Here is a 144,179-nt window from a genome sequence, read left to right on the forward strand (position 1 = left end):
AATAGCATGCCCCCCCCCCACTTTAAGGGATCCTTCCTTTTTGCACACAAGAGGCCTGAGGCACTGAAAGTGGTGCACATGCACAAATCGTAGTTTTCTGAACAGCATGTGGCAGGCTAGAAACGTCACACTTGCAGAAGCATCCTCCATCCATTGACTACCGCTCTCGTGCTGCATCTGCTGCGGAAACTAGAAACCTTCAGTGAAAATCACCACGAACCAACTCTTGCCATTCAGACTTTCAGCATTAAACTTGCCGTGCTATGGGTAAGGGCATGAGCACCAAGTTTGTTCCTTGCCTCTCCTGCTAGCAAGGCAGAGGGATGTCTACAGAACAGAGATTCTCACTGACATGTTATTGCTCTCAGCTTCGGTTTTAAATGTTGAATTTTCAGTTAATCTTCTTATGGAAAATTAGAAGAAATGGCCAAATCACACTCCTCCTACTGCAGAATTTCAGTTCATTTCTGCAGATGCCAGTAGCTAGTCCAGCTTCCACTGAGGGAGTCCATCACTGGGATTTCTCCGCCATGAATAAACTGAAGACACGAGGTTATTCAGAAATGGCTATTCAGGAATAATGTTATCTTGAAGACACACCTTGGTTATCTTCAGAGACGTGAGAACTGGAAGGCTATCCTACCTCCCCCTCCTGTGTGGGCAAAGAAAAAAAAAAACCAGAGGCATGCCTTTTCTTGTCCTGCCATGCAGCATAGTAAGGCAGAAGTAATTAAAAGAACGTACAAATGAACAAAGTTGCCAAGCCTGGCTGTTGAAACCGCATGCACGATCCAAATCCTGAGAGGTCTGCACAAGGAGGCAATTGCGCAAAAGCTGTCCACTAAAGATTTTCAAAGTAGAAGAGCTGGGCAGAAAATTGGGTGGTTGTTTATTAGTTTGGCTTCCAAGTCCCTCCCTTGGCCCTCCCCCCTAAATCCTACTTGGCTTGGAAAACCCCTTTCAGGGGAGAGGCTGTCAGGAAGAGTCTATAAGCAGATCTTTAGGCAATCTTGAGGGGCTACCTCTGGCTAAAAATAAATAAATGACCTGACAACATAGATGTTTGAAAGCTGTTGCTTGCCGTATCGAATCCAAAAGCACTGCTGCTCATGTTTCTGCCTTCCTACAGACAGATGGCAAAGTAGAATCAAGTCAAGAAAATCCTGGTGAAACAGGAGAAGTCCTGGGTGCCAGGAACAGGTGTCTCCAAATTCTGCCTTGAGCGTCCTTTACTCTTACGTATCCACCGGCCAGCTGCCCTTCTTCCACCCTTAGACCTTCATGGTTAAATTGCTGAGGAGGGTGCAGCACCTATCTAAAGTCAGTATCTTTTTTTTTGCTAGCTATCAAAATGTAAATTAACTCTGATGCAGAGGAATTCAAATATCTCGTTCTGTGAAGAATATGAAGACTCTCAGCTTTTAAAAATACTTCTGACCTTTTTCACATAAATCAACTCTGATGCAAATGTATTCTCATGGGAGCAAAGACAACTAAGATACCTTTACATTAGTTGTGGAGAGTACCACAAGGAGCAATATGTATAAAGTTCATTTATTTCCACTTAAAAACATTCAGGTTTTGGTTTATGTAGTGTAAGCCTCTTAAAAGACTTTAAAGATTTTTCTGGTTTTGATTTTGGCACAAAACTTTGGTATATATTTTTATAAAAACCATGAGTTTGAAAAAACAGCTAGTTGTGACGAGGTTACCTTGCCCAGCTAGTGAATTTTGCTTCATGTACTGGAAATAAAAGGCACAAAATACAGAGCCTCTTCATAAAACAGCATTTCCACTGTGGAGAAAAGACGTTAACCCTGAAACCAGACTAACAGAGATTTCATTAGGTTTTATACAGCAGGAATGGTTTGGCTCCAGGTCTATTTAATCGAAACCCTGAAGGTTTAATTCCCACTATATTACAAGAGCATTACTCACTCAACATTAAATACAGATTCCAGTTGGAGCATGACCCTTTCTGCAGTGAAAGGAGCAACTCTGCTAATAGGACAGCTCTGCAACATCACTTTTTTGGCACCTGAATCCTGGGCTTGGCATACCTGATTAAAATCAATTAAACTGTCAACATTAAGACCCTATTACAGAAACACAATGCCTTCCCGATAGAGATACCAGAATTCTACACGGGATACTCTTGAACACATCTTACTTTGTGAGTGGTGTCCTCAGCAAGCCAGCTCCACCTTCAATACTATTGATTGCCACTCAAAGAGAAATGTCTGTTTCCAAACTGCCTGCATTATGGGTCATCTGCCCCGATACTGAGCCATTTAGGGAACTCAGCTTCAGCAGAAAGCTTCAGGAGGAAAAGGAATGATTTTTAACCCGTCCCAGAAGTTCTGTGTTTGAGCAGCTGGAGAACAAGGAAAAGCATTTTTACGAACAAAGAACTGAAGAGATGACTGAGGTGGCTGTGCCCAAGCCTTTGCAATTCAATGCACCGACTCAGTTCAGCTCTGTTTCATGAACGCCTGAGGACCGTGTTTTCCACACACCCTGTCCTGGAAAGCTCTCCTCTCAGAGGTGAAGCCCTGCCCTCCTGATGATACTGCAACATTCAATAACAGGCCAGACACCGCAATTGTGAGGTGATACAAGTGGAGATGGCACTGCTTTATGTGCTGCGTTTCTGCCATGCAGGGAAGCTGTTGAAAATTCCCAGTGATCACAGAAAGCAGTTCACATACCTCTGGGAAAAGAGGGGTGCTGAACCCAAACCCTGTTTTCACAGCCTGGAGGGAAAAAAACCAAACCCTCCCTTAACTTCATATTCTGATTGTTTAATTCAATACTGTGATCAGAATGCATCAGTCCATACAGTATCTGGTAAAACTGTAATGCCCTTGGATAACAAATAAACCCCAGATCACATACAGGTTTTAGGTGTGGTATTTCATAGGAAAACAGAAATACCTTTATTTTTCCCCTCCTAAAATCAAATTATGCTTAATAAGGGCCTGGGAGGGATGATCCTTCCTGGATTGCAGAGAGAATCAGCAGAAGCCCCAGAGCATGAGTGAAACACAGAATAAATCTGGTGCAAATTTATTTTTAATTTCGCTGCTGTTTACAGCAGCCTACTCCTCTTTTAAATACCATTCCCTCCTCTTCCTGGGCTGAGACACTGTTTGCTTAGAGATGAAACTCCTGAGCCCAGAGTTAAAATACAGGGCTTAGGGTCTAAGTATGAATATAACGATAAGCATGATTCTGGAAGAATATATCAGTTTATCCCAAACTGAGAAGCAGCAGTGTTTTCTGGAGGGATAACAAGACTAATAATAATTGGTAGAATACTTTTTTGCTCTCCAAAATCAAACCCCAATTGCTGCAGTGCACCAGAATTTAGACAGCTAGTAGGCAAAAACTCACATCTACTTCATAGCTCTACAGCCTAGATGGGAAAGACATGAAGTGGCAGCTCAAATACTGCGCCTGTGTCAAATCGTGAGGGACTGTGACTACGAGCTCTTGTTCTGCAGCCAGAACTAGGTTATATACGGATGTTAGGTTGTTAGAGAACATTCTGTCAAAGGCATCAGGAAAAACTGAACTTGAACAACCTGGACAAAGCTGTGGTTTTGGGTTGGTTCTTGGTTTTGGTTTTGTTTTGGTTTTTTTTAAACCTGTGTCTGGTGTACTCTTCAGAAATAGTTAAAGAGCTAACAGCAGATGGGTGGTTGAAGAGTATCTGTATAGCTTGACTGAGATTACAGTGAGAATCTAAGAATTCTTCAAGTTTTCTGGCCTCCAATTTTCTCTTCTGTGTGGAAATAAATGACAGAAAACTGGTGACATTTTGAAGTCTCTATGGAAAGAAAGAACAATTTAGCAACATGATTATTATAGACTGTAACACACTTATGAACAGCATGTAATATAAGCTTTTTAATAATATTTGACTTAATTACCCAGATTACTGTCTCTTCGGTATTTCATGGGTATCACTGAACACCTTCAATTTACATTCTTAAATAAGTTACTGTGTAAATAAAGTATGCTCAGAGTTCTTGTATGTGGACAGTACTTACATTTAATTACAGATTATCTGGATATGTTTATAGGTGTAAAATACATTAAAATTGTTTACAGGAAATAAGCTCGACTAGCACTAACTCTGAAATCTAAATGTTCACAACAGCACCAACAGTAGCTAAGCTATTTATTTGAACATGCTTTTCAAAACGTACTTTGGAACGCAGTAGAAAAGAAATTCAAAGAAACATCAAAAAGAGGGAAGCACAGAAGAGCAAAACTCCATAGCAGGTTGGATCAATAAAATATTAAACTGCAGTTCTTAAATGTAAGTACTACACCAAGTAGTAGTCTGGTTGGTCTTAAATGGTGTTAAAGCCCTTGTTTTCTAAAGGAGACAATAATAACCATTTTGCCTATTCAATCCAATCAAGATTTAGGCATCGTGCTATAAAAGCAAACATATCTGACACTTCTTCTATAACTTTAGCAGTTGGCTTTCCTGCTCCATGCCCGGCCTTGGTGTCAACATGGATGAGAAGCGGATTGGTTTGTTTACGGCTTCGGCCCACAACATATTGCAGAGTAGCGATAAACTTCAGTGAATGCAGAGGGACCACACGATCGTCATGGTCTGCTGTGAGAAGCAGCGTAGAGGGATACTGGATGCCATCATCTTCTGGTAGTTTGATATTGTGAAGAGGAGAGTACCTGAGAAGAGCACACAAATGTTTACATATTTTTTCCTCGAGACCCAACAAGAAGGTCCTGTCATACCAAAATCGTCACAGTGGCATTTGATAGCACTCACAATACTACAGTTCTCAGTTGCATAAATCAGAATTGCACTACTGGCAACTGATACATGGTGGTGGCCACAGCTCTCTGGCTCTCAAATGTGAAGCAAGTACATTTCTTTAATTTCAGAGAGGCATATGCATACATCTCAGAGAAATGCCAAAAATACCAGGAATGGGCAACAGGGAAACTGCAGCAAAAGCTGTCAAGTCTATAGCAGGATCCATCCTGCTGGGAAACAGGGAAATTGAGACTTTTTCCCAGCATACGTATGTAGTCCAAGTCTGCATGCGGACGGCTTCTTCCCATGCAAATTTGGAACAGTCTCTGATGGTAAGCCACAAGTGCTGTACAGTTACTGCATTTGCTCCCTCCAGTATTTAGGCCACCTTTGAACATGTGTGTACTCTGAGGGAACACCATGCAGGAAACTGAAAGGAGAACTGTTAAGTTCTACTTTCAATAGATGACCTTGACTCCTGTTTTTCAGCAATGAACACTCTAACTTTCAAAATTTGCTTTCTTTGCAGGAGAATTTACATCTTTTAGCTACAGTGACGTAACATGAAAGCTGTATCTACATATCTCAACACAAAGTAATCTCTACCATTAGAAATTAAACTTAATAGTAAGTCACAAAGAATTCCAGGTAACCATTTCATACTTCATTTAGACAAAGCCATACCTAGGAAGAATGTTACAGTCCATAAATCAAGGGTAAGATATTATTTTTTCCCCCTATTTCATGACAGGAAATAGAGAGGGACATTCTGCTTTATTTCTGAATGAATTTCCCACTTGGAGGACTACCCATTAAGTAAGTCCAAATTATTTTTAAGAATACATGACAGTATTTGAATGTCTAACCTAACAGATTCCTGCCTTCCTCATTTTCATCTAAGGAACAATATAAGAAAATTTGCAGACTATGATTTGTTTTGAAAAGAAGTTAAACGATACCACATGCCACTCTATTTGCGTTATGTATTTTTGTGGTACCTGTAAAGGAAATATCTAAGCAACTTTACATATGTATCTTCCTACATTTAATAAGCACTTGCCAGCTGTTGAAAAGGAGGCAAGGAAAATATTTCAGGTATTGCCATATAAGAAGTTTCTAAAATGATGCATTGAGATTTTGTGAGTAAGAATGTGTGTAAGTAGGTATAGAGTGACTCCTTCCTACAGATGCATTTCTGCCAATCACAGAATGAATTTAAGACTTCACTTCTACTTTACCTCTTCAGAATATCTGAATTCACATATGTGCACGCAAGTTTCAGTGTTCAAAAATCACGAAGATTATTTGGATAATTTTTGTAACAGTTCATCTATTATCTAAGTTAGCTATTGATAAAAGATGAATCATTAAATTTGTTAATTGTTTTGTGCACTATATTTACAAAAATGTGTTTGCCAGTGAAAGCTTAAATTAGACGACTGGAGGTTTTGAAACAATCTAATTACAATGGGCCCAACTGATCATCTAGTATTTGGACTTGACATTCTTTTTTTTTTTTTAAATAAATTCTTTAGATCAAGTTAGATCTCAGTGTACTTGTAGCACATGTACTTTTTAATATCTAAACACTCTATTAAATTTCAGACCAGCAAAATTTTTCAGTGTGTCTGAAGCATTCTCCTGGAATGTCGATCTTCATTATTAAAGGAATACAAATGCAATAACAGAAGACGAGGTTCCAGAAAAATATTTAAAAACTATGGCACTTATTCTAACATACTCATTATTAGCCATGTCCAATGTGCAGATCATTGCTGTTCTTGCACAGCTGTCTCTCTCGTCTCTTTTTATTTTTTTAAAATAATCTTTCCAGATCTCTCAGCAAGGAGTTAAGAAATGAGTTAATATCCTGTTATGGACTACTGCCATTGAATTCCTACAAATAAATCCCATCCACATTGTACAACACAATGCACGATGGTAATTGTCTCTCCCCCATTGTAAAAAATACAATTCTTGCAGTGGTTCACTTGAGAATATTCTGTTGTGACAGCCTGAAGGAGTAATTATTCAGAAAGAAAAACTTACAAGTTGTTAAAGCTGCTAGTAGAACAAGGTCTTTGAAAAAATGACCAGTTGACTCAACAGGGCTTCAAAGGTAAGTCTTTCATGCAAAACTGACTTGTAAGGAAATGCTGAACTCCCCAAATTCAGCGTGGGAAAGGATGAAATAATTCTTAGAATAGATATTGATCATGTCAACCTGAAACCGTTGAGCAGACTATGCATTTTAACAACCACAGAAGTATTTAAAGGCACTTACTTGCACAGCCATTCAAACTGCTCTTTACAGTCAGAGCAACCGTAGTCAGTGGTCCAAGCGTGGCCAATGGTGTACTTGTGGAACTTGAGCATGTCCATCACTCCCACTTGGGCAATAGCACAACCAAATAGGTCAGGGCGCTGATTAGCACAGGCAGCTTTGAGGGGAAAACAACTCTATTAGTATTCATATCTTAAAGAATGAACCTCAGCAGTGAAAGGCCCACTGCCAAGTTCATGAAAGACCAACTTCCAAAAAGCTGTCTTTTATAAACTCAAAGTTTCTTTATAAAACAAAAAAGTAAAACTGTTAAGTTAGAACAATGTGAGAAGAAATATAGTTTGCCATATAATATCTGTAGCCAAAAAACTTGAGTATAAAATATCTGATATAAACCCAATTGCACTGGGAGAAGACTGCCAGTGATTGTGAAGTCAAATAGACTTTAAAGTAAAACTGAAAGCAAATACACAAATGGATAAAAATTATAACTCGCAAAGATGGTGTGTTCAAAAAAGCTTAAGAGCTATTTCCCCGTTCTTCAAGCACCAAACATGCTGTTCTTTGAAAACTGCCTTCCAAACTAGCAAACTGGCTTTAAAGGAGATATGGACTCTTTTAAAGTATGTGAGCTTTTGGACTACTGAAGTGAAGTTTCCTAAACCATTCACTGTTTAAACTTTTAATATTAGTATCAACAAAGAAAAGGGCATTAAGGAGTAAAAGCTCTCCATTTATTGATGAAAGTTTTCTTCCATAATTGCTATGGAAACCCGTATGAAAAGAGTTCTTATAAAAGCAGATTACTACAAAATCAGAGGAATAACCCCATCTTAATAAAGCAAATTACTGTTGTATTTTCTTTTTTATGATTTCTGTCTTCCTACTACTGGAAGGCACAACTTCTTTAAAAATAATGCTTGCCTCATATATTTTATAAATAACCACAGCAGGCCCATCTAGCTCAGTGTTCACTTTATAAGACTGGCAACTGGCAGATGCTCTGGGAAAAGGCATTAAGCAAATACTGAAAGATATTTCCTGTACTTTATCAGCTTTTGAACTAGTTCTTTAGGTTTTCTGAGCTGGAGTTATCTCCAGCCATCCTGTTAAACAGCCATCAAAACGCCTATCCTCTGTAAATACATCTATTTCCTTTCTTCATCTTTATTCATCTAGTGTTCATCATATCCTGTAGCAATAAGTTCTTCAATTTCAGTTTCTGTTGCTTGATTTAAATCTGTTGCCCAGTGATTTTACAATTCCCCTGCTTTTTTTGAATTTTAAGAAATAAGAGCTCTGAGATTTTCACATAACTACTACAATGGATCCCGGAATCCCTTTCTTAATTCAGAGCTAATCACTCTGCATCCACACGTTGGTATATTCTTTCCCAAATTCTTGTATCTCCTCATTTTTGTCCATTGTGAAAATGGATCGTTTATTCCCACTTTGGCTCTGCTAACCAGGATATTGCTATGACACGACCTTGCTTCCAGCTCAGCAAGAACTTTCTTGCACAGCCATATGCGAGGGACCTTGTCAAAAGCTTCCGAAAATCCAGGAGTAACTCCTCACCTAGATCACTGTTACAAGCACCATACGCTCCCTGACTCCTTCAAATAGCTCTAATAAATTTGCAAGATGTAGCTTCAGCCTGCAAAATTATTCCTTATATGTCAGCTATTATTTACTGGTTTCAAGTAGTTTGCCCATTAGAGAAGTCAGATTTATTCATCTGCAGCTTGTGGATCACCATGAACCATTTAAAAATTGGCATTATACTTGCCCCCTTCTGTTCCTCAGATATTCAGGCTTAGTAGCCTGCAATTTCATATCGGAGTTCACTTAGGATCTTGCGTGTGCACCATCTGGTCCTGGCAACACACTGCTTTTCATTTGATCAATTTATTCCAAAACCTCTTCTGCTGATGCTTCAGCTTGAGTCAGCTCCTCAGAGTATTCCCCATGAAGACAGACTCTGGTGCAGGGAACTCCCCACGCTCCTCAGGAGGGAACATCAATACAAATAGACCATTTAGTTGTTCTGCTCTGCCATTATCTTTCTTTAGTGCTCCTTTTACACCTCACTAACCAGTAAATCCCACAGATGATCTGGCCAGCTTCCTGCTTCTGATGTGCATAGAAAGCTTTCGTTGCTAATCTTTATACTGGAAGCAAGTTGCTCATCAGTCTCCTGGTCTGTCAGTCCCTCTCAGAGTTTATGCTCTACCCTATTTTCTTCATCTGAACATGATTTCTATTTTCTGAAGGATGCGATTTTACTTCTAGTCATCTCTGATATGTAACTCCTTTCTGAGCCATTTCCATAAGGTATATATAGTGCCTTAAATTGCTGCCACATAAAAGCTCTTTATGCTTTTAACTGCAGCTTTTGATCAGATCCCTCCCCTTCATGTTATTTCCTTTTTTGAATATAAATTATATTCTGGTAGGAAAAAAAGCCAAAACAACTATCATAACATTTAATTTTAGTACTCTTTGTTGCAGAGCATCTCTTGAAGCACTGTGTGCTGCTTAGGATTTTATAAAAAATTGCTGCTCCTAGTTCCCTAAATAGTTACTACAGTAAGAAATCATTTATGAAGACACTCATCCATTCCCACTGCACCCCTTTAATTAGCCATAATACTTAATTATATGCATTAATAAACTGTAACCTGGAATGACAATTTATTCGTGAATTTTCCTCCTCTACACATACTTTGAGCTTTAAAATTCAGTACAAAAGTAAGATTTCAAAACCTCAGAACTGTTTGTCTAAGCAAACATGAGAGGTCAAACACCGCGGTTGCAGGAAGGAGGTTTTCAGCTCACAGCTGTGCTGCTCTACTCAGCTTTGGGATCACGCTGCAGGACAAGGAAGTCTTGTTTTGCAGTTGAATGAGGCAAGAGCTCAGGGCTCTGCACTCCTCAGAGACACCTCCTGTTAGTCAGACTAAAAGGAAACAGTATTTTGGAAGAGTGACAATACTCTTCCTTGTCAGTTTTTTCTTCAAGAAATGAGAACTGAGAAAATCTCGCAGTGGGTCCTTGCACCTGAAGTATGTGTTGCATGAACAGCTATTGCAAAATTTAGTTCTGCTTTGCTAAAAACCACTTACAAGAATTTCCTAAATTAACCTAATTCTACCCAGGGAAGGAAAATCCCTGTCTGGCTCATCAAGAGCATGGAAATCCAGTTGGATTGTAATCCATCTGCAAGTGCAAGGGAAGGTTTCTATCAACAGCTTTTTCAGAGCAGGGAGGTCTAGATTCCTAACGCCTGTCTCCTGCTGGAATGGCGTGCACTCTGCGGGTGTCACCTGCTTCCCTTTACCTAAACAAGGAGCCCAGCTGACTTGTTCAGCCAGAAACAGGTTTTCTGATGACTAAAGCTGGGTAGGATGAATCTCATCCTGACGGAAACTGAAGTCCAAGTAACCATAAAATAGCATTTTTGGAAGCTATGTAACACCTTGACAGTTTAACTGCATTTCCAAATATGTATTTACACTCACATAAAATTGACTTGTGCAATGCTTGCACTCTGAATGGTGTGCAAACCCTTTAATCCTTTACCATATTCATCCATTTCTATTGGTGCTCTTATTTACAATGCACAAATACCTCCTGCCACCTTTAACCAAGAAAGCAAAAATATAACTTCACAGGTACTTGTTACTTATCTTTAAAACACTCGCTTTTTAAAAAAAAGAATGCAGGAATAGCCAAGATGGCTTAGACCAAAGATCTGTGTAACTCCAAATCCTGTTTCTTATGCTGGATGCTAGTTCACTGAAAAATAAAATCAAATCACTAGAGCCAGTATTCAGCAGCAGGTAAATAGGGAGGAGTATAAAATGACGAGCAAACAAAGAGCGGGCCTAGTAAATCTGCTCATTTTCTATAAATCAGTGGTTTATGAACTTGAAAGGCTTTTTTTTTTTTCTCACGAGTAACTCAACTCTGTCACGCTGTCACATGCCTTTCATGCTGTTTAAAATATACAAACCCCAATATTATTAATCTGTGTTTCCTTCTCCTTTTAAAATTGTAGAAAATCACCTGCCTTTTTCTTCTACTACTTTCAAATATGGAGAATTAATCAGAAATAAATTTTGTAGCTCATTAAATACTGCTTAGACTATGAGACGTTTTTGTGACAAGCTTTTCTGTTTCAGAGGAGGCTATCAATTTCCTTGAATTTCAGAACACAGCAGTGAATTATATGTGAACAAGATGCATTTGTAACAAAGTGCTACATTTACATAGACCCTCAAAAGCTCATGACTTTTTCAAGTAGCTGTGCTCGTATTTTCCATTTCTCACCAGAGAGATTGATGATTTTATTTGTGGTCACGTTTTAACTACACAATGAAGTAGAGTCAAATCGTTACATGCCCCTGTATGAAGGCTTTAAACACAGAACTGTCATGTTTTCATTTGCCCTCAAAGAACAACAATGCATGACTACAGAAAGAGTGAACAGGAAACTCTGATGAAGGACTGCAGGACGTGGGATTTTGGCTTATGCTACAGACCACACAAAGTTTCCCAGTGCTACATAACAGACTTCTGGTTATTCAGTAGTCAGACCCTTTTCAGTGGTGCCCAGTGACAGGACAAGGGGCAATGGGCACAAACTGGAACACAGGAAGTTCCATCTCGATATGAGGAAAAACTTCTTCACTTTGAAGGTGACCGAGCACTGGAACAGGCTGCCCAGAAAGGTTGTGGAGTCTCCTTCCCTGGAGATATTCAAAACCCGCCTGGACGCCATCCTGTGCAACCTGCCCTAGGTGATCCTGCTTTAGCAGGGGGGTTGGGCTAGATGATCTCCAGAGGTCCCTTCCAACCCCTACCAGTCTGTGATTCTGTGATTCTGTTAGCCTTACGAAAGAAAAATCAAAACCCAAATGTTTTTTTAAAGCATTCTTACTTACAGTGTGATTCTACCACAAGGTTAGCTCTGCCACACAAGACAGTAATTGTAAGAATGGCTTTTAACAGTCAGCCTTTGCTAGAGACGGCAGAATCCCAATGTCCTGTGCAAACAGCAAATAAAGTGGAATTGTATATATTTAACACCTGGTATACATTAATGCATTGACATTCTGGCAACTTTTGAAAACAGGATCTCATAAATTTTTGTCTGGTTACTTTGATAAACCCAGCACCAAACCCAGGAAATATCCGAGCAGTTCTTACCAACTAAGAGGCCCCCATTTGAGCCTCCATTAATAGTCAACTTCTTTGGGGACGTGTAGCCTTCCTTGATGAGGTATTTGGCAGCACACTGAAAGTCATCAAAGCAATTTTGTTTGTTGGCCAAGATACCACCTAGCACACAAATAAAACCAATCAGTTGATGCCATAAAATCCATTTGATATCATCTCTTCAGAAAAACATGTGTGCAAAAATACCTGGGAACAATTCCAGTTTCATGAACATTTTAATAATTGATGCAGCTCAGAAAGACAGCAAAAATGAAAGTTTCTTTCAACATAGAGAGAGTATAAGATGGTTCTGTCAATAACTCTAATGCTTTCAGAAACTCTGAATAATACATACCTATACTGTGGAGTGAGTGCCAGGTAATGTTCCTAACCAGTAAAATTAAAGCTAAAAGCTTTGCATTGCAAAATATACACAAAATGACCACATACAATACACTTGAGGTTTGATCTAATGGTACTTTAACAGCATTAAACTCAGTGACAGGTTCTTAGGGCAATAAAGCTTCAACTTATAAAATAAGCACTTCTAATTTCCTTGACATAGAATATGTGGCTGGTAATTTACCTTTTTTTTTCTATTAGTTGTTTTTGAATCAGATGACACATAGCTATGGCCAAAAAGGGACTTAAGAAAGGCATCTTGGTTTGAAATTTTATTAATTAACTATCAATACAGAAATACTTAAGATGCTGCCATCCTGTTGAACAAAATTCCAAACATGATCAGATGTATGAGGAATAAATAATGACTGAAAATTTAGGTCCAGACAATGACATTGGTAAGACTTCCAGTTCTCAAAACAAAAAATTTTGCAGGGTGAGATACAGAAGGAAAAGGATGGTTTTGCCCTACAATCTTTCAGCTATTTGAGTAGGAGGATATCAACCTAGAGAACTCAGAGTTGACCAAATCTCATAATCTTCCCTCTTTAGATGCTTGTCTGGCAAGAGACTAAAGACTTCTCTTCAAAGGTTATCCTACCTTAGACCTGGTATATTCTTTCTCTGGCAACTAAATGCTAGAAAGAAATTGGAACTGGGAAGAAAATCCTCATATTCTTGTAGCAAAGGCTGTGGTCCAGCGAGGTAAGAGGGGCTCAGTGGATGCAGAAGTGGAACTCTAATTCCTTCTAATTTGTTTAAAATCTGGATGTTTATTCTAAATTAATTGCCTAAAGTTCCCACTAAGGTCCACGAACCTCCAGGACAATTAATTCTACCCTAAAATAAGTGAGATGAGCTATCATCTGGAGGTGTCTCTCTATCTCCATTGTCCATCCAGTGATCCTAGACACCCAGCTTACACTGGATGCTTCATTTCTATTTTGCAGAAGTTTGGTAAGATAAGTCCAACATTGTCATACAGATCTTGTAGAACTGGGATCAGTAATTTTTTACTTTATTTTTTTTTTCAGCAAGTACACATCATTCTCACATTAACCAGACCATTGAAGAGAGATATGTTGGAACAAGGAAAAAAGTCTTCAAATGTGTGGCAATAAGGGAGAAATAAATCTCTTTGCTCAAAGTTCTGGTCTGGTGTAAGGTCAGAATCCTATCTATATAATTAAACCTAAGCAAACAGACTTCTGTAATTGCTTCTGGAATTAACAAAGAACAGATACATATCTTATTATGCAACTGCAATAGAAGACGGGTCAAAATTAAGCAGGAAATAGGTGGACCAAAGAAACATTATCATATTAAGATAAATTTTATTAAACCTATTACAAACCAATAGTCAAATTAAAATTAATGAAGGATACTTCATCTTTAGCAATAATATCCTGTATCTGCAAGCATATAGAGCTTCTATTTATGAAACTATTACATATTTAACTCAATTGTGAGGAAATGACCCAGACAAAAAGTTACCACAGATGAAATAGTAAAACCAATATGTAATGATCTGGGAATACCGTTTTGTCTGATAAATGTTATTATGGATTACTCCCAGGGCAAATTGCTGCATCATAAACACCACTGTTTTGGTGCATCTGCCTTGCTGACAACATCTTCAGCAACTCATCCACCAGATTCTTGGTGGATTAAATAATGATGGGTATGTTACAGAAATGAGTAGGACTTTTTCCAGCTTTTTCCTCTGGTGAAGGAATGCAGGAAGCTTTCAACAATAAGGCAAGTGGACAAAAACAATTAGATCGGAAAAACATGGAGAAAAATATATTAAAGGTATTAAGAAAAGGGGAAAAGAGATTGATGGGGTTTTGTAGTGACTGACTTGGTTTCCCTGCAGCACAAAAGTCAGCTTAAAAAACCCCAAAAGGTCACATGCCTGCCTACAAGAAGTTAGACCCCCTAAGAGAGTGTGGAGAGGATGATGACATGTCACTGCACTTGTGGAGCTGATTGTTTTCATATGAATTTCACTCACATTCACTAAATATAAAAAAAGGGTCTGTTCATAAATTGTGCGAAGTTGTTACATTCTAAACTCAAAGGTTCGCACCTTCTGTAAGGTTCTGCAAATGGTTTATTTTTTGTGTGTGACACCAAGAAAGTCTAAATAGTCAGTGCTGTTGTCCTGGGGATTTAGAATTGTGGGGCCACGTGCACCTGCAAATAATGGAAGAGGTACACGAAAGCATGCCAGGTCTCCTGCAATATAGACAGAAATTTTTTTGAAAATCAGTTCAAGACAAATAGCTTCAATTTCAGATCCTTAAGTCTAGGGAACTTGATCTGGCTTAAAAAAACCACAGTAATTTTCTTGGAAAATATTGGGTTTGTGCAAAACCATTTTTAAGTAGGTTGCAAAAATTAAAACAATCTAACAAAAACCATCAGATAACACTGGATAAAGTACAGAACTAACATATGAGTAAGGAAAAAACTTCACTTTTCGACAGAATAAGTAAAAGGCAAAAAGAGATGTGAGTATGGAACAGGGAGTGAACAGAAAATGATGTAATTTTCATTACTAAGTCTGCAGTTTTGTTCCTCTACTTGGACCGATTTACCTTTGTGCCAGGTCTCTCCATATTCACCACCGCCCCTGATGTTTGCCACTGCTAGAACACCCCCTAGATGTCGCACAAAAATAAGTCTTGACACACTGAAAAAGCAAACAGATAGAGGGTTATTTTAATTTCCAATTTTTATATCTCTACCACTTTAAAGAAAATACTTTGAGGGAAAGATCTCTCCCAAAATCAATGATGAAATCATGAATGAAGTTCCCCTTTGATGGCAAATCTGAGCAGCCAGGCTTTTTTCAATGGTTATCCACGGAAATGAAATCCTCTGCAGCCTCAGGAGAGGAAGGAACCAGTGCTGGTCCGTTCTTCTTCCTTTCGTTCTGTCCTTTGGAGGAGAGTGGCCAGTGGTTCTGCCTAACAGAAGACCCTCCACCAAGGACATGTCACCAATTTTTTTATCATCTTCAAAGACTTCAGTGCGAGGATTAGAGCTATGCAGTACCAACTGGATGGATCCCCATGGCTTTCTGAACTGTTCCTCTTCCGTTCTTCCCCTCTGCTTTTTCAGAGAGGTAAAGAAGGCTTAGCCCAAATGAAGAAAGCAAAGAATTAAGGCTGAAGATCAGCACTTGATCTTTGTTTATGAGGAGGTATTTTCAACTTCTCCTTAATATACTTTTTTTTGGACCTTTATAGAACTGTGTTTGCAAAGAAAACTCTGCTTCTACCGTTGTTTTGTGCCAGGGTCTGCAGTCAAGTTCTGGCCAATCTCCTTCTTATTTATTTTCCACTTGCATTGCTAAATACAAAACAAATAGTAAAAAATAAAATTACAAGTTCTGCCTTCTCTAGTATCTCTAGAACCTGGCTGAAAGCTAAAGTAGCATACTTTAAAAAAAAAAAAGGTCAAATTGTAAAAGTATCAAAGCTATTGGTATCTTTTTAAAAGGGATTGAAGTAATTTAAATTATATTTAACAATTAAGAAGAGAAATGGATCTCTGATCTGTTGAGGCAGTAGCTTAACATAGCAGAAGCTCCAAACCACGCATATGCCAAGGAGACCAGTAAAATATTAAAATTTAATCCCAAGTCTTTTTTTTTTTTTTCCCCTCCTGCTTATCAGAAATGCCTTGAAAGACAGTAGTCCTACAGTGTCTCAAAATGTAGTATCAAAACAGGTAAATTTTTCATACCTCCCAAATCTATTATCTATGTACTGGCACTTGTTCTTGAGAGTATATACCAAGGATTAAGGAAAGAAAATGAATAGCAGAAAGATGACTGATAGACTTCTGTATTTTCATAACCCATAAAAGGAAAAACTTTCCACCTAGGCTGGTTATCTGTGGCCATCAGATGGCTCAGGAGGCATGAATTATCTCTGCTTCCGTAAAAACAATTCTCAAGTCCATCACTGTGAATTGTGTTTTCCCCGGATTGCTGTGACATGCTGATCAGATGCAAGATTGATATTCTATAAGCACACTGTGCAAAGGTCAGGGAGCATTATTCTGTCAAACTCCAGGATGCCTCATTTTGACAGGCTGCTAGACAGCTAATGTGGAGTAGCCTGACACTAGGTTGCCTCATGAGATTGTGGCTTCTTAATTTTTGGTATGTTAGAGCCAGAAAATCTCCCAGACTATTCTGCACTTCTTTTCCCTGTCTCTGTCCCAAACAAAATCAATAGAAACTTTTTGGTCCCAACTTACTTAATCTCCTAGTAATCAAAGGTAGGAAGTACAGGACTTGCAAGTAAGGTAAGAACTTGCTACCCAAATATATTGCCTGAGAATATTTAAAAAATAAAAAATTCCAGAACAGAGTCCATCCTCTTCTATCTGCTGAAAGAAACTGTGCCCGTCTGAGGGATCAGCATATTTAACCAGCAAAGAATCTGTGAGCAACACAAAACTAAAGTAGTGAATGCATCCTATCCTGTCTCCAAGGACTCCCCGGACATCCCATCCATCCATGGACTCCCCTAACAGAGATGGTACCTTAATGATAATTTTTGGAGGGGTCTAAGTGACTTAGGATCCCACAGGATATGCAGTACTCTTATTACAGGAAGTTGAGTCCCCATTTCCGCAAGCAAACAATTTTTCTGTTGCACACACTCTCAATGAGATAAAGTCCAGAATTTGGTATCATTATATTGCCCAAACTATAAGTAGGGCTTAGTATATCTGTGCTCACTCTCAGCAGTACTATTGGGATTTAGGCACTTCTGAAAACATTACCCCATATACCTCAACATATACATCTAGTAATGTCACTGCCAATGGCTGTTAATTAATATCTGCTCCACTATGGTCAGTTGTAAAGTGAGTCAGGACCCTTACTTGACCAATACTTTGAGGAAGATGTGCTTAGAGCTTGTGACACACTTTCTCAAAGTGGCTTTTAAATTCAAGGAACCAGGTTTTATTAATATATAATTGGGAGTCATTAACCTTTAAAAAAAAAAGGTTAAAATTCCAAGTGATCAGTCAGCACAAAATTCAAGTTTTATACACAGCCCTGCTACTGACTCCTGTATTTTTCCAGGTGGGTTCTTGCTTCCAGATTTGATTTCAAGTCAACTTGGCATCTGAGTTATAGCAAACTGCCTGGTCGCCCTGGATGCCTATGAAATGTCTCATTTTGCACAGGAAAGTCTGGCTCCCTGCTCCTCCCAACAGTCTCTATAGCCTTTTTCTCATCAGCTCTTTTTTTCCTTCTCTCCTGGGAGCAGAGTAAAGAAAAACAGTAAAGCAAAGGGCAATAGGGTCAGGAAGGAGCCAGTGGAGGGAGGACAGGATAGTTCCTTCCCTGGAGAGCTCCTTCCTGACCCTACTGCTCTTTTCTTAAGGAGCATAACACACAAAAAATCAGAAAACAGGCGTTGCTTTTTTGCCGTATAGAACACCACAAGGAGCTGTACTTCAAGGAGCAGGAATGCTTTCCCTGTCAGGTTTTACAGCTGACAGCTGCAGCTCTCCTCTTTGGAGAAATGCAGGCTACCACCCTGGTGATGGGGAAAAAAGTCCTGAGTCACTGGACTTGGTTGCTCTTTTGGTTTTTGTGGAGCAGGAGGGAGTGGTATTAAAGTAACCGCAAAGAGTAATCTTGCACTCTGCACCCATAGTGCTGTGTTGCCTGACCTTTCTGTGGGCTTACAGTTTCTCCCTGCACCACCTCTTTGCTTAAAAGCTTGGTACGACAAGCCGTGTAGCAGTGAAATGCAATTTCACAGTCTGCTTCACAATCAGCTGTATTCCAGTATGCATTAGAAATTGCTTCTCCCCTACCCACACGGGCACATGCAGAACAGTGAAGGGAAACACGTTGGTTCCTGCAGGGTAATTAGCCGAATCTGAGATATTAGTGATGGGTTTGCGATGGCGTTTCCCCAGCAGCTCTGCCAAGCTACTAGTATCGGTTCCATCAGCTTTCACTTTCACTTGCTCTGCAGGCTGTATAATTAATGACAGTGCTCTAGCGGGCACCATACTCGACATGCTACCAAATGCAGCTCTTCAGTCCAGAGGAGCATATAAAAGATGCATGCTTGCATTCAAAAATAAACCACTGTAACTGACTTAATGACTTTGGCCTATCATTCTCGTCGTCATTTCTGGATCCTCTAACCTGTTGGTTTCTGTCCTGGTTTCAGCTGGGATAGAGTTAATTTTCTTCATGGTAGCTAGTATGGGGCTATGTTTTGGATTTGTGTTGGAAACAGCGTTGATAATATAGAGAAGTTTTTGTTATATAGAGATGTTTTTGTTATTGCTGAGCCGTGTTCACGCACAGCCAAGGCCTTTGCTGCTTCTCACACTGCCCTGCCTGCAGGATGGCTGGGGGTGCACAAGAAGTTGTGAGAGGACACAGCCAGCGCAACCGACCCAAACTGACCAAAGGGATATTCCGTACCATATGACGTCATGCTCAGCTTATAAGGGGCTGGGGGAAGAGGAAGGACGGGGAGCGAGGGGGGTGGTGGTGGTGTTCGACTGATGGCATTTGTCTTCCTAAGTAATGTGATGGAGCCCTGCTTTCCTGGGGATGGCTGAACACCTGCCTGACAAAGTGGTGAATTAATTCCTTGTCTTGCTTTGCTTGCATGCACGGCTTTTGCTTTACTTATTAAACTGTCTTTATCTCAGCCCACAAGTTTTCTCACTTTCACTCTTTCGATTCTCTCCCCCATCCCGCCAAGGGGGAGTGAGCGAGCAGCTGCGTGGGGCTTAGTTGCCGGCTGGGGCTAAATCACAACAGTTTATTTCTATTGATTTCAGTAAAAAAGACTTCATTTTCATTTTTTGTGTTGGAGAAAAAATGAAAAGCAACATCAGTGTCTGAATTAAGCAGAAATAAGCTCCCCAAGCCAGAGAGCTGGCTCACATTAATGGGTGCAAAATACCAGTGAGAAAACATCATACTGGCTTGAAGAAATACAGGATAAAAATGAACCACTGGAAAGGAGAAGGTGAAGTGCTCTGTGAAAAGTTATAAGAGCCTTAAGTTCTAATAAAAAATCAGGAATATTTATCCAGGAACTTGGTTTTTTTTAAAGGTCAATGTCCAAGTGGAGACCAGTGACTAGTGGTGTTCCTCAGGGGCTGGTACTGGGACCGGCATTGTTTGACACCTTTGTTGGCAACACGGACAGTGGGATCGAGTGCACCCTCAGCAAGTTTGCCAATGACACCAAGCTGTGTGGTGTGGTCGACACGCTGGAGGGAAGGGATGCCATCCAGAGGGACCTTGACAGGCTGGAGAGGTGGGCCCATGCGAACTTCATGAAGTTCAACAAGGCCAAGTGCAAGGTCCTGCACGTGGGCTGGGGCAATCCCAAGCACAACTTCAGGCTGGGTGGAGAATGGATTGAGAGCAGCCCTGAGGAGAGGGACTTGGGGGTGTTGGTTGATGAGAACCTCAGTGTAAGACAGCAATGTGTGCTTGCAGCACAGAAAGCCAACTGTACCCTGGGCTGCATCAAAAGCAGCGTGACCAGAAGGTCGAGGGAGGTGATTCTCCTCCTCTACTCCAGTCTGGTGAGATCTTACCCAGAGTACTGCATCCAGCTCTGGGGGCCCCGGTAAAGGAAAGACATGGAGCTGTTGGAGGGAGTCCAGAGGAGGGCCACAAAGATGATCAGAGGGCTGGAGCACCTCTCCTATGAAGACAGGTTGAGAGTTGGGCTTGTTCAGCCTAGGGAAGAGAAGGCTCCAGGAAGACCTTATAGCAGCCTTCCAGTACCTGAAGGGGCCTGCAGGAAAGCTGGAGAGGGACTGGTTACAAGGGCAGGCAGTGACAGGACAAGGGGTAATGGCTTTAAGCTGAAGGAGGGTAGATTTAGATTAGGTACTAGGAAGGAATTCTTCATGGTGAGGGTGGTGAGGCACTGGAACAGGTTGCCCAGAGAAGTGTGAAGGCCCCCTCCCTGGAAGTGTTCAAGGCCAGGCTGGATGGGGCTTTGGGCAAACTGGTCTAGTGGAGGGTGTCCCTGCCCATGGCAGGGGGGTTGGAACTAGATGATCTTTGAGGTCCCTTCCAACCCAAACCATTCTATCATTTTGTGAAAGGTAAGCAGGCTACTACTCGGTTGCTCTTCCATAGTCATGTGTGCTGGGTTGACCCTGGCTGGGGGCCAGGTACCCACCAGAGCTGCTCTATCACTCCCCCTCATTCACTAAACAGGGGAGAAAATGTATAACGAAAGGCTTGTGGGTCGAGATAAGGACAGGGAGAGATCATTCACTAATTATTGTCATGAGCAAAACAGACTGAACTTAGAAAATTCATCTAATTTATTACTAAGCAAAACAGAGTAGAGGAATGAGAAATAAAATCAAATATCAAAACACCTCCCCCCACCCCTCCCTTCTTCCCAGGCTCAACTTCACTCCCGGCTTCAACCTCCTCCCCCCTCAGCGGCACAGGGGGATGAGGAATGGGGGTTACGGTCAGTTCATCACACGTTGTTTCTGCTGCTCCTTCCTCCCCAGGGGGAGGACTCCTCTCATCATTCCACTGCTCCAACATGGAGTCCCTCTCACGGGAGACAGTCCTTCATGAACTTCTCCAACATGAGTCCTTCCCACAGGCTACAGTCCTTCAACAAACTGCTCCAGTGTGGGTCTCCCCCACGGAGTGCAGACCTTCAGGAGCAGACTGCTCCAGCGTGGGTCCCCCATGAGGTCACAAGTCCTGCCAGCAAACCTGCTCTGGCATGGGCTCCTCTCTCCACAGGTCCTGCCAGGAGCTTGCTCCAGCACAAGCTTCCCACAGGGCCACCGCCTCCTTCAGGTGCCTCCACCTGCTCTGGTGTGGGGTCCTCCACGGGCTGCAGGTAGAATTTCTACACCCCCTCATCCTTCCTCCATGGGCTGCAGGGGGACAGCCTGCTTCACCATGGCCTTCACCACGGGCTGCAGGGGGATCTCTGCTCCGGCGCCTGGAGCACCTCCTCCCCCTCCTTCTGCACTGACCTTGGTATCTGCAGAGTTTCTTACATCTTCTCACTCCTCTCTCCGGCTGCAAAAGCTCTCTCTAACTGTTTTTTTTCCTTCTTAAATATGTTATCACAGAGGCGCTGATTGGCTTGGCCTTGGCCAGCGGCGGGCCCGTCTTAGAGCCACCTGGCATTGGCTCTATCAGACACAGGGGAAGCTTCTAGCAACTTCTCACAGAAGCCACCCCTGTAGCCCCCCTGGCTACCAAAACCTTGCCATGCAAACCCAACACACCATGTCTCAGCTCAGGATGAAGTGAACTATGTGGCAAGCCTCAGCCCTGACCATCCTGTGGCTGCTTTCTAGCACTTATGTCTGTGGTCATCTACAGAAAAAATGACCAAATCATGGTATTGGGCTGTGGCTGGACCAGCACTTGGACCTGGGAACTCCTTGTGGATTACTGCAGTGCACAGTAACAAGAATGTACTCAAACATCACTTGAATCTGCCAGGTGAAGGCGGAACTGGATGTCCTGCCATTCTGGCATAAATTCTCTATTACAATTTCCTTTCCCTGATCTTGCCTGCCTACTTTTGGAACACACTTCCTCACCGAGTACTCAGTTCTCGGGTTATTAACCATAAAGGTGCATTTGAAGACTATGGCTTTCCTTATTGTTCTTTTAGAAAGAGAAAGGCTGAGAAGGGATAAGTTGATATTACAGGGAGAAAATGGGGAGGGAGGTGTGGCCAATTGTATTTTATTTACGTTGTCAGTGGGATAATGTATTTTGATCTGGAGGTGACTGATAGTTCTCTGTGCGTTTACTTTTAAGGGATTGTTACAGATTCATATTCTTATTTTATGAACTGTATAATGAAGGTTTCATAGGGTTCAGGAAGATATAGGTCACTGCTCCCACCTCTCATCTTCCTCTCTTCTGACTGTCAGCTGCACCTTCCTGCTGCTGTTTGCTGGACTCCTAGGAGAGTCAATTTTTAACTTGCCAAAATGGCAGAAAACCACCCACTCTGTCTTGTTGGGATAGTTTTCTGCCATTCTTGTGAGGTAAATCAGCTTAGCAAATGTTACAGCAAGCACAAGGGCCAATGCCAATGGATGGGAGGTGGAAGGAGGCACTGTGAGATACCGTCTGCTTTTGCCAGCAGCCAGCTCGTGTCAGCTCTGCAGTACATAAAATTTTATCTTACACCAACAGATACATAATATTTACTTTAAAAAAGAAAACATGATAAGTTTTATCACAGTTTTCAGCATCTACAATAAACTGTAATAAATCAGTGCTTAAGCCTAATCTAAAAAGGAATTTAAAAACTATTCTGGTTATATAATTGTCTCTCAAAACCCGCACAAAATTAAAAATGTAGCTTTACAAAGCAGATACAAAATTTTCAAATAATCACAGAACACAAGATGGGAGGTCCACTGTTAGACAAGGTATTTGCTAGAAAGGACAAGAAACTATAAATGTTATTCAGAAATACAATCACAGTGACCTGGAAAAGCGAGTGCTACAAAGGATTTCTTGAAATGTGCTATCTCAAAAGCAAGACTGGTAACACCTAAACTTAATAGGATGGTTTCATAATAGATTATTCTTGTGTTGGTGAGCTGCTCTTCCACTCTCTGAAAAAACTGCTCTCCGTTCAGTCTTTTGCATTTCTGTTTTCGTCTGCCTCGCCTAGAAGCATTTCTTACAGACAATCACTGCCTCTTGGTAAGTCTATTCAAATTCCCTTGCTGAGGAAATAAGCCTTTTCTTTAAAAAGATCATCTATTCAATAAAGCTTATGGCTTTTGAGGGCTACAAATCCTGTTGTGCAAACAACAGTTTTGGTTTACAGTGCGTTGCTTTGCATATGCAGAGCCTATATCATGTGCATTTCAAGGCAGAATCATCTTTCCTCTTTCCTGATTATATGGGAACACAGTAGAATTTTGCTTCTGATGTAATCTCCTCAGAAGTACAGTGTGAAAATAGAGCTAAATTTTAATTATTTAATTTAAGCACACATTCAATTTTCTATAATATTCAGACATAGGTAATTGTATAACTTGGAAGAAAGAAAACTTTCCATGTTATCAGTTCAGCAGGGTGCCTGCTGTATACCTCAGAAGAGCACAGGACTCCTCTGCTCTGACATGGATTTCTTCTGTGACCCTGGGCAAATCCCTGGAATTCAGAACTAACAAAGCAGACAAATGATGCCTGGACACCGATGTGCAGTCCTTATGGCCCCCATCTTGCATCTCGGGGACCTGGAATGCATTATTCTGTCAGATCCATAGTCCACCCTGCCCTCAGTCTGTGACAACTGATAATACCAGATACTTCAGAAGAAGGTATAAATTACCCTGCTTACCTGTAGCTTGGTGTAATTGATATGTTGAAGCCTCCATATCCATATAAGAAGGCAGGATGAGAACCATCCAATTTAATTCCTTTCTTGTGAATAATAAACATTGGGATCTTAGTACCATCTTTGCTAGGGTAGAAAACCTAAGACAAGAGAAAAAGAAATCAGAAATGTTGTTATTGTTGTAACCCTCTACATCTGCTGTTAACAAGAATCAGAGGCAATCACTTTCATGGTGTACAGTGGTAAAACTTTTCAAGCAACCTGCACCAGTTGCCCAGGTTGGGTTCAGTAAGGATGATCACCTGCTTGGTTGCGTAATAGCTCTGGATAACATATCAAAATGAGACAATACAAAGGGTATGACAATATCATTTTTGTATATCCTATCCATCAATTCTACATACAAGGGGGTTTAAGAAAATGCTACAAAACCAATACAATTGTCTGCAAGGAAAGACTGGCATTGTGAAAATGTAAGAACTGCATGGTCCGTCATATATTAAAGCAGCAAAGACTGAGCTGGCAAGAAGAATGAACAGAACTAAAACCAGATTTCCAATCTAAAATTATAACTTCAAAATATGTTTCCTTTTTATAAATTCAAAATTTCAGACACTAGAGAACAATAGAGAAGAAAAACACATGATAGGGTAGTGACTTAGCAAGACCCCACTAAACATTGTTTTGGATAACAGAGAGCTATGTTTGTCCCAAATAAATATGTAAAACTCTCTGAAGATCTGGTCTTGTACCGCTGAAATCACAGAGAATTCTTTTATTTTACTTGACAGAATTCTTTTATTTTACTTGATGCAGCAGTCTTTGCTTGTAAAAACATTAACCACAAGCAGAAGGCTAAAGACATTAAAAAAGTCGCCGTATTTTAGTTTTAGTATCAATACATTGGCATTAACAATATTTATCAGTGGAGTCATTCCACATACCAGACTCAAGTCAAAAGAATAAACTTCCAATAACTGAAGATGCTGTTTCTTTCTAAGCCTTGTGAAAACGGAAAAAGCTAACTACTAAACACTTGTACACGCAGCATGAATTCACCAAAGTAAGTCTGTATCCAGCAGAAGTGGGCTAAGCATTGTCCAGTCTTTCCAGGTTCATCAATGACCACTTCACCTCATCAGATTTGTAACAAAAACCATGACAGAAACTTTTGTACCACTTGGTGTATTTTCAGGCATCATCTAGCAGCTAGAACCAGGAACACTGCAGAACCCCCAAACCCATACAGCAGGAGATCTGACCTACCCACTGGCTTTCAGGAAATCAGCTCCCAAAACACCCAGTATCCCCATAGCACATGCTTTCATACCTCTTTCTATTACTGCCACAGCACCGTGTGAAATTAAAAGCTAAATTCCATGTACAAAAGCAAACTGAAATTGCTTAACACAGTACTTATAACTTGTTGTTTTGATGCATGTATCTGCCTGCATACTCTAATTTAGGATCCAGTATGTCTTATTTTGACAGTCAAGCAAAACACGTGGGTGTGAATGCAGTTTACTGCTTGTCCTAAGGTTCTGGTTGACTACTTTTCATTGCTTTGGTTTTAGCATCATTATTTGCAGCTTCTAGGCTAATTAGAACAAAGAAGTAGTAAAAGAAGAGTGACATTCTTATAATTTTGTTGCATGTTTACAATCTCTGTGCTTTTAAAGTAAATAGACCTGCCATGCTTTATAAAGCACACCATCAACAGGATCTATTTTTGTAACAAATGAACCCCAACGGTAATATGAACCTGTGCAACACATTTATTCTGAGCATTGCCTGTCATGTGAAACATGTAAATCCACGTGGCATGTCAAAAAAATAAAAATCACATTTAATTTTAGTTTTACCATGGCTAAGGAAATGTGAGAAATTTCAAATGAAATCACATCTACCTCTGAAGGCTTCACCAAAACCTGTAGACATATTCCAGATAAAATCCAGTATTTCACAGTTCCCGGCAGATGGAAAAATTCATAACAAAAGCCCTGAAGGCACTTTACACAGATGAAATCACTGTTTCCAACTACTGCCACAAGTAAATCTTTACTGACAAAGCGCTCATCAGAACTCACTGTGGCAGATTACAAAGGATTTTCATTTAAGTATTTAGCTGAACACGATAAACAAACAAAATATCTGATGGACAGGAAAACCGCTGAGGGTAGTGATGAGGAGTTCCAGACAGACTCCTCTCTAAAACGTTATCCACCAAGTCCAGTTGCTGCTGGCAATTCACACGAAGTGAGCACCTAGCCCTCCTATGGTTCCAGCAACTGACTGATGGACAGTCCTTTCCTGATGATTAACGAAAGCTGCTAATTTTCCTGCTTCTTTCTGCACAAGGGGCCTTTTTAAAAAAAACAAAACAACAAAACTCTCTGAAAACTGACTTCGGGAGAGTTTTTATCATCATCATCAATTAAGATTAAATAACATACCATTAAATGAAAACTCAACACAAAAGAAAAGATGCACGTCAAGGTGACATTTGTAATTTAAGAGTTTTCACTCCTATCTTTGCTAAAATAATGATTACCTCTCCCCCCAAGATGAACAAGGGAGGGGGGTGGAAATCAATTCAGTGAGACACCGAGATATGTGAAGCTATTTAAGCTTCTCCAAATAGACTATTTTCAACAAGTGATTCAATCTCACCTTTAAATCAGGTGTTATCTCTGAAGCAAGTCCAATGGTTTATTCATGTAACCAATAAAGGGACGTGCTTCTATCTCAAAGATTAAGGTAAACTGGAAAGGGCAAGCCCTAAAAAGAAGAATTTCCCATCAGGGTATTTCATGCCTAATTTTAGAAGCTGTCAGCTTTTACAGGAGTAAATGCTCATAAAAGGATACTACTGTTTTCTGCTTTATCGCAGCTAGGAGCGATCCACTTGTACCGGCCACATTATATTACTCACTGCTCATATATTTTCAAATACTCTCATGTCACTACAGCACACATAAGAGGACAAATTAGCAAAGTGATTTTGGAGGGAAGAGGATTGGGGACAACGCTTCAGGCATTGTTATGAATGATGAAACTCATCATTCGAGGAGGGACATGCTATAAATAAATATTTTTGGCCTCTAGGAATGCACCAGCAATGCTGTGTGCTTGACAGGGCACTCCTGCTGCATGCAACCCCTCGTACTATTCTAGGAGCATACCGCTGGAGCGGTACAGCAGCCCTGAAATAGTAGTAGCTAACTTCAGCTCACACTAATGTCCCTATCTGTCACACGGCAGAGGGGTCTCAGTGCCAGAAAGAATCACTTTCAATTCAGATGCTGGAACCTGAGGCATAAATTTATAGCACCTATTCTTCTTATTATGACCCAGGGAGAAAACAACACTGTTCACACAATTACTCATTACTATAAACTATGTGAAGATTAAGCTATATAAGCTACATAATCTTAGTCATTCTTCTTTAGTGCATACTTATATATTTATACAGTGTTGGTGGTTGGGTGGGTTTTTTTGTTTTGTTTTGTTTTAATTTTTATTCTAAACCTTAGCACTTGAAAGCAATTTACATTCCATTTTCACCTGAAAAAGAAAACTCCCAAGAGAGTTTACAGAGTAAGTTTTACAAGTCAATACAGTTAATGGCTGCGTGACAGGATTTGTAAATTGACTTAGGAGTTAAGTAGAATAGAAAAATCCTATACATTCAGTCCTGGGGAGGTCTCTGATCTCCTAGTTATTATTTGCTTTAAATGTGCGGTACTTATGTTAGGTGAATCTTCACTTGGGGAAGAGGGGAACAATCAGCCAGCACTGTAGACACAGACCTAAATTCAGAAAGACTCTAAGTTTATCCACTTTGGCCTCTGCAGTGATAAGAAGCATCCTCTCTACCCTCAAGTCACCAGGAGGCAAACCTAAGTATTTTAGCTTTTGAAAAGCTAAGAGGATCTGAAAGAGAGAGGTTGAAGACAAAGTTTTTCTTTCATTTGTCTGTAGAGATAATATAGCCAGACACTGAGACTTACACACAGAACTAAAAATAGTCTGGGCAATCATCCACTATGCACTTGTGAGTAAATATGAAATCAATATCTTTGAATATTAAAGGAAGCGATCCAATCATCACAACAAATAAAGAAATAAAACTAATCTGCCTGAATACTCACACTGTGCACATAATTAAAAATACCTAAAACTACTGAAACTGAATAGAAACTTCCATTTTTAAAAATTAAAAAACTCAGCAATTTGTGAGTATTCAGTTTCACTTTCCTCCCTTTCAGAAATGTTTTCTCTGTTTATATACTGGAGAGATTAAAAGATGTATGCAATTACAATTGTTCAGGAAAAAAGTGCACGTGCACCTGAAATCTCCTTTTACAAAACCAAAAATCCTTCTAAGCAAAAACCCATCCCAAACTTGTATGGATTTAAAATTAACCTTATAAAGGTAAAATTCAACACAGGTTTTGAAATACTGCTGCAAAACATAGATTAAAAAAAAAAAATCTTATCCAAACAGGTCTAAGGCATATATTTTTAGGTTGTGAACAATATCTGAATGTCTAGAAATCTTTTGTAACTTTTCTGACTCATTCATTAATGGCAAAGAGAATTAAAATCCAATTAAAAAGTGATTAGTTTGGCTTTTCAGAAAGAATGATTTCTAATTATTTCCTGCAGATAATATATGAATTTTACATATGAAAAGAAACTTTGACTTCTGGGACTTGAAAACATACCCTAAGCCGCAGTAGGCTAATTATTCTTAGAAAGCCACTAGTGATTCTAAAAATGTTGCTCTCAACCACTCTTTTGAGATTAGGTACTACATACCAGAGTTATCAATTCTTTCCATGTCTTTGTGTGCTTGATCAAAACCAGGTAAGAGTTACATTTGTCATTAGATTGACATCCATTGTGCAAAATGCCAAAGAATTTTGCAAAACGTAACTGAAAAGCCATATAAATCATGCTGCAGTACTCCCGATTACAAATGCGTGTTCAATAATTTAGATTTAATAACACCAAGACAATGCCTTTAAAATGAGGTTTGTTCCAATGTCTTCTATAGTAGTTTTACTGAGATAATTCCTCTTCATTTGAAACAAATACCGGATGTAGCAGTCTTGTGAAATTTAGCAAGTGTTTTCTGCTTCTAGGTAAGAATGGCTGCCCTCACCCACGGCTGCTGTGATTCCACTAGTGGCCACCACAACGTTACAGGCAGGGCTAGAGAAGCACCGTGTCCTGTCGAGTGCCAGCAGACACAGGTACGAGCACAGGTGAAGCACCCACGGCTGTGCTGAGCAGTCGATCAAAGCAAACGACTACTTCAGTTTTTATTTCCTGGAACTGCCTTTCAAGCATCCAGTTGCACATAAAGTGAAACTTCATTAAGCGTGAATCTCATCACACTTACACCAACATTTGTGTTTTGAGGTTCGGGGAAGAAAAGCATAAGGAATTCATAGTAAATTACTTAACGTCGCTCATGTTTTCCCAAACATCACAAATGCTTTGTGAAAGGCTCACCAGTTTAAAAATCCCCCACAACTATCTTTGAAAGACGACTGGAAGAGTAAACTTAAGGGAGTAGTCCCTGGAGTTTACCGTCTTACACAGATGGTGGCATCAGGGTGTTCAAACCTGTATTTAGGTACAGAGGGAAAGGCGCCTGAGGCTGAACAATGCTACACAGCAACACCTACCACTGACAAGCCGGTACTCAGCACTTCAGGAAGGCAAGTCACAAAGACCCTGGCTTCACACCAGCAAGTCTGAAAACTTCAGCACTGGTAGGCAGGGAGAAGTCCTCTCCTTGAGATGCCAGGGCAGAAGCCTCATCGATTGCACCCTCAGCAAGTTTGCTGACGACACCAAGCTGTGTGGTGTGGTCGACACGCTGGAGGGAAGGGATGCCATCCAGAGGGACCTTGACAGGCTGGAGAGGTGGGCCCATGCGAACTTCATGAAGTTCAACAAGGCCAAGTGCAAGGTCCTGCACGTGGGCTGGGGCAATCCCAAGCACAACTTCAGGCTGGGTGGAGAATGGATTGAGAGCAGCCCTGAGGAGAGGGACTTGGGGGTGTTGGTTGATGAGAACCTCAGTGTAAGACAGCAATGTGTGCTTGCAGCACAGAAAGCCAACTGTACCCTGGGCTGCATCAAAAGCAGCGTGACCAGAAGGTCGAGGGAGGTGATTCTCCTCCTCTACTCCACTCTGGTGAGATCTTACCCAGAGTACTGCATCCAGCTCTGGGGGCCCCGGTAAAGGAAAGACATGGAGCTGTTGGAGGGAGTCCAGAGGAGGGCCACAAAGATGATCAGAGGGCTGGAGCACCTCTGCTATGAGGACAGGCTGAGAGAGTCAGGATTGTTCAGCCTGGAGAAAAGAAGGCTCCAGGAAGACCTTATAGCAGCCTTCCAGTACCTGAAGGGGCCTACAGGAAAGATGGTGAGGGACTGTTTATCAGGGAGTGTAGTGACAGGACAAGGGGTAATGGCTTTAAGCTGAAGGAGGGTAGATTTAGATTAGGTACTAGGAAGGAATTCTTTACTGTGAGGGTGATGAGGCACTGGAACAGGTTGCCCAGAGAGGTTGTGGAGGCCCCCTCCCTGGAAGTGTTTAAGGCCAGGCTGGATGGGGCTTTGGGCAACCTGGTCTAGTGGAGGGTGTCCCTGCCCGCAGCAGGGGGGTTGGAACTATATGGTCTTTGAGGTCCCTTCCAACCCAAACCATTCCATGATTCTATGATTCAAACAGAATCACGCACTGTCTTGCACACCACTTCCCCACAGTCTGTGCAATCCCTCATTGCCTCTGACCTTATATAAAACCTGATACCAGCCTGGGACTAAAGACTACATAGCACATCACAAGCCTTATTTATTGCAGCAGTGGCACGGACCAAAGTCTAAGACCACCAGCGGACCCATGGACAGCTCTGGCAGTGAGCCAATGGCCACCTATAAGAGCAGCTCTTGCTAACCACCAGTTTTTGTACTCCCACAAACAGGATGAACCAGAAGTCAGGAGAAGTAACAGAGAACTATTATCACTACACAAATCCACGGGATCTGAAGTTTCCTTTCTTTGGAGGGGAAGCTTCTTCAGTCTTCTTTAAGTCTCTTAAATTGGCTTCAAAGCAATTCTGTGGGGGTTACAAAGCTTGTTTAATACAGAACTGGACAGGGGGCAAAGTAACTCAGTATAGTAAAAATTCATGCAGGTAAAACCCAGAAAGAAGAACACCCACTACAGACCTTTGCAAAAGTGCTATGATAAAAAATCAAGAAACCTTTTAGAAGAAAAGTACTGTGTTCAGTTTTGGGCCCCTCACTACAGGAAAGACATTGAGGTGCTGGAGTGTGTCCAGAGAGGAGCAACGAAGGTGGTGAAGGGTCTGCAGCACAAGTCTTATGAGGAGCGGCTGAGGGAACTGGGGTTGTTTAGCCTGGAGAAAAGGAGGCTGAGGGGAGACCTTATTGCTCTTTACAACTACCTGAAAGGAAGTTGTAGCCAGGTGGGTGTTGGTCTCTTTTTCCAGGTAACAAGGGATAGGACAAGAGGAAATGGCCTCAAGCTGCACCAAGGGGGGCTTAGATAGTTCAGCTGCCCAGCTGCAAATGACTGCAGGGAGGTATCTCACAGGGTGGTGGGAGGAGGACGGGGAAAGCAAGAGAAAAATACAGCTGAAAATTCAGAAATTCTGCAGGACCGGCATGGCAGAAATTGCTTTTAAATCACAGTTTTCTAGATTAGTTAAATGGCAGCCTTCTCTTTACATAAAATAAAGCCTTAGTGGTAAATTGGATCCAATGAGACCCCTCCACTCCATTTTTGCACCCTGACAGACTTCTTGCCTCTTCTCTAAATGTTTATCCTCTGACCCTTCATAGGGATCTCAGAGCTTCCTGCAACAGAATAATTAGCATCTGTCATGTACAGTTACTCCTTTTCATTCATCAACTTGCCTTAAAGAAAACTTAGTGTACAGACAGATAGATATCAGATAGGTAGCATTTACCTTTTGAGTTAAACATACATTGTAGTCATGTTAAACAGAAAAAAGTCCCAGGGACAAAGTTACATTCTCTTTCTTGAATTACCTCTGTGCTTACACATTCAAGAAATATCTTACTATGGAGTAGTATAGCATGAGATAAGCAAAGGGCTGACTCAACAGAAGTAGCACGCTGTTATAAATAAAAACATAAGTAACAGCTGCTGGCTAGTGCTATTTCTTTCATTAAATCAAGCTTTACCTCACTGAGAAAACTGCTCTGACAGGAGACAACTCACTGTAATAGTGTGTAGGCATTAGAAAGCAAACACTACTCATCTTCACCATGCTGGAAATCAGTTCAAGTTGTAACGAGAAACACAGTAAGAATAAAAATGTAGAGACAACTTACCATGGGGTAAGCAAGGGGGAGAACTGACCTTATGCAAGCTACTCCACAATAACTATTCTTATTTACACTGTGGTAGGTGCACACATCTAATTCAACATGCTGAGAAAGAGATATATTCACTCAAACAGTTACTGGTTAATTCAGCTTTTCTGTTTCTGACTCCATCTTGCTCAAAACTTGCTTGGTTATCTCAACACAGCCCCGCTGTTGACCTTGTACAAGCTTCAAAAAGATGACAAGATCCCTGTTGGTTTTTCTCCCTAATGCAGGGGCATCTACACTGTTCAGGGTGCTCAATCCTCACGTGTAAACCAGTATCCAAAAATTCTTGTGCAGAACAAATTCCATCTTGACACTGGTGATGTCAAGTGCCCAGCTTGTGTCAAAGCCCCAACAGGACCCACACATTCCACTCACATTGCCAAGAAGCTTTATTTATGACTTTCAATAGCTGGACAACTTCAGAGCACTCTGCTTTCTCTTCCTTAGAGAATCATATCCTGTTTATAGATGTCTAGTTGTCTACCCAAAACCAGAGGCGCTATAAATCACTAAACACCTACAAAAATTCTGTATGTGGCTAGTACAATATTGAAAAAAATAGCCGATACTCTTCATTCCTACTCTTTGGTTAGAAAAGAAGCAGAGATCATCTACACCGGACAATGCGTGTTTCAAAATCAGTCCCAGATCACTTATCCTGTGAATATTTACCCTGAAGAACTCACTGAAATAAACAGGTCACTTATAAGTATTGTGAAGTACTTCCATGTGAGGTTTCTCACTCAAATTATAGCTACAAATAATTTAATTTCTGAGATTTAAGCTTAAATTTGAAGTTACCCATTTGTGCCCCTTCATGATTGAAAAAACAACAAAACAGCAAAGAAAAAAAACCCCAAAACCTTGAGAATAGTCAAGGATAAACTAAAGTCCTAGAAAATATCTGGGGTGCTAGCTTAGAAGAAAATAATTCTACGGATCAGATGCTATTGATTTCAACAGTTGTGTCCTGGTGATTACCTCCTTGCTGTGAAGACAGTACTTCAGGCTCATCTATTGTTTTCAGACTTGCAGTACTCATTACATGATGAAGAAAAATCACCCAGTGAGTAGCAGGAAGTAGAAGAGAATGATGAAAATGAGTTTTTGTGACACTGTTGTAACAATACTTAGGGAAAAAAATAAAACAAAACTAGTATAAAGCAACCCAGCAAAAATTTCACTTGGTGATGTTATTTCCAGACAGATGTCATAGCAAGACTTTAAGGCACTCAACAAGGACACCATGAAGTGTGCTGATGAGTCCCTGTAATACTGTTGGAACGCCTTTTGTTTTTTAAAGCCATAAGACTAAGGACAGCTTGCAGCAATCTTTTCTTTCTTGGGCAAAATGTGAACAAGACAGTGAAATTCAACAAACTTGTATCAGTCATAAGGAATTTAACTGCTAACAGTCACACTCAACAGCTCAAATGTCTAACCATCTTAAGTCAACTACAGTGAGTGCTAGCACTCAAAAACCACCAATAAGTGGAAGGGAAAAGTCAGGGATGCTCCTATTGGTAAAAGATTCCCTGATTTCAGGCATTCTACCATCATGCTTTGAAGCTTTTCTGCATCTTGTCTATTTTCAGCCGTTAGCAGTGATCACTGTGCACTATTACTTTCAAAAATAATTAACAAATTGGCTGAAAAGCAAGCAGTTCAGGGAGCTGTCAGAGAGAATTTATTTATCAATTTTTCCCTATCTGTGAGTACAGCAAGCCAGAACTAAGGAAATCATCTATTTCTTGATATCGTTCATCTACTCAGCTGAAAAACTAGTTACTATGAATAATAATGATATTTCTAGGCGGCTTCCCTTGTCCCATAAATTTCCTGGGAGATGTCTGAAGGACAGAGCAGACATAATTAATCTAAGGAAAGATGATATTCTATCAGTACCTCTGGGCAGTGTTGATAAAATCAAATCAACTGCTAAATGAAGATGCAAACTAGATTACCCTTAATAAAATTGTGCACTGATGAATTTGTACTGGATCATAGGCAGACAAAAGCCCACAGAAAAAACTCACATAATTAGTGCCTGAACTGTTTCTGGGTGGAAACTGAACTGCTACCTCCCTTCCTTTTCCTTGGAGAAAAACATTCTTTTGGAATGCCTGAAGATTTCCTGATTTTTAAATTTTTACTACTTCTGATCTTGGACTGAAGGTGGATATGAGAGAAGTCTTCTGAACGATCCCACTCATGAGTGTTCCACATACACAAGCTGACAACTGCTTCTCTGGCTACTCATTGAAGCAGTATGTGTTTAATTTGTCCTATCTCTTCACTAGTAAAGGACAATTTCAGAAAAAAACCCCACAAGACCAAACCTGTCTAGATAAAAAGCTGTTGACTAAAAAGCATTTTTAGCTCTGCCTTACATGTCATTAGTGCAAATTTTTTCCATGTTTGGTACAGATGGAGACTATGCTGTTGAAAGCACCCAGCAACACCAACATATTACTAAGAGGTTTGACTGCCACAGAACACTGATAGAAGATAAACCTTTGAGAGGTTCTCCAAAAACCTCTCATTTCTATTCAGTAAAAATTATTTTCTCAGTACAAACTGAACTGCTCCTAACTATTTACATGACCATCGTGTTTAATATGCATCCTTTTCTAAGGTAATCATATTTGGAGTGAAAGCAAGTGTCATAGCTTTAGTTTGTAAGATATACTATCATTTGTTTTTTCCTTTCAATTGCAGAGGCTGCAGTGGCCACACAGCCTCATTTCCTTTGCAGAGGCTCCTAGGTTCTGAACAACTTAGTCAGACTAAGTCTGAAGCAAGTCTATGTAAGATCTCACCAACATTTGAAATTGCTATTTTCCATTAATATTCACCACTCCCAACTCTATTAATCTGTTTTCCACCATAGTGATGAATGTTAATTAACAACAACAACAAAAAATATCCTAACCCAGCAAGCAGTTTTGGCCCTGGGTGAAGACAGCAAGAATAATTTTATTGGGCTGCAGTGATAGATATATATATATATATGCACACACACATATTTATATATGAGAAGTTTATCTGCATTTTTCATTAGTTTTAAATATTACCAGTTCTAATTTGTTTTTGTCTGCTGTATGTAGTTCATGCATAGTTATCATTATTAATCTTCCAAACACAATTTATTCCTCTGTCCTGCTTTCAAGCCGTGGTTGCCAAGGGCCCTGCAATGGCCTGCATTTGTGTGCTATCCAGCACACTGGTGAACGTGGTCCATGACTAACACTCCCAAGTGCTGCGATAACACAAGTGAATAAAGGAATAACAACCTTCTATTTTGTTCTCTACAGGCTGCTGTACTACCTTAAATCTCTGTGTATCAGTTGCATGCCAAGCCTAATAAATGACTGTATAAACTAGTTACCAACTTGTGTGTGCTTAGAGGCTTGCAGCTCTGAAACACAAACCTCCCAGCTCTGCCAGAGCCGTTTCTGTTCTGAAAACACCCCAGTTCCCTGGTAGCCTACAGGGACACCATTCAGAATGAGAGATGCATCCACTGTAAAGTATTTAAACGGAATATGGAGCTGTGGGGAAGCTTAATTGCTAGCAGGAAACACTGAGACGCTGCAGAAAAGAGGGGACAAGGGAGTGCTTTTTGGAAGGAGCAACAAACAGAAGGCAAAACTGCTTGAAAAAGTAAAATGAAACCCAGTAAGGCCAGAAATGCAACATATTCTCTGACAGGTACAGTCACCTACAGGATAGGGAACAACTGACAGAAAAAAATAATTCAGAAAAATATCTTGGAGTTATAGTACACAACAAACTGAAGTTGAACAAAGTGTTTCCTTGTTAGGGAAAAGGCAAACTCTACCCCGGGACATATAAGCCAAAGTCTCACTCACAAGACGTATGAAGTAATGCTTTCTGCTGTGTTCAACATTTGCAAAGCCTCAGCTAGAGTGTTGTGTTCAGTTTAAACCATGGCACATCATATGTTGCCCATCTAAAGAGATTCCGGGGAAAGAAAGAGGAGTGATAGGAGGCCCAGAAAATACAATCCGCTAGAGAAAATGAACAGAGTGCAAGCAGGTTTTTTCAGTCTAAAGAAAAAAAATAATGTAGGGACACATGGTGACAGTCTATGCAGAAGTTTGCTGTAACTAGAAAGAGAATTAGCTGTCTTCCATGTCTGTGAGGGACACAAAGCAATGCATTTCAACTGCAGCAAGGGAATTTAGGTGAGATCTTGTGGCGGACACCTCACTCCCTGCCTTCCTGCAACAGCTTTTGAACACTAAATACAGTGAGACACGGACAGATTGCCTAGGGAGACTGAAGGCTTTTAAGCACAAGGCAGAAAAAAGCCAGTCAGGAACGGTACAGGCAGAAGTGACCTGCCACGGAGCCCAGGACAGATCAGCATGCTCTAGCCTTGGTAGCCACGATGGCCAGCTCTGGGACATGGGTACCTGACCACGCTGCCACCTCCAACCACAATAAGGCAGCGCAGCTCTTCCCTTTCCCCGTTTTTCTGTCCCTTGGTTATTACAGCAGCTCTGCCACAGGTTTTTCTGTTCACAACTGCAACATCACCTCCTGGACAGTAACAGCTGGTTCCTCTCTTCTTGCAGGAAAAGCCAGTATCCTACCTCTTGGGACTGCAATGTATTAGATGATATTTTGAGATTGCTTTTACCCATGTTTTATATGATTTCAAGAAGAGAGGCTTCAAAAGTAGAAGCAGAGAAGACAAAGGGACTGAGAGAGAACACATGCCTCCCCTTCTCACTGCCTTCTACCTTTCACAAAACCATGATTGACTGAGAGATGTGAAGGCCATCCAGGGAGTTCACATATATAATAAAATCTACAGGAAAAACTGGTGAGAACAGATACACATTCAAAAATCCACTGCTTGCACTGAAAATTTGTACTAGTTAAATTTCATAATATGGTTTAAATTTGTAAATATTAAAAATGTAAATGTTAGAATTAAAACAAAAAAGAAAATATTTTAAAACTTGCCCATATATATATTACAAATGTGTAAACATCTGTAAACAGAGTGCACAGTATTTTATTCTCAAGTAGCATGGGCTTCACTAACAAGTAAACAACTATAATTACTATTGTTCTGCAAATCTGCTCGAATATAAAAACCATGCCGTGGCAGACAGATATACCTGTGTATATAACTCTTACTATATCTAAGTCCCCTTCTTTGGAAACTTAATGACTACTCAACAGACTTCCATGACACTGCTAGCACAATACTGAAAAAGACAACCAGAAGAGTCTGGTTGCCTTGGTGGCCTGGTAAAGAAATTCAATGCGTTTCCCTGCTAGATCAATGGCTCGAATGCTGGCTCACACCAGTGCTGACTGACAACTGCAATCATCTAATGATCTTTTGCCAGCTGTGTGAATAAAACCAATGATTACGGTCCCAGAGCAATCTGTCCTCAATGCAGGATTATCATCACAATTTAACACCCTTCCGGGTAGGCTCCATGAGGCACAGTAATGAGGGGGGGCAGATGGATAGAAAAATTCCCACACTTGCAGAGGAGCGCTCATTCTGAACAATGCTGGCACACCAAAGTTTGACATTTAGCCTCAACAAAGAGACAGAGAAAATAAAAGTGGTAACTACCATTTCTTTCTTTCAGTAGAGGACTATACACGCAGTCCTTAGTGTGCTGATTTTTTCCATTTTTATGACTGAGCAAGAACTGAACAGCCACAAAGAAGCTTCAGAGCTGGTTTTTTGTGGAAACATCCTGTGTGTTTGATCCTCCACCACCAATGGAACTGGCCGTTCAATCTGCCCTATGCAAGACATATAAACACCATACTGATCAAAAGACAGGGTTTTGTCAGCATTTAATACTACTAAAGATATCACGAGTGGGGGCTTTTTATTGATGATGAAGTTCTATGAACTGCCACTTGTGTAAGACTTTAATAACTGGCTTGATTAAGTTTTCAGACCACATCTGAAGACTCAGCTCTGAGGATCAGCAAAAAGAGGAGCAGCAAACCACCGCCATCAGAACAGCAAACCACCAAAACATATCCCCAGTGCAACACCTCATCAATGTGTAACCACGGACAAATTTCATTCTGAATGTTTCTGATCCTGTAGAATGAAGCTAATAATACTCACTACCTTTGAGAAATAACACTGATATGCTTATACAAAAGGGAGAAGAAGAGTTGAAAGAAGTTTCCCACTGAGAATCATTAAATAGAATTCTTACTTATCTTGTGAGTAAGGGAGTTAATTAAAATAGTAATGTGTTCATGGTTAATTATTGGAGGTGAGATCAATCACAGGAGTGAATATGAAAGCTAGAGAAAAAAAGAGAAGGGAAAAAATCTTCAGCAATTTGTTTAGAATGAGGACAATAAACGAGCATTTTCACTCCAACAATATTCTCATTTTAATATCTCTATATCAGCAAAGAATCTACCTGCTGAGATTCCTGAACGCTTAAACACACATGTTCATTTCAGGTGACTGAATGACATTTTAAATGTCTTTTTCCTAACGGTAAAATGTATTTAGGCATTTACACTAAAAAATCAAAACTATTTTTTAGTCACAATTAACAATGCAATCATTTAAGACATGAGAGGCTGTTAAACTTTCCTTTAAGCTGTTGTTTAAAACTCCCGTGTGTAAAAAGGGATTCTCTACACTATGTTCAATGGCTACAGCTCTGTTTTAATCCATGTTATTTCACCTCATGTATTAAGAAATTCTGAAAAAGAAATGGAGCACAGAATACAGCTTGGGATCAAGTACACCAACTAACATCTCCATTCACTAGAAAACTGGAAAACAAATCACTACAAGTTCAAACAAAAGTTCTACAGAGTAAGGCATAAGAATATTTCACAATGAATTTTAGTTACACTATTAAGCAACCACTTTACTTGTAGACTTAAAACAAATGAATGTTTTTATAACATCTTGAGTATAAAGGTTCTACAGACTCTAACATTTTAAGAAGCCCTTCATTTCCCTGCACACTTAGCAGAAAAAGAATCAGAAACAATTTAATATTAAAAGCCTATATGTCAATTCAAATGAACAGAGAGAATTTTATATCATATTATCCCTCCACACTGTGTGGTCTAGTACTGTGCTAACTCTTCCTAAGAGCAGTTCTGTACTGGTCCATCCCAAACCGCATTTCCATTGTTCTGCATTCTGCTGAACAAAAGCTCCCAACATCCCAAACTGTGTAGCAATCCTCTGTGGTATGTAAGAAGGGGATAAAGCAACCCCAGACATTTAGACCCTAAACCAGAATTTGAACTGGATCCGTGAAGAAAGCAATGCAAAATCCTATTACTTCATCCTCTTACTTGGAATATGGAGCTCTTGTTCCTACTCCAGACACTTAAGGAATATCGCAGTCTGCCAGAATTACTGGTGTAAATTATCTGAAGTGCACTGGACGGGGCTGCTTAAATATGACGGGTGTAGAGCAACTGCTACTCCTCTGCTCAGGCATAAGGATTTCAAAGTTCAAGAGCATGTAAAGTCATTATGGGAAATCCTTCACTTGATACTCTTCTAGACATAGTCCTTCACACTGACAATTTCCCCCCTCAAAATGGAGTGTACTATGGCCGCAGATATGTAACATATTTAATATACAATCTCTTGGCTTTCAAGAAATACAGAGCCTTAAAACTAGAGGACTATATTTGCAGTTAGTATTTTTCACTGACCTGCAATTAGAAGCAGTAATGGCAGATTAAAGCAGTGTTTGTAACAACCACACGCCAAGGGTGGAAGATGCTAAATTCACATCGGCAAACAGCCAATACTGCCACAGTTGTCACTGTGATTTTGTTGATGTCCTCCAGAATGAGACTGTTGTCTTGGTGACAAAACCACAGCCATTGCCAAAACACTGGCAGAGATCAGAGCTGAAGACTTCAGTCTTCTTCCTGGGAGCTCTGATGGAGGCAGCTCAAAGCTTGTTCCCCCCCCCCGCAAGAGGGCAGGTGTCTGCCACACTGTGGCAAGCACTAAACCTGGTGTATTACTACACATTCTGCCCCCCCCGCCCCAATATTTGTTCAATGTCTTCCTCACTTCACTATGGAACCACAAGGAAATAAAAGGAATAAAACAGAAACAAATAAAAAAAGCAACTTGTTTCCCCCAAGCATTAATTCTACCGTCCCATTCTGTGAGATCAAGGCAGGATTCAAACCCCAAATATTGTTAGAAGCAAGAAAGTCCAGCTACTCAAAAATCAACCCCCTTTGGGCTGTGCTGGATTCTCAGAAGGGGGAAGAAAAGGATTCCGAAACAACTTACTCCCCTGAAGAAAAGAGGAGAATTCTTTGCCTCTGCTCAGAATCAACGTAAAAAGTACATGCCTCTCTTCTCTGGTATGAGAGTACTTGTTCCCAACAGACATAAATTCAGAGCTGCTGAATTTCTCTCCAACCTCCAGTGATCTGTTCGTACATACTTAGATAAGGGAAAGAAACAACCGTAAGACCATCTTTATATTCACACTAAAAAAACCAGTGATAATATCAGCTCTGGCATTGCTAAGCAGGTTGAGCTCACTACAGCTTTCACAGGACACTGCTTTCCTCTGTTACTTTTTATTTTAATGAGGGGATCTAATGCTCATGGAATGACACCACCAGCAATGGCGAGATCCAGGAATAGCGTGGGCAGGTGCTGTGCACAAGTTTCTCCCACAACTCTGCCAATCAACCTCAAGCCTGACTCATCTTCTCTCTGTTTCCTGAAACAGAGATTAACTGCTGTGCCAAACTGTACAGTGTAAAGTTCCACTAGGAATTAGAATGACTATAGACAGATTTTCTCTATCAATGACTCACAACTTGAAATCAGTACTGTAAGAGCTTAAAGATGGGGTTGAAAGACTGAATAATAAACCAATAAACTTCTCATGAAAATTACTTCACGTATAAAAATAACTTCTGCAAAAGAAAGAGGAAATTAATCCCAGCCCCAAGAAAAGAAACATCCATTTAAGACTTTCATCTCTGCAACAATATCTAAACAGCAGTCACTGCTTAGTTGTAAAACAAAGGTGTGTTATGAATTTCACCGTTCTTTTGCAAGAGCTAATTCAAAGTGCATCTGTCAATAGCAACATCTATTTTTGGTTCATCTCAAATTATTTTAAGGACCATACTGGAAGGTATTCAAAGAATGGCAAAAGGAGCCAAACAACACTTTTATTGTTGCAATTTCAACACTTACAATCCCGCGTATCAGCCTAAAAGTGAGTTGTGAGTCAGGCCAGATGACTGTTTATCCACGATTAAGTGTCACTGTGAGGTGTTAATACGGAGAGGCATATAAGAACTTAGTTGGCAACTTTGTAAACATAAAATAAAGGCTTTTTATTTAAAGCAGCAGTTGAGTTATTTATGCAGTAAACAGCTCATGGCAAGTGCCATTCCTAAGTTCCTGAAAAAGTGGGTTTTTCCTCCTGTAAAACCCACCCTGGGCTATTTCCTGAAAAAGTCTGTCATTGTGATGGATGGAAGCGTGCAGGGAAGCAAAGACAAATTTCAAGAAGTGTTTGGCAGAGGACAAGTTATTAACGCAACTTAATATATCATTTAAGAAAAGTAGCCAGGATAAATTTTTGATGTGTGGCAAGCATTTTAAACAGTCCGACTTTTTCATGAAGGTCACACGGAGTCTTTTAAGGCAAGGGCATATGCACAAGCTACTGCACAGTAAGTTAGACTATGCACTTGCAGGGTGTCCCATAGAGCCAACAACCTATGGGCATGCCCGTACCCTGGTGTAAATGTACGTTCAAACAGCTCTCCCTTCAGTGCAAGATAAGTAGGCTGATTTGTTCTTACTTTGGGCTGCCAAAGGGTAAGAACTTAACCTCAGGTACTACAAAGCAGCTGCTCTGCCATAAATTTACTTAGTGTAGTAAACTTTATCACTGGGCCACACTTGCACTGCACAGCATCTATGAAATACTGTAAAGTGGATCCAAAAGAGCAAAAAACAGGCACCGTGGCATTTTCCAATTGCCATTAATTCAGGTTTCATATATGCAGGATACCTTACACTTCAGTTCACATCTTCTTAACTCAGTTATGTTCAAAAACCACTAAAGAACAACTCATTAAAGTTTCATATATGCTATACAGACAAAGCTAGGAAGATTGCTAGTCTTAGTAGGGATTTCTTCAGGTATGCAAGAATAAAGGAAGAACCTTGGCAGGAGACCTGCCTTTCATTAAGGACATGGATCAGGACACAGCCAGTGACATTTTTCTTTACTACTTAGTAATTCTGATGGAAATTAAAATAATTAAATAAATTCTGCCGTTGTGTTCATTCCTGTTATTAGCAATCTTTGCCTATTCTCAGTATGTTTCTTGCATTCTTAATTCTGAATTTCCTTCACAATTCCCAGCAATGTTGCTTGAGTTTTGCAATGGCTATGCAAGGCTATCATCTGGGCTGACAACCATTTCTAAATCATTTTCATAAGCTGCCACATCCCTTTCCCTCCTCCAAGCAGAAGCATCATCAAGGGTCCAAGCGGGACTCCACAAACGGAGAGGAGGACCGGAGCCTGGCACTGGCAGGCTGAGTTACTACAAAGGTGACCAGGCAGTCCTAGCCTTGGCCCTGACAAACAGTCTCTTTCACAGCTCAGCTGAGATTTCTCCATGGATCTGAATGATAGGAGAAACTAATTTCCAAGATGTCGCCACACTGAGATCATTTGTTGATAAAAGGCAAAACTGGATGAGTGGTGAGCCAAGAGTGCTCTTTATAAGCACTGACCCCAGCGTAACTACACAGGTCATATCTCCCTAGAGCTGGTACTGAGCAGGAGCGTCTAAGGAGAAAACCAGAAACATTGATATTGACTTCCACCCCATTACTGCCTAGCAGTGAAGCTCTGCCCGTGAGTTACAAAGTAAAAGTTTCCAAGGGCACAGCAACAGCATGCTTCCTCCTTGAAATTATTTGTATTAGTTCTACTTTACCTTAATTTAGCATGTAATTGATTTAAATGTAAAATGAGATTTTGTTTTTCCAGACATTTATTTCATAAAATTTGATTTACTAGAAAAAGACGTTATTTCTAATTTAAGGCAACCCCTTCTAAACCCTTTTTAATTACATGGGTATTTGTGTTCCATTATTATCCGTCCGAGTTTGATGGCAGTTTCCTAAAGAGGATGATGTTTTCTTTCTCTTTTTCAGCTCACTATGCCCTGAAGTTATCCTGTGCAAGTCCCTCAATGAATTTGAGTGAAGCAGTAAAAACACATTCTCTGTGAGAATATTTTCAGCAAACTGTACTCTACCACACGCTTATTTCTGTCTGGAGATGCAGAGACACACAGATGGGGCTGTTTACAACCACCTCAAGCACACACACTACTGTCTTCACACTTTTCGAGAATCTGCTCTGTGCCAGAGGCAAAATTATAAATAAGAGATTAAGAAAAATATCTAATCTCCTTTCAAAGACCACAAGCCATGCTGTCACACTGTTGCTTAACTGTATCTCCTCGGTCATTTCACCTTTTTCCAGGCTAAGCTTATCTAAGTTCCATTTTAGAACCTGGATCTTCCTATACCTTTGTCTATAGAAAGAAAAATCCTTTATTTCACTCTTACTCTTACTCTATAGATGCAAAATCCTACATATAAAATAATTCATCCACCCTCCAATATTTCTTCTATAAATTGCAGGTGTTAAATATGCTAAGCATCACAATGACTTTTTCTAGACTCCTCATTATTTTGGTTGATTCACCATCCCTGGAGGTATTTAAAAGACGTGTAGATGTGGCGCTTAGGGACATGGTTTAGTGGTGGACTTGGCAGTGCTAGGTTAATGGTTGGACTCGATGATCTTAAAGGTCTTTTCCAACCTAAAAACCTAAATGACTCTATGATTTCAACAAACTTCTATGAACTCTGTCTAGAAGTTCCATATCTTCCTTAAAGTGCTGACCAGGACATAGTATTTTATCAGGGGCTAACTGAAGCTGTGTTTAGTGGAAAGATCACTTACTACTTAAAACATATATTTCGCATAATCTTCTCAGTCACAATACTTGTTATGAGGTCAAAGCAGTTGTCTACGAAAAGCCCTGTATTTTCCTGAACCTGTTCCATATCATCTGCAGCTTACACTGTTTTTTCCATAGGAGTAATTTCTCTTAACTGTTATAAGCCTTAAACTTAGCTAATTCTTATATGCCTTCACTTATGTGTGAAGAATAGGCACCTCCAAAGAGGTCTCCATGCTACTAAATGGAGATATCTGTCTGAGCCTTTGGTGCACTTGCAATAATAGCATTTTGGTTCAAAACAAAAGTGTGGTTCTAAAGCAAGTCTCACCACTCTCACTTCACTTCCCACTGCACAGAGGTTTCAGTGTATGCAGACTGGATTCCTTCTGATGAAACTCAACTAGCAGATACACTTCAGGAGCGCACCAAAAGTACTTCAACTGATAACGAAAATTCAGTTCACAGGACAGGACTACAGCTAGTCCAAAGTAAAACTCTCAAAATGGACACTGGATCCTCAGCACAAGCCACTTCACTCCTCTGATTATTACGCCACACTGCTTGTTACTGTAGATGCTTCTTATGGCCTTCCAGGAATTGCAAAGGGAGCTCTGGAAGATCAGCTGCCACAACTGACCTGATTTCAGATTTTGAAGCAGGATAAATCCTTCCCTGGTTCCCAGATGCCTTACCCTCACTGAACTGCAGATTGTCATAATGGGACCATTTAAGAAGCAGTTCACATCATTATAAATCAGTAACCTGTTGTCTTTCTTACTTTGTTTCCTGCCAATCTTTGTTGACTCCAAATATTTATCAGCAAAGACTTTATTATCTAGATTCCTGTGGAATTTACTGAATGGCATTAGACCTTGCTAGGAAAGACCTCATTAATTTCTCCCCATGCTCACATCTCACAGAACCAGCTTGTAGACCATCTATGTCTGTAATTTTAATTCCACTTGTGCAAACTTTTAAATCCAGAGGCCTTTGTTTTATGACAGCAAAAAGCCTCCTGGGAAATTTGAGTCTTTGATGGCTTTATATACCAATCCATGCAATCTCGTCCTCCCAAGAGGCAGCAGGTATATTTGATAAGACCTGTTCTTCATGAAACCGTGCAACACAGACAAATACGCTTGTCTTTTAATTCTTTATTCATGGAGTCTCAATCAATCATTAGAGCCTTAGGAAACAGTTAAAACAGAGTATTAATGCAGTGCTAACCTACTATTTATTAAATGCTGCAGCAATGTCCGATGGACCCAGACCCTACAGTACTAGGTAGTGTACAGATAAAATAGAAGGGTCCCTATCCCAAACAGTTTAAACATCTTATATTAAAAGCTGTTAGACCTGTACAATAATTGCTTCATAGGGTTTTACATTAGAAATGTTACTGACTTATATGTATGTATGTATTTTAAATTGCTTTTATCTTTTGCTCCTTGTTCTAGTTGTGCTGGCACTGCAAGCAAAGGGTCTCATCCCACTCTCAGGGAAATCAAAGAGCGGTGCTCTGAGTGTAACTGCACTGATGTGTTAGTGAACACAATATACTATGGCACTTCTTGGAAAGGTGGACAAAATGGGAAATTCCTACAGCATGAGCAAACAAGATTTTTCTGCTCACATGGCTAGATATTTTCCTGCTTTCCTTCCAAATAATCATGGTTAAGACCTGTCACAGTTCTATGGCAGATTTCGTATTTGATGCCAGCTACAAATGAATCAATGCATTTCCCTCTTTCCTCCCAATTTCTTCTTGAGGTCTTAACAGATATCCACAGTGTGAACTTGTGGCAAAAATCATTGCTATTTTTGTACAAGAGTTGTGGAGGTAGAAGTGTTTTATCTATTGTTGCCACTTCCCCAGTGGACCCTGGAATACTGCAGAAGTGCTGGGAAGACGACTGGCTATTCCAAGTTTCCTCTATTTCTCCCACTGCCTTCTTAAGCCTTGACCTATCACACACTAGCCTACCGGAGCCATGGCAAGTTGCCCTGGTGAAACAAATACATAAACATGGAAAAGCAGTAGCTTGACATTAAAACAAATATCAAAGAATACCATAGCATGGGGAAAAATTACAGGACATATTGCCTCAGAACATAAGATGACTGAGGATTGAGCCTGCTTTGTTACTTGCAGCGGCATCTTCCAACCTCCCTAAACAAGACTTGGTGGAATTCCTTCAGAGCGTACACAGACCTGCCACTCAGGAGCTAATCAAAGCACTCTCATCCTTAGCCAAGTGCAATTTTGTTAACTCTTATGTGATTACAGTAAGACAGCAGGATTCATGTTTATTACCTGAATTGTCTGGTAAACTGAAGGATCAAATCCTTTCACAGTCACCTCCTGGAAAACTCTTGGCTCCAGTTCCTCTTTGGTCAGATCACAGTGATATATAATACCTGAAACAGAGTGCAACTTTGTCAGCTTAGTGTATGTGCATCATTAAAATGATGCTGGTTTAGGCATGGTGATGGAGTACTGAATGGCAAAGGTAATGCAGCAGGGTGAAAAACAGTAGCTCCAGACACGTTCTTTCAGCTAATATATTATTTAACATATATGTATATGCACTTCATCTAGGAAGGGTGCAAAGGCTTTCTATACAGAAAGAATAATTCTCACCGCCCATACAAAACCTAGTTTGGATACCTGGCTAAGTAAAATGGAAAAAAAAAAAAAGATTTGTTTTCATAAAGTTACATAGCACTTATTGAGAATGATAATGGTGGAAGAAAGAAGTGTAAAGTCAATTTTAAAACATCTCCTCTAGAGCCACCAGACCAAGAATAAATATATCAACAATTTTACTCAGGTCAACATTTTTCTCTTTATGATAAAATGTTTTGAAATTACAATTCAAATGGACCCCCAGATAATGGAAAGAGCTGAGCATCCACTTGAAATTGTGGCAGACTAGCGCAGGTTGCCTATGTAACTGAACAGAATTTGGTCTTGTATAATTTATTTTACTTTTGGTCCTGCAAGTTTTAAGGCAACTCTACTTGCTTGAGTTGCACTTATGATTTCCAAAGGACTGTGCATATGAGAACATTTAGGTCTAAAATGCTTCTAGGTTGCAGCAGAGGCATAATCACAGAAACTGTAGCAATCTAGACACAGATGTGTAATTGGCCAAGAAGAATTCTTCATTTAGACTATAAGTCATATATCCTGTCATTCAACCCTAACAACATTTGAGCATGTGCCATATAGTGTGACTATTGTTGTGTTTGCACACTGGTTAACATACTACAAAATCCTAATATTCGTGGATATACTGCAGATACATATGAGACATAAGAAAGACATGGAGCTGTTGGAGAGAGTCCAGAGGAGGGCCACAAAGCTGATCAGAGGGCTGGAGCCCCTCTGCTATGAGGACAGGCTGAGAGAGTCGGGATTGTTCAGCCTGGAGAAAAGAAGGCTCCGGGGAGATCTAATTGTGGCCTTCCAGTACCTGAAAGGGGCCTACAGGAAAACTGGTGAGGGACTGTTTATCAGGGAGTGGAGTGACGGGACAAGGGGTAATGGGTTTAAACTAAAAGAGGCTGGATCTAGATTAGATGTTAGAAAGAAATTCTTTACTGTGAGGGTGGTGAGGCACTGGAACAGGTTGCCCAGAGAGGTTGTGGAGGCCCCCTCCCTGGAAGTGTTCAAGACCAGGTTGGATGGGGCTTTGGGCAACGTGGTCTAGTGGAGGGTGTCCCTGCCCGCAGCAGGGGGGTTGGAACTAGATGGTCTTTGAGGTCCCCTCCAACCCAAACCATTCTATGATTCTGTGATAAAACTAACCTCAAGTGTTAATTATTCTTTGTTTTTCTGCTTTACGACAAGCTGGTCTCTGCAGAATTTTAAACTTATATTAGGGAAAAGAACACTAAAAGTTAAGGCAACAAGCCCTCTACAGGGATCCTCAATGTAATAAAATTAACCAAGGTGGTCAGGACTTGATTGAAATACTGCTGTATTGTGTATATTTTAGATATTTTCAGGAAACCAGAAGTAATTATTACAGAGGTTATAGCTATAAAAAATTATATTGAAACATGAAATAATGAGGAAACATATCTGATACAAGGGAATTACCTCACTAAATCACTTTTATAGACTGTGGAAAATCAAAGATACAGATTGGCAAAGGAACACAGATGAAAAGCAACATTTTTAATAACTGATAGAGCCTCTTTCCATAATGGTGAATTAATAGGGGAATAAAAGTAGGACTACTCTAATCTGCTGGGAATTTTTTTCTTCATTTGTCACAAAGTGACTAGCAAGCCTAATGCAGGGTGACAGGTACAAACAAGCATTAAAGCAGCATTTCCTTTAAAGACTAGGATCCAGAAAGCGATGCAAAAGCACAAAGGAAAGCACACCAGGTGGTCACAGGCAGAGCAGTCATTTGACATATATACAGCTGCCCAAGCTGGATAATGTATTGGCAAACATTACACACAGAGCAGGCAGAATAGCTGCATATTAGGAAACCACATGATGAAGCACAAGCACAGTCATAGACTGCATTTCAAATCAATCAACTTAATATTACAGTAACATGCAACTGAACCCCAGTACTGCATCTCTTGTTCAGTTACATTTTTAAAGGCATGGCAGTTACTATCAAAAACACAGTAATATTGGGGCCTGCACTCTTGCAGGGTGCTAAATAAATGCAAAACACTAGAGTGCTCACTTAAGCATCTGACTGGAGTGGACAACAGGGATAACCATATTTTTCAGGGAACAGTAAAAATTATTTTTATGGTGTCAGCACCTATGGTTTTACAACTGCTTTATTCATTACTTCGTACATATGTTTACTGTCATTTTTGTTGTAGGTATTAAACACCAGTATGTTAATTCGTTTCTCATTAGAAAAAAATACAGTCCAACTTAATACGAGCGCAGATTATGTTGATTTCTAATAGTAAAGCAGGAAGATCTAGGTTGACCAAGGACCATCGCTATACCTTTGTCTGGTTATTCTACTGATAGGGTGAATGGAGGTTGCATGCAAATTGAAAAATATCCACACATCTATCTAAAAATTACCTCTCTGGTCTGCTTTCCTCACCCCTTCTTTATTCCCACATATTCTACCTCCATTTCTTCCCTTTCTCTTTCTTCTAGTTCCAGGTTGCTCTGCCTCAGTTAACAGAGCTACACCATGGTGAATTCTCTGTAGATGCTAAGCACATGGATGAAAAGAAGAAATAAAATTTCCCTGTAAACCAGCAGGCAGTAAGAGCAGCCACTGCTGGCTGGTTGGCAAGCCAGAGGCTAAAACAGATCTCATGGTTAGCAGCTGCAGAGGCTCTACTGGCTCAGCTGAGATGAATGGTGCAGTCTTTTTAAGACTGGAAACTTCTGACCCACAGGGTGGGATGTGAGCAAATGAACTATCTGAACCATCAAGCTGGGATGAAGTTAGAGGTAAAAGCAAGGAATGTCCTCATGCTCCTCCCCAGATGCAATGGCTGCAATGATCTGAATGTTTTTTAAAAATCTGTTTAAAAAAGGAACTGGAAACATAATATATCTTATTTCTGGTTATGTAAACAGTAAGATAGTAACAGGAAATTCATCACGCTTCTTATCTGCTAAGCTTGAAACATAATTTGGTAATTTGACACAATCCTTTCTAGCAAAACCAGCAAACCTATCAAAACTATTATACAGCCATTTTGCAACGTGGCTGTGCTGTAACTGAAACAGAGCAAAAATATACCTCAGGTGCTATAAGAACATTTTTGATCATCTTACTATTCATGATCAGTAACCACCCTGGAAGAAGATAAAGATTCTGGAGCCTATCTCCCCTCCTCCATATCTGAATCCTGTCCTGTATTAGCAATTGGTTGTTTGGGGAGGAAAGGGAGGAAGGAAGAATGAACAGCAAATGCATTTTTTTTGTCATATCCTAGCTTGACAATTGTGTAGAAACTCCCTTCCTATTCAAAATCCTGGAATACTTATTGGTGTGCCACACATGTATCACATAACATTTTGGACAGCTGTGACTTTGCAGGATTGTACAAAGAGGATTCCTACAGCAATCCAACAATACCAAGTGTTGTAAGGACAGATAGTAAGGATGCTCTAATAAGGCTATGCATAAATTAATCGCAAAGCTGTCATAGAAAGAATTTCTGTGACTTTTATTAATGTTCTTCAAAATTGTGATGAAAATAACATTAAAATACATTAACAATCATAGAATCATAGAATCTTCTACAGATTTTCTAAACTTTTATCTTGCTGTATGAAGCAAGAGCTGTCAGAATGTTACAATTTCATCTCTAGTACAAGCCAGTCGAGTAATTTCTCAGTGGAGTTCTCTCAAATATTAGTAGGCATATTATTTAGGCTAGGTATTTAAGACTGGTACATTTTGAAGTGCATAACCACCACTTACTACCTGGGGGAGAAGCAGTTTTATCTGCATCTTAGACATACCTAGTAACTACCAAACAACAGAAAACAAGACAGACATTGATCCCAGGAAAAGGAACAATAACTAAGGGAAAAAAACAACCTTACCAGGAGATAAAAAGGAAGTGAACTGATAGAATATTTCAGTGTCCTTCTTTTGGCCACTATATCCCACAATACTGCCAACTTCTAGGGGGAAGGTCTTGAGATGTGCACCAGTAGCTAGGTCATGAAGTTGCAGGATATTCTTCACGTCATGCAGATAGCACAAAACCAGGAAGTTGGACCTCACACAAGCAACCCATTCTGCAGTGTGTGGAAAAGAAAAACAAAGCTACAGAAAATACAGTTAAAAAAAATAATTGTAAGAAAGAAAACAATCAGACATAATCTAATTCTAAAATTCTTTAGCATACCTAAGTACATGCACCCAAATTTCTGACACACATTGAATTTAACTCTTAAATGTTTAGAAGTCACGTGCCTTCTGAAACAAAAAAGTCGACCCAAAAGTAAAGCTGACATTCTTTGGAAATGCACTAACCACGCAGCTTGAAGCTCATTTATGCAGACATACAAATAAAGAATTGCTTAACCAAGGTGCTTATGCATTTCGGGTGTTTTTAGATCAATACTGCTCTTAAATATCACATATTTCAATGCAAAACCCAAGCAAAACATTAATCTTAGCCAGCAATACTTATAGAAATGCATGAAAATCAAAACAATCATTATGATTTAGACTCAAGCTACACTAATAAGAACCAAAAGACCTGTATTGCACATTAAAGTATAGAACCTAGAGGTTATTACTCATCTTGATCTTATTGCCTAAGTATTCAGGAGGCTATTCTCGTAAGCAAGCTCTACTGGGTATAAGAACAGAACTATTCTGAGGTGATATCCTCAACACGCCATTTTCAAAAAGCCCACGTTTATTCAAGAAGCTAAGGTTGTTAAACAGCATTATTGAAACTGTAAGGTAGCAGGAACAGGATGCAGCACAGTGAACTCCATCTGGCCAAAGGACCCAGGACCGAAGCGCTCTGCAGAGGTTCATTTCCTTTGCGCTTCTCCTGGCAGTCCTCGGCCCCCTCAAGCTGCCCACCTCAGCTGGGCAGCTGTGCAGGAACGAGAGCTTCTGCTTCACAGAACCTTTCACATTCTGAGGTTGTTCCCCACAAGAATTACCAGAGATAGGTGAACTTTTTCATGGAATGCTAAGTATTTTATTTTAATAGGACTCTGGAAAATTCAAACTGATTTTAAAAAAAAAAAGGTCTGGCCCAGTAATTTCTACAAAAATCCCTGCAGTTCTACTGACCATCTCACTTCAATCCCCATCTTTATATCCTCTAAAGTGTAGAAATTCTTCAGGGCTCCAGTTCACCCAGAATGTGTCGTGTAACATATTCTCTCCTGTCTCCTGTGCCATTGGCTTTAGAGCTTTAGTGACGAAATTATTTTTTTATTTATTTACTCATGCAGACAGGAAAAGGATTGTAACCTCTTCCTCTCTCTTAGTGTTTCTGTCATTTAAGAAACCGGTCACCTTACTTTGCAGCAAAAGTATTTAAACTTCTCATTAATTCACAAATCAAATATAAACAAGACAAAATACAAACAAGGTTAAAAGTCAAGAAAAGATATCTGTAAGGAGGGAATGAGGGACAATTTTTTTGTTTGTAGGAGTAGGTGTGGTGGTGATTCTTGTCCTCTTCCAACTATGTATGTGGAATTTTTCCCCTGACAAGTCAGGCTGGAAACTTAAATCATGGGCAAGGTACCAGCATTGGACAATGCCTTCTCTTATCTGCTGGAAGCAAAAACCGAAAAGATGGAATCAAACGAGCAAGAAAAATCAGGCAGGACTGACTGGGACACGCTATAATGTTGAAATAGCACTGTGAGATGGGGAATTTAAAATACCAACATCGGAGGAAAACACATCAAAATCAAAACAGAAGCAAGGCAAAATTGACTGAATTTCAGTTTTACACTATTTTGTGTTATTCACATTTTAACAGCTCTTTCCAGTTTCCCCAAAGTCCTATAAAACCAAATAATTTGAATTCACAGAGTTGTACTGAAGACAGCCTTATAAGTGCTTCTTTGCACATTCAAGTTCCAGAACAAAAGTTCAAAGTTGTATCATGTGCCCCTTCCATTAAGGGTAGCAAAATCTTTCTGAATTGAAGGTCAAATTCTGTAACAATTAGCTTCTTTAACAGTCCCTGCTTTCATATACAGTTCCGGTCTATCATGACCCCCTAGAGCTAGAAGACCTTCAAATCCTAATAGCTCGATGGAGTCTACTTTCCTTTTAGCTTGTTCCTGAAGGACCAGTGAAATTTAACACTAGTCTGACTTCTAGCCATATGAATTTGTGTTACAGTAACACCAAAATAAAGCTTTACTATTCCCCTCTTGCCAAAGACCATCACTGATGTTTTTTACCCCGAGATTTTCTAACTCCCTCATGAACTTCTAGTCTAAATCTCGGAAATTTCTAACCAAAGCCCCAGAGTGCAATACTAATTGAAATTTCAACCATGAAGCCATAACTTGAAATAATAAGATACAGCACAACATAACACTGTTTATAAATTAGTAATTGGTGTGTAATTTTAGCTCTGGAGTGACTTAAATTTCTTAAGTGAGGCTGGAGAACAGAATAAACTCTGAAAGTTTGTTATATCCAATTACGTATTTTGAAATATAGAATCATTCCTGGCTGTAGGAACAAGGAGAATATGCAGTAATTTAAAGTACTTATGACAATGTCATTGCACAAATCTGCCAACATTCACATGTATAACTGGTTTATTAACACAAAATATGAATTAAAAAAAATAGCATCCCTACAAGCAACACACCATTTTTGCCCGCAGAATTCACTGCTCTGCAATAAGTATGAGATCCCATGAACTCCATTGGTATTCTTGCTAACATCTGTAACTAAAATGCCCAGTTTTACTTTCAGAATTTCCTGACAGTTAAAGTTTCACTAAATGGATTATAGACACTCTCAGATCAACTTCAAATGTATATAATATGTAGTTTTGTTCAGCAAAAATATTACTTAAGCAATCTTTATTTTAAAATTAAATTGTGATGACCGTTAATTCCTCACGAATCATTTGATGAAGCATTGCAGTTTAATGGATGTTTTCATTAAAAGTCAAAGTACATTATTACCTCTACTTCGTATTGTGAAGAGATATTACTCTTTTATTAAAAAGATTTGATTGCCCAGAGGTAAGGCTGCTGGCTTACGTAGGGATTCCTGCTATTGAAGAAATTGCCCAGGAAACAGTAATATTAACTCTCCATCACCTCTTTGGTTTACAAATTAGATGCTCTCAGCAAGGTGAAGATAACAGATGAGAAGACAACACAAAATGTTTTTAAAACATTCCATGAGATTTAGGAACACAGCTTCTGTATATAATACCGGTATTATAACTCATTTTGGTGCACTGCTAACTGTCTCTAAAACTTACAGTAATGGAAGCTACAAAGAAATACAAAAATCAAAACAGAGCAAAACATTACAGAATTGAAAGAGCAGAAGAAAAAAAAGACACTAAGAACCAACACGCATATACATAGGAAGCTAAACCAATGCTGAATTATTAACAAGAGCTATTTTTTGACTGCAAGCTACAAGCTGAGTCTCTGCTACTCCCATGCTTGGCACTGCGAACTGCAGATACTGTCGAGTTTGTTCCATCAGCAGTAAGTCTCCTTGATTTTGTTCATGCTTTGCAGAACACACTCTGCATGCCTCTGTACTTCCTGGAAGCTTTTAAGATTGTGTGCTTGCAAACTTCACATGTCTAAAAGCTAAGCCCGACACCATTGCTGGAGGCTCCCTTTATAGACAATGGGCAGAAATAAGCACCTTCAGAATGCAGTTCAGCCCATTATTTTGGATATCCTGTTCTGGGACGCTGTGAATTGCTTGCTGAGCAGTTTCACTCACACAAGTGTTTTTTAAAAAAGCTAAGCATCCGAGACCTCTCCAATGTATAGGGTCAGTTTATTTTCAACTAATACCAATGAACAGAGCAGTTACTCTCACAGTTACACCTAAATTTATCTATTGTCCTCCAGCACACTTACAATCCACCTACTTACAATACCCATTAGGCCAACAATTTATTTTCCTAAATAATAAACATGTAGAGGTTGGCTTTTCCAACCTGAGCCTCTTGGCTCAGGCATCGGAGACGGACACGCTTGGAGGCACTTGCAGGCACTGAAAGCAGGTGTCAGGGATTATCCTCGGTACTGCCCATTTCTCTCTGAACATGACAGTGACCACCTTGATGACTACAATAGGTAACACACAATTCTTCAATAGCTAAATTTGGGCTAGAGGAATTATACTTCTTAACAAGGCCTAGAAAACTGAGCTCAACCATCTCTAGAAGTTGTAGTTCAACCTTACAGAAATTCATATACTGCTACTTTCCAAAAACTCTTTTATTTTGACAGCTTTCATTAGTAGCAAAGGCATACCACTAACTTGGCACCTGCAACGCTGCTATGAACAACTTTTGAAATAGTTTCAGGAAAAAAAAAGGTTGAATCCTCACACCAAACATCAGTGCCACTAACCTTAATTACTTATGACAGTTCTGACCTTTCATTTCTGCAGCAGCAGCTACAGCATGTTAAGTGTCCAACTGTACAAACATGCTTTGACAGATGCAGGCTGAAATGATGAAGAAGAACATGTCGAGCTAGAAGAGCTAGGTAGCCGTAAGTCTTCAGCAGAGACTGCTGAGTTACTTGCTGTACGATGTCCTCGTGCATCCACTCACAAATAATGAATATATTTTAATGGACTGTCAAAGTTTTAGCTGGAAAATAGACCTGGAATGTCATTTTGGTTTCTTTGGTCATCACAGACAGTGACTATAAACTTCAGTGCCTCTGCAGATTAACAGGTATCCATGCTGATCTCAATTAAATGACCCGTAATCACCACTCCAGGCTCCTTATGGGTAGACTTGCAAGCAAAGCATGAGCAATTTACAGAATAAAATATGAATCATTCTGAAACATGTGAGTAATGTTGATGAGCCCTCACAGCATATGAAAAGGCATATGTCTTCTCTCTGAGACACCATCCCCAGTGACAGACTGCCATGTTTAAGTTAATGGAAAAGTTCCAACCAATTTCAACAAGACAAGGATTTTATACCCCACATCCTCTCAGTATGAGACACACAAATGAGGCTGGGGGGTGGGGAGGCAAAGCTTTTCTGAAGCTGCAAACATCAGGAGTAATGCTTCCTTAAGTAACCTACAGGCTTTAGTCATCTGTGACTGATGTAGGTTTTCCATGATAAACAGAGTTTAAACAGAGCCACAAAAGCCCTACCAGGGGAGCGGAATAAAACTTTCAGTCAGGGACATGCATCTGGACCACATCCCTTCCCCACGTCCCCAGTTGCTGAGGGACTGTATCTGGCTTGGCCAGATCTTAGGGGGTGCTTTTTGTTGCTGGGAAACACTGGAGCTAAGCCACATCCCAGTTGGTTTATTGTTGGCTTTTGGGTTTTTTTTTCCCACATTTCACAGTAGAAGCTTATCAATCTGGTCGTTTGCATTGCAGCCAATTTCCTCCTCTCTGGCACTCTTCTGCATTAGCTGTCTCCACAGGGTGCTTCCTCTGGGCTGTACACAGAAGGTCACACGACTGCTCCTCAGAACAGTCACACAATCCTTCATGCACCCGCTCCACAAGCAAAACTCCCAAGAGTGTAAAGCTATGGGTACTCTGAAGAACACCACAGGGTAACGGAGCGCACAAGCTTCCTGACGGCCGAGATGAACATGAGGGATTGCTCACACCCATGCACATCCTTGTCAATTAGGATCAACAATTTCATGGTACTCATTCCAGACTTTCCCTCCTGGTTTCACTACAGCGCCAAAAGATACATTTCAGTTGCAGTAACTCCCCTCTCCAAACTCTTAAGTGTTTATGAATTAGCTAGCAGGTATGAAGAAAAATACTATGTTTCACTTGGAGTGCATGTTCTAGCTGAGGGAAGGGAAGCATCTTACCTGCACTGAGTTTAGGTGTGCAGATGCGAACAAGGTACAGGAGCACTGCTAGCTTTGCCCCTGCTTGTTTAATGGGCAACTGAGATTCAAGGAACTGTTCAATATCACTTATCTCATCTATGATACATTCAGGAATATGTCTTATTTCTCAGCCATCCTTATTGAGGAGATCTATTCTGTTTTTCTTTGTCACAAGTACAGGGCTGGATCTAACTGCTAGTCGCAAGTTGCCCTGCTCTACCAGTACTGGGCACTTTTCTTGGGGAGGTCACAGTTCTCAAAATTAATTATTTAACTTTCTAAAGACAGAAGGTTATTCCTATGCCTTAGAACTGGGGTTGCAGTGTCTGTAATGATAAGTCTGCATTTATGGTTTCATAGCTGCCTTTTAACTAATTCAGCACATCTACTTGCAGCTATATGGTCATTTAAAGCACTAGTTCAATGTTAGATGTGAATCTCTCCTCTGGTTCTATTTTAGACTCCCTAAAAATGAAAAGTAACACTTTACAAACGAACTCCAAAGGGGAGGAAATGAGTCTTACCGCTCTCCAATACGTTCTGAGGCCCCCCTTAAATTTAATTTTAAAATAGCTGTCATTTATTTCTTCCCCTCAGCTCACAGAACAGAGACCCAAATTTACCTCAACTCTGTGTGAAATCCCTGCTGAGAGTTGTAAAATGAGGTGTGTGTACAACCTCATTGCAGGAATATGTTTTTTTCCCCTATATTTCCCAAATTAGCTCATTTATAAACAGTTCTGAAAACAAAAAGGTCAAAACCAATAAAAAAAGTCTATCTTGAAGAATATGTTGAAGAAACCAAATAACATTCACACCGCCTTGTAGGCATGTGTGTTTATTTCTTGGTTAGATTATATTAGCTATAGCATCTTCCCTAAGAATGCAGTATGACACTTTGTGGAATTTCTCTTTTTGCCATTGATGGACACTGGCAGAGCTTCATATTCTTAATCCTGAATTTATTATTCATAAATAAATCTATATCTCTATGTGCACAGTACAGATTTTATGAAACTGAACCTAAGGTAACACACAGAAATGAAGATGACTATGGCTACCAGGCAGATCACACCAGAGTAGGAGACTTTTGAGCAGAGTATCTATATATCCCAGTAAAACACATTTGTGACCTCGAGCATCACTACCTATAATGTTTATAAAGAAATTCTAATACAGCTAGTTATATCTTGGTAAAGAGTCACTCCCAGACATATGTAAAATTGGACGAGTGGCAATACTCATTTACCCTTTGAATCACTGCTGTCCTACCTTTTGCAGAAGGCGTTTCATTACATTGTCATCTCTGGATCACACAAAATCAAGATTTTCAAGACAATGAATTATTAACTGCCTTCTGCTATAATTATGTCTTTCTAAACCAAATCTTGGAATGATTAAAAAACATGACATAGAGAGTTGCTTGCTTGCTGACTTCATCAAGTGAAGGAATGGGGTTTTTTTTATTTATTCAGGGCTACAACCTCCTGAATATGATACAACTCCCTTATCTTGGTGCTCAGGATACAACACTAATTTGCAAGCGTCTGCCACAAAGAACCAACTGAACAATTCAAACTTCCTTTACTGTAGTGCTAAGATCTATTTATAACTTGTCTTCTCATGGAGACACTTTCATTTGTTAACTTAATCCAATTCCTTTATGTACCACTCCAAAAAACTAGAGAGAGAAGTGGACATACGATTGCCTACTCTGGCTTCACATTCGAATACAGCAGAAGCTTAATGACACACAACAGACTCTTGAAAGTCACTCTGATGGTTTTATATGACAGATTATGTTTGCCTTCAAGTGTTTAAGAGCTGAATGCCTGTTATGTTTACAGTCTGAAGGCCAGTGCCCTCAGCAAACCCATTTATCTGAACTCTCAGTTTTCTAAATGTAGTTCTTGTTATTTTTGTATAGTCAAGGCTGTCACGTATAAGCCATTAAAGAGTGTTGCATGCATTAATTTTTTTTTTTTTTTTTGCATGTGCACAAACATGAACTCAGCACGACTTTGCCTTTACAATGAAACCAAAATGGAGTTGAGCTAAATACCACAGTGTAGTGAAGAGCAGATGTGGCCTTTATCCTACTGGGAAGGAATATATAGCCAATGCCTGCATAGCTCCTTTGGCTGCCTAGACCACATCTCAGGTAAATCCACACATGGTAACACTTCACATTAATCACATGTTTCTGTCCCGTTCTATTTGGACAGTCACCATCCCTAAGTAAATTCTTCAGCTTGGTCCCGCTTTATAAGTTGCTGTTCCTCGTAACTTAAGCATGGCTTCACAGACTGCCAGCAGATTCACACGCAATCAGAAATCAGACTTGGAAGCAATTTTTCACTTACATCTATTATTTATTCTCTGCTTAGGACTTGAAAGGTACTTAATTTAAGATGCAAGTGGTTCCTGATTCAAAGATTTCACAATCTTAAAAAGAAAAAAGATTTGTGTCTCATCAAGCTCTAATTTGCTACTTTTGTGTTTACCAAAATTCTTGCAATATTCTAGACCCCAGTTGTTTGCAATGTCACCACAATTCTGGGTGTGCTCAGAGTCACCACTTATGTCACAGTGGGGACACACCTTGTCTAGGCTGTGGCAGAAATCATGCAGGACACATCGTGAAGTGCAGACAGAAATTAAGAATATTTTTAGGTGTCTTGAAAAGCAAGTTCTTAAGAAGAATTTGAAATAGTAGTCAAATAGGTTTGTCTTAGTGAGGAAAGACAGAAGTTACTGTATATGCACATATCAAATGACACACAGAGATTTCTACTCATTCTACAAAGCAGCTCTTCACCAGAAAAGTAGCAAACATGAATGAATTTGTATAAAGATGGATTAGTAATTGAAAAAAAGCAGAGTCTTTTTGAATAGCTATAATTATGCTAGTCAGATAAATCATAATTGTATCTTATGCTGTATGGAGAACAGACTGCATAAATGTACACAAAGCATCAGTCAAAAAAAAACAGATCAGAGGAGGTTTTTCTGTATTATCTGAAACTAATTCTAAGTTTTAATAGAACTTTCCCCAAAATGATGGGATTAAAAAAATACACCTTTATTTTAATTATATCAAAACCAAAGATTTATGTTTTGAACTCTTTTATACTTAGAGAATTCCATGCTCTTCAACTTTCCTGGGCTTTTTTTCAAGTGTTGTCTACTACCTTTATCCCAGGAACAACAGAAGATCCTGTCTCAGACTCTGACCAAGTCTGTTCATGGCGTGCTGCACTACTGCCTGGTTTGCTCTTTCTCTTCTTTCTGCTTACGAAGTCCCTCCTGCTGTAATCCCTGTTTAGTAAATGTTTACCACACTGACATGAAACAGGAAAATACTTTCCCTTCATTTCCTACAAACACAGAATTAAAACAAGGACAGATGAAGCAACTTCACTACGGCCACACAGGATGTTAGAAAGGGAGAGAGAAAAGGATCCTGGATCTCTCGAGTCTCAGCAAGTCTTTTAATCACAAATCTTAAAGTTTAAACACAGGAAAAAAGTAAGAAGATCTGTATGAGATCATTTGATAGACTAATTACTGAATTAATTTGAAAAAAGCAGAATAAAGTCTTTTACTTGCCATGAACTCTTACCTAGAACATCTCTTTCATGTTCAGGGACAAGAACTTTCCATTTGGATTCCTCTGGGTCACTGAAGTCAATGTTGATTAACCGGTAGTTTGGAGAATGGCGGTTTGTCTTGAAAGTGAACACTGTTCCTTCATTGGTGACATACTCATACTCAGCCTCAAAGTTATCTATCAGCTTCACCCAATGAAGAATTCCTGCAAGATCAAACATATAACATAAATTCTTCACCTCCTGAAACAAAACCTTTTTTAACACCTGAGGGCAAGGTCTTCCTGACAATTGCTGTAGGCTCCTCCCCAAATAACAGTAGCGACCAGAAGAGTTACAGCTATGGAAAGGACTGAATATGCACTAAGTATTAAGAACTTACAAAGAATTCTCCAGATTAATAGGCTGCAGTGGAAAAATGCCAGTTTGCGGACATGTTAATATACTGTTTTCAAGGAATTTCTAGCAAAATACATGCAGAATATTGACAGAACTATTGCTACCGTTTCACCAGCTTTCCTACAGGGCAGCTGGAAAGCTCCAATGTTTGCTACAGAGGTGCTTCTACCACACTGACTGCCATGGAGCCAATGCCGCCGAGCACATCAGGTTCTTCACAATGGAGCTCACAAGCCCCCACTTGTACAGGCTTCCTGGAATGGTGAGTTGCAGCTGAGTCAAAAGACTGCACTAAGCTTTCAAGCTCAATGTTATTTTTAATAGCTTTTTAAAATTACTATTTAATTATAAAATAAATAATAATAAATTATAAATAAATTCTTTTTTTTCTTTCTGAAAAAAAAGTTACTTTTTCTTAAAATGAAAAATTTTCCATCCTCCTTAAAAGCCTGGAACTTCCCACAAAACAGAAATGATGCTATTTGAATGAGTACAATATCAGCAATTTCCCTGTCAATTCAGAAACAACATTCCTGAAGCGTTGTTCTGCAGAAGCTTGTCACCACCAAAGGACCACTACAGATAGTTAGCTAAAATGTTAACTTCTGGGTTTGCAAAGAATGAAATTGCATTTTCCCTATCAACCTTCTAGAATATCACACTCATTAATAAAAAATGCACTTCTCTCAAACATGAATTGCCTCATTTACTCACTCTGTACCACAGTCTTAGTACTGACTCAACCTGGAGCTGAGACCACTACGTTTTATTCACATTTTACTGTTTTGCAATAGGTTTAGAGGCTAGTAGAAAGAAAAAGCAGCAAGGCTAGATCAGATATGTAATATGCTTGTTATATCTACAACCCAACCTATCAACCAAACTTACTATTATAAGCATCATACATTAGCTGTGCTCAAAAATCAGAATCCTTATTGATACACGAAATTAAGGGTTTTATATCTTAAAATAACATTTGGCACACTCTCTGCCTCTTTCCTAAAACTAAAGGTTGGGTCTTTGCTTTTAAGTATAAACCAATAAACTGTGCATAAATCTGTTCATGAAACTCTATAATATAATGTTTGTGTCAATAAAACAGCATATCAGCTTATTTTATAATATTAAAAACTGAGCAGAATAATGGAAGTAGATCATAGCTGAGCTGTAATTACTGTAAGTTTAAAAAAAGAAAAGAATAATTGAGGAAGCAGTGAGATGGCTAAGATCATTTTAAACCCATTAAATGTAATAAGAGACTATAGTCAGGCCTAGTACATTCATAAAGCTCGTATCTCTTAATTGCCATTTTGGTTTAAGGAAAACTTCTCTGTCTCTTCATGCAAAGTGATAGATTAGCCAATTAAATTCTACTTTTCATACTGCTGTAATACAAACTTTCCAGACAATCCAGTCAACTTACTATCCTGTCTCTGAGTGAATTAATTGAATGTTAAATCTTGATTTTTGCTGAAGTCCAAAGTTTTGTCCTTCTCAAGAGATTTCATGTTGAAGAAAAAACCGGCTAAGTCCCTCCAGTTGCTCAGAAACCTGTAGAGAAAACCTGCTTTGTTGCCCAGTAAAACAAAGAAAATCCAGCCTACAGTGAACTCTGATATGCACCAGTGAAACTGGTTTCAGATCTCAAGTCACATGCACAAGCACTTTAGTAAATAAAAACTTAACTGCAGTATAACACCATAACAATATTGGAACATTTGTGTTTTAGTGTCTGACAGAATGAAATCATCCTACTAAAGGACAAGACTTCATAAAAAGGAATCCCCAGACTGTTGAAAAAAACCAACTTTTTTTAATGGTAGAAGTGCACAATAACAGCAGTCTCCATAATTGCAATAGAAGTTGGATTCCATGAAGAAAAAGGACAATAATGTGACATTAGGGATTTACATTGTTGTCTTGCAACTCATTCATCCACTCCCAAATGAACAGCTAGTAAAAAAGTGAGAGGGTTGATATTCTACGGGGATACACTAAATTGTTATTACGAACAAGAGCATTCATCTTGTTAAAGTGGATGTTATGTAGTCCTTAGAAGATACATATTGCAGATAAATTACCTCTAAACCACTGCCTCACTGAAGTGGTTAAATACGCCAGTATCTAGTCTGTTTAGAGGCGGTAACGAGGCAATTACAGGCAACTGGAAGAGACTAGCATCAGGTACATTCCCTGCTGCACAGAGTATGTGCTGTAGTTTTCCAGCAAGAGGAAGAAACCCTTTGCAATGAGATAGATATCAGACATAAGAGGATGCATCTTTATGGCTGGTTGCAGGCGATCCAGTTATGGCCCATGACTGAAAGGGATGTTCTAGTGTTGCTTTAGATCACCCTGCTTAGCTCTCTCCTTTGGGCTAGGAATAACAACCCGGTGACCAACATGGCCAGTTCACTGGGCACTAATATGGCTGACAATTGATTTGGGGCAGGGGGAACCATTTACCCCCAGGTCACACCAGTGGCAGGACAAGGAGGGGCAGGCCCACGCAGCTTACTAGCATGGCACTACCCCTGTCAAGCACTCTGGCCTTGCTGCTGAATTGAGCTAACAGCTCATCATTGCCAAAGAGGAGTTTGTCCTTCATCACATTACTCCCAACCTGCTGCTTCTGTGTTGCTTATCTGCCCTAGCAGTTGAACCAGTGAGCTGGTTCAATGAGTTGAATGACTGGGAAAAAAAAAGATTGTGCTGCAAAATAGTTTTCTGAACCAGCTCGCTGCTCGGGCAGAGGAGTGCCACTATGTACAAGGCAGCCAGTATGCACAAGGCAGTGGCAGAGAGAGAGGCTGAAGAGGAGCAACAACGTTTTTCATTACCAACGAGCCGTAAGATAAGCTTGACTGCAGCAAAACTGCACCCTCCCATTTTTCTCTCCTCCTCCATCAGAGTGTCTCCACCTTTATGCTTGGTTTGGCATTTGCCTGAGTGACTAGTAAGGCTGATTAAATTAGCTAACCTAGAAGAAAACTAGTCTCTATTTTACAGGTTTTTTCCCCCATGACAGGTTAGTGAGTACAATCATCTAACCATAGGGTCAGACAAGTGAAGATACTGACTGACTCAAGAGGAGGGGACGGTGTTAGGTGATCTGGGAGCGTGCGAAGATAGATGGGACATTTCTCCTTTCCACAGCAGCAACTGCTTAGTTTGGCTCTACACACCTCAACAAACTGCTCCCTCCAGTACCCAAAACGCCCAGGGGAATGGACAAGGCACATTTTTATTAAAGACAGCACATTACATCAGGAGGAGAGTTTGCTTGAACGAACACAATTGGAAGTGTAAAGCATAGCTCTTCAAAGATTCTGTCTTCCTGAAGTGCCAGGAATACATCTACAAGTCTGTCTAGACAGAGACACAGACATGCATTTCCAATTCAAACTCTGTGCAAGCAGATTAAGCATAACTCCTCTGTTTCTTCAGGTCTGTCTCTTGTTTACATGTGTGACTACTGAGTACTACAGAAGGTATCTGCGTGCAGCTTTCACCTGGCTTGAATTTAGGATGGATGATTCTGCAGTAACTGTTTAAACATTCAAAACCACGGTGCATTATGTACTGAGGGCCTCAAGTAGCAGTCAGTCACTTACAGCACACTCTTTGTACACGTGTAACAGAGCACACTCTTACAGAAGGTGAATGAGCCGGGCTGAGAGATGTTATCCAACCATCAGAAGAGGATGTTCCAGTGATCAGAGGTAAGAAAAAAAAGCGGCTTGGCATGCAGTACAGATATTGGAAAGTGTGATTGATCGTGGAGGACCCACGTTATAACTTCTGGAAGAATAATAAAGATATCTACACACAATCTAGATGGGACAAAATAAAGCCTCCCAAGTAACTTGTTGCAACACTAAGGCGCATGGACCAGTTCCCAAGGGACCTGAGAAAGTCAGTGAAGGTACAGATGAATATATTGCTATAGTCAAAAAGCAGATGCCTTACCTAAGTGGATATAGCTAAGAAAATACAGAGGTGAAATATTCGGTTTCACTAAGACAACATGCATCTGGAAAGGACTCTGCAGGGGTGGATGACTGACAGTCTTCCCAGGAGCTAGACAAGATGCAGGAAACAGAGGGTCAAAATGGACCACAAGTAATGATAAAAGGCCTAAAACATAGTTTTCATATAAAATGACCTACGAAAATACCTTATGCCTTACATTAGATAAAAGATGAATATACAAGAGAATGATAAAGTATATAAAAGAATGAATGATTGGGAGCTGTGGCATCCAGACCTTCTGTCAGAGCACCACAGACAGGTCATAGACAGGTTATAGACCACAGCCAGTTCTCCGCAGCATAACTGAAAACTCATCCGCACATCCATTCTTACCAAATGGCCGGAGGTATGTGCCATCATACGACTGGATGGATACTCACTTGCTAGTTACATACCTGACCAAAAGTGAACATGTGCATGGTGTCACGTGGCATGCATGTATCTATCCAGTTGTCGAAACAGGAAAGGGACTAGAGAGTCTCAGAAACAAGGAATGATCTCTTGACCCCCAAATAGTTCATGCAAACCAGTTCCTCCTCACCTCCGAAGCAGTCCAGCAAAAAGGGCCTATGAATGGGAGGTTGGTTACCATGATATAGAGGCAGTCTCAAACCCAGAACAAACAAAAATCCAGTACATCTGTAAGTTATGACTTTAAAAAGTCCTCCAAAAACAAGGCAAAGGACAGGCACTCAGTTCATTCTTCTTTAAAAGAAAGAAAGGGAGGGGGGAGGTGAAGAACTGGATCTTGATAGGGATTTGTAGGTTTAACCAGCAGCCCTCTGAGAACGTCTGTCCTTGAGGCGAGCCACTGAGAAGTGGCATTTGCAGTCCAGGCTCCCTTATCCTTAACATCAGAGCCACTGAAGATTTCAGTTTAATCCACATAAGCATACAATGAGCCAGATTTATTATACACGGGAAAAACATGAGGTTGAAGATCTTGACAGTTTACTATATACTTCTGCTATAGTCTAATCCTTTCCTCTGCCAGTCCTTCCATTAAAACACATTGCTGAAGACCTATAGATGCTTTTGCCTATACACTTTATACCAGCCAGGTATCCATCATCAAATAATTGCATTACAATAGGAACTGCAGGTAAAGAATTTATAACCTTTATTCGATGGACAATAAAGCCATGCCATACAACAGAAAATCAGAGCTGGCCCCTCTGCAATGTTTAGGACAAAAACAACATAAGAGTATACAGACAGAATTTTTAAACAAAATTTCCGGATCCATGTAAGATCAAAAGGGAAATTATATCAGTAAGCACCACAGATTAAGCCCTCAATCTTGTACTGGCCTCTGAACATAGCAAAACATTTATTGGTCTGCTGAGAGCTCTCTGTGTGATGAAGCAGGTTTGTAGCTGAACAACGACAACTATAGGAAAAAGAAAAGCTAATTTGAACAAACTGATTATAACAGCAAGAATGATCACAGAAAGCCTGTTATCAACCTTCTTTCAGACAGAAAGGATAGAGTGGCTGAGAGTCACTGTTCATCAGTTCATAAAATTTCTCAATACTTCCTTCCATATTTCATGTTTCACGGAAAGGCCAAACAATCCATTCGTGGCAAATAACCTCTCAACTGTACCAGCTGGAGAGGCAGGGCTTAGTGATAAACTAATGGTAGGTTTTTTATCTGATGTAAAAAAAAGTTTTCACAAGGTAAACACTCTCATTTGACTTTTTTTCATGTACTCTAGCAGTCAAAATTATCAGGCAAAGATATAAATGTTAATCTCTATAAATTTATATTCCATTCTAACTTGTCAGTTACGTTACTTGTAAGATAGACAGTTTTTCTGGAAACAGTGCAGTGCTGAGAATGCTCAGGAAGTGAGCCAAGAGGTTTGGCTCATAATGATGGGACAGGCTTTCTACCCGAAAGAGCCACACCAAATTTCATTACAGTACACACATTAAGAAGGTAAACTTATACACTAGGAAAGATCATGATTTTTCAACTCTTAGATTTTACTCTGAATTGATTTTTCAGGGAGGTACTGGAAGATAAACATATAATGTGTTTGTCTCTGAAGCATAATTGGAATGTTAACAAGATCTGAAAAAACCAAACCCAGCCAGACATCTTCAGCTTTAACAACTGAGCCTCCAACTTTAGCTACAGGAATGACTTTCTAAATGGAATTAATTTTGATAGCTGTTCCTCAGTTATTTGGAATTCAGTTTGCCTCTCAACTTAAAGATGGTAATTTGCTTGATCATTTCAATAAGGAAGATTTTTTTTTAGAGTGAAAATACAAGTAGTACACATTTTACTGCAATTTTTATAAATAGAAATGAATGTTAGGTCTTAAATCCTGTGAAGATAAAAATTTTAATTTTAATTGTCATACTATTTCCTTCTTATCTCACTGTATTTTTAAGATAAATTTTACAAAGTCTCTGTGTCTACTCTTTGACCTCTGGATTTCTTTTCATCTTTATTTCTGGAAAGAAATAGAATCATAGAATCGTTTAGGTTGGAAAATACCTTTAAGATCATCAAGTCTAACCACTAACTTAAAACTGCCAATTCCACCACTAAACCATGTCCCTAAGCACCTGTCCCGATAATTTTCTTTCCAGTAGCTGGTATAGTGCTGTGTTTTGGTAGTTTCATTTAGCATGAGAATAATGTTGATAACACACTGATGTATTTAGCTGTTGCCAAGCAGTCAAGCACTTTTCTGCTTCTCATACTGCCAGTATGAGAAAGCAAGGGGTGCACAAGAAGCTGGGAGGGGACACAGCCAGGACAGCTGACCCCAACTGGCCAAAGGGATATTCCATACCACATGATGTCATGCTCAGTATATAACTGGGGGGTGGGATGGAAGGCAGTTTGGCTCGAGAATGAGCTGAGTATTGGCTTTGGCTGGTGAGTAATTGTGCTGTGCATCACTTGTTTTGTATATTCTATTATTATTATTACCTTCCTTTTCTGTATTAGCTCCCCAGTCCCACTGGGTAGGAGTAAGCAAATGGCTGTGTGGCTGTTCTAGCTGCCGGACAGGTTAAACTACAACAGCACCACATCTACACATCTTTTAAATACCTCCAGGGATGGTGACTCAACCACTCCTCTGGGCAGCCTGGTCCAATGCTTGACAACCCTCCTGGAGAAGAAATTGTTCCTAATATCCAATCTAAACCTCCCCTGACACAACTTGAGGCCATTTCCCCTCGTCCTATCCCTTGTTACTCGGAAAAAGAGACCAACACCCACCTGGCTACAACCTCCTTTCAGGTAGCTGTAGGGAAGTAAAAAGGTCTCCCCTCAGCCTCCTTCTCTCCAGGCTAAACAACCTCAGTTCCCTCAGCCGCTCCTCATAAGACTTGTGCTCTAGACCCTTCACCGGCTTTGTTGCCCTTCTCTGGACACTCTCCAGCACCTCAACATCTTTCTTGTAGTGAGGGACCAAAACTGAACACAGTCCTCAAGGTGTGGTCTCACCAGTGCCAAGTACAGGGGGACAACCACTTCCGTAGTCCTGCTGGCCACACTATTGCTGATACAAGCCAAGATGCTACTGGCCTTGTTGGCCACCTGGGCACACTGCTGGCTCATATTCAGCTGGCTGTCAACCAACACCCCCAGGTCCTTTTCCACTAGGCAGCTTTCCAGCCACTCTTCCCCAAGCCTGTAGCGTTGCATGGGGTTGTTGTGACCAAAGTGCAGGACCCAGCACTGAGCCTTGTTGAACCTCATACAGTTGGCCTTGGCCCATCTATCCAGCCTGTCCAGATCCCTCTGTAGAGCCTTCCTACCCTCAAGCAGATCAACACCCCCCCTACAACTTGGTGTCACCTGCAAATTTACTGAGGGTGCACTCAATCCCCTTGTCCAGATCATTTATAAAGATATTAAAGACAACTGACCCCAATACTGAGCCCTGGGGAACACCACTTGTGACTGGCCGCCAACTGGATTTAACTCCATTCACCACAACTCCTTGGACCTGACCATCCAGCCAGTTTTTTACCCAGCAAAACATATGCCCATCCAACCCATGAGCAGGCACTTTCTCCAGGAGAATGCTGTGGGAAACAGTGTCAAAGGCTTTACTACAGTCCAGGTAGACAACATCCACAGCCTTTCCCTCATCCACCAGGTGCATCACCTTGTCATAGAAGGAGATCTGGCTAGTCAAGCAGGACCTGCCTGTCATGAACCCATGCTGACTGGGCCTGATCACCTTGTTGTCCTGTACGTACCGCATAATGGCACTCAAGATGATCTGCTCCATAACCTCCTCCAGCACCAAGGTCAGACTGACAGGCCTGGATCCTCTTTCTGGTCCTTCTTGTAGATGGACCTCACGCTGGCTAACCTCCAGTCAACTGGGACGTCCCAAACTGGCCAGGACTGCTGATAAATGATGTTTCCGTGATGGCAACTGTATCATAGTTTTCCTGCTGCACAATGGCTTCCAGCTCCTCCTGTTTGTTGCCCATGCTACATACATTGGTGTAGATGCACTTCAACTGGGCTACTGATCCCACCACCTGTTGGAGGGGGAGAAGCCCTAATTCTTATGTGACCATTCTGAGGTGCTTCTGTGGTTTCTAACCCATCAACAACCCTTGCGTCTTTGCTGCTGCATGGATCTCCATCCCCTACCTCTGCTGAGAGAGCAGGCCAAAGGACCATGCTAGCATAATCAATGGTTTAACTCTACAATTTAGGACTCTCTTGGAGGATTATAATTTTTTTTCTCAGTCTCAAGAAAATGGATTAACACCACTCATTCCCTCATCATTTCTGCTTTTTATGCAGAGAGCTCTTACTCTCCAAATATTATTTTCTTAAAAAATCATCTGCATCCTTTATAGATTCCATTTTCCAATATTAACTTATCTACATTGCCTGTAGTATATTTAAAATGGCTTAAAATTTATAATACATGTGTATACATATATTTATATATATTTATATACATGTACACATATATACATATATGTATACACACACATGTTAAGTTTTGAACACCTTTGCTATAGCAGAGAAATATCTTTTGCCCTTGGACAGTCAATCACTAACTGGAAATTTTTTTCACTTGCTAGAGGTACCTGACAACCTCTGTTCCACCTCTGCAAACCTTAATCACAGGATATATAAAGCCTTTCATCCCAAGGGAAAAAAAAAACCCAACCCAAATCTCATGGCACAATTTAATTTTGTCTAGTAGTCACATATCCTTTTAGTATCCTCCCATTTATATTTTCTCCTTTCCTTTCTTGGATTTACCCTATACGCTGTAACAGGCAACATTCAACTACTGCATGTCACATCGCCATAATTCTCTACAAGTACTTATTGAACGTATTCACACCGTATTTCTCATCATATCAGAGCATCCTGTCTGTCACATTGATGACTGCTGGGTATTTAGATAGAGAATCCAGTATTAGGCTGCTGTTATCAGCGTATGTTAGAACAATTTGAGTTTGCTTTAGGATAGTTACAGTACACAACTTTCAAACAGAGGTGTACAGCACCTTCCTATGTGAAATGAGAGCAGAGCAGAACATGGCTATACATTGATGCATTGTGTGCATCCCTCCAGTCTGTCTCAGCAGCTCTATTCTGAAAGCACAAATGTACCCAAGAACCTCAGTGCTTAGGAGATTTCTACCAGCTAGAGTATCTCTACGTGAAATAGTTTTACTTCAACTGCAAACCTTGAGCCACCATATTGATGTTAATCTTTTGCTTCCTACTTCCCGTCAGCAGCTGCATCAACTGTGCATCTTCACTTGATTTACAGCTTCCAACTGCTGAACACTTTTCTTCAGAAATACTCTGAAATTATGCATCATCTACCCCGTTCTATAGACATTACTCATTCTGAGACCTCTGACTTTGCTCCAGCAACAGCTTTCTTAAAATGCAAACAAATAAAAACAAAACCCCACAACCAACCCAACTGCAAAACACAAGAGGCTGACAGATCATGCTTGGGTGTAAATAGCTATTTACCTTTCATTCTCTGTATTTGGTATCTAGCAAAGAATTAGTTAGTCTAGCTATTAATTAATTCAGTAACATACCACAAAGTTGGACACAAAAATACCTTTTTTTGTAAGGAAAACCACAGTGCTGTTTCTGATGTTTCCAATGTAAAAAAACTTTTTTTTTTTTTAAAAAAAACAACCCTCAGAATTTCTGCACTTATTACTGTGGATACCAAAGAAAGTTGAATTTTTTAAAAAAATATATGAAAAGTTTTATCTCTATTATAAAATTTCACATCATTTGTCATCAGAGAAGAGACCCAAGAGGACAATGAGGACAGGAACCACAGGATGTTTAGGATAACAACAGTTCATATAGTCATCATCCTTTTCTGGTGCCCTAGAATACTAACAAAAACATACAACAATGTGGTAGTGGTGAATATGCCAACTGACAGAAGTTTATAACCTGCAAAAGTAACAATTATGTTGACAGGCAGATGAAGGCTAATCTTTTAATTTTCACCACTGCTACTTGTACCAGTCATCAGCTTAACTGCACAAGGCTGCATGATTGAGGGTGCAGACACCATATAAAAAGTATCTGAGTTTTCACACAGAAGCACATTTCCATTGCTGAATACTTGCTCACTAAAGCAAGTCAGATCCATTAGCCTTTTATTTAAGAGACTCCTCAGACCCTGAAAATCCATACACTCAAAGGCTTCCAAGTTTCAAGTATCCTCTGTGAGAGGAGATTTTGAAAACTGGGCATTTATTCCAGAGTTTGTCACAGTACTAATAATCCACAGTAGGTTTTACGTTCAATAGAAGACAGATAATCCGATGGTACACAGTGTGCTTCAAATTGGAAGAGATTGTTTCAAGGCCTCAGTGGTACGTTCATAACGTAGCCTAGGAAACAAGTGGCAGAGCACAGACCTTCCTTCACTCAGACATCTACTTCCACATCAGAATCTAATTTCTTTTTGGATCTCGCAGTACTCAGCTTGCTCTCAAGCTCTCGCTCTGAGCCAGGCAGCTGCAGAAAAGAACTCAGGGGGTTTTTTGCCTCTTTCTTCTTCACAACCACAAATATTTAGTTGTCTCGCTCTGGTCTCCAAAGACAAGAGAGATTTTCAAACAATATGGACTCTCTTTGAAAGTATGATCTCAATCTCTTGGGATTTGACTTCACTTATGAACATCTGAGGGAAGAAATACTGGAGAGGAGATATTAAGATGTACCTGAAAGCAATGCAACTTTGTTGCATCCTGCAGATGATGGATGATGGCTACTCAAGGATCATGGAAAGTTAATGTATTTCCAATTTCAAAAAGTAAATAAATGGAAGGAGGCAATATTTATTCCTTTGAGTTAAAAAGTTCAGCCATGTCGAGATATATCAAAGATTAGCCCAGAAGAAAGAAATCAAGCACTTCTATGAGCAGAGATTTCCCCTCACTTTCAAGGCTTCTATTTTACTTCCGTTTGGATGATCACTCAAAAGATAGGAGAAGAGAATTTATATGCTTTGTTTTGAGAGAGTTGTAGCTTATATCCTCATGCAGCAGAACACTGCAACACAAAAACAGGAAGCAAAGGTGCTCTCTCTCACATGCCACGCTTTCTCTTATACAAAGAAAAGCACAAATACATAACCTAAAAAATAACTTCACTGTCAATACTATTTATAAATATAAAGTCCAGTCAGACAGTAGCAGCATGAAGATCTCCTAACTCAAATTAATAGCAAGCTATTTAATTTTATTGCTAATGATTTGCCTCCAATTAAAAAAAGTTATATTGAAAGTAAAACTCTTTGGATTGCCATTTAACGGATATGAAACTGTTTTCTTAAAGTAAACACACTGTTGGTAAGGCTTCCACATATTTTCCAAGACTTAACAGATTTTTTTTCTGCCTATTTGCTAGGAACTAGGATATAATGGCCTTGTTTCAATATTGATTTTTGAAAGTTTCTTCTACTTCAATCACAGAAAAGTCCTTCAAAAAAAAAAAAAATACTCTCCCTCTCACTACATTCCAATTTCTAGCTGATGTCTACTGTCTCCTCACTATCTTTTTCCTCTTGTTCATTTTCATTACAAAGGTTTTGATCCACTTTTTCAGGCTATGCAGCACATACCGACTCATCCCTTTGATGTTACTGTATATAGCACTGCTCGACTGTTCGTTGCTTTTTTTTTTTAAAAAGAGAACATTATAAATTGCAAGACTAAACTAAAATACAGATAGCCAGCTAATCTCATTTCTAACAGGAAGTGGACAAACATCACCTTTGTTTTTCCACCAGCCGTCAAGCTACATACATGCTTTCTTCAGTGTGAAGAAAACTTTCTAAACAAAGGAACAAAATAAAAATACTTATGGCTGATAACCTTGCTCTTAAATTCCTTCTTGCAACCTGTCTCTGCCAGTCTAGTACAAGGTAGTTCCAGCCGACAATGACTAAGCAACCAGCAAGCTGTGAACTTCAGTTTTTGCTCAATTTTTATTGCATCTTTCCAAGCCAGTGGTTCTCAAATATTTTGCACCAGCTCCTCTTCCCATATACGCGTCCCACCACCTCCTGCTGCTCCCACCAGACACAAACTGCCAACCTCCAAGCAGCCCAGTACGCAAGCATAGGAATCCCTACCACTGTCCCCTCTCCCCAAATTCCTTGTACCTCCAACTTCTACAAACCCATGTTTAGCTTCTAGCCAGGGCAATGCCTTCCAACCTGTTCTGGTTTTTGGGTGGGATAGAGTTAATTTTCACAAGAAGCTGGGAGTGGACATAGACAGGACAGCTGACCCAAACTAGCCAAAGGGGCATTTGATAGCATATGATGCCATGCTCAGTATAAAAAGGCTGGCTGGGGAGGAGTGGTTGCTGGTCAGAAACAGACTGGGCATCAGGTTCTGGTGAGCAAATTGCATTGTGTATCACCCCCTTTGAATATTCTTTTATTGATATTGCTATTCTCCTCTTCCTTTGCTGTCCTATTAAACTGTTCTTATCCCAACCCATGAGTTTTACCTTTCTTCTTCTAATTCTCCTCCCCAACCCACCAGGGAGGGGAAGAGTGAGCAAGTGGCCACATGGTACTGAGCTGCTGGCTGGGGCTAAACCATGACACAATCCAACAGCCCAGGCTGTATTTCCAACTAGCCATCCCTCTCAACTTTTTGCATTCCAGAAGTCACAGCAGCCTTTCACAGTTTCTATATGCCCAGAGGTTATAATGAGTGCTACCTCTTCTGCTGCCTAATATCCTTCCTTTTCTCCTCTGTTCTCATGCTTCAGCTCCCCCAGGAAAAGGAAAGTGAGGCTCTGCCCAGAGCTCTGAGTCAGTGACTCATAAATCAGCTCTATGGTGCTCACAACAAGAGGATCCTAATTTTTTTTATTGGGCTTCCTAGCTGTTACCATAATACAAAATAAAGAGGTCATTATTAAGAACAACTTCAACAAGACTGATTGGCCATGTCATGTTGGTTTAAGTTCATAGCCAAAGCTGATTAGAGAACTTTCATTTATTTCTTGTTGCACACCAACAGATTTGTGCTAAATCCCCTCTTCCCTGCATCAAACTACACATTCAAAAGAATAGTCAAGGTTGACAATCTAATCAAAGAGAAACAATCTCATTTCTCAAGAAAAGGGAAAAATGAAATTATTACCAGGCACAGAAACAGTAAAAGACATGCTACGCCTGGTTTGTTGTTTGTTTGGGGTTTTTTTTGTTTGATTCTGAGGGGTTTTGTGGTTATTTTTGTAAGGTTTTGTTGTGGTTTAACCCCAGCCCACATAGCCACTCACTCACCCCTCCCATCCCAGTGGGATGGGGAGGAGAATGGAAAAAAACCTAGTTGGTTGAGATAAAGACAGTTCAATAGGATAACAAAGGAAGATGATGATGATAATAATAACAAAAAAAAAAAAAAAGTGATGCACAAATGCAATTGCTCACCACCTGCAGAAAAAAAACCCCAAACAAACAACCCGATGCTCAGTTTGTTTCTGAGCAGCAACCCCACCTCCCAGCTAGCCTTCCCAGTTATATGCTGAGCATGACGTCATATGGCATGGACTATGCCTTTGGTCAGTTGAAGTCAGCTGTCCCAGCTGTGTCCTCTCCCAAGTTCTTGTGCACCCCTACGTGGGGTGGGGTGAGAAGCAGAAAAGGCCTTGGCTCTGTGTGAGCACTACCCAACAATAATGAAAACACCTCTATATTATCAACGCTGTTTTCAGCGGAAATCCAAAACATACCCCCCCATACCAGCTACTATGAAGAAAATTAACTCTACCCCAGCCAAAACCAGCACAAGGTGTACAACAAGGTTTGCTAATATGTAACTGCTTGATTACTGTGTATCCAGCTGTCTGGCTGAGGCACTTTCAGGTATACCAAGAACAACAGTGAAACGAAGTGATTAACGAGAGAAGTTTTCTTGTTTGACTGGTTCAACATACAAGCAAACTCACGTACTGCCTGTATTCTGGAAGATAAGTTTGATAAAATAGCTACTAAAAAATTGTGCCTTACAATGCTCAGTTACTTGGAAAATGTGCGTATTTTTTAAAGAAATACTTAGCATTAGATCACTTTTAAATTTGTGATTTGTAATTTTAAATGTTTGTTCAAAGAGTCAAGGCTTGAAAATCCTACTTGCAATTTGGCAAGATAAGTAGGGAAATCTGGACTCTTGAATGAGGGATAATCTTCTGGACATGATCCCACAGTGCTGTCTTTCCTGCCGCAACATGCAGCCGTTACACCTCCGCTACTGAAATTTCAGAAAGCAAAATTAAACTGTAGTAGTTGGTTCAGTAGCTGACAGAGTGGTGAAATCCTGACAAGAATCCCATCATTTTAATTTTCCCTAATCTTTTTAAACCCCACCCCGTAAGCAACCAGAGAAGAAAGCATGAAGGGAAAAGCCCCCATACCCACAACTATCTGAGGCAGAGTACAGCAAGGGAGTTCCCCCAAAAGCTTAACAGCCCAGTTGTCTTCTCCCAGTACTGTCTTGCCATAATATTATCAATTATGACCACAGGTATCTAGTCATGAGGAATGGAGTATTTGCAAAACACTGTGATATGAGGTAACAAAAGCTTTTCTCCTTAAAGTGTATTTGGTTAAGTTGTAAACATAAAATTTCAAGTGGTAAACCTGGTCATTTCTAACACGAAGAGTTTTGTGGTAAAAACTAAGCTGCAAGCTGGGTTAACCTGGTGGGATTCACAAGATGCATGTGGGAGCAGGGAAAACAATATCCCCCAAACCTCTTTTCAGACTAATTTAAAATTCTCATAAAAATAGCTATGTGTTTGTCATAAGTTACTTATCACAGTGATTTTCTATGCTAAAAAGAAGCATTCTTGACACAAATAGCTCACAATGGCCCACTTAAAAACCTAGCAAACAACCTGAATATTTGAAGAGGTAAATGACTTAGTCTGTATACAGTATAAAGACTGTGAAGGGGGGAATGGAAGCATGAAGAACATTTTATCTAACCTGGGAAGCGGAAAAGATGCTCAGATGCTCCCTGTAATGTTCGCAGAAAGAAACAGAAACACTACTGTGTAGATTGCCTTACAGGGGATAACAAACTGGCAAGGATTATTAGAGAAGATTGCACTGCAAATTCAATTAGCCTATGGCTGTTGACAAAATATCATGAGCAATCACATATAGCAAAGGGGGAAGGGCTGACACACTTAAAGTTTCAAGTGCAGAAATAAGCAAGTCAAATCCTTTAAATTTCTTAAACATTTAGAAATAGTCTACTCCCGTTTATTAGATGTGATCTCCACTCGGAGTCAAGATCATTTTCTGCCCGACACAGGGCAAGTTAACTTCCACTGATCCACAGCCACTGAAACATATCAAGAATCAATGAATGCACAAGATACAACTGCCAGAACTAATAAAATGTCATGCTTACACAGAGTCTGTAATGATAGCATTATCTCCTTGCTTATAATTTAAAGGGAGTACATGCAAAGAGAAGCTACAACTCGTGCTGTGCAGGAAGTTAATGAAATGCATTAACTTAAGATTACTAAAGCAATAATGAAGTGGCAAACCATGTTTCACAAAAAGAAAATTTGTGAGAAAGTTAAGCCAGATGTTCCCTCTACATCAAAGCAATTTACTTTCAATTGGTGGACACCTAGAATACTGTACTGAAATGCACAGAAGTGACAGAGGTCCCAGCAGATGATTTCCACAAGGAACATGCTTTCCCCCTGCCAAGTAATTAAAATGTCACTTTTTAGATTCTGATTTGATTAAAATATATATATATCATCTAAACTAAGAAGCTCACCTGAAGGCAAAGTATTGAGTGAATAAAAAGTCTTATCCCAAAAGACAGCCAAAGCAAAGACAGTATACATTCTCCACGCTATGCCACTACAACAAAAACACCTCCTCCTTGCATATTTCGTGGTACCTCAGAGACATAGCTACCCATTAAACACGGAGTGCCTACATCCCATGTAGTTTCAACCTTGTCCCTCTCACCTTAACACTGCCTATTTCCTAACTTTGGTAGCTCAGTAGGCAGGATATCATGCATTATTTTCTGTGGTGCCTGTCTCTGAATGTTACAGAATAGAGGAAATGTAGCTCAGGACTGCAGGTTCCATGGGGTAGCAAAGAATCCGAAAGATAAATATTGAAATATTTCAGCATTGTAATGTCCAGATCATGTTACAGATCTATCCAATGTGGGACAAAACATGGAAATATACCTTACGGTTCTTGTTTGCAAGGCCCAGTACAGTAATCCTTTTTCACTAGCAAGACGACTGAAGATGACTTCCATTCTTGCAAATGGAAGCATAACATTTGGTGAAAAAAATGGAAATAATTTAAAACAACAAAGATAACTAAACAGGCATACAAATTTAAAACCAAACAGAACTACTCTACTCGTCCACTCTATATGTACTCTAAATCATACACCACCACACCAGCTAATACTCCTTTATTATGATATTCCAGTGTATTTTCCCAGTAATAGCGGTTAGACTTTATTTCAACTCCAAGAATGCACTTGTCTAACACATTATGAATTGATCTATGACTTACAGGTGTCACCTCTGGGAAGAGTCAGAATAGAAAGCAGGTTGTTGAAGCAGCTCTCTGCAAACCTAGCTGTGCTTATTACTGCTCCTTCTAATCCATGGATCAGTTCTGAAACTGTGTCATCTCGGGTCACCACAGTCTCCCGTTATGACAAAGCCCTACTGAACACTGTAACAATCCAAGTAAACAAATGCACAGGAAGGGTGCCTCTTAAAGACTACAAAGCATAAACAGAATCTTGTATGCAATGAACAGACAAGTCTCTGAACACTGGAACTAATGGAACCTGGTGCACAGATTTGTATAAAGTCAGTTGACATTTTAACTCAATTTATATTAAGATTCAGCATAAGCAGAGTGTCATCTTATGAGAGAATTCACACAGAAGAGAGCTGTTATGAATGTCACAGTTGAAGGACAAACATCCATTGACTTTCATGTCTGATAATCCATGAGGGACTGAAAGTGTCTTAAGTCTGGTAAGACAAAAATTTCTTCTGAAGACTTCTCCACATCTTGGGTATCCAAAATGTTGCTCATCTGAGTAAATCTTCAAGGCACAACAAGATTAAGTTTATGCCACAGCCCTTACTTAACAGGTTCTTACCCCTCCCTGGCCATTTGACCTCCCGTGCATTCTTGTGAGGGTTGCACCACTGGGACTCTTACCTTTCCATCACAACTGGTTGAATTTGGGAGCCAATGGGTCAAAAAGCAAAGTGGGATTAAGCATCTCTTTTTTCCATAGAAAACAAGCTGCAAATAAGGAACAGAAGGCATCCATCCATACACATCCCTTAGAGAAACCAATGATTCAGCAGCTATTCTAGATTATCTCATCCTGTACTACTGCTGTACTGTCGTCCACCTGACTAAGCAGGGCAAAAGTATCCTTGCAGGCTGACCAACCTAGTAAGCAGAGCTTTAAACTAGAAACAACAGAGGAGAAAGATTCTTCAACAAACATGGAAGCTGTGGACGGGGTAGGCAAGTCTGGGTGATAGGAACAGAAAGGACACAGCAATTGACAGAACAGAGCTGAAGTGGAATCTCTCCAAGCGTAGACATGTAAAGAAGGAAGTGCCTGCAGAACAGCCTCATGGAGAAAGCTCTCAAACCTCTACTGGGGAATCGGGATGCTTAGGGTGCCTGCCTGAACTGCCTCTACACTGACACATGCAACATGGGGAACAAATAGGAGGAATTAGAAGTCTGTGTGCAGTTTCAGGGCTATGACCTCATTGGGAACACTGAGACATGGTGGGATAGCTCTCAGGACTGGAACGCTGCGATGGATGGATAAAGGCTTTTTAGGAAGGACAGGCTGGGAAGGCGATGAGGGGAGTTGCCCTTTATGTGAAAGGTCAGTTGGAATTCATAGAGCTCTGCCTTGGGACGGGTCAGGAGCCAGTCAAGAGCTTACGGGTCAAGATTAGCAGGCAGACCAACATGGGTACTACTGTAGTGGGTATATGCTACAGACTTCCTGATCAGGAAGACGTAGATGATGCCTTCTTCAGACAACCGGAAGAAGCCTCATGTTTACAGGCCCTACTCCTTATGGTGGAAATTTTAACCACTGTGATATCTGCTGGAAGGACAATGCAGCAGGGCTCAAGCAATCTAGAAGAATTCTGGAGTGCCTTGATGATAATAACTTCTCAGGGTGATCAAGAAGCCAAAGAAAGAAAGGTGCTCTGCTTGACCCAATACTTACAAACAAGGAAGAACTGGTTGTGCATGCGGAAGTTGCAGGCAACCTTGGCTGAAGTTCTGTTGGAGACAAGTCACTAGTGGTGTACCCCAGCGGTTGATACTGGGGCCAATGCTCTAAGATCTTCATTAATGACCTGGATGCTGGGAAAGTGTATACCCTTAGCAAGTTTACAGATGATACAAAACTGGGGGGAGCAGCTGAAAAAACAGATTGTTGGGGTGCCCTTCAGCATGATCAGGACAGGCTGGTGAATTGGGCTGAAAGGAATCTCATGCAGTTCAACAGGAAGAAAAATGAAGTCCTGCATCTAGGGAAGAATAAACCCAGGAACAAGTACACACTGGGAGCTGAGTGGCTGGAAATTAGCTCTCCAGGAAAGGATCTTAGACTCCTGCTGGACTGAAAGGTATGGACTTACTGGAGCAAGGCCAGCACAGGGCCACAAAGACGATTAAGGGACTGGAGTATATATGAGAAGAGGCTGAGGAAGCTCTGATTTTTCAGTCTGGAAAAGAGAAGGCTTGGGGGGAATCTTGTCAATGAGTATAAATACCTGATGAGAGGGAATACAGAAAAGGGAGCCAGACTTTTCCCAGCAGTGCACTCTGACAGGACAAGAGGCAATGGGCACAAAAAAAAAAAAAAAAAAAAAGGAAATTCAAATGGAACACAAGAAAACACTTTTTAATGTGGGGTGGCCAAATACTGGCCCTGGGTTGCTCAGAGAGGTTGTGAAGAATATCTATAGACACAGTTCTGGGTAACCCCTTCCAGCTGACCCTGTTTGAGCAAAGGGGGTGGACTAGATGATCTCAAGAGATCCCTTCCAACCTAAACAGTTCTGTACCTCACAAATTAGTGCTTGGTGAAAGCTATCAGAGATGCACATAGAGAAAGAAGGAGAGATGAAGATCATCTTTTAAGTTTACCTCTCTGTTTCCTTAAGGCAACTTTTTGATAGAAATTATTATAGTCACTACCATTACACTAATATTTCTATCATTCTTGGTTTGTGACCACTTAAAGGAACATAACTTTCATTCAGGCAAATTGCAACTGTACTGCTTCCTCTCCTCACTTCTGTCAATCACCCAACATTGCCATCTCCTCAGCTCTTGAATAGTTCAGCTGGAAGCATATCACAAGAAGAAGTCTATACTCAATGCCAGGCAATTCACATCCCTGGCTGTGGAAGAAATCAACACAAAACAGGCTGCTGTGTGAAATCAACCTGGTTATATATATGTACGTAAGTATACAAAAGAGAGGTGAGGCACAGGCCTGAGCACTGAAGCTCCATGACTTCTGCACTATTTAACTGCTAGCAGATCCCCCATCACATTTGTAGTCTGTGCCAATTAGCAGACAGCATGTGATCACAGTTTGGGGGACAGTATTTGCCAAAATCATTCCCAACAGGCAACTTGGACACAGTTATGGTATCTTGGAGGAAGAGAGCTTTGACACACAGAGGTGAGCTGGCATGTACCTCTTGGCTTCAGTGTCAGAGTACAGGCTGCGGCCAGTCTGCTGCTGTACAGACAGAGGCTCTGAGTTACACAGGCAGTGTACCCCATTCCTACGGTGAAGCGGTGGGAAGCCAGAACACATGCTTCGGTCACAAGATCAGAAGGGCTCGCGACTTCCAGCAGGAGGATGGTACCAAGAACACAAATACAAACTATGGCTACATGGCTCCTTCCCTGGTTTTGGTTCTGAATGCTGTGCCAGGTCTCTGTTTCAGTAACAGCAAAAGGGAGTAGTAGAAGGTATGTTGACTGGGACCTTTGCAGAGGAGTGCCAAATATTTCAAACTTGTTTTCTCCTTTTCAGGAAATACAATATAAAAGGTACAGATTATACACTGATATAAGATGTGAGCTGCCTTTTTGCTGCCTTCAGTTCATTTTTTTAACCTGTGAAGACAGCAATATTTAATTCTGCTGCTTTGTTTGTAAGACTTTATTGAGATAATCTGTTTATTAATTGCATTTTGAAGTGTTATTAGGATAATTGGAACCCAACTGCCCTGGAAATCGGATTTTTGTCAGTTTTGGAGATGACTACTGATTAAGAGGCACACTATGAAAATGTACCACACTATTCTTTGAAGAGACCAAATATATTTTCTTCTTTTCTCTCACTGCTCCCTAACGTGGTGTTTTTCAGCTTGTATTTTCATTTTTTTATAAAACAAGAATGAAGACACTTTGGGATTGGACAAGATCAAATTATAACTATGAACTTTCAAAACACACTAAATACTGAAAAAGCACATCATTTGGGTCCAACTTTGGAAGAGACTAGAATTACTGTTTTTTCACTTTTTTAATGAACCAGACTATTAGATAAAGTATGAAATAACAGATGTTAAATTCTACCACTGTATACACTATGCAATGAAGCCATTTCTTAACTAATCAAACTCAACCTGGATAAAGTCTATTTAAGATACTCTTCTTTCCTACAGAATTGATAATCATTCAGGCTTAGAAGGAAAAAAAAATATTTCATTCAGGGAATGGTGTTGATATGTTACTGCTATGAGAAATTTCTTTGTGCAGTCTGCTCTTATTAGAGCAACTTAGTGCTTCTTTTTGGGTAAGGCTGGACTGTTTTCAAGAAAGTACATTTTTCAATTTCTCACATTCCTATTGACTCATTTAAGGCTTCAGCACACCCTAGATTGTGAATTCTCTACAGTATTTATTCAGTACCTCTAAAGCAAGTGTTAATCTTCAGGACAGAGTCCTAAGACAACTGAAGTTAAAAAACAAAGAAACAACTATTACAGCCACATTAACTCTGTCTAGAAATTAAGACCATCATCAGTACAGTAACAGTTAAATGCTGAAGTGTAACACTAAAGTAGTCAACTTTAAAGCTGTGAAACATATCTCACCATAATAAACAGGCAAGAAGTTAATAATTTGTGGTTTCAATAATATTTATCTGAAGGAAACTAACATAGAAGTTACTGTCAACATTGCAATAATTACAAGACCTGATGCATCTTAGGTAAGAAACAAACCACCAATTTTTCAATATAGTAGATCAGGACACAGTTGGACCTAGGTCTAATGTAACTTTTGGGTTATTAGGTCTGATGCAACTTTTTGGTTATGTTATCTCATCCTGACATTCTTCCCACTGAAAGAGACATGATGCAGAATTTTCTAATGCAAACTTTGCCACAGGTATAAAAGAAGAGAAAGTTGTTTAGGGAACGTGCATGCATACACTCACTCTTTCAGTGTACCCTGCTGCTTTCACCCCTTCCTCTACAAATTTACATCTAACCTACAGATAGAGGAGACTTTCTCCTCTTCTAGTTTTTGGCTATTACAGTTACTAACATGAAAGAGAGATGCTTTTGCACCTCCCATCTCCAAGAAATTCTTTCTGCTTTTTCAGAAGTGTTAATAGCAGCATTTATTTTTAGTTCTCAGAACTCATTTTCTTTGCTTTTGAATCACCAAAATATACACAGGTGTAAATAAGTAGTTGCACTATTTTTTTAAAAAAATCAAATTATCCCACTTTATTTTACTTATGAAATATGGATACTTATCTTCCAGTAAAAAGGTAAGTTTCTCTATCTTGGGAATAAACTATTGATCTATAATCATAAGGAACTGCATTTCACTGACATCCCTGTGATTTTCCTACAGACAACAACTTGGCACTTTGGCAGTCAGTACTGAGGTTGCAACACTGAACTTCATGACTTCTTCACAGCCATTTGTTAGCAAGAGAGCCCAATAAGCTGCCTTTATCATTGCAACCATCATATCTAAGAAACAGTATATCTTGACTATGAGAATGTGTTCTTTTTAATGAAAATCGTTTAAAGAATTAAGAAATTTGATTTCCTCCTCTCAAAGGAAAAGAATGCACTGCAGCAATCAAAATTAAAAAAAAAAAATCAAGACAGGTGCCCCTAAGTTAGTTAACATGACATTTTGAAATAGGTTTTTTAGGTAATAAGTCACAGATGAAAATCAGTTCTTTGCATTTTTCTGCAGTGGTATGTTAACCTTGGGACAGAAAGTATTTTTAAAAAGAGAAGTTGACAATTACATAATTGAAATATTTTATAAACAATATATGCTACAGAGCAGCTCTAAATACAGTCTGTTGAAGCCTGTAGTTCTATAATTAGGGTTTTGCCACAAACTTCATAAGAATTAGAATCTCATCCACTAACTTTTGCTTAGCAGTTGCTTTTTCTGCCTCACAAAGAAACGTGCAGTATAAGTAATGGACACCATGTAAAATATTACTGCCTGTTACCTTTCGAAAAGGCCTCATTGCCTTTTGTGCTTTGATGCCCTCTGAATAAGTCTAAAGAAGTTTGAGACTTGAAAGATTTAAAGCATAAGAAGAAAGCTTTCTAAAGAACTATTGTATTTGTGGACAACCTGGATTTAAAAAGCAAGTAGGGGAAAAAAAGTGCCTGAAAAATCTAGTTATTTATCTATGTCAAGTACCATCTAGGACATGGGAGAAAACACTAGCTATCCTACTTTTCTTTCCTTTATATTTTTTCAAAACTAGATGAGATATTCTGAAAGCTAGAATGGATTTTTGAACAAACAGATCATTGTAAACAGATCAAGTAAAAAGGCTCAGATTAAACATTCAATAGTTTTGAAGGAGAAAAATGCCAAGTAGTATCTTAGATGTCACCAAAGGTATGAGGTCTACTCATAAGTAAAGTCTGCTCTAAAAGACAGAAGGATAATGTAATACATTTTAAAAGTACAGATACTTTTGCAAGACACTTGATTCTCTTAACACTTCATAACAAATGGTGCAGTTTGATACTTACATCGACTCTTATACTGAACACTGCATTCTACAGACAGCATAACAAGAACCAGTATTTTTGTATCTCACAGTTTTGTTAAGAATGTGCTTCTGTTATAGATAATTCCCTAAGCATCACTTAATCCTAACCCATCTGAACATACCTTGAGATATTACTGAGCTCTCTGTACAAATTGGCAGTTAAATGCAAGTCTTAAGTGAAGAAAAAGAGTTGCCATAAATGCTTATTCTAGAGATACTTGTTCTCTTGTCTAAAACAGCTTTAGTAATGAAAATTGACATTCATTTCTCCTAACTTCACAAGTAACCTCTTCTACACTTGCTACCCCAGAAAATTACAAATTGAACTGAAATGACACCTCTCATGGTCTAGATTGATAGAGCCAAGAATTAAGCTTACAAATATTACTGCTTGCTCAACTTATTGCCTCTGGCCACCAAAGGCTGAAGGATCAGAGGTTCAGGGTGTTTACATTTGCATGGAAGATGAACTCTAGGAAATATCCTAGATGTTTATTGTTAGGTGTGTGCTTACTAACACAGAGGTAGAAAGACATGGGTTAAGATAACAGTCTTTGTACTGAAAATGCATTTGGCAACTTAGGGAGACAGATATGGAGAGTTCCTAAGTTTATAAAATAACGAATCTGTGCAAGCAAATGGTTACAGCTAGATCTTTCTTTTCATAGGCAAAAGGAGAGTTTGGAGGAATGGAACAACTCCCACCCAACAACAAACAAACAGGAAGGCAAGTCAAAGACTGGTTCAGAGAAAAAGCCTTTTTTACAGAAGCATTTTGAAGTCCGGAAAAGGTTAAACTGTGGGTTTACCTTATATCAGGTACTACAAAATAGAAGCTTTATTATCTCATCCATTGTCTTTCAAGGCTCGATGCTAGTATTCTCTTCAAGGTTGTCCAGTGTATCTATAAGTGGGAGGGTGAATATGGGAGGAGAGCTATGCTTTTTATGTATTCTATCTCTAGCTGGAAAGTGTCAATTTGAATGACAATGCAATTTATCATTTACGAAAATGCTTCACTGTACTAAACAGTTTTATCTACACAGTTTTATGTAATAAAGTTGCATGGAAAGCACCTGTAATACTTTTGATTAGGCCTGCCATTTACTTCATTCAAGAGGTCATTAAACAGCTACGCAGTTGTTCAAGACAAGTTTAGAAGCAATTATGAAATATCCTTTATAAAAGAAGAGTGACATGCCCACAAAACAAAATTAATAGTCTCCCAGAACAAAGTAGAAAACTATTAACTATCATCACTAACACTTAAATCACTGAAATTCAAAATACTGTGCTAAGACTTGTTGATGAACTAAAGGAAGACAACACAATCACGTAGTGTAATAAAGGCAGGGAGAAACAGACCTATACACCCCGTATCACAGAGCTGCTATCAGTTCTAATCACGCTTACAAGCCTTGAATATTCTGTTTGTGGGCGAGAGAACAAGTTTCTTGAGATCCAATATTTAACAAGGAGCTACTGCAGTATTTATTCTGTTTCTGAAGTTTTTGAAGACAGAAGTCGCAAAGAATTAAAAAGAGCTAAGTTGTGTTCTACGCAAAACACATATTGAGGAAGAGATTTCAGTAATCCAATAGTCTGGAACTACAAAACCACCTATCAGCAAAATAACTAACCATGCTAACCATCACCAATAGCCATATGGAGCAGAGTACAATACTTTCAGCCCATACCATTGAGGCTAAAAAACCAAATACATAAAAGCCAAAGGCTAATCCAACTAGAAGGCAAGGAAGGAGCATTTCATGAACGTGTATTTGAAATATGAGTAGATACTTCTCCTGTAATAATAATTATGCTACAAAGCAAAGTTGTATTACTAAAATATGGAGAAAAAGTGTTACCTATAAACTAGGTACTTTTTTCAAAAAAAGGGAGATCAGTTCTTGAAGGGAGACACATGATTTTTTTAAATGTACAAAATATTAAAAATGGAAAAGCACTAGTGGTGTAGAAAGAAATGGAACATGCACTGGTAAGGCTACTTATATTATCTCAATTTTTCCTTGTGACCTTTTAAACAAACTACAGAAGAATGGAGTTTTCCATCTACTGATATGTAACAGAAAATGGAACGCTAGCAGAAGCAGTGCATATTTTCTCATAATCTCTGCATTAGAAAAAAAGAGAGGTTAAGCAACACACAGATTAAAATATATATATTTAAACATAAATAGAGTATTTCAAGTCTTACATGGTCTTAAAATGAAGCAAAACTTACAAAGCAAGAAAACACATACCTGCTATACCCTGAGACTCTGTCTGTAGATCACAGTACCACAGCCTGTTTACTGGATCACACCCTTCTCGGATAGACAACAAGACATATCGACCATCATCTGATACCTGTAAGAAGTTACAGAAAAATCAAAGATAATTCATCCTCTGGGGGGGAAAAAAAAAAAAAAAAAATCTAAGTTGAAAAGTCAGTCCCTAAACCCCAAGCAAAAAATAAACTGATGCTAGTTAGTTGAGTGAACAGACATGTATGGAATATGAGAACTCACCAAGAACCCACACTCATTGCTTACATCAACATATAACATAAGTGTAGTCTGCTGACATTTCAGGTCAAAACCGAACAGCATTATCTATTTCCACCATGAATTAAAAAAAGAAAGTTTATGATTATTAAAAGTATTCCAGCTAAAAAGGTGTCTAAATGAGTGAGGGTGGGTATCTGCTCCACCATGGACATCCATAGGCTGCATGGTCTTCTCCTCAGGCTGCAGGGGAATCTCTGCTCTGACACCTGCAGCACCTCCTCCCTCTCGTTCATTGACCTTGGTATCTGCAGGGCTGTTTCTCTCACTCTTCTCTCATGGCTGTCGTGCAATGTTTTTTGTCCTTTCTTAAATATGTTATCACAGAGGTGCTACTACCAGCATCACTGATGGGCTCAGCTTTGGGCAGTGGTGGGCACGTCCAACATGGGGGCAGCCCTGGCCTCTTGTCACAGGAGCCACCCCTGCAGCCCCCCCCAGGTACCAAAACCTTACCACATAAACCCAATACAACAACTAATGTACAGCACTAACCTGACATTTCAAAACTAAGAATGGACTCAGTATAAACAGTCTAAAACTACAACCTGCAGGCAGGAAGAAAAACTAAAAGCCAAAAAACAAAATAACGAAAAACCCACCAAAAATTAGCTACATTAAAAATATCTCAAAGTCAATGCCTTCAGCATGAAGAAGCTTAATTGATTCCACTCTGTGGAACATAAAGCACTGATTAGTCCTGTGATCAAGTGGATTGCCAGGCTCCTACTGAATTACAGTACTCAGAAAGAATCCTCCTAAATCAGTTAAAACATAGCTTATGTAGCTCAATAGAAATTTCTCAAAAAACTGAGGCAGCCACATCTGGTGATGTAGGTGTCCAGTTCCTCTCTAGTCACTGACTATAATACCAGCATTCAAACCTGCTGTTAAATTGTGCAAGAGTATTTGCTCACTTAGCCATATTTGTAAAGACACAACAGAGTGACCAGTTGTTCAAAAAAGCCTTAAGAGGTTTTTGTGAAGATGACATCAAAACTTCTGAACTTCCAAACTCCTTTATCAAGGTATCAATTCCATGCAAAAGGAAATTTACCTCCCCTCCCCCAAATCCTATGGAAATAAATGGAGTCCAGCAGTGACATGAGAAGGACCAGTGACATGTATCTCACTGAAAATCAGTAATTTAGGATATACATATGAATTCAGGTATTTTAAGAGATGCAGAGAGACACCAGGACTGCACTTGCTCATCAAAGGAAAAACTGTACGGCTGAAACTGCTAATACATAAGTGAAAGAGGTGTTTATCTCAATCAAGTCTTTATTTTGATCCCTGTGTAAGCACTTTTTTTTTTTTTTTTTTACTGTGTGATGTCACCTAAACTGAACATACAGGAAAGAGTTTGTCACTAACTTAAAATGGGCCCTCAGTGCATCTTACAGGTCTACATGAACTGACAGCTGCCTCCTCTACACAAGGAGGTCTCCTCACCATGCTTCCTCTCTCTAGCAACTCCAACATGGTCAGTGTTTGAGCCTGTGAATATCCTAGATATGCTGAAATCCAGGTTCATCAAATGACTATAGATTCACTCTCTTGGTGAACTGAGCCCTGTAAGATCATTTTGCTGACACATGCACACCTCTACACGTGCCATCACAGTACTATGTACAGAGCAGTAAAGTTTAATCAGAACAAAACCTGTGTTTGAATGGGAAACCCAAAATTTAGTTGCTCACGGGACAGTGAAAACCATCAAGTCAGCACTTGGCATATGGCAAACATGCTTCCCCTGCACAACTGCTCTGTCAATCTATTTTTAAAAGCAAAAGGTGAATACTCACTGTTATTTACAGTACAACTTACAACAGAAAAAAATTACCCAAGTAGTAGAGGTTAGCTTTGGATTTCTGGCTGCCTTAAGGTATGTGCCAGAAGTCCAGCTCAGAGGTGGGAAAAGGCTGGCAGCTTAGTCTGAATGACAGTCACTTAATTCACAGCAGATTTTCCCCCAAGTTCTCAAGTGATGGAATTAATAAAGTGCGTTTTCTCTCACAAAGCAGTATGAAATTTCTTAGAACCCATCCGACCTGGTAATTTCAAGGGTACTTTTGCTTATTGTGGCAAATCAAATGACGCTTAAGGAGTTTTCATTTTTGCCATTTTCATTAGGTTTACACACACAAAAATCTAATGCTGCTGTTCAATTAACATTATAAGCTACCACCATGTTATACAGTTTCTGATGAAGCTTCTTGGTTTGCTTTTGCACATGCATGTACACACACAATAAAATTTCTAAAATGGTGTCTACTGGTACAGAAAGTCATCAATGGATCCTCCTTTCTACTCAGGCTTTGCAAACATACTGTTGTTTCCTGGCAAAGCTTTTGAAAGTGCAAGTCCATCAAGGAAAGGCAGGAAGTCATCAACTTAAAGTTTCCCTCTCCTGATTGAGCTGTTCTGAGCATATTCCAAAATTACCAGATTTAAAAGTGTTATTAACAGTTGATATAGAAGGCTGTTTCCTGTCCACATTCTTATATGACAATATCTAATGGAAATTTAAACCCCTAGTCACAAAATATGAATCTGAGTTCTGGAAACTTTCCATTTGGCCCTAAACACATCTTCAAAAAAAAAAAAATCCCGAACTTACACATATATTGTAACTACTTAGTAGAGTTTAGAGCCAAATCTCAGCATATAAGAGGTAACAAAAAAGCTCCAACAACCAAAGATTCCTCAAAACAAACAAACAAACCAACCCACAACCCACCCCAAATGAGTGTTTCCAAGTTGTATTTTTTACAAGCATTTTGTCAACAACTATCCATCCCACTAAAAAAAAGTTCATACAGCTGAGAGCTCACAGGGCAAATAGAAAATAACATCTAAGATTCCTACTGGACCAAAAAACCCATTATATGAAACAGCTAAGATAGTATTAACAGGGCAGCCTTCAAAATTGAGGCATTTTGCCTCCTCCTCTCAAGATGGGAGGTTATCCAGAAATGGAAACCAAGATTAGGTGATCTTTCTTAAAAGACACATCTCAGTGTTTTTAGACAAACATTAACTGCAGGTGTCAGTTTTCATTAGAATAGCGACTGCAATATCCTGCTTAAAAAACTGTTCATACTTGTAAAAGCACCAAGTCTCCTTCTCTTCCTCACCAACTCATAAAACATGTTAAATAATTGCAAGTGATATATACAAATATAAATTTCAGTTAAACTTGAGTATGACACAAAATTCTTTCAGTCATAGTCAGAACCCACATAAATTTGTTCTTTGCTGCTGTGAGTTAATGGTTAACAGAAGACTGTTCACTTTACCCAAGAAATAAAACTTATTTGCAAATTTCTGATGTTGTTGCAAGGGCAATTCAGAACCTCTGATGACAGCAAATCTGAGTACATCTAATGAGTTTTTCCTTCCACAGTCCCAGCTGGACTAGTGAAGACTTGATAGCAGTTTATGTTTAATTTGAAGCAGGAATTCCCAAAGCATATTGCTGGTGGGATGCCAATTAGGTCTGTCTCTATCACTAAAGCTATTCTTACATCAGTGAGCTCTATAACCCAAAGGAATTTGACAGAAGCAGGACAAGACACTGTTGACTGCAGCACGCTGAAATGTTTAGTATTATACAGCAGATTTAGACATCCACATTGAAAAGTTACAGTCTCATGAGCAAATACTGGCAGCTGTACCAGCTTAGGCGGTCTCTACCTCTAGCTCTTCCTACTGCTACAGTTGCTTGTATCCATGCAAGTTCATTCCCCTAGTTATGTCACTACAAGCATCTACCATTTGTGAGGTAAACTAGACTGGAGAGCTGATCCAGCTGAAAAAATAGCATGTTAAACAAAACAACAACAAAAATTTTAAAAAGGAAAAGAAAAAAGAAGAATCCAGAAAACAACAACAGCAAAAAAACCCACAAAACAAAACAAAGAAACCAGGAAGGGGAAAAAAACCCCCACACCAAAAAACCACAATAAAAAAGAATGAGAACAAAAGAAAAAGTCCCTCTGCCACATTAGTATCTCAGTTCACCGTGCAGTTGCACAAATGGCTGAGCTAATACACTGCACCAAGCAGCTGGCAACATGAATAATAGGGGCAGAGATTGCTTAAGGCAGCTCAGATGGCAGTACTGACGAATGTGTAATCATGGCCTGAATGCCACTGACTCTTCTATACCATAGAGAAGAGTCCGTGTTTCACAATGGCAAAAGGGAATAGAATTACCCAACTATCATTTGGGTTATTCTTACGCTGTTACATCATCTTAATGAACTGAACTGCAATCTTGCTCTTGGCCCACAAACTTATGAACGGAAATTTCATACTAGCATTTCACTCAAATCTTAGAATGCATTCATGGTTCAGCATAAGGGAGACAGCTGTAATGTCAGAACTGACAGCTTGGATCAGAAGTAAATTCTCCCGGTTTCCCACATCCAAGCTGAAAAGGAAACACATCTCAAGAATTTCTGAGAGATCTGGAATGCTAGTCAGTGCATACTTCTCTCATTAAAATAATTTCTATCATTTCAAACACCCCCCACTGGTAAAAGGTTATAAAGCAACTGAACATCTTAAAATGACATTTAGGTCCTGTCAAAATAGGACAGGAGAAATCCTGTAGCCTTTCAAACGGAGCTTTTAAAAACCTTCAGCATAACAATGATTTTATTGGCATAACACAGCACTAATCCCTAACTCAGCACTAGTAAAGGAAGGATTCTTTCAAAGAGTCGATGTTCATATATAGTTTGTAGTTTCACTGCTGTCACTCAGTCACTTGACATTTTGAATTTATTAGATCTATTATTTCCAAAATATTTGCTATGACCATCTTTACACCATGCAAACATACAGAGATATCATTACCATAGCTGTGCTCCCAAGTACTAGTCTATTTAGTCTTTTGATGACCAAACTCTTTAAAGTAAAATCTTTATAAAGAAGGTCTGGTTTATAGTGGAGTATTTTTTGGTTTTTACTAGCAATTTTGTTTCAATGTTACTTGTTCTCTCCATTTTGATGAAAAGTAACCACTGCTCAGAAAAACATTAAGAGACGAAGTGGTTTACCTGTAACTTCAATAAATCAATGTATATCAAAAGAAGAAAAAATATTTAAAACCTAATTAGTAAAAGGAGTTTTGCAAAAAAAATTTTTTCTTTCATTACAAAATATAGTTAATTCATCATACAAGCCATATAAGGAACCCCAAAGGGTTATTTATGTGTTCTGCATTTATAATAGCAATAACCATCGATGAGGATCCACAGCAAAAGTGAATTTAAATATTTTGTCTGTGTGCAGCACATTTCACACCAAAACTTCATACATAATTAAACAAAAAAAAGAATGAACAGGAGAAGGCTGTCAGGTTTTCAGACTTCCTGGCTTTATGCATTACTCCTGAACTAAAACGTCAATAGGAGAGACATTAAAGCGCTCTGCTTCTAAGTAAAGTGCATGACAGCAACCCCAGTGAATATTAATGCTTGTTCTTTGAATACTACCTGAGTAGTCACCACTGTAAGATTCAGGATAAGGAAGAGCTCTCTATTTTTAGTTCACAAATAGGGGCTCTTTGAGTGCATAGTATTATACTAAGGCAACTATACACACACATCATTCCTTATTAAGCTAACCAATTAAAAGTTTTACCACCTTTGCCCTCTTTATTGTCAAGGCGGAGAAAAACCTAATCACTGTATAATTTGTTTCTGCACAAGATATTAAAAGTAAAATTTAGTTATTAGATAATATGCTTGTGTTGAGGAAAAGATAAACTGACTTCTCCTTTAACTGCAGACGTTAATACCATTATAATCTACAACCTGATCGGCATCTGCAGTTATTTTACAAACTACTGTTCTTCATGCACTAGTGCCCTTTGCATATGGAACAAGGACAAGGCAACTGTCATTGCTATCTAATGCATTTCCAACCAAACAGAGCAAATGAATCACATACCAAAAAAAATCAAAACTCACAAAAATTACAGACAGAAACAAAGCTTTCAAACAGAGCCAAATGGTTAAATTAGTAACTGGACTCTATGTACCCAGTCATGGGAAGACCAAACCATCCAGAGAAGACAAGATGGGTGGCAATAAAGATGTAACCACATAACTAGAAATTAAAAAGTCATAGCATCTATAAGCTGCATTCTAATGAAAGCTGGAGAGGGACTGTTTACAAGGGCATGCAGTGATAGGACAAGGGGTAATGGCCTTAAGCTGAAGGAGGGCAGATTTAGATTAGATATTAGAAAGAAATTCTTCAGCATGAGGGTGGTGAGGCACTGGCACAGGTTGCCCAGAGAAGCTGTGGCTGCCCCCTCCCTGGAAGTGTTCAAGGCCAGGTTGGATGGGGCTTTGGGCAACCTGGTCTAGTGGAGGGTGTCCCTGCCCGTGGCAGGAGGGTTGGAACTAGATGATCTTCAAGGTCTCTTCCAACCCAAATAATTCTATGATTTGACAATTTCACCATATGTTACATATGTAACAGTTTTAAACCACCCAGAGTGACTAATTTTTTTTTTTAAATATTCATTTAGGAATGTACCCAGTCACCACATAAAACAAACTGATGACAGCGTTTACTTTCTAAACTTCAGGTACATGCTGCACAAAGATTTTTGCATAACACCACTGAACCTGAATATGAGACTAAGAAGAATCTACATGCAAGAGTTATTTCAGGTTGATGCAGAAATTAGCTGCCTTGCGTTATTTATCAATATTTTAAAGCTTCCTATCAGATGAGTAAAGTAAAAAATTGAACATAAAAAAACCCAAAGCACATGCCTTCTACAGAAAAAAAGTAGAATTTGCTGAAACATTTGGTCACCAATAGATGATAGCAACTACGCTGTCTGAACAGCCTCAAATGTTCTAACATCATAGATGTGCACATGTTCCCATGCCACAAAGTTCTGCTTGCACAATGACAAAGTCAAGAACCCCCACTGTAATTTCCCAGTCTTTCAAATTCCACGTTTATTAACTCACTATTAGAAAAAAGAAACCTATTTCCTTTCCTACAATAGGAAACAGTTTTTGCATTAGATAAAATTATCATGAAGGGTTGGGTTTTTAGGGCGGTTGGGTTTTATTTTTGTAATGAAAGGAACATAAAGCGATGTTCTGATATTATCTCTGCAGTGGTGCAGAAAGTCACTGAAGCTTGCATTTAGCTCCTATGACATTTTATGTTCCAGCAACCTTCTGAGAAGATGAGGACTGGGGCAAGAACTCCATTTCACCAAGCGACCTCTTGGGACTCTCTACACAATTCAAGGACCCTGAGGCTGGGACTCTAAGGCTACAGACACTTTGTTTTGTTTCCTATACTGGTTTAATCAATTAGGTTTCAGAAGCCCTAACAATGGATGATCACAGGAATGCCTAATTTCAGGGGACCACTTATAGGTAAACACGCTGATGTGTTCTACCCATCCATTTCCCAGGTTAAAAAATTTGCTTTGGCCATTAATTCAATTTCCTTATTCCAGGCGGGTTTTTATTCTTGAATTTCAGACACAATGTGCTGTTACAAAGAGTATTTCTATTCTGACCGTATCCTTCTGAGCCTCTGCTAAGTTTGGGGTTGAAGGAGACTCACAAAAACCAGAGACCTGGGATTTCGACCCTAGATCATCATGCTTATGAGTGTTTCAATTGCAACAGGGCACCAGACAGCCTTGTTCAGAAAAACAACACAGCAATATGTACATGCATTCTTTCTTAAATCTAGCAGAGAGTAAAATCAGTAGCTTTCTGAGGTGACAAACAAACATCACACATGATTTTTCCTGAGGCTTTCAGCATACTTTTGAGTGCAATGAAAACACCAACGCATCAGGAACCTGGCTATGTAAGAGATCACCATCTATCATAGCCCCATGTGCAGCCAGAAAGATTGCCTGCCTGGTTCTTAATGGTAAAATTCTCCAGACTTATTGCCAGGGCTGAGAAAAGGTATTCATACTGGGCTTCTATTCCACATTCAGCCTTGACAAAGATAGTGTAAAGCTTTAGAAAAATTCCCACAGCCCTGTTTTATCCAGCAGCAAGTCTCACTTGAGCAAACTGAGATTGTTTTGAGCCCTTCCACTTCATGCTGCTTACTCTTCCCCTGCGGATGCTGCACTTCCACATTCCTGCAGTGAAAACACACCACAGCCAGCACACATCTGGCACAGCTTACTCCTCTGTGCTCTGAATTTCATTTGCATGATCACCCCCCTGGTTGAGAACCACTGATGTTAACTGACAGCTCTAAACATAAAAAAAAGTTTTTAAAAAATTGTCAATTCAGAGACTGTGCAGTATTTGATAGACAACAACATGAAAAATTGTACTTGTTTTACTGCTGGCAGAATTGGAATGGAAGGGTTCCCCTCACCCCCTCCTTTCTCTCCTGTTTACTTTCCTACTGGTACCGTAGGGACTTTTACCACTACTGACTGTGAAAGGCTCTTATATAAGTTATTGTTTAACTTTGAGAATAACAGTCTGGCTGTGAAAAAGAGATATGCTCTGTGAGTCTGGAGAGGAAGCAAGAACATGCCACTTAAACAGAGAAGCATGGGAAGCTCCTCTTCTGAGAGTAGCTATGACATTGCCGAGGTTTCAAAAATCTTCATACCAGACTGCCCTCTACTGGGATGTTATTCAAATAAATCCCATCCCTGCTCTTCCCAGCTCCCCCACCATTCTAGAATCTGTACCAGAAATACATATGCTTTTTCTAGACTAATGAAAAGATTTGATGGCTTCTTTTTCAAAACCTATATATGTGACTAACAATAAACAGATTTTTTTCCTCACAAGCAATCCATTCAAGTGAGGAGTTGGAAATGCATCTCTATTTCTATGCCAACACCTTTTTCAGCACCACAGATTTTGTTTAAATCAAGCATACTCAGGGCTGGTGTTGAATGTGTAATGAGAAAAAAACCGTGAAGCTATTTTCTTTCATGTTGTCTTGTAAATGTACTAAGCTCACAAAATTTTACAGAACCCTCTTTTGTCTTAGTCAGTGACCTGATTTCTTCTCTCCATTGAAAATACACACCACACCAACTCCATCATTTTTTTGAGGTGTCATGGCAACATTATTACTTCTGCAGTCTCTGAAGGATCCCCTTGTCAGGTGCTTTTCACCTGCAAGCAAAGTATTTCTCTCCCTCAACCCAATGGTTGTGAGACCGCAAATAATGGCTCTAAACCTGAGTATGGAAGTTAAAGCTCTGCCCTCACTACAGAGAAAGGTTTGGTAGTTGAGACCAGACCACCCACACCATAATCCAACTGTCTTCACTGGAGCTTGTGTAAAACATAAAAGATAATCCAAATGTCTCTACTTGGCCAGCAAGGCCCTGTAAAATAAAAAACATTTGTTTATTAATCTGACAGGAATGCATAAAAGAGGACTTTCATAAAAACTGTTGAGCTGTGCAAAGTTATATTTTAAAATCTGTGGCAGCATATTAGCACCAAGTAGGAATATTCAGGACAGTGCCAACAAGCCATATAATTTGATTTTTACTAAAGATAATTTAATTTCCCCCCCATTACTTTGTGGTCTTCCACTTTCTCACACATACTTCAAAAACATTGCCCAGAAAACTTGTTTGAATGGTCTGAAAATTTTTAACCTATTGCACAAGGATGAAACCACATTTTGCAATTGCATTGTTTTGGGTTTTTTTAATTGCAGAATATGTTTTTTCCTGACCATTAAAAACCATTTTTCATCAGTATCACGATGACAGAGCCACATTCTGCAGCTGGAGCTCACAGCACAACCCCAGAATATCAGCTGTTTTAAACTACTTTCACTTACACAAGCTCATAATTATTTACCAAGGTGGATCTCTGCTTTACCACTCCTCCTTAAAATAGCATTTCTTCTTAAATACCAACATCTCTGCAAGTTTATGCCTCCTAGAGGTCAAGAAAACAGTCATAAGCAGCTGTCTAAATTTATTAAATAATAACCCACAGTAGTGAGGTGGTTTTTTATTCACCACCCTCCCCACTTTCCCAATACTGATGGGGCTATTTCAATTCCAGTGGCTTCAGAACTGTAACTGTGCTACGTTCTGTTATTTTCCTATTCTACAGCAAGAGTTACTACTACCAGCCCCCTCTTCCCACCCCAAAGACTTTTTGATCATTTAACGTAAGTGCTATATAGTCTCATGAATCACAAAAATTATCTGAGACATTTGGTATCAGAAAAACAAGATGCTACTTTTACATTTAAGGTTGCCTCAAACTTTTCTTTCACTATAAGAGAGCCAGGAGATGCAGGATGGTTGCTTCTTTGCATCCTGGCCAGGCAAACTCTTTGCTACTCACTACAAGCACTGTCCTAAGAATTCTCTTCCGTGTTCCTCCTTATATTTGGTTCTTTCTGATCTTGAAATACTCCAGTCCTGCTTCTTCAACACAGATAAGAAAAAGCTCTGTTAGTATGCTTTTATCTCAAAGAAGGTTTTGCTACCTATAAGGCAAGTGTACCTCTACAGCTAATACAGAAGATGTAATTTCCACGATATCTAATACCATCTGAGACTGCAAACTTTCACTACCTTAAAAAGCTGTATACTCTAATGAATCAGACTGCAAAAGCCCTCCCCCACGGAAAATAATTTTGCCTTCACAACAACATGTGTAGTTTAGCTCACGACACTGCAAAGCAATAATAAGCATCACTCATGTGAATCAGTGGATAAATCACTACAAGACATCTGTCACCAACAGAAAGCCCATTTATTTACGGAACTAGGGAAAAATAAGGATAACAATTTCCAAATTTAATTTTATTGCCAGTTAAACTCAACAGAACTGAGTAGTTTTTGAACAATAAAAAAGGTTCCAAAGCCCCATTTGCAAGTTTACACTGATATTAAGGTCAGTTGTTAAAGGTATGTTTCATGAATGGATGAGATTATATAAAAAAAGGTTCTGTTTATTCTCAGAACCTACAGATAAGTCTGATTTGTGTAGAGAAAGCTCAGTTTGGTCGCTTTGCTGAGGAGCCCTTCACATTCTCACTCACTGTCTCATTTTTAATCCCACTGTTCAAATTCTTTGAAAGAACCTTTCTTTTCCGGCAGCCAACAGAAAAGAAAGCCCCAACTTTTTCATGGGTTGATGTGCTGAAAAGTGACACAGACTGATGATCAAATTTTAAAAAAGAGGTACTCTCAGGGAAAAGGAGTTCTAGGAACTGAACACCCCAAAACAGGGCAAAACCATTTCATATTTATCAAAACTGTGAGACCAAAAGTGACCCTGTATAGAAACGAAATGTACTGATTAAACATAGTAGCCAGGAGAGTACAGAGAATTACAACAGGTTTTTATCCACTGGAAAAACGTCCATTCCCTGATAAACAGAACAACCACTACTACATTGCAACAGCACTTAGAACAGTGCACTCAGTCAAGCACTGTTAAATCTACTATGAAGAATAAACAGACATTAATTACAAAACTCAGGGGTTTTTGAATCATTCATGTAAGGAAGAACAGAGCATGGTTCCATATCATTTTGGTTCACTGGAACTTTGCACAATATAGTAGTAGTTCAGCAAAATAAGCTTAAGAAATCCACTCCAGCAGTCACTTGTTCCATCCCCAATAACACATTCCACACCATATTTCCGCTGATAAAACTTGTTGTAGGGAAACTTAAAAGCTTCCAACTGCGCACACAGTATTAACAGATTTTAACCTGTATGTCTCCATTCTTCAAATAAGTAGAACAGACATATTTCATTTTCAGGAAAGATACCATGACTATAAATAAGATACACAGCAAGGAATATCCAGACATGCTGATTATTGGAATAAGCTTTCTGTGTAGGAAGTGAAGGCTAGGGCTCAACACTAAGAAGAAACAAGAACAGTGACACATTGTCCATCAAATGATCCTTCTGTGTCCTGGAATGTGTATCAGGCAGAATGTCCTCAGTGAAGAAAAAGGGTATGTGAATGTGTCATTACAGGCTTGAGGACTGGTTTAAAGCAAACTAGACAGTCTTATTCTCAGCAATTCTTAATGACTTAGTTCAATGGTGAACTCTGCCATGCTAATAAAAAGCATTCTTTTAACAAAATGTTTTCCACTTTATACCTACTATCAGTTGTTAGAATCTGAAAAACTGAACATAATGATGACAAGCTTCAGGGTGTTTACCATACCTCAGCTCCACCCATCCATTTTGGTTCATCGGGAAATTCAGCACACAGGATATCTTCTGACTGGTCAGTTCCTAATACATGATAATGCAGCTTTTGGTGCAAATTAGTGGAGGTCTCGGTGCCTAGTGAAATGCAGATATTTAAACCAATTAGTTCTCAAAGAAATCCAACAACAACAAAATAAAACCCTTAGAAACTTCTGTATCCCTTTGCATATACAAGAGCAATTCAGTAGTGAGAACTAGGAATAGTTGGAGTCTACAACCATTCCCCTCCAAACAAACACCACCACCCGCAAAACAAAATAAAACTTCAAATCACCTTGCAAACCTGTTCAAACAGTTACTCTGTCCTTTTATTACTGATAATACATTCCTCAAATGTGAAGATTTATCATTCCAAGCTTTGCTTTCTAGAAATACTAAGCAAGCAAAGAAAAACAACAATCACCCTCTAATGATGTTTGTGCTTCCACTTCACCCTGGGCAACTAAAGGGAGACTTATTGCTAATTAATATTCCTAGGAACGTTCACACTTCCATTTGCTGAAAACAAAAATAATATGGCATGAGGTACTATTTTTTTTTTTAATTTTGTTCTCACAACATTTTCTAACACTGAGGCTTCTGCACTACAAACGTGTTTGAAAGGAAAAAACACAAGGTGGATCTCTAACTTGCGAGTCTGGCAAAATGACAGGCTGCAGAAGCAAATACAGAGGCAAAATTCAGGCTCTCCCCAAAGCTTAACAAAGAGCACAGCTCCAGAAGAAACTTTTCAGTAGCACTACCTTATAATAAGAGCTGCTAAATTCCTTTCCTACTGATGCTCCTCAGCAATTTATTCCATTTTGTGTGCTGCTCCTTGAGTTTTGCTAGCATAAACATTTTGTGTTGCTGTGCACCACAGATGAATTAATGTGGCTGAATAACAAAAACCTTATGCCCCAGATTGCTATTCATCAGGTCAACCTCCCAAGCCAGCTCACCTATGCCCACACAAATGTATAAGGATAAGAGACCTAAGTAAGCTGTCACCGGACATCAAATTGCAGCCACTAACACCCTGTACGAAAGCTAAGTAAATCATTGCAGAGAAAAAGAAAAGGAGCAGCAAACTGTTAAGAGAAAGACAGGGACAGGCAGACAAGAGAGTACTCACACTAACTGAGTATAGGCTTTGTCATACAAGACATGATCTGATATCTAATTGTATAAATTAGTATAGCTTGTTATTTCAGTATAAAGTAGACGACCTAATTATTTGTTGTACCAACATTCTGAAAAGGTCATTTTGCTTCTACATGCCATGCAATTAGTACAGTCACACTTACCGTCACTTTTCCCATCTTGTTTTGGATAGCAGTTATAGAACATGCCTTTTCCATCATGGGTCCATGCCATGCAACTGAATTTAACTCTCTCCAGCGTATCTGGAAGATCCTCAGGACCTTCTACTTTCATAAACTTGATAGTAACCCAGTCAGAGCCACTAGAACTCAGGCCATACGCAAAGTATTCACCATCTTCACTGAATGCATAACCTAGGAAATTGTAACCAAACAAGGCGAAGTAAGAACCAGCACAAGGAACCAGTATTTTCAAAAAAAGTGCTTGTTATTTCGCCACACAGCTTTTTATTATTTACTACAGACTAGCCAAATCCCAATGAAAGAGAGGTGAAATTGGGAAAGCAGTTGAAAGGACTGTGTTCACTGAACACTGAGAGAAGAGAGTTTATTTGCTAAAAGACAGTGCAAGCAACTAGATCTGCTATCATTTGGGATTCACAGCACTTTTCCAGCCTCTGTGGACATCTCAAGTAGTTCAGAGATCTGAGTTTAGGCATGCCTACTCAGTAAGTATGTTCAGTAACACTGTCTATGACCAACATCTGAATTATGATTTGAGTAAGAATTCTTCTACTTCCCTGAGTTGGGGGGGAAAAAGTGGAGACTGAAAATGCACACAGGTAGAGAACTTAAAGTCAGATTTTAAGAGGGAAACAGTACCAAAGAAGTCAACAGAAATTGAGATGCAAGCAACGCATCCTGAAATAAAGCAAATACCACTTCAATATTGGAGTCACTGAAAACTAGACCCTGCAAAGCCATGAAAACTGAAGTAATGTGATTCTGAAAAAAATTCAGAGCTTCCATCATAGTTGATAAGAATCAAATTCACTCTTGCAAATCAACTCAAGTGAAGAGACTGAATTATCATAGGCCTGCACAGACCTGAAAGTAACTACCAAAAAAACCCACACAAAAAAGTTGCATTTCATAAAAATCATAGGTTTGAGAGGCATCACTGTGCCACCCTAACATATTCTCCCCCATAAGAACATAAGAGTGGCCATTGTGATTCAGAACAAGATTCCAGCTAGCTGTCCTCAGGAGTAACCACAGCAAAATGTCTACAAGAGTAAGAACAATGCAATGACATGTAATACTTCCCTCAGATATTCTTACAACCTCTGACCATTTTCCGCTTAGGAGACTTCTTTTCCATGGAGTAGTTGGTTAATAATCCTCAATGCTTCCCTCCTCCTTGACCATGTCCAGCTTGCCTTTAAACTCATGATTAAGTTTTTTGCAGCACCAACATCCACTGGTAAGGGGTTCTACAAATGTACTTCTTGCAGCATGAATCATCACCTTCTTTTATTTGCTTTGGACTCTACTCCCAGTGCCTTCATTTGATATCCCCTCATTCTTGTAACAGAAAAAATTATGAATAACCAACCCTATTCACTCTCCCCATACTACTGCACACCACAAGTGATTCTGTAGACCTCTATTATATCCTGGCTAAATAGTCCCTTTTCCAAGCTGATTGATCCGGGCACACTCAGTTGTTTCTGACCTTTCTTCATACCCTTGACTGTTCCTACTGCCTAGGACTGTTCCTAGAGCTCCTTTTGAGCTGAACTATATTTAGTATTCAACGCTACTGTATAAACCCCTGGGTTGCTAATGTAATGGTGTTTTCCGTTTTGTTCTCTTATTTCCTTCTTAACCATTTCTAGTATTTGATGTGCTCGTTTGGCCGCTATGGAGAAACAAGCTGATATTTTCATGGAACTATCTATTACAGCCTAAGAATTGTTCCCAAGTGCTTATGGTCAGCTCAGAGTCCATTCCATCCACTCCTCCACAAATAAGGTTAGGATTGTTTGTCCCCTGTGCATCACTTCATTTATCTTCACAGAGACATTTACCTGTTAATTTATTGCCAACTCACTATCGCTAAGGTCTTCCTGCAGCCCTGCAGTCATTCTTCAGTCTTTACCTGGAATAACACTGTATCTTCACCAAACTCAGCTACCTCACTGCTCACTCCTTTTTCCAATATATATGAACATACTGAACAGTGCAAGTCTTAGCATAGTCCCTTACAGAAATCTACGGGTGATTTCCACTTTGACAGCCAATCAGTTATTCTTGTCCCTACCTTTAAATCAGTTATTTATCAACACCAGGAGTTTCCTGTCTCCTTCCATGGCTGTTGTTTCTCTAAGTGCATTTGGAAATAGACTTTGTTGTAAGCTTTTTATATATAATCTTTCTTTATTTGAACCCAATTCCTTACATCCACAGTTTAAGACAAGACTTCTCACAAAAAAAGCTATATTGATATGTTTCAACTAGGTCACACTTAAAGAAGCATCCACTAATTGTGTCCTCTGTTTTTATTAACTAGCCTTGAATAGACTTAAAGGACTTCTAGGTCCAAGAGTCTTGCTTCTACAATAAGCCAACAGGGAGTGGGAAAATGGACAGCTAACACAAGTTAAAGCCCTAATGAACACAAGTAATTTTGTGATTCTCATAAAAGTTAACGCTACATTCCTTCACAGTCTCTTACTTTAACTTGCTGGCTTGTGCTAAAGATGCAAAATACAATTTTAAGAGAATTAATCAATATAACTAAGCTTTTTTTTCCTTGCTATGGACAGCCTCAAGATCTGTTTCAGTGGAAACCTGTTACAGAGTTGTGAAAAAAAGATGTTGAGAAACTGAAACAAGTTAATTGTGAATACAATGTAGATTTAGAAGTGTTCTTCTGAAACACTGTACAAATCCACATATGGCTATTGTGACTACTTTGATTAAAACAAGCCACCCTAGCCATACTTTTATAGGTGAAGAGCTGGAAACTGTTTCCAACTTCCGCTGAAGCCGCAGACTTACTCAGCAGGAACTGCTGTCTCACTAACCTCGCAAAGCCACAGTGCCATCATCAGAAAGCTTATTTGGATCAAGAAAAACTTTGGGATCGGCATCCAAGGAGTCTTGTACATATAAAACTCGCTGGTTCTGCAGTCCTGTATTGTAGAAGTGAAAATACCTAAAAGAACACAAGAAGGAAAAATAAGTCGGAAGAACTCAGATTTTCAGTTAGGCAAGAAAGAAAAACTTGTATGAGATTGTCATAAAGTGAATAAAAGACAGTTAAATATATAAGGGAAACACAAGCTTCACAGTAGAGTAGGAATCATGGCTTTCTCTGTGGTCATTGGGGATTTAACCATCCTCCGTAGGTGCCTTTCTCTCCCCTTTAGTACAGAGAAAGCCCAGACACCAATTCCTAGGCCTCTCAAAATTAGAGCAATCTCATCCCATGGTGATATAAATTGTATAGAAGAGACTGTAGGATGCATCCAAAACATCTTTAAAAAATAAAAGCTGCATTTGCCACAGTGCATTTCAAACAAAGCTAAGTATACTATAAACTACATAACTGTTTATGTTAAACAGCTCTGGCAGCCTTAGCATTTCTCTGTTACGAGTACTGGCACAGGTTCCCATCCCCTATGTTCTGACCTTTGTCATTCATATAGCTGCTTTCAATCTGTATTGGGTGGCAGACAGATGTTCAAATGAAACAGAACTGAAATTGTTTCATCTGTATTTCCCAACGTCCCTAAAATTGTGTGTGCTTTGAAAAAGCTGTAGGAACAGAGAATTACAGAATTCTCTTTAGTGAGGGATATGCTTCACATCATAAGACACTACAGAGCTCAAAAGTTAACTGTATTCTATGCAATTCATAGTTACTACACTTTTGTACCTTCACAGGACTTCTGAGTTTTACTACACAAACCCATGACTTAACAAATCAAAGAGCAGCTTCACCTGGGGGAACAAGAGATTTTATGGGGTAATATTCAAACCTAAACATAAGCTCACATATTCCCTAAGATTGTCCAGTACTTTGATACAAGCACGGGAACTTGGTAAACCCAGAAGGGGGAACTATGCTCACAAAGGCCTGGCTAACAATCTGAACTAGTAATATGTTCAAATACTAACAATAATGATCAGCAAGTGACAAAATCGAAAGATTCAAAGGAATAGAAGAAAAAGATACACAATTTTCCATTTGACAATGCATTTTCTAGCCAATTTCACCACTGCAGTACTGGGCGATAAGCTAGGAAGCAAAGGTCAAACAACACAACAGACACGGCACCTCCCTGGGCACTCTTCCTTTCTGCAGATTGTACAGAACAGCTCTTCAGACACTCCTTTAGCAGCTATTCTTTGGCAGAAAACCGGATTAATTAAATTTAAAAATTCTTAAGTGTCATGGGAAGTTTATATAGTTCTTCAAATAGAATAGTTCCTTCCCTTGCCCCTTACTGTTACTTAACTTGGTAGACCCCTCTTGATCTCCTCAAACATGGTAATATATGGTTATTTGGTATGATTTTTAAACCACTGTGATTTAAGTTCAGCACGTGCCAAGAAATAGAGTAACAGAAAAACTAAAAAGACATCTACTAAAATCAAAGTAAAGTATCAATAGTTAAAGCACGTTAAGCTCCTGGTATAAATGTTCTTCCTGGAGAATAGTCAGCTGCATCAAATTAAAATTTTTTATCTCTAGTGGAGACTATATTCATCACTGCCATGAGCACTTCTGCAACATGAAGCCCTATCAGCACTGAAGATAACCATGCCCAGGCATGTTTGCACTGCACAAGAAGAATGGTTCAGAGAATCCAGAGCAGTCTGTGACCAAGCCTGCTCCAGAACCAGATTCAGCATAGCTACATCCGCATGAGCATCACATACAAATAAGCTTTGCCTGACTCGTTCAACAAGGCTTACTTCCTGGATGCAGCACTGTACTAAATGGCTCCACCGCTTCTGTGCTTAAACCTCACACCCCTATACATTGACCTCTATACACTGATGTGCTATACCACATCAGTGACAAATCAGCATCAGCTGGGGTTCACTCCCCACAATACACTTTTACAAAAACCCACACAGTACAGACTTTCTCTCCTTTAAATAACAAATATCCACACCCTCCTCACAGCATAAGACAGATCACTGAAGAGTAGCAGATTTCCCTCAATATCTGTGCAGAAATCTTAAGGCAATGAGACATCTTCTGCTCTTTTCTATGGATGACAATGAAAACATACCTGGCATATCTGGGTGCCCACTTAACATGGATCAAACAAACTGAAAATACTGAAAAAAACTATTTGTTTTTCCCATCATTAAGAATGGCTGGTTGTTTGCACTACCTCTTTTTCAACTGTTAAAACAATCTTTAGATGTTACTAAGTTAACCAGCAGTTTCATCCCGTTCCTCCTTTTATCTAAGGGATTGCTAGTGTTTCTGAAAGAGGTCACAAAAAACTGAGTAGCAGCTGCAGTCTCCAGACCTTGGGTAAGCCATAAAAGCACCATCTCTTTACCTAGCCATAGAATTAAAACAGGGATACAGGTAGGCTAGGTATGGGAATAGAGCAGGATTTCTTAGAAGACAGATCTTTTTGCATCAGTTGCCTTAGGTGAAAAATCATTTGGAGGACTTATCTCCTGCAGATACAGGAGTCATTTTTTCAGAAGGGAATTCCCACTGCTTTTCACTGGCTATGACTAAACAAAAATCCTACCTGCTGCTCAAAGTATGACCAACATAAAAGCAGTATTTCAGTAAATATTTAGAACATGCACATGACAGATTTGTGTTGTTTTCAGGATGAGGTGCTTTTAGCTATACTGACAGTGACCAACCCAGAAAGGAACTCCTCAAAGTTTTACTTTTGCCACAGTTATTCTACAAATTTGTCTGAGTTTTGATAAACTCACAATTCTTCCTATAAAAAGAAAAGACAACAAAAGAGCAAGAAGATAATATGACTGGGAACTGGAGACAGTCAAGCATGTTGTGCTGTGCATCATGCAATCATATATGTTAACATTGGCTTACTTTTCCTACTTCCCAACTATAAAGGAATAAATACAAGTATAATTTACAATTTGTTTTCTTAACTAGTAGTTGCTTTTGACTCACTTCACATTCATCACCACCTTCAAAGACATTCCTCACATACCTTTTTCCTTTCTTGAAGTGGCAACTGTACTTAGGATAATCATAGAGTTCAGTCATTCGTTCTTTGAACAGTCCTCTGACAGGACACTGCTCGAGAAAGGGTACTGTAAGCTTGTTCTGGGCCTCCACAAATGCCTGAAAGAAAACAATCCCCCCGAAAAAGACATGAACTCAAGCACAAATGCATATTTTCTACAGGAAACACTATTTTCTGAAGTAATGCATCATAGACATCTTCCACCCCCACATAAGTTGTGTAGTGTCACACCCGAAGAGTATTGAACACTTATTTGCACTATGCCACAATACGGTAATAGGACTGGTCTTACTATTCCTTTATAAAAAAGCAAACAACAACAACAACCAAACCTCATGCTTTTAAAAACTCTCCTTATATATGATTAAATGGCATAAAAAAGCTAACTTACAGTATATACCTATGAAATACCATCTTCCCATACTTCACCACAAATACACGATACTCCAACACTCTATGATAAATAAACTGGGAAACTGATAAAAAACAGAGTTCCATTTGCCTGCAGACAGTGCTATCATTTCAGGAGCTGTGAAGGACTGGAAGATGACACAAAATGTCACATGCACCATCTGTTCATCCTATTAACATAACACACGGGATTAGTCCCAGTCAGTATTTCTTGGAAGGCCAAAGTACTGTCCACAAATCAGTTCTTAGTTACAAAGGCAAGAATACTTAATCTCTGAGAACTCTGAGGAGTCTGGTTTCTTTAATACGCTCCACCTCCCAGTCACAAACACTTAACCAGCTGTTTGTTAGATTCTGCCACTCCCATGGCATGCATGGAAAAACTGGTGCTCTGTTGGTGTTTCACCATTCCTATTTATAGCACAGCACATTAATATAAAATTAATACCTAAGCATCTTAAGGTAAAATGCAGCTGCTAAGAACCAGATGTACAGGTTTTTCTGTCTCTAACACGGACTAGGAAGGATAGGACACAGTGTGTGGCTGTAATTCACAGCCAGACGTCACAATGATCACTGCAGTATCACTCTCGGACCCCAGCCTCTTGCCTCCAACCTAAAAGCCCGTCCACTCATCTCTTGTTTACACGGGTCTCTTCCCAGTTGTTTTGAAAGAGGCTATTGTTCCTACCTGTCCTCAATCTGTCACACAGCAAGCAGATTAACACACGGTAATATCTGAACTACACTTCACCGCAGAGCGTGACCCACAGGAACAGCAGGGCTACAATCCATACTCCACAACTTGTGTTTCACAGTTATTCAGAAAAGCCAGCTGCTGTACAGACAGAGTACCTGGCACACATTTACCAATTGCTATAAATGCGTACTCATTTATTAATTCTTCAGGCAAAACCCGAGGAAAGAATAGAACATAAAACTCTCTCAAGTAGCATTTTTACAGATATTTCACATGGTGAGAAGTGAGAGCACATGGAGCAAGTAGAGAGACACTCCCTCTCACTTGGCTACGCACTGCTGTGGCAGCAAGGCAAGAGCTGCATTACATGCCAAGCTGTGTCTTCAGGGACTTGACAGGTAAAGGAGAAAGCACATTATGGCCAGTCTCCACTTGCCAGGTATTTTTTTATGCCTAACAAAGCATACAGAAACTGATAAGCTTTAAACATATGAGTGCAGAATTAGTAATGCCCTAAGAGCACTTGGCTAAGTGCTGAAACATATTAGTTTAAGAACACGTGGGTTGGTTACACATAAGTCACCGCTCAAGGATGACACAAGACAGCGAGCACTACAGCACTGAAAAGGAACAGATACAGAAGGCTGGCTATGATGACTTCTGGACCTTTACTCAAAATTAGACTTCATGAATCAGCAAGGATCAAGTCAGGAAATGATCCCCTGAGAAAAAGGAAAGAGGTGAATGCACTGCCAAGGGAAGGTCAATTATTGTTTCTGTTCTCCCTTTGAGGATCATACTGGCATAACACCCAGCACGGCAGCACACCACATCCCAGCGGCAAGTCAAAATGGCATGTACCATTACAACCATTCCCCCTCACATCAGATAATGAAAGAACTTAATCAAACCTAACCAAGAATTATGTGCATCTGAATTTGTTTTCTCTAAATGGAAACACGTGAATTTCAAACACCACATACACAAAGATCTAGACAGCGTATGCTACACAAATAAACTAACTACCTAAAGTGCTGTGACATTTTCAGAGAAAAGAGGTCTTATAAAAACATGTATAAAAACATCCATTGTACTGGATAGGCAAAAGCACTTTTCATTTGCATTTAGTGGACAGAAACTGGCACACATCTTTGTTTCATCTATCAATAACGTGACCAAAATGGTAACATTGCTGCAAGGGTATACTGCAACTGTGCATTACTCACTTTTCACTGCACCTTAACACATCTGCTTTCATTACTGGTATTTAAAGACAAGACACAAACTTTCCTTTACAAGCATTTGTTGCACAAGAGCATGCTTACATCCTAACTATTGCACTCACAACTGAATCACTAGTAATTTTGCTTTTACAGTAACTTAACATATTTTTCCTGTTTCCACTCAGTATGCACCAAAGACTACAAGACTACTTGTAAAAGGGAATGCCACGGCTATCTGAAAAAGGAGGTAGGAATTACAGGGTTTTGAAAGAGTTGCACTGAGGAGAATCCAGTCCAGTTTGGAAACTCCCTGCTCTTACACTTTTGAGCACAAGGTCGCTCTTACGTTCAAAAACCAATACATAATTGAAATACTGCTCTAGGTAAAGTACAGAACAGATGCCAGCAGAAATTCTCACTGTAAACAACTGATCCACCATGCTGAGCTAAATAGATGCCATCCAGGCTATAGCATCACAGAACGGTTTGGGTTGGAAGGGGCCTCAAAGATCATCTAGTTCCAACCCCCCTGCCATGGGCAGGGACACCTTCCACTAGACCAGGTTGCCCAAAGCCTCATCCAACCTGGCCTTGAACACTTCCAGGGATGGGGCAGCCACAGCTTCTCTGGGCAACCTGTGCCAGTGCCTCATCACCCTCATGGTGCAGAGTTTCTTTCTAACATCTAATCTAAATCTACCCTCCTTCAGCTTAAAGCCATTACCCCTTGTCCTATCACTACATCCCCCTGTAAAAAGTCCCTCTCCAGCTTTCCTGTAGGCTCCCTTTAGGTACTGGAAAGCTGCTATAAGGTCTCCCCAGAGCCTTCTCTTCTCCAGGCTGAACAACCCCAATTCTCTCAGCCTGTCTTCATAGGAGAGGTGCTCCAGCCCTCTGATCATCTTTGTGGCCCTCTTCTGGACGCGCTCCAACAGCTCCATGTCTTTCTTGTACTGGGAACCCCAGAACTGAATGCGAGGCTAACAGTAACTCTGTACATCTTCATGAGCCTATAAAGAAAGATTCTTATTTTAACTATAGAAATCTGCATTTGACAATCTATCATAAGCCTTGAACCAGGACAGAATTCTCTAGCAGAAGAAAGGACAGAATAAGGGTCCAAGTAAGACATATGCTTCTGGATATCTCAGAAAATAAGGTAATTTGAAAAAGAAAATAATTTTTAAGTGTTGTACTAAGAGCAAAGATGTTCTGCTCGAGGCTGAAGTATTTGGCCATTACTTGAGCAGGCCAACTGTTACTTTAAAAAAAAAGTATAACTAAATTTCATCTAAAAAAACACATGCTACAAAGTTTTTTAACCATGCTTTGTTACAACCTATCAGCTTTCTCCATGCCAGTAAACTATTCTTTCAAGATAATGATTTCCACTCACAGTATATTTTCCAAGGAGAAGTCTTACGTTAGAAACTGTTTCAACATTACCAGTCTCTGTTATTAACCTGTAAAGTATTTACTGTTTGTTTAATAGTTACCCCCAAAATCTTCAGATATATCTTCTCAGTAAAAGGTACTTCAGTGCAACTCCTACAAGAGGGCACATATCTTTTTTAAAGTATTACAAAATAAAACTAAGCAGACTTCTGGTGGCTTGCCTCTTAGCATTTACTTTAGTATTTTGCAAAGAAAAAAATCAAAGTGCAATTGGAAATTTAGCAAGATATGTGAATGAAACACTGGTCTATTATAACTACAAATCCATTTAATTGTAGTTTTGAGGGTTTCAATTCTAGTCTTAATCCAAACACACACCTGTTCATAATACCACAACTCAGCTGTATATGCTCTACAAGCCCTGCTCTTTCATCCTTTCTCCATCCCTCATGTCTGAAACAAGCTACGCATTACTGCCTACACTGTTGGTGAGTTAAGGTACCGTATATGACTGACACATAGTTGCAAAAGACTTTGCTGTAATCTACAAGAACAGCATATTTCCCACAAAGTATAAAAACAAACCAAGAAGAAGTAAAAGTCCAACCAAGTCAAACCCAAGATGACAGCAAAAGTGTGGTCTTGCAGTTGTGGCCTAAGTCATCACCAGAAGTGTTTTACCAGTTGATGTGGTTTAGCCCCAGCTGGCAGCTGAGCACCACGCAGCCGCTCGCTCACCACCACCCCCCCCCTCTGGCAGGACGGGCAGGAGAACGGGAAGACAAAGGCAAAGCCTCGTGGGTTGGGATAAGGGCAGTTTACTGGGACAGCAAAGGGAAAGGGAAACAACAGTACTGATAACGGAGTGTTCACAACGGGTGATAACACAAGACAACATACAAACCCGATGACCGACCAACTGCTTGCTCAACCCACACTCAGCTCGTCCCGGAGCTGCGCCGAACCCGCGTCCCCCCGCAACTGGCCCCCTTTTACAGGAGCACGATGTCACATAGTACGCAATAGCCCCCTGCCCAGCTGGGCTCACCTGCCCTGGCTCCTTGTGAAAATTAACTCTATCCTAGCCAGAACCAGGACACGAGCGTAGCACAACATTTCACCTATGCCAGCGATGCTTCCTCAGTCTGTCTTAAAGGCCAATGGCTAAACAGTAGCAGAGCATGAAGCCACATTCCACGCTTCCCCACCTCACCAGGGGTTCAGTTTTTATGTATCTGGAGAAGGGAGTTTTGTTTGCTTATAGCTGCACATGACCCCTCTGACCAGGCACACAAAGAGAAAAAAGTGATATAGTGAAGCACACAGATGATGAACATGGAAGTGCATACTTCTTGAACAACAGATTTTCCACAAGAGATTGAGGATGCAGCTTGATGACTGGCTTAATCAGCTCCAAGACTGCACATCTGACAAGAAACAGTCCTGCTTAGCCACCTGCAGATTTCAATAACCTCCTTTTTATAACAGATATATACAGTGCATATGGAATAAGATCATCTTGGTGACCTGGCTGAAAAATTTCTAGACCTATTTGACTTTCACCTAATTAAAAGTAGGCTGTGGGCTGCTAGAAAAGGAAAGATCCCATTCTTGAACCATCTTAGATCCAACTATCATGTGGCCTTGGGGCGACCTAGATTAAGCACGTGTGCCAATAGAAAACTAATCCACCAAAGGCTTCTCTCCCAGAACATCACCTTGTGATGGCTATACCCATGCAAGGGAGGGACAAAAGCATTCAGGTCAGTGCAAGAAGGGGAGGGAAGGCAGAGAGAAACCACAGGACTACCTGACTTAATGGAAATCTGCAAACTACAGTAAATCAGGTACAGAACCATCTGCACACTATTCTCACTGCAAAAATACCTGATTAAGAGAATTAAAAAAAAAAAATCCTACTCTTCTATGTTCACCTGTTTGTAAGCTGCTATCTATCAGAGCCCACCAGATCATTTGGAGTAGCCACAGGAATAATTAGTATGATTCTTTAGACTCATAGCTGTTGCGGGCAATTTCTTTCAGTCCAGGTCCTGTTAACCCTACAGTGGACATCAGGTGAAACTACCATGAAAATTCCAGAATTAAAACCAATCTCGCTTGCCTGTGCTTCTTTCTCCATGCTTCAAGAAATAGCAAACTTGATGTTTCACTGACAACAACACAGAAACAAAGTGAGACCTATCCACTCATTTTCTGTGGCCACATCAATGCTTGACATGACTATTTCTGCTACGTCTAGAAAAGTAGAATTCCAACATATTTGTGTACCTATTTGACAGCACACACCAAATAATTTTGGCTATTTGTGTGTGAGAAAAGATTCCTAACTTAATAAATGAATGACATCCAGTCTTCACTCTTGTTTTAAGCCAGAATTTTCAGTTACACATACTCAAGCAAGCAAGCATGTTGTAAACTGGAACTGGATAGAGGCTCTTTCACTACAGATGAGCATGGATGCCCAAGGAATTCTTCTTCTAGTTCTGTACTTAATATGTAGAAAATTAAAGGTAGTCTATTGTTCGAGGTGTTCACAGGGTATTTTTACTTTTCCCCAAAACAAATGGGGGTTTGGGATATCAAGGAGTGCATAAAGACAGCAAGCAACTTGGAAGAAGAATAGGAAGGACACAGGTCTCAAGGTCAATGACTTGAAGGCTTGAAAGTCTACAAAGCAAACTCCAAATTCTCTCTAAAGCCTCTACAGTCATTCAATTGCCTCTATACCAGTGTCTGGTTATTCTTTGATCTGGTAGGTGCAGAATGGCTATTCTGCAGGAGTCCTGCAAACTATCTCAAGAACTTGGAGATAAAACTATTAAGAAAAGCTAGCAAGAAAGAGTGGCCGTCAGCAACCTCTGCTGCAGAGCACATAGTGAGTGATAAAGCAGATGAAAGGAGTTTAGCACTTCAAGATTATTTTTTTCTGACCTCTTCCATGAAAGTTGTAACAGGAAAATACTTTTAATTCCCTTTGTTCAGTAACTCCTGGAACTTTGGGAAAAAGATGACATACTCACATACTTATACACACAGGAACTCTCCGTTCTTTGCATCATACTACTACTGCACTGCAAAATTCTGCCAAGGCAGGTGTTTTTTAGAGGGTAGGCAAATAAGATTTAACAGTATTTTCATTCCACCAATGTGACATCTTTATGTCTGGGCTGCTGCATTTTAATGAGGATGTTATAATCCCCCATTCCTTATTTTGCCTCCTATATAAACTACAACTTCTGGAGAATGAGATTCACTCTCCTCCAACTGTTCTCACCCAACCTGTTCACAGTATGTGGTGACAGTATTGAACACAGGGACACAAAAAGTCAGGTCTTGGCATTTTCTCAATCCCAACTCTTCCGCAGGATCCTGAAAACTACTTTAATAGGTATTTGTAAGGCCTCTGTAAAAGAAAGACATAACCATACCTCCCCACACATATATCCCTCTGAATTTGGCACAAAACTATCCTATGTGTACTGTTTCTTAAGGATGCCAGAATAAAAAAAATCAAAATACTCCCAACTTAGTAAATATCTAATTTTCAATGTTAATGTCCATGGCAGAGTTTTTCACTAAAACCTGATCCCAAATGAACCTTTTTAATCTACATGAGTCTTTACACACGCCAATAGATTTTGTAAGTAGGAAATAGGATCCTAACTGTACACATTTTATCTTGCTCTTGACAGTTACAGTAAGTTCTATTCAACCAATCTCTAGCTCATCAAGATGTATTATGTAAGCACACACATGAGAGAACCTAGAAGGAATCTCACTAGTGGAAAGCCACCCTACAGGATATTTTTAAATGGACATCCTGCCCTCCATCATCTTTCCAACACAATCACATGTACTGGATAGATGCCAGTGGTTTAGATCTGGAACTACAGTTATCACAAAGTTATTAGCCAGTACAGAGTAAACCACCTCCACACTACCACATACCACTTTCTAGCCATCACCTCTGCAACTCCGTATGCCAGGAATATCAGAGGAACTGGCTCACCGGCATACTTACTATTTTTCATGATTCTCTCTCAGCAAAAGACCAGTTCTAGCAGCACAGTCTAGCTATACCAGGCTGCAGGCTGAAAACACTGCAATATCTGCAATCTGTAATAAAAGCTACTAACAAAGCCTAACTTCAGGAGGAAAATGTTTTTGGTTTTGTTTTGTTTTTTTAAAAAAGGGGTCAAAAAAAACCCCAGATGTATTCACACACTTTGTACAAAGAAAGCAAGCCAAAGGAGTTTTCTTTCTACCCTTTTCTAACTATTTTATCATAGCAATTTTAGATGTACTTAGGACAGTGGATAAAGCACTCCAAAATCAGTGTTTCTCTTCAGTGTGACACTACCATAAGCATTTGAATGGTCTAAGAAAAATGGGTGCAAGATAAAAAAGGCATTAATTTTCCAAATTCTGTGATCTAGGTTAAACCAAGCGTTCCAGTCTTTCCCCCATTAACACAAAGGCACAAAATAACGGCATTGCTGTTGGTGCAATAAAATATCACATGAAGTACACCTACATTCACTATGTAAGTTTTCAGAAAGTACTGGCAGGTTCTTCAAAAACAGAGTACACATGCACCTAGTCTATAAAAAGAGAACCATGTCAAAACAGCCATTCCTGTACAAAGAAAGGTTACCTTTGTCTGTTCACTGTCAGGATCTTCAAGCCAACAGTATGGGTCACTTATTTTACGCCCATGGTAATCCAACACCTGATTTATAAAAGGACAATACTTTAAAAAAAGACATGCACACAAGAAAACTCTATTTGTCAAGAAATAATAGTCATCAGGATGAAGGGTATTTGGAATTTCACAAAAACATACAGTACTAAGAAGCAAAGGAAGAGAAAAGCAACACTTTGCTCCCAGGTGAGCTGCTAATATTACCATTCTTTGGTGATGGCACCAAGGCAGCAGAGTTGTCCTCAGAAAAAAAAAACAAAACAGAGCACCAGCAAAATACAGAACATGAACATAAATTCCTTCCACAAGACAGAGTGGTAAAGTAATAAAAAACCTCAACACACCAAAACCCCTCAAAAAACAAACAACCCAAAACCTCCTCCAAATCCAGGTGTTCAAGTCAAATCACAAAACCCAATTGCTAGCTGCCCCCAAAATGTAGTTTCTGGTTATGCCACTGTCTCTCGTTTAGCCCTCCCTACTATTGCTGCTTGGAAACGTGTGAGTAAAGTACATATAAAAATTTAAAATTTAAAAAAAACCCCAAACACAAAAGACTAACCCACGTGGCTGCATGTACCTACTTCCTTCTTCCAGGCTAGATATCTGCTGTTAGGAGTAGCATAGCTCAGCCTTTCACTCAACTATGAAAGTAAATACCTAAGTTTTTCCAGCGTTGGCTCATGTCGGCAAACATTTTGGCTTAAAAATAATGTTAGTTCTGTAAATAATACCTGGACTGGCACCTAAAGCACAGCCCTTTGCGGAAGGAGAAGAAAACTGAACCCCTTTGAAGCCAAACTTCCACCGTAACCCTTGCGTATCAAGTTACGGTCGCAACACAAGGAGGTGAACTATTTTACAGATGTGCCCTCATATAAAAATATAGACTACTTGTTCCTCTGTACGCTACCCCAGCCCAGGGGGAGGCCTGGATTTCCCTGAAACACGCCACCGTACCAAAAGCTCCGGGATCTGCGCGGCCGTGAGACCCGCTCGCCCCCGGCCACCCCGCGGCCCCGGGCCGGCTCCCGGCGCAGCAGCCCGCAGGCACCGGCACGACAGCCACAAATTTGGCTTTTAACAAGCCCCTAGCAGCCGCCACGGCCCACAGACGTTAAAAAACCCAGACCCTTTAAACGGAGCACACTGGATTTTCAACGGCCGAAGCCGAACGAAGCCCTGAAAGCCGAGAAAGCACTAACCCCCCACTCCCGAGGCGGCCCCCCGGAGCACCGAGAGGGCTGGCGAGACAGGCTGCCCCAGAGGCCGGGCCCGGCGGCCGCCACACGCCGGCGAGCTGCCACGGGGCGAGTGCCGTACTCACGGCAGTCTCGTCGCGGTACACCTCGGGGTACTGGAACGCCTGCATGGCGGGCAACGGAGAGAGGCGAGAAGAAGAAGAGAAGGAGGAAGAAGATGAAGCAAGGCGCGGAGGCGGCCGCAGAGCTGTGGCTGGGAGTCGAGCGATAGCGGCAGCCGGCAGCAGGCGTGCGGCGCGGCCCAAGCGGAACGGCGCCGCCATACGACCCGCCCCCTGCCGACGAGCCGCCGCCCGCCCCAGCCAAGAGAGGGCCGCCGGCGGCGGGTCGCGTCTCACAGCGCCCCCTGCAGGGAGCCGCCGCACAAGCACCGGCTGGCCGCAGCGAGCCGCGCAGGCGGGGCCGGGCCGGGCCGGGGCGGATGAAGGGGTAGGCCGCAGGCGTCAGCGTCGCCCTTACTCTCTGCGCGCCCCTCCTGGCGCACCGTGCTACGGCGGAGGAATTTTTGTCCGCCTCACCACCCTGCCAACGGGTTTCATCCTCCTTATAGTAAACTTTAAAAAAAAAAAAAGGTGGGGTTTTATTATTTTTTTTTTTCCTCTCCACTCCCCCACCTTGACACAGGGTGTGAGTGGAGGCTCAGGCCAGACCCAGAGAGGTCCCCTCAGCGCTGCCTGGAAAACAGCAGCAGTTTCACAGGTGGGGGCTCGGGGCAGCTTGAGCCCAGGCCCACACAAACCTTTTGCACGTTTCCATCAAACGTGCCACGCCGCAAGCTGCCTGAGACTCCCCTTCACCCTAAAAGCAAAGGCCAAGTAGGCCAACGAGTCCCAGTGAGCACAGCTCACCCCTGGTGTCAGGGGCTCCGGTCCCGTGCCAGCGCGGGCTCTGGCCTGTGCAGCTGCTCTGGATGAAAGTGCACCCACTACGGGTGTCTCGGGTGACCTCGGGCTCATCAGCCAAGAGTTTATTTTACAGTAGGGCTTCCTCGGTCAGAAAACTTAGAAGCGTTTTTCCTTCTAGGTAGTGACCTAGTGGGCCCCTGTATCACAAAAATACTGGAAACATGCAGAGGGCGGGTTGTCCTTTGGCTAGCAACATGGCTGAACTGCTTTTTTTCCGAACAGTTGTTGCTTCAGAGTTGCCGCCAGCAGCCCTCAACAATTCGTCCTGTCAGCCTAGGGAGGACGTCACGTCAACTTCTCCGGGATAAAACTCATGTGCACGTGTGGTGCGTGGCAGCAGCTGGAGATCAGGAGATCTGCACGCCGTGGTGGTTAAAAGTTCGATCAACCCAAAGGGTGTTCACAGTTGCAATAAAGTAACCACCTGGAATGACAATAATCTAAAACATTTCAGAAATGGCATCAAACATTTATAGTTACCAGCTCAGAAATGTGCCTTGATTGCTTACTCTTAATGAAAAGAGTTACCATCTCTAATTGGGCATCCTGTGGAGAGATTGAGGGTTGTGTGCGTATGAGGAAATAAGCCAACCCCATAATGATCACTGTTACTAAGTGACATAACTGCATTCATCAGCTTCATTTACATCCTAAACAACACCTACTTTTGGTCATTTTTCCTTCTTACCTTGTTTCTCTATTCATCTCCCTTTGCCAGGCCGGAGCACAGCTGCCGACTACACCTTCTGTCATAGCGCTCAAGAACTTGCAACCAGCAAGGTGGTTAATGACAATGCCTTGACATGCCCAGTGCTGAGAAAAACTAACTAATTGTTTGAGCAACTTGCTCAGGTAAGTGCTGGCAAGCAAAGGCTGCCACGTTTCTGTCTAGAACTTCCCAGACAGAAGTACAGATGTACATGAACTGGTATCATACAGAGAATTAGCTCAATACCTCTGTAAAGCATTCAGCTTGGCTGTGTGCTACACAAACATGCTGTATGTGCACTGTACGTCCGAGAGTTTTGAGTAGTCTCAACTGCAGATTCGCTTCACACGCAGCAAAGGCCTTGCATCTGATTCAGAGCTGCACTTTGCCTGAAGAAAATGTCTTCTTTTTCAGCCTGAAGATGTTGTCCCGGATGGATGTATTTTACATTTGTCCAGAATTTCTAAATGTTTAGCACCTCGATCAGACCTGCAAGTACCTTTGACTGAGCAGCCGCACATTCCAAATCTCCCAGGCATTTCCACAACCTTTCCGTAGATGGGGTTCATGCTGTAAGGGCAGCCAAGCTGAGGTGGTACTGCACGTTTTGGGCCGATGAGCGTTACGCCCATGCCGAGGTCTGACCTGCCGGGAGAGGGCAGCCTGGCGGCGCACCGCTGTGCAGCTGACACGGAGCGGCGCCCGGTCTCTTCCAGGCTTCAGCAACCCTTCCAATCCAGGGCACGGCAATTCCTGAATGGGCTGGCAAGCATCCAGTAATCACAGTAATTATCCATTACAATACCTTCCCATTCATCCTGGATACAGAGAAGGCGGGAATATACAAAGAAACCCAAGTGCATGGTTGTCCAAGATAAGATCTTCGGGCCTGTATTTTACGAGCGGTAATTTTCTTTCAAAGGTGAACACCAGGGACAGAAAGTGAATTTTCTTTTTACTGTAAATTTCTCCTTTGTTTACTTGGGGGAAGGGGAGAAGGATCGCACGTGAACAACAGCAAAAGCAGCACATCTACACTGTCTGAGCTTTTCTTATCAGAAAAGCAGTTAAATACAGGTTACATAGTGTTGAAAACACTGCCCAAAACATGTTTTTCTTACTAGGGACCATGCACCCCTGTACAAATGAAAGAGAGTGCAGTGTGCAGTCTGTTAACAGAAATACTTATTTTGAAAGGTGTAGCAATCCTCTCCCTTTTTCACTGTGTTCGTTTAACACAACATTAAAAGTGATTAATGATAGGATTGTATTGTAATTGAAAATTTGAAGCCTATCTTCATTGTTTACTGTTGTAGCAGCAAGTCGAATTCTATTCAAATTTTACATTTTCTTGGGCCTAACCAACCCTAGCAGAATTCAGATATGATATTTGCTGAGTTTTGAGGATAAGCTGCTGGGTAAGCAAAAATTTCTCTTCCTGTATTTGAAAAAATTTTGAAAAATCTCTTGGTAGTCTTTATCATTTTATCGCACTCCCATGTTAGCATGAATCCGATCATTTGAAAGACACATACTGGTCTCTGCTGATATTAATTATACTTCTGCTGATCATCCAGTCATTAGCAAATTTCTTTCAGCTTAGTCAGCACCTCCATAATGACTCATTGCAAGTAGTGCATTGACTCAGTAGGAAGTGACCTCATTGTCCTTGTCAGGGAAGATCTGACAAAAAAATCTAGCAACAAATTTTGGGTTTACCTTTCCTTTTCGTCCTTTCCCCAACCTCACTCCACCATTATGATGTAGCAATGACTGGAAGTTTTTCTGCTATAAAAAGAAGGCAGTTCTGTACCTTTACTTCTGTTTTCTTTTATATATTTATAATATTTCACATTTACCCAATTGTAGAACACCCGTTCTGCTGTTCAGACATTTATCAACAGGTGTCAGCAAAACCTCAGTCTTTCACTGTCATGAACATGTGCTGAGGTACACAAATAACTCGAGTTTCCAAGGAAAGTGACTCTGAAAGTGTCTGCCCTGCTGAATTTCTGTTTTGGAAGCACTAATTCAAGAGCCTAAGTCCTGCTGATTTTCAGTGAATCTTTGATTCCTAAATTATGTTAATCTACTGTACATATTAATTACAAAAATTGTGTACTGTTATGGATATTTGAAGAGTTGCTTGTTTCTTGAGCTGAATTACGAAGTAGCTTACATAAGTTATCAAGGAAACCTCCAGTGTTGCAAGGTTAGGTACGGTCTACTTAAGCACCAGATCACTGTGTGTTCCTGACACCTAAGTGCTACTTACTTCAGCATTTCTGGAAATGTATCCTAATCTTAGACAATTCAGCTGGGACTCCATGGCTCGTGTACTTTGCTGTTCTTCTTAAGAAGGCTCTTGCAGAAAAGTTAGAAGGGTTTAAAATTTCCTTGCTACACAGTATTTAACGGGGGAGAAAGCCCAACACAATCAATAGAAGTTTTCTATCTACTTTTTTCCCCACCTATTTCACCGATCTTTGAATCAACTCTTCATCTCCTCCCACCAAACATCACTCTGCAAAAAGAACTATCTTATAAGCATCATTTTCTATCTAATGGAATGGTATTAATTCTTTTGTGTGGAAAGATAGCAAATCCCTATTAATAAAATAGAGAAGTGCTTATTTTTATGTGTTTGCTTTTGCCTTTCTGAACTACTCTTTTTTTGTTGTTGTATGCTGCAGAAATACTTTATAAGCTAATTCCTGTCTTCAGGCATCAAAACCAACTAAGATAACCTTTATATTGAAAAGGATGACAGTATAAATAATTCTTACATGTCAGCAGCTAAAAATGGAGAGAAGTCTGAATTGTAGGGAGGCTTTTTATTCTTTTCAGTTCTGAAAATGTAAGGATAATAATTTTCTTGCTTTGGATGAAATCTTCTCCCTATTGAAGTCAAAGGAAGTTTTATCACTGATTTCAAGAGTAGGAATGTCACCCCTAATCTTGGCAGTGAGCAAAACAGAAGGCAGCTTCCTGTTAACGGCTTATGACTTGTTGACAGAATTTGAAATACAGTAAACATAGGGAAACTGATATATTTTCCTTGGAAAGGAAAATACTTTTAGCTCCTTTTAAAAGACTCCACATCTAGAAATATCTTTCTCTGCAGTCATCATCTAGCCATGTTTAATACATTTCGAATACATGTGTTCAAATGGCTTAGCAATAGAGCTTTCTATTGTGCCTCAGAAAACATTTGGTTTGGGTTATAACGCTATAGAAATTATAGATCCCTGCAGAAGAAATAAACTTTAGAGGCAGAGCACCAGAAATGTGATTCCAAGTGAGACTTGCACATGCCTTTGAGAAGAACCTCTCGATACAAGGGAAAAGAAAGAAAACTGTATGCAATTCAGTGATCACCGAATCTGAAATGCAAACTGCGTTGCACAGTGTGCTAGGTTATCACACACAGTAGTGCTCCAACCACCCTATATAACAATTCATTTAAAATATTGCCACTACGATTCCACAATGGACACAAATTAAGAAGAAAGAAAAAAATTTCAGTCCCAGAAGTGCCTTTGTAGAAAGGCACCAAATTTTGGTAGACACTAAATAACTATATTTGTAAAGAATCCTTTTTTTTTTTTTTTTTTAACATTCAGGGATAACTTTAGCTTCTCCTCTAAAGCAGTATGAATTAAACCTAGTCCAGTAACTGAATGATGCATTCCCAACATTTGTGTAGCTGAATGTGAAATGTCTATAGTTCTGGTACTGCAGTGTCTGTGCAATTCAGATGTGGACCAGGGCTTCACTGTGCCCTATTCCACACATGCCCATGTGGTAAAGATACTTGATGCATTTATGATCTAAGGTTTACGATCAAAGTAGAAAACACAAAACAGGTAGCTACATTCATAGATGTCGAGGAAAATAATGTGATGTTACTGGTCATTGTATATGTAACACTTGCGGTGAGCTAGCAACCTGATTTTTGCAGACAGTGGGGAAAAAGGAAAGCTCCCAGGGAAATTCTGAAGGTGCACAATGGCAGAATGCTGTATATTTTACAGAGAGCCCCTCCCAGGCTGGAAGGGCAGTGTAGGAAGAGGATGTTACTGGTGTGAAAGGTTTGTGAATGTGCGATGACAGCTGGTGCCATGGGTTATCAGAGATGGCAGTGGGGCTGCAGTCTGCATGGAGGAGAATTATGTTGTGCTTGATAACGAGGGAGCTGGTGGGAAGATGCGAGGAGAGAGGAAACCCTCTTACAGCTGTGGGCACAGAGGAAAGAGGGAAATGTGCTCTGTCAAGACCAGGGAGAAGCATCTTGTGGGAACAGAAAGGCAAAAGGATGAAAGCTGGACTGGTAATTTTAGCTGCATGGAAGTATGAGGTCATAGCTTTGAAGTTTTATGTATCAGGATTTACACAGAGCCTTGATATGAGAAGCCGAGGTGGAGAGAGTCCCAGTCTGAATGTGCTGACAAGTTCAAGGCCCAAGCGGCAGACGGGCCAGTGATGTTAGCCACAGTGACTGGAAAAAGCAGCAGCAAAGAGAGCTCAGAAGGCAGATTAAGAGCTCTGGTGAGCCATACTGAGCTTGAGCCGATGGCGAGACATTCAGAGAGAAGCAGGCTGAGCTTTGGGCTTGGACAGAAGGGAGCATATGGGTGGATTTGAGTCATCAGCGCAAGCAGTTGGGCTTGGGTTTACAGACAAGCTTCCCCGGAGAGAAGGTGCCCTTTCCAGAGGGAGGAGGGAAGGGGACCAAGGGCAGAGCCCTTTGGAGCCCACAGAAACCTGGAGAAAAATGAGGGCATGTAATTCCCCTGTTCCAGCATGTGATTTTTGGATAATAAAAGCTTTTAATAACTGATTTTAAATCCTACTACCAAAAGTTACAAAGACACAGATTCTAATGTAGCATGTAGCTGGTACAGAAGCCCTAGGTGGTTTACTGAATAAATAGTCACTTTTGGAGATGAATTTTAAGTTTCTCAAGTTACAACAATATTACTGGAAATGAATGCCTTTTATGTATTTTATTTCCTTCTGCTGGAGGAGTGTGCAGGAATTTCAAAGGAACAGAAATTTCAAAGATCCAATAGATAGTATAAGTTGAACATTTTTCTTCACCTGGAAATGTTTATGAAATTTTTGCAAGCTTTTTTTTTTTTTTCAATTTTTCTATCAATAGGGTTTTGAATTCTGACAGAAAATGAGGGGAAGGAGAAATGGAGGCAAATTTTGTGAAAATCAATTTATCTTCTGAACATTTTTATTAGATGTTCTTCCTTTGCCTTCAGTCTAGGCGGAGGTGGCATCCTTTTCACTGACTGGAACAGGTTCCTCAGCACAGCCAGGAAACATGGAGCAAGTCAAAGAAATTGCGGAAGTATGACACATTTGGGTGGAAAAAAATTCCGCAAAAAAAATTTCTTCATGAACTTTCCTCTAATTAATTTAATCCAATTAATCTAATTAATTTTTACCTCCTGGAGGGATTCCTGTTCTAAACCCTGCACATGCCTGAGAGTCACCAAAAGGCACAGGACGTGGCCAAGGTAGAACAAGGCCTCTGCCCTATAACTTTATAGACCTACTATTCCAAAGCTCTGCTGAAATTACCCAGGTCAGAAGGACCCTTTATACATCTTGGGAAAAAATTTTAAATCAGCTTTTGTGCTAGATAACAGCGTCACATCCTGCTTCCCCTTGCCCCGTTCCCCTCATATGTACTGATATTGTGAAGTCACGACTCCGCAGCCATTTCTGACGTCCAGCTTCTGTAGAAACAACAGGCTACTGCTGCAGGTTATTTGATCCCTTACAAAAATTATTTAATTATCCACAGTTAAATATTCTGGAGGAAATAAAAGTACTTGGGAAAGCAACTTAAAGGAGAGAAAAGCAAGAATTAAAGACTGGGAGACCACATCTTCTTCTGCAAGAAGGGTCTTGCTTGCCTGGTAGACTTTCCTTGATCTCTAATTATGTTAAATGTTAGTGTTGTAGTAGGCTTTTTTTGATCTCTAATTATGTTAGATGTTATGTTGTTGATGTTAGTGCTGTAAATAACCCCTCTCTGAATTCGCTAATTAAATCTTTTAATATTATTCATTCCCTCCTACCAAAACTTACTTCAGTAATTAAAAATACGATGGTAATTTATTCTGGCCATATGACTATTTTGTTCAGATATTTATTTAAATAATTTCATTTTATTACAACCTCACAAAAAATCATCCTCATCATTTAATTAGAGATGTATGTGAAAAGCCAAGAGGTATTTGGAATCAGGCTGTGTTTGTTCGCTTTATTTATGCCCTTACTCTTGCGAACTTCAGGGTATTTACAAAGGTATAAAGGGTAATAGTTGTTACCACACCAAGTAAAACTTGCAAAATATCTCCATTTACTTCATGATAAGCACGTTATCTAAATCTTGTAAGCACTAAAGAGATCAGAGAAAGAAATGTACCTTTCTCTTGTGTAATGTTACCTGTATTTTCTTTTTGTCTTGTAGGAGACTGGCATGTTGCTGTAAACCAGCCTTCTTAACCACTTGTGCACTCACTGCCCTTAACTGATACCACCGCTGCGCCTGATATCATACAGACACAACCATGGGCACATGGACATAGACACATTTCTACACAGCTCTTAGGATTTATCTTTTACTAGCGCTAACTGAAGGTTGCTGGCTATGTAAGGTCTTTGCTCGTACTTGGCAGGTCGTGATTTGAGCTCGCAGGTTTCGTCCAAAGAGACATCGGGGCATCAGGTAATTAGTGGGAATAACAGACTTGCTCCAAGGCTCAACCCTTTGGAAAAAGCACTGTAAATTAATAACTGTGCCCCTACGCCTACTAAAGAAACTGCACTGGCCTTCTAGCTTCAGGATAATAAACCTAACAGCCTCATTTCCTGGAGGGTGCTGAAAATAAATGAAGACAGCCCCCCTCATTCCAGGGAGTGGAAAAGTTGGCAATCAGTCTTCTCCAAGGGAAAACAAACAGAGCCAGCCCCTTGGTCCCAAACACAGGAGATCCCTCCCTTTTCTCCTCGCAGAAGAGCACAGAGCTGAAACCGTGTTTGACTGAGTTAAAATAACCCTTTTTTCTTCCCTGGAGGCTGCCTGATATGCAAGTAAGATAGTGGGCCAACCACCAGGCTGGAACAGGTGGTTTGCCGGCTGAGCCATCCACTTCCTCGAGCCCACCGCACCTGAAGGAGGTTGAGCCCCCCTTATTTACTCCTGCTAACTTCTCCTTTTCAGGAAGATTTGCTCACCAGCGAGGGGAGGGACCCAGTGATCACAGGGAGCGCTACACCTGAGCCTGACACTTCATAGGTCACATAAAAAGAGATTTATCCATGTCTTACCTGTTACCATCCAACCACTCCAGTTCCCCTCATAATCCATCCCTGAATGGGCAGGATTGGGTTTGGAAGGACAGTGAAGAAATGATGAGGAGAGCCTTCATCCCCCAGCTCCCTGGGGCCCTGCCTCAGAAACTACCCAAGCAGCCCATGGCTTTCACAACTGCACTAGTCCAACCAACTGGTGGGCTCATGCCTATGGGCAGCTCTTCTGCAGTTCCTCATTGTTCTGTCACTCCACCAGGCCCTCACCTGTCCTCATATACATCTGAAAGACATCTTCACCATATGTGAGCAGAAATCTCATTATACATTGTGCTGTGTGAGAGCGAACCACTTGAAGATCCTTCCCCAGTGATTCAGGGAGGAGCCCACTGGTTTTAGGAAAACGGGAAATTCTGGAATGGCACCACTGGAGGACCATCAGCAGATCGTCAGTCCGGCTTGTGCCTCCACAACAAAACAGGTGATGAGTCACTAGCAGGAGTGACCACAGAAGCAGGTTTGCAGCCCGTATACCTAAATCCTTCTGCCAACAACCAATTTAACTCTGCAACAGAGACATCTTGCATAGTTTTAATACTAATCTTGCAGAATCCTGTACTCCCTGACATGCATGCACCGAAAGCCCATTTACCAGTACATACTACGCTGTCCAACATGGTAAAAAATGCCCACAGACTCAGGTCCCCTCCTCCCTTTCCCCTGCCCTTGCATACCTGCACACTCAGCGCTTCCCTTACATACAGCATGAAGATCTCCCTCTAGGTTTGCTTTGCTTGCTTATCGTAGTCTCAAGAGCTAGTACTATGCAAAGTTAAAATCTGTTGAGCACAAGGGCATTTGACCCTGACCACAACCTGCTGTTCCTTTAACAAACAATTAAGACATTCCATGTGTGACTAAATTTGAAAGCAAACCTAAGAATTAATCTGCTTGTTTTAAATAGGGATATAAATAAGAACCAGCCCAGCCATTGCCCAAGAGATAAGCCAAAACTTTGAGGTTCAATAAAAGTTCAGTCACTTCCGTAGTTTCTTAGGCAGGATTTGATGGGTCTTTATTTAGGGAATAGGGTCTTAATTTAGGGCAAAAGGTCTTTATTTAGGGTTTTTAGGGAACACAATGTCCCCCTGAAGCTTGGAGTATATGTTCTCATTTCTATTTAAGCAACAGTTTCCTCTGGGTATGGATGATACTAAAGGAAAATAGCATAGCCAAATCTATTCTTGCCTAGCACAAACAGTATTTCTGTGGGACTTCTAGTTCTAATGTGCAGTAGCAAGAAACAAAATAGTTATAAAGGTATCTGCATAACTCTGCCCTAGGTGTATCTATCCCATGCTTTGTGAGGAGAAGAGAATGCAGTCAGCATTTAAATCAGGCTTGGCATAGAGGCTTGGCTGCTATAATACAGCTTAGCCTTTTAAAAAGATATTAACAACAACAACGACAAAAAAAACCAACAACCAAACAAAAATTTTAAAGTTAGTGACACCTTGCTTGATCGATTTTGTTAAAATGATAGGGATCTTAAATAATCATTGCATAAACTAAGTAAAAGGCATCTTCTAAATGTTAATATATTTCTATGTTACAGTTTTGGATCACATAATTTAGGAAAACATAAAATAGTTTCAATGCTCTATCTAAGTAAAAATGCTCTAATAAAAACTGAATGTAGCAGGAGAACTATTAGAGTAGCTTTTTAGGAAGAAAAGTGTGTGGCAGAAAAATAGATGGAAGGAGAATTTTTGTTCAGTTTAATAGCGTGAAGTTAACAAAATCAGTGATAAAGTTATGAGATCATAGAAAGTGACTATATCCACGCATTTTTTGAGCTGATATGGAGTGCAGAGAGTTCATTTTTCAGGGTTTGTAGGTTGAAGATTACATATTAACCACTAACCTAACTGATAACTCTATGGACAGAGTCCATTTTTCCACGTAATATGGCCTCACTCATCCCATGCATAATGTTTTATGAGAGCTCTAAAATTTATGCTCACAGTGTTTTCTTGCAAATTATTTTCCATGTAGGTCAAAAGAGGCTTTCCTAAAGGATTCAGCAAACTATCTGAGGATTTTCATGTAGATAAAATGAAACCTTACATGAAAACTGCTTTAAAGATGAGTTTTACTTCAGAATACCCAAGTGATCAAGTATTCCTATTACTGTTGCAAAACGAATTTGGAAGAGCACTGCTATTTGCCTAAGAATTGCACACTGCAGCCTATCATTGCAATGTAAAGATTAAATAATTCAGTGGATTTAAGTACGTAACAAGTATCATGATTTCAGAGGGACTGGTGCATGAGCATCTTTGAAATCTTAGTGCCCTCTACATAAAACCGAGAGCAGCAGTAAGGTCAAGGGGGTTTCATTATGTTTCTCACACTTTTCCTTTTTGAGAAATACTTTCTCAGAGTAGCAGAGAAGTTGTTAATTTCTCTGAAGTTGCTAGTCTAGTATTCTATTTTTATTAGCAGAAGAAGGTAAGCACATTATTAGAGCAATTCTTATAATGGTAAGATTTTTTGAAAAGAAGGGAGCTTTCATGCAACGTTTTAAAGAGAAGTTTCGTGGCAGTATCGGAGGTGTCCTATGACAGTCAGAAGATCCATTTGTTCTGTAAAACACAGAAAAAAAGATAAGCATACAATGGTATCATTTTCTTTCAAGTTAAAATCTTTAGTGTCTCATGCTACAAGTAAATTAAAATAATGTAGCTTTTATAATGTTATTGCTCAAATATAACACTGCAGTATCAATACTGAATTCTATTACCCTGTAAATCCTTTGTGATAGTTTTTTTGCAACCTTATGTAAATCAATTGAATGCACATTATTCATTAACAAGTGTTTAATTTTATTTCTGCATTTGTAGCATTAACAAAACATTCATTTTCAACTTCATCATTTTTTATGTCTCTCTGTTCACAGACATGCTATGAAAGTTTTTCAAACACCATGATGTTGAGATTTTTCTTTTATTAGTAAAAAAGAATAAGTCTTTTATTGAAATCAAAATTATTCAAAGCACTTTAATGACTGTATTTACGAGACAAATGTACTGAATCTTTTGACTCACCCATTTGTTCCCACTTCAGCATTCTAATTCATTTTAATTGCATGGCATGTTGTGTTACCCATGCATATTTATATGTGCCTACTGTTTCAAATCTATCAAATAATGAATACTGAGATATTTCAGCAGTATTTTCAAAACAAATCAGCCCCATAACTCTGATTGCTTCCCCTCAGATTTCTGTTTTTCCAGGAAATTTCAAATTGTCAGCTTTTTCACAATGAAAATCAAATGTCAAAAATGTAAAAATATTTGTCCTAAAAAAAGTGTTGTTTTATAACTAGCAACGATAATTTTCCTGTAGCGTAATTTTAAAAAATGCATTTCTTCTCTGTAAGATATAAGAAACATGTTGCCTTTTCACTCAGCCAAGGTAACAGTTGCCTTTTTGAAGGACTTCAAAAAAGAAACCTCTAGAATGTTTTAAATAATTTCAGAAAAATCATGTCTTTTTGATTTCCTGAAAACTCACTTAAAAAGGCAGAGAGTACCTTCTTGTTTGATTTTTGCCTGTTTTGAGGAAGTTCCTAAAGATCAGAAAGTTGAGAGGTCAACGAGATGATCTGACCCTTAGTAAGTGAACCCCTAATTATTCCAGACTACAGAGGCACTGGGGACCTGGAATCTGCATTATTCTCTGAAGCACGGTGTTTCCACTGAGCTCTGTTGAGAGATCCCTTTCCTCAATCAGCTCTTTGCCAGCCCGGCAATTCTATACTTTACATTCTTGTACTATAGGCAGCACAAAATCTGTCAAATGAAATATAAACTTGATATTTGTTATCATATAGTTTGCAAATTACATAGTGCATGTTATACAATTTTAAAATAGCATTCAAAACTCTTACATTCCACTTCCAAAAATGAGACTGTCTGAAGCCCTCAGACACTGGCAATGTCTTTTCAAAACCTTCTGAAGCTAGATCCAAAGCTAGTTCAAGCTAATGAGACATTTTCCACTGACTTAAAAATGTGATTCCTCAGAGTGCGGTACATGTTGTATGTTACAAGGAAATAGGCGCTTTTTACTTTCAGGCTTTTTAGGGAGCTGTGTTGTTTGGGGTTTTTTAAACAAGCAGTTTAAAGGCTCAATCCAAAGTCCACTGCTCTCAGAAGGTTGAATCAGGCTCAGAATTCTGTACTATGGCTGTAAAATATCTCACCATGGTAAAATTAAACTCATGAATCCTCACATCACTTACTCAGCCGACTAGTTTCTTCCTCATCCTGCCTTGCCCCTCTAGTGCATATAAGCTGAGTGGTGCCCACGGTTGCAAAGAAAGACCCTTGTACTGAGATGTGTTGTTTACAGTGAGATTTATGGATTGTGATCTGTGCTTCGAGGCTGTAGTGATTAATGTTACCACAATGCAAAGGTTTCAGTTTCTAGACCCCTTTTCTTTGTGTCTTATCTGGACAAAATATTTCTGGCCCAGATTCTGAGAGATGCCGATTATTTTAAGAGATTTTATTACACATGAGCCCAGTTAAAAATGAGTGAGAAATGAGGATTTCATTCAGTAAAAATAGTGACTGACCAAGAGGGAGATCCGGCCAGGAGCTCTGCTTGAGTTAAATACGACGTTATTCTATTTCTGTGCTGCTGTACACCTCAGTGAAATGGCTTAGCCTTATTGTAAAGAAACAGTCAGGTTTTTGTCTTTCACCCATTTTTATTGCAGATTCCTGTCTTTTAACTTCCATTTCTATGGCTGCACTGTCTGCTGTGTGCTGGTGTCCCCACAGGACCCTTTGTTTCCTACCTTTGAAAACATTCAAAACAAACAAGACCCTTTCTCTTCCCATAGACAGTACATGTAATATTAATGGTTATCTACCTGTGATAAGCAGAGCAGTATCATTTTACATGACTTGAAAGGGTCATCCATATCGTCAGGCACAATTAACTTGTCTTACTCTCACAAAATGGGCTGGGGGAGGTAACGAAGAGGCCATACTTCTTCACATACCTCAGAAAACAGTTCCGGGACAAGGGGACGGCCAAAAGATACAAAAAGCATCCAAACAACAAACACAACGGGCTTTTTATTGAGAACATGAGAAGCTGTGCTGCCCTTTCTTGATGCGATACCTTCTACGGTGCCTGTGTGTGTATTCACTGGAGATGATCAGTTTGAACAAGTCTAGCTGCAAGATTTGACTTGCTATTTATCCTACTTTTAAACAAAGTAAACTCTGTTAAAATTTTCTGGAAAACAGAGTGGATTTCAGTGAAAATTGTTTTGAGGATCTATCCAGACTATAATAAAATGTGTGCTGAAATCTTGCAGAACTTGCACCGTTTTTCTTATTCTACTTTTGTTTTGCAGCCTACCTAGATAAAAATAGCAAACTAAAAATGAATGGTAACTCCAGTTCTCTGAAGGAGGCTTTCGCACCCTACATACTAGCTCTTCTTCAGTTCTCAAAACTAATAAATTTAACAGGGACCCTGCTTTGAGGAGAAAATGTCCAGGGAACACATTGTGTAGAGAAGGATGTTTGTCACTGAGCACGTTAGCATGTCCCATCTGAGTCAGCACTGAATCAGTGTCCCAGCTGATGTTTCGGGTAGCGCTATACTACTGAAGATGCCATCATTCAGATGAAATGATGTTGACCACTTGGGCTGCGGAGAATTGCATAGTGCTTGTCACAATAACACAGCTATTAAATGTGTGATGTGACCAAATGCCGAATCAAAGTATTACTCCAGCCTCATACATCATTCCTGCAATTAAATGAAATATATTTAACTTCCTGTGTTAAATAACCAGGTAGTGCTGCTGCCAACAAGGTGCTAAGTTTCAACAGAAGAATGACTGACGGTCAGTAATACATCACTGTATCCTTTAGAGGTTTTTTTCTAAAATGCTTCAGGATCTTTTGGGAGAAAGCATCCTGGTTAATGTGAATTTTTTACTATTAATAACATGGCAAGTTTGAATGTGCCATTTTCTTTTTACGACTAATATAAAAATCTTTACAATGCAAATAATTTTGTGTCTTTTCCACATTTATATGCATATATAGGGAGAGACGGCTGGAAGAAAGTTATTCTTACTCAGAAATAACTGAGAAATGCCTATTTTTCCATATTTTTCCAAAAAAGAGCATAAAATCTGCAGACATGTTTTCTTCAGTACAAAAAAAGATTTTGAAAAGGAAGAGAAAGTCTTCCTACATAGTTTCTGTCCCTTTTAAATTATTTCCCGATGATGGAAATCCTATGTGTATTTTCCCCTTGATAAGAAAAGGGAAGTTGGAAATGCTTCAGACTTCCATTTTGATTCCTTTCACAATGATTAAAGATAAACTGACGCGTTTTGGTGAAGAAATCAAAATGTCCATTCCTCCTGCTATCCTGCGGTGTCGAATATTTGCCAGCTCTATGCTGAGGGAACGCAGCCTGCTTGTGAATAATCAGGAGATTCACAGGGGCTTAAAATAGAAAGCTGAGGAAAGCGAGTATTGTCCAAAAGGGAGCGAGGAGTCTCAGCGAGGGGGTCTCGGAGTACCGCTGAAGACGGACCAGCTCTGTCGGTGCTTGCAGCCGTCAGCTGCTGTAACATGAAGCTCACGAAAGGTCAGCGGCCGCGCTCTGTAGTCTGCTCTCTGCCTATCTGTGCCATCTCTTGAAATAACAGCGACTTCCAGGACTCCTTCACCTTCTTCCCTCTCTGGCCCCGATATCCCCTCCCTCCCCGTCCCTCTCTGGCACACATCCTTCAACACCACTCTCTTTTCTTCCTTGAGCTTTTCCTGTTGTCATCACAAAGACCTCTATGTCTTTTATTGTACTGTGTCCTCTCCTTGCCTGGCTTAAAGGCTATCTCTGGCTCCGGAGATCAAGTCTCCCCTAAGAAAAGGATGGAGATTTAATTTAGGGAAAAAAAGAGAGGGTTAAGAAAAAGACACATGCTGGTGCCCTGTTTGGGGGACAAGTCCACTGCCACTATAACTTAGTCAGACAGGTAAATTCAAAATTTGCCTTTAATCAACTACGTTCTCATTATTGTACCCAAACTTCGTGAATTTCCTGAACAATCTATTTATGACCTGTTCCCTTGAAACTTGGAAGTGCTTCATTAGAGAGAAGCTTCCATATTACTCTGCCAAGAGAATTACCAAAATAGTCCTGTGGCATTGTTATTTTTGAGAATTTGTGACCCTTCGTTTGTTTCTTTGTTTTAGAGGGATTTTTTTGTTTGAAGCCATTTTGTCTTGGTGACAATGAAAGTTGAGAGGGGTTTTTTAAGTGATAAAAAAGTAGCTGTTTATGTTTGCAGTGCAAATTATTTCAGAAGGACCTGCGTAGCTGATAGAATGAGAGTTCATGATATGATGTGGTTTATCAGGTACTAAAAAATATGTTACTGTACTAAGAAACTTCACTAACCTGGAACTGGAACTTAGGATAGAAAAGCAATTTGCTACATGCTTTTAGGACATAAAGTCCTGCTCAAATTCCATTCCAAAATGAGGAAACCGTCCCGGCTGCAAGAGTTCTGCCTGTGGCTGCGGGGCCACGTGTGGCTCCTTTTCATGAGTTTTCTCACAGATGTGCCAGAAATGGGTTTTTTGCTGCTGGGAGCATTTGCCTCCTTGACACCTACTCAGATAAGGGGCACCAACCTGGTAACTGGTGGGTGAGGGGCAGACAGGCTTTGCTGTTCACAAACACCAGTCCCGTGCAAATTAAACAGCTGTCTCTGCAGAGAGATACATGTGTTGGCATAAGAACCTGAGTTTCTCGTCTCAACAGTGCATGGTGCAGTGAGAGTGCCATGTGTACTGTCACACCACCACACTGACGTCATTGAGGTGTAATAACCACCTCTTCTCTCCCTTGCTTTTCTAAATCATTTTATTGCGATACAGCACAAACACAGGGAGAAATCTGCGGCATCCAAATCACGTGCCTGCCCAAAGAATATTTCTCATTGGAAAAAAAAGCAAGCAAGCAAACTAGGTGAGGATTATTAACATAATAGAAATATGATGAGCAGTGCACAGAATTTTACAGACTTTGTCATTAACTGTTCCCTGGTGCCTGCTGAAATATTTGACCAGGGTCTCAAAGGAAAGTAAGTTATGATTAGTTTAAATAAAGAAGACAGTAGGGCCTATTTAAAAGGAAGGTATTGTAGTAACATAGCTGGAAAATGTTTCTAGGACTGACAGATTATTTCTAAAAACTTCCATGCAATTTGCTACAATGCTGTTCATGGATCCAAAAAGACATTTAAGCTTGTACAGACAGGTGAATCACAATAAACTCTCAAAAATCTATGCTGAAGCTACATTACAATTTAGGAGCATCCTTAGATCCACTCTGCTGGAGATACTAAATCTTATACAAGTGTCTTCCTCAACCCTGAGTACCTACAGCCTACTTCAGGACTGAGCATTTAAGGAGTACTCTGAACACATATTAAGCACCTTTGTAAAAAATACTGTACATATACAAGTTGCCTTCTCAAACTGTGTGGTACCTATTAATCAGCAGTTCATTTGCATTGCTTGTTCTTTAATTTACTTTTGAAGCTCCTAACACCCAAGGCAAATCTCAGCTCAAGACTCATAGACATGGTGTGTCCTTCCTGACTTGTGAAAGAGAGTTCTGCTGGGGGACCTCTAAACTGAAATTGCCAATATTTCACTAAGAGAACAAGTATTCCTTGCTCTTAACAAATGCATAGACATCTGACTATACCACAGTCAAATACCATTAGATAAATACCCTGCTTGTAAATCTGGAGGAGTTACATGCCATTTACAAGCTCATCTACTTGAAAGTAATATTTTAGATCCAGAAAAACTTACATTTTCAAATTGTAATTTGTTAAAATTATGGATTATTCCATAATTCCACTGAATAGGTGTGCTTATAGGGATATATATACATTGCTGTCCCCCCAGACCCTGTGTTCAGCATTTAAAAATGATGACCAAGACATTGTTGCCTCCACTGAGCGAAGTGGTAGGATTTCAGGTCAATGAATTAAACTGATATCTCACTGGAGGAATTCCTAATCTTTACATCTCTTCCACCTTTCTTTTACAATATTACTACCAGAATAGCCCATTTATTGGACAGGTCAAACTATGAGTAAAGAGTGATTGATCTGAAATAAAGCCGTGACAGAAACTGTGTGAGCGGATGGTGGAAAGTCATTTGATGACTTTGTAGCCATAGTGAGTAATTTTCTTGGCTTTAATAGGTTGATTTGAACTGCAGTCTAGAAATATTGTTAAAGTCCTGCTCATCCTAAATGACAACACAGCCACTTTTCTGTCATCTCTGGTCAGTGAAGAGTTTCCATCTAATCTCAGTAAATGATGACCTGGCTTAGCTTATTTATGTCCTTTTGCTGGTGTACAGCAATGTGATGTACATCTTTCGATGCTGAAGAAACTTCAAAAAGCACAGGACATTACAGCACATAGGTTATCTGAAGCTATTGAAAACCTTTTCTTTTCCAGCTTCTGCAAACCATTACATGCACAAACCAGGAGCTCCTCATGCTCTTGGGTGAAGATCCGTGGTCAGCAAAAACTTTCCTCTGCTGTAGTGAAACTAAGTGTAATAAGGATGATGACCTTCGCAGAAGACAAATAGTCAAACTCATGAATGTACTCCTGTGGGGTCTGAGGAATATCATAAATTCCACCAACTTCCCTCCCAAGGGCCTGGCACATTGAGGCCCATTTCTTCAACCTTGCCTGCCCCACAGTAATCTCTTATATTTAGAACAATTTTTCAACCATTGAAACAGTGGGTTCTGAAATAGCCTTCCTAGCAGAATTGTGGGAGGAAGAATCCAAAATTACTTCTAAGATAAATTTCTGGATGGGATTATATGGCAAGATATGATGAACCCAGCATACAGATTAATGTTTGAGCCATCAGTCTTTGGCTGTTTCATATTTGGACCTTCTGATCAGCACTGAAAGTAGATGTGATCCCTGTTGGTCATGAGATGACTTGTGTCACATTAACATAAGGCTTCGTGTTTCTGCTTGCCACCTGCAGAGACCAAAGATTTTTTTCTCTCTTCTTTGATATTAAACTTGGCTCCCAATTTGTTTTGTTTTTAAAATAATTTCTTCTCGCAGCAATAAACATCGTCTACAGTAAGACCAAGGATAACATGCAGGATGTGCTGGGGCTCCAACCTGATCTCTTGAGCACATAAAGTAATTACCAGATTTGGGATCAGGAACACATTTTCCCTCATGCCAAATTGGTGAGACCCATGGGTGTCTGAGAGGCAGTGAGGACTTCTTTACAGAGGGGCAAATAAATAATTTCCTGCAACCCTGTGAGCAAGCCAAACAGCAAACATAAACAGGACATTGCCAGTGATCTTGGTTTCTCTTGCTCCCTTCTTGTGGCACTACATAGTTCCACAAGAATCTTCACAAATCTTTTTTCTGTGGTATGCTGGGAAATATATGGCTTGTGGTAAACGGAGACATGGAATAAATGTGCTCGGCATCCTTTTGGGCCTGTTCTCCGTATCCCAGTCTGTGGGATAATCTGTGGTTCCACATAGTAATCTGTATATTAAAAAAAGAAATGGAAGGCAAAAAAAGTCCAAAACTCTGTATCAAAACCAAACATTTCACTGCATGACTCTCCTCTTGGGGAGAGGATGAGAAAACAAACAGCATATGATAGGCACCAACCGTGCTACTTAATGCATTAATGACAATTACTTGCAAACTTCTGATGATTGAGCTGTAAGACTCCAAAGCACAGGCTGGAATAAAGTAAGGCAAAGTAATACGGGCAAGAAGAGATTTCACTGCGTAACACCATAAATATTTTTAGCATGCTAAGCATAAATTTTCTTCCATTGTATAGATAAGGGAGCTCAAAGGTAAATGTCATTGTTAATATTCACAGTGTGTGTATCTAAAATGTGTTATTTATTGAACAAGTGTACTTAAAGACACTTAGTGCAAAGTGTTACTGTCTGCTAAAGATCTCTTCACTGAATGTTTGTAGAGTCCTGAGTGGTTTGCAAGTCAATTAAACACTGATGGAACAGAGATAAACACTTCCTATTGAGAAATGTCACATCAGCCTTTCTGCTTCATTTCATTGTGTCATTTAATGCACTGAAAGGCATTCAAGTGACACAGCACTAGCTATGATATCATGGCATAGGCTATATAACATGCTGGGCCACGTGCTGATGGGCAAACAAAATTGTAGTCATACCAACTGCCACAGAGATCAGAGAGAAGCTGTTATGTATTTTAGGGCACACTAACATGCAACCAGAGTCTTAATAAATGGATTTTCTCTCATGCATTTCTCTCTAAGCAGCAGCATGCAGGCATGTGCAATTTAACACCCAGTAGCTCTCCCTTCCTTGAAAATTAAGAAGTCTGGCAACCAGGATCCTTTTAGGATTAGGTTTCCTCTTGCTTTCTACAAATGGGAATGTTAGCAAACATTGTCACTCTGCTCTACGTGATACGTGACTCACATGGTTCAGGATAACAGATAAAGCACTGGAGTTTCAGGAGTGCTGAAAGAGTTGCAGTTCAGTTAATGCTTGCAATTTTTCAAACAGCTGAAATATCTACCTATTATCTATTGTCTTTATGAAGAGCTCAAGAGGTCTAGTTTTCTTAAGAGCTATGTAGTTACAAGGAAGGTAAAAGCACGCCTGGTGAGCAGAGAAACCATATGTCCCTACTTTAATATGAGGCCTCATGAATTTGGTTTCAAAATACTTGAACGCTTCCAGATTTTTAATTCATTGTTGGGACACTCTGCTATTGTTGCTAGCATATTGTTTGATAACAGCAAAACCTATGTTCAGAGCCAACTTAGAATTCATTGCTATATTGAGTACGATGTTTCATTTAAGTATAAATACTGGAAGAAGTATACAGTGCTATTTAGAAGTATTTGGTGAGATAAACACAGGAAAAAAGAGAAGATAGCTCAATGCATTTGGGAACCATTACATTTCATCTTGTACTTCAAGTAAATGTTGGTGTCATATGATTCATACTTTATGATAAATTAATGCAGCACCCTGAAATAGAAATAAATAAGTCTCCAATTCTCAGAAATGTGCATGCATTACTGTTGAATCAGAGCTTGGCAACAATACCACTGGCACACATGAAAGAAGTGTCCTTTTGTCTTCTACAGGGATATTTTTGGAACTATGTTTTGAAAATACCGTGCAGCTTGTAGCTGCAGCAAACCAAAGAGCGCTAGGTAGCTGACATAGCCATGAATGAAACTTGCTGTGTTTCTTAACCCAAGCAGTGACACAATTTTTTCTGTTTCCATTGCCAGCTAATGGTGTTAAACCTCCTTCCCCCTGTGACTGAACCATGCTTCCAGCAGGAGGTGCATCAGATGGAAGAGAGACATGGGTCCCTCTTTTCCATCTGTGCCTTTGCTCACAGAGAGCACTTCATTTTGACCTTGATTATTTTTATACATTCATGGCCCTTTTTTTGTGTTGCTTTTTAAATACAAAAATAGAAATTAAATTGCAATCGGGAAGTTGTGGTTGAAAAGAACTGGAGACTTCAGTTCACTTTCTGGTTTTGGGAAAGCAACAAGACATGAAAAGATAAAAAGAGAAATATGTATAGAAAACTAAAGACAGGGGTTTGTGTGTATTTCTTGTCACCCTACTGTATACAAGGGAAAGTCATTAAGGTTACAAGTCATGACAGTTCTTCTTTATGATAAAATTGCTTTGTCAACAAAAGGGCTGAGTATATAAATGTATCATATATCATCTCCTGCTATTTCTGTCTGTATATTATACGCTTGCTCGTTTAAGTATAATAAACCCCTAAAATTTACAGCTTCTTCCAGGATTTTTATGTAAAGTTAACTGAAAACAGATTTTACTTGGAAAAAGAAAACAAAACCCACTACAGTGTTTGCAGCCGAAATGCTTCAGCTTTGGAGTCAGTTCTCTGATCAGAGAAGGAAGGTTCTTGGAGAACTGCTGCTGCTGGGGCTCTCCGTTGCGGGACCCTGTGCCCAAGGCTCTTTGGCAGATGGGAATACCCCATCTCCTCTGCTGCATGTCCTCCTCAGGAGAGCACAGCATCAGGTGTTTTCTTATTTACTCTCATTCTGGACCTTTGGCTTGACTTGTTGTAGCTCACCCTGACTCATCTCCAGCAGGAAGGGTGGAGGTTTGTCTCTCCCAGAAGAACCAATCTGGTGGTTACAGGGCTCTTCTGGGATGTGGGAATTCTGGAGTCAAGCCCTCTGAGGCTGAGGATACAAGACAGATTTCCTGCTTCCTGGATGAGGGGACTATGTCATCATGTCCAAGGTGAGCATGAGTACTTTCTTCTTTATCCAAGCTTAAGGAACTATAGGGCATAACATTGCTTCCCTGAGCACAGCAAAGCATTTGAGGCTCTGAAGCCCAGTTTCACAAGGGTGCCAAATCCAAGCAAAGGAAAAGTATTCCTGACTCCTCTTTTTTCAGTGCTTATTATAGATTGATTCAGAAGTCCTGTCATGCTGAGTAGAGCACTCAGATGGGAATTCATTCTTGGGTGCTCACTTCTCCCCATTCAGCCTCCTAGGTTCCTCATCCAACATTGTGAAGTCTCCCTCTGCAGCCAGGTGCTCCAGCCTGTGGTTTGGGTTATTGCAAGGCTGAAATTCCTTCTGGCACCTTGGCCTTAACACTGTTCTGCTTAAGTAATAGATGCTTAGCATTGGTGTGAGCCAGCTGTTTCAGTACATTCTTGTTCTGTTGTGGACAATACAGGCCATCAAGTGCCGAAGGTCACCAGGAGGTCACCTAGGAGACCATTTGGGTACGGATGAGTCCAGGTATGGATACAGATGACCACAGAGCTCTAGCAAGAGACTCTCAGATCTTCAGTAACCAGAACCAAATCCAAAGCCTATAGGAGTCAAAACAGAAATTGCTGTCTTCCACGTGAAGGAGCTACTTCATTCACGGCATGAAAAAAACCTGAGCTCTTCTTTCCAGCACAGGCCAGCTATTAGAAAGCAACATAGTTGAAGATTGTTGGGAAATCAGATGAAATTCTTTTGAAATGGCTTGGGGTGGAGACACTAAACTAAACATAGAGATAAGAACACATATCAAGGGAAATCATCAGAGAGCTCAGATCAAAATATTAAGTATTATAAGATCTTGAAATAGGCAGCATCTCCCAAGAATTTAACCAAGAGCCTGGATTTTTTGTCTGGGGGAAAAAGGAAGTGTGAAATAAAAGCAGAGCAAATGAATACATCTGTAACATAATGCTGCAACAAGCCGGTTCTTGGGCAGCATCTCAAACTGCAGTTAGTGAGCCCAGACTCGTTGACCTGCAGAGTGTGTGGCAAGAGTGAGCAACTCACGGGATGAGCTGCCCTTTTGTAGCTTAAATCCTGCCCAGCTTAAGCTTCTACATTGCCACTGTGGTAGTATCACAGCTTAAAATATATCTTTCCCGGTTCCTGATGTGCGTTGCCCTAAGAGTTACTTTTGAGGCTAATGGAAGGCAGGAAGTTAGGTGCTGTTATTTTTTTCCATGTGTATGAAAGCTTAATAGACTAAACTAGCAGGGTCAACAATGGGCGAAATTAAAACAGTTCTAAAAATGAACTAGACAAGAGGAAACAATTACATGGCTGCTATTTGGAGGAAACAAGCACTGGGTGGTTCAGTCGCTAACACAATGAAGGAGACAGCCCACGATGGTGCTTCTAAAGCCTTCCTGGTCTGGTATTCCCAAACTGTCCAGTGTTGTTTACTTGCCTGGAACGACGCCACAGACACATCCTGATAGCTTAGGAGCGATCCTCGGCGATTGCTGTGAGAAATAGGAAGCGGGCAGAGAGGGCAGCAGTAAGCGACGTCTGCTCATTTGAGGAGCTGAGCAGCGAGTACTTTCGTCCTCCTGGGTTGCCTGAAGCAACACCTTTGGTCAAAAAATAACTCCAGGAGGTATCATGGGCTGCAGAAAGCATCATCAGATAACCTTCAGCATTTCACAGGTCTGCTTTTAGGATGGCAGAGTGTTCAGTAGTATTCCTGCTGCCATACCCTCAAATCATTAAAGCTATATTAATTGGTGGGGGAAAAAAGAGATGCAACCTTAAGCCAAATGCACTGACTGGGAACTCAGAGGACCTGCCCTGGTTTTTGTGCTGACACAGACTTACACTGCATCCTTGGATGTCTCAGCTTGCTGCCTGTGACTAGCCTTGCTTCCTCTCTCCTCGTCCTTTGAATGACACATTTCAGCTGCCCGGGGTTTGTGGCAGGGACTGTCTCACACTGGGTGCAGGCACTGCGCGTGGAACAGCGGTGCCAGGTTTTGGGCTGCCGTAACAATAACAAAGAGAGTCCCGAGTCCATTTGCCTTACTGCTAGTTAATGAGTTTATCTATCAAACTATAGTTCTGCACACTAATCATTGATTCATTTTTAATGACAGACATTAGCCAGGCTCTCTGATTTCTAATTAAAAGTTAGCGATTAAAAAACCAAAAAGTGTTCTTCCTTTGTTGAAGGCACAGAAATGTCAGAATTGGAAAGTGCCAAGAGCCCAACAAATATATTATGCAAATATCCATTAATCAAGCAGGACAAAGAAAAGGGAGAGTTTCTCTGCAGTGTCATTTCTTTCTGCTCTCCCCAAAAGCTTCTAGTAAATGAAGGTAATTTAAAAACTTTCATTCTAAAGGCCAAATAAAAACCAATGAAGTGCTTTCAAACCTCTGCTCTGGAGAATTTCTGGAAGGCATTGTGTGTACATCCTCTTGTCTGTCAGGTTTTATCATGTGAGGTGAGAGTGGTGGTTTTTCTGAATCCAGAAAACAATGCAGACCACAAGCATGTCATCAGCGACTTACCACATAGTTATTCATTTTTTCTGCAAATATTTTAATTGCAGCTGCAAGAGACTGAAAAATCCTGCCTGATAAGCGTGCTTTTCTGCTTTAAAAATACAATCGAAAGCATTCTGCTAGCAAGCCTACGCAAAAGCTCATTAAATTAAATGGGAGGGATTATCTCTGAAGGTAAGTGAATATAGAAGGCAGGTGGAGATAATGAAAGTAGGATATTATCCCATTAACATTCGTTCTGTTACTGCACCCACTTTACTGTCATTTCTCATTAGCATCCTACCAGAAAGCTACAGACTAGCTGGTAGCTGTAGCACAAAAAGAGTAGCCTGCCACTCCTGCAGAGCGAGGGAAGGTGCTGACGGCTCCATGTCAGTCAGGGCAGTACTGTGCCAAGGAAAAGTGCGAGCTGCAGGTGAGGCTACAGAAAGCAGCAAGGTGCCTGATCCGCCCTTCTCAGCAAAGCCAAATGCTGTCGGTGATGCAAGAGCTTTGCCCGGAGCCTGCCAAAAAAGTGTACGCTCTTTCAGTGTTTCATTACCTCGCACCACCCGTTCAGCTGCTAATGGCACTCCTTCTATTGAAAAGTGATCTAGCACGATGCACGTGTCCCACAGCACACACAACACCTCCAGGCCCTTCTTTAATAGCTAGGAACTCAATGTACTCTCTAAATACAGGCTGGCAAGGAGGGTGGTGCAGAACTACACTGGCCCTGGGGCAGCTCGGGGAAGGGAGGCAGGAGAGATGGAGATCCTCCCACGGCTCCCGGGCTGCAGGAGAGGATGGAGGATGACCGGGCACGGTCCACAGCTACGTCCCTTTGCTCCTGCTACACTGGGCTTCCCTAGTGGGAAAGTCGAAGGGGAAGATGACAGAAGAACAGCTCTGCTGTCTCCCTGTCTCTTCCCTCCTTTGGTGGGGGCTCCAAGAGTCCCCCAGGAATGGGAAAAAGCCATTTTGCTGCTCTCCAAGGGCTGCTTTCTGCAGAATCCAGGTCATGGTGGAAGGGGAACAAGATCTACCAGGAGCTAGTTTTTGGGGCTTGTTGATGAAACTGAGTTGGAGCTTTCCTTTTCTAGAATTTGAAAACACATTTCTGCAAGCACAGATTGACCCTTTTTGTTCATCTGGTCAAGCACAAGCTTTTGTTCCTCCTCAGGAAGATGAGGATTTAGAGGAAGACAGCTTCCATGGAAGAATCCTTATGATGCCCTCAAGCTGACGACACTTATACATGAGAGCAGAACTTGCAGGAGAAATAGGGACACTGTAACAACTGGCAGGCAATTCACCACAGCTTCTTCCAGCCAGTACCCTCACTATCTTTACCTCCCCTCTTTCTTCCCTCTCCTTCTTTCCCTTGCCATTGGAGTTTCTCCTGTCATTCCTCTCCCTTCCTTGTCTTGCCATGTAACTATCTCCTTCTAATTAAATCCCATCCCAAGAACCAAACTCCCATCTCAATTAATCACAACTCTCCCTGCTTTTAATGTTTTAATTTTCCCTTACCCCATCTCTGGTTTGTTTACAAACACTAAAAAAAAATCTGTTGAGGTTGGTAAAGCCCATTATTCCATGTTTCTGTGAAGTCGAACTCTTTCCCCTCTTTTCTTTCCTGCTCTCACCCCCTAACTGGCACTAAGGCCCCAATTATTATAACCATAAATACAATTGCATTTGGCTTTGAAGCACATGTCAGCCCCATATAATAAGATGCCCTATAGAGGATACCTAAAGGCCACGCTTCGTTTTTGTAACTGCTTTCCTTCCTCCTCTCTGCTCCTGTTTTCATTGTCTCTCTGTTTTTGTTTGTCTCCTCTGCCCCATTTTTCATCCAGGACCTCTCTCTGCTTCACCCCACCCTTGCAGCCTCACCTCGGAGGAATGCAAACCAAATAACCATTCAAGGCTGATGAACTTTAAAACCCATGACATTCAAGTGGGTTGGAAATTAGACAAAACAATTTCACCCATCCCTTGTTTTAGGGCCCTGACGAACAGCTTGCTGCAGCTCCCGGGTTAGTGTGCAGGAGGATGTGCTGATGCATGTCTCCCTTTCATAAGGAAAACGCTGGAATGTGGCCGTGTACCAAAAAGCCTGTTGTAACACGGTTTGTTAGAAGGACACCCTGGATCCCCCACATGCATCTCGTATACAGGGCTTTTCAGCTCACCTTCTTTGATAGTGAGCACATGGAAATGGCAGGATGAGTCTTGTTGATTGCTTAAGTGGAGTAATTTTTTAGGGTAATGAATAGACTAGTTGGCAAATCTGCTTGGCTCAAGTTGAAAATCTGTCCCAAACAACCGAATAGAGCTTTGTTTGCTTGAGCAAGAAAACAAGATTAACAGGAGTCCTTACTTTTCATTTTCTTGCTTTTTATAAACCATTTCTAAAGGCTGCCTAAGAAAGGCATGTGCAATCCCTTTACTTTCTTCAAAAATCACTTCCAAGCTGGGTGGAAAATGCATTTTATTTACTTAGCAAGTCATTTAAACAGTGTAAGCAAGAAGAGAGCTGGGGCGCTG

General features: G+C 40.1%; 1 protein-coding gene across 2 annotated transcripts; it reads right to left on the minus strand.

The window, feature by feature from the left end:
• Positions 1–3,889: 3,889 nt before the first annotated feature.
• PREP (prolyl endopeptidase) lies at positions 3,890–117,022 on the minus strand. 2 transcript variants are annotated; one of them, XM_054820662.1, is made up of 15 exons: positions 116,783–117,022; positions 115,408–115,482; positions 106,968–107,101; positions 103,827–103,957; positions 100,942–101,151; positions 99,609–99,730; positions 87,094–87,199; positions 60,757–60,948; positions 51,141–51,338; positions 46,896–46,999; positions 24,092–24,228; positions 15,302–15,396; positions 12,291–12,422; positions 7,080–7,236; positions 3,890–4,707 (listed from the first exon to the last, which is right to left on the minus strand). In XM_054820662.1, the coding sequence occupies exons 1-15, from the start codon at positions 116,978–116,980 to the stop codon at positions 4,413–4,415; spliced, it is 2,286 nt and encodes a 761-aa protein (XP_054676637.1). In that variant the 5' UTR covers positions 116,981–117,022; the 3' UTR covers positions 3,890–4,412. The 2 variants fall into 2 exon arrangements, with proteins under 2 accessions (XP_054676637.1, XP_054676639.1); XM_054820664.1 differs by having other exon boundaries at positions 115,660–116,960.
• Between the last annotated feature and the right edge of the window lie 27,157 nt (positions 117,023–144,179).

This window comes from Grus americana, chromosome 3 (assembly GCF_028858705.1).
Source record: "Grus americana isolate bGruAme1 chromosome 3, bGruAme1.mat, whole genome shotgun sequence".
NCBI classification, from domain to species: domain Eukaryota; kingdom Metazoa; phylum Chordata; class Aves; order Gruiformes; family Gruidae; genus Grus; species Grus americana.

Coding starts and splice junctions, on each gene's coding strand:
- PREP (XM_054820662.1), bottom strand. CDS start 116,980: ATGGCGGCGCCGTTCCGCTTGGGCCGCGCCGCACGCCTGCTGCCGGCT. Junction 60,949..87,093: donor AGAGTCTCAGGGTATAGCAG/GTATGTGTTTTC, acceptor TTGATCTTGCAG/GAATTCTTCATTGGGTGAAG. Junction 47,000..51,140: donor CACTTCCTTTTTATCTCCTG/GTAAGGTTGTTT, acceptor ACTCTGTTTCAG/GTATTATATATCACTGTGAT.